Source organism: Ceratotherium simum, chromosome 9 (assembly GCF_057802395.1).
Source record: "Ceratotherium simum simum isolate JZ-2026a chromosome 9, ASM5780239v1, whole genome shotgun sequence".
Lineage (NCBI taxonomy): Eukaryota > Metazoa > Chordata > Mammalia > Perissodactyla > Rhinocerotidae > Ceratotherium > Ceratotherium simum.
Genome location: NC_141908.1, coordinates 66,930,783 through 67,074,961, shown reverse-complemented (window position 1 = coordinate 67,074,961; position 144,179 = coordinate 66,930,783). Strand labels below are relative to the sequence as shown.

The 144,179-nt window shown below is 39.4% G+C and overlaps 1 protein-coding gene and 1 pseudogene across 1 annotated transcript; both read left to right on the top strand.

The window, feature by feature from the left end:
- The first annotated feature begins 26,179 nt into the window (after positions 1-26,179).
- Positions 26,180-48,004, top strand: SLC40A1 (solute carrier family 40 member 1). The gene is made up of 8 exons (XM_004426725.3): positions 26,180-26,533; positions 27,034-27,101; positions 32,057-32,216; positions 34,707-34,822; positions 36,096-36,222; positions 43,053-43,298; positions 44,086-44,733; positions 46,390-48,004. The coding sequence occupies exons 1-8, from the start codon at positions 26,491-26,493 to the stop codon at positions 46,701-46,703; spliced, it is 1,722 nt and encodes a 573-aa protein (XP_004426782.1). The 5' UTR covers positions 26,180-26,490; the 3' UTR covers positions 46,704-48,004.
- A 12,036-nt stretch (positions 48,005-60,040) lies between these two features.
- LOC101407768 (lysine-specific demethylase 3A-like) lies at positions 60,041-126,981 on the top strand (annotated as a pseudogene).
- The last annotated feature ends 17,198 nt before the right edge of the window (positions 126,982-144,179 follow it).

Sequence of the window (144,179 nt, the reverse complement as noted above, 5' to 3'; positions counted from 1 at the left end):
CAGCATTGTTGCCGTAACAACAGGGCTTGATGTCCTTCCGAGGGAGTTGAGACATTTTAATTTGATGAGGATATGCAATCCTAACCTTTTAGAGTGTTATGAAATCATTCCGTGTAACGAATGAACTATGATTTGTAAACAATGCTCTGGCACAGAACATGTGTCTCAGATTTTCAGTTACCAATCTGTGAATACACAGGCAAAATGAACAGGAAGATGAGGCTATTATCTACTCATCTAATACTGATTAAAACGTGCCTTGGCCCCACATCACTTCTCACTGCCGACACACGTGTCTTTCCAACCTGGTCAGTTCATGGTTACTCCCTCCCCCACACCCATCCCCATCTCTTTCTTTCTCTGTTGTCTGGATAACCTGGAAAACTGTTATATTTGTCATTTTTCTTCCTTTTTTCTTTCAGGCCTCATATGCTCATACTTTGTTTTTTACTCATTAGCCTGTGAACGGCAGATGGAGGCAGCTTGCAGGGGCAATGTGGTCTTCCCATCATCAACGTCAACCTTGGCAGGGTGGTCTGAACATTTTTAAGCCTTACAAAATGAGGGTAGAGGCAGAGGAAGACAGTCATTGGAATGAATCAGAAACGCCGATGGCACAATCATGAAATCTTTGGAGACTGTGAAATAAAATTGTTCCCTTTTTGTTTATTATTTTAGAATTGCTTCCCAAGGTTTTTTTTTTTTTTAAAGCAAGATTATTCTGTTTTTCCAATAAGCATTGTTTTTGCACTGCCTACCAGCTGTTGACAGTCTTTCTGTGTCAGTTTCTCCTGTGTGTTTTTATGATGTCTATTATTTATGTCAAAGCACAGTGCTGTCTTCAAGTAGAAGGCCAAATTCAATTAGTTTTATCTTTGAGGAACCTACCCAAGGTTTTTTTTTTACAACTGTTCTAACCTCGGGTGAATTAACCATAAGCAAATTGAAGGTTAATTTCTTTAGGAGAGCATTTCTTTCATTCACATGGATACCAGGCAACCCATTAAAAAAATCAGAAATGATGAATTTCCTATTAAGTAATTTTAATTAACTTTCTATTATTATTACTTTAATTAGAATATCATGCAATATTTTAATGTGGACTACAAGTGAGTTTAAATGGTACAGTTTTATGAAAGGAAAGACAAAAATAACATGGCATGTGGAATCACTTTGATGGGCTATGTATATAGGCAACATATTACTACTAGAAAATTAGAAGATTCTTGAAGCCTTCTAGAAAACCATGTCTACATTATCCAAGTTCATTAGCCTCCAAATTGGTAAACCTTTTTTCGGTCTTAGCAAATTATTTCTGTGGATTATATGAAAGAAAGCTTTCCTCTATACTGCCAGAATTCCAAACTGAGTAGCAGTAGAATAAGGAGCTTTAAGAGTATGACATGGATCACTGGAGCAATTGCTGCTCCTTTGGCTCAGGTGTTTATTGTTCGGGTGATAACATATGACTAGACTGACAGATAAGTGTCAGCACTGTAATAGTCAGGACCATCAATGGAAAGACAATGTGATGATTCAGAGGATGAACCGCCTTTGCTGTTACTCTTGTCACAGGTGGTCATTCCCTTCCTTTCTGTAGGTGCTGTGATTAGTTGGACAGCCTTTTGCTCAATAACTTAACTCAGCAGCTACCCTTTTATAGAATCTTATAGATTGGTGGAACTCATAGATTTCAAAAAATTTTAATATTGGAGAGGAACTGGAAGTCATCTAGCTGAACAGTGTCATCTTATAGATGAGGAAGATGAGGCCCAGGGCAAATAAATGATGCTGTAAATTGCTTTATTTGCAGCGGAATCAGGACTAAAATTTATGTCTCCTGGCCTAAAAGTTAAGTTTGGTTTTTCTATTTTTTCTTCATTCCATATTTATGACATTGGACACAGTTGGAGATAAAGTGATTTGTCCTCATGGACATTACATTCTTGTGGAGGACACAGAGTTTGAACAATAAGACACATATTTCATTTATTAGTACTTCTATGCAGAAAATAAAGCAGATCAACAGGACAGAGACTGCCTGGAGAGGGAGAGGGTTAGCTGACTAAGGTAGAGTTGTTACGGAAGGTCTCTGAGGAGGTGGCTTTTGAGCAAGGAATGGATGAAGAGAAGGAACCACCAGCTAAAGATCTAAGGGAAGAATATTTGTCAGAAGAAAAAGTATGTGCAAAGGTCCTGAGGTGGGAATGGGCTTGGTGATAGCAGAAGTGGGGTGAGAAAAAGGGAAGAACAGTAGGAAATGAGATCACAGAAGCAGTCAGGGGCCAGGTCATGCAGGTGAGGCATTTGGACTTTATTCCACATGTAACAGGAAGTCCACTGGAAGGTTTTAAGATACTAGGGCATGAGTAGACAGAGGAAGACTAGTTAAGAGATTATTGCAGTCATGTAAATGAAGAGAAAGTGATGATTTCGACTAGGGAGGTTGGGGTGGAAGTGGAGGTGTTGAAAAGTGGCAGATTTGGAATATATCTTGAAGGTTGAGCTGACAGGATCTGCTGAAGGATTGAGTGTAGGAAAAAATACAAATGTGGCAGACAGACTTGAAGGTGGCCCCATGACCACTGCCTCCTGGGTTCATCCCCTTGTATAATCCCCTCCCTTTGAGTGTGAGTGGGACCTGTGACTACTCACCGATAGAATATGGCAAAGGTGATGGGGCATCCTTTCTCTGATTACATTATATAAGACTTCTGCCAGCGGGCCTTGTCTCTTTCTCTCTTGCTAGCTTTGAAAGAGCAAGCTGCCATGTTATCACAAGGCCTACGGAGAAGGCCATGTGGCAAAGAACTATAGGTGGCTTCTAGGAACTGACAGTGGCCTCCAGCTGACATCTAGCAAGAAGCCAGGGCCCTCAGTCCTACAACCACAGGAACTGAATGCTGCCAGCAACCTCATGAGCTTGGAAGCAGATCACCAGCTGAGCTTCCAGATGAGAACCAAGCCCTGGTCGACAACTTGATTGCAGCCTTGCAGAGCCTTTCAGAGCCCTTCAGAGCCCTGATTCCCGACCCATGGAAACTATGAGATACTAAATGTGTGTTGTTTTAAGCTGCTAAATTTGTGATAATTTGTTACACAGCAATAGAAATATATTATACACAGGGTGTTTAATTCAACTATTCTGGTCTTAGTATCATGAAGTGTTAAAACAATAAGAAAGCCATGATCCTCAAACACAGCCCACTTATTTGTCAGATTGGGGAACCAGGGCCACAGAGAGGGGCGACTTGTCTGAGGCCACACAGCTCCCTAGCGACTAGAATCCCCCCTCCTGCTTCCCCATCCATTGCTCTTCCTGCTACGCTAGGCTGCCTTCTAAGTATTACATGTCAAGTCTGTTTTTTTTTTTCTGTTAGTCTATGTGAAGCACATCCTATGACTGTATTCTGGCTTATTGAGATAGAGAAATTTTCTTCTTTTGATCCATGAAGGTATGAGTTAGAGTCTCTATGTTAGATCAGAAAAAAGACAAGTCTTTCTCTACCTCATCCAGGAAATCTGCCCCACATGCGATTCATCTGAATTCTTAACCTGCAACCTGTGGTAGCCTCCATCGTGAAAATGAACTGGCAGGGGTTCGGGGAGAACTCTTTAAAGTCCCCCGAACATGGCTCATTTTCATACTTCCTGCCCAGTCAACGCAACTCTCCTCTCTCCCCATAAATCCTTGGAAACCTCCGGAAACCCTTACTCTGTTTATTTGGCCTCTCCTGGGAAACATAACCACAGAAGGGGTCACTGAAGGGCCACTGGGTTGAGGGGATAGAAAGCAAGAAAACAGAAAATATTTTTAAAATAGAAAACAAGCAAGCAAGAAAACTATATAACAACAATGAACCTAAAATGCCAGTGACCCTTGCTGCTCATGGGGTAGAAACATCTCTCATCGGCTGCACAGCTGCTGTCAGACCTGCTGGATACATCGTACACTGCCTTTTTTTTTTTTTGTGAGGAAGATCAGCCCTGAGCTAACATCCATGCCAATCCTCCTCTTTTTGCTGAGGAAGACCGCCTCTGAGCTAACATCTATTGCCAATCCTCCTCCTTTTTTTCCCTTTTTCTCCCCAAAGCCCCAGTAGATAGTTGTATGTCATAGCTGCACATCTTTCTAGTTGCTGTATGTGGGACGCAGCCTCTGCATGGCCGGAGAAGCGGTGCGTCGGTGCACGCCCGGGATCCAAACCCGGGCCGCCAGTAGTGGAGCACGCGCACTTAACCGCTAAGCCACGGGACCGGCCCTGTACACTGCCTTCTATGTCCACTGTCAGAGACAAGAGAGACAGGAACTGGAATTATGGCTAATGTGCTTTGGCCGTTGATTTTTCTTCACGCAGTTCGTGAAGTATTAGAAGGGTTTAGCAAACAGCCTCACCATACCGGGAAACTAATTCTTACTTTCATGGCAATCATCCCCCTAATTCTCACATATTTTCCTGCCTGTTGTTGTGTTCCTTACTTAGCCTAATACAGAGTTATTATTTTCCTTCTTTTAGTACTAGGATGAGAAAATAGAAATCTTCTCTTTTGTGTACGAGCCAAGGCATAATCTGTGTCAGGGCTGGTGGGTGAAATGGGCAACAGGGATAGAGTGATCAACATCCACGTGCAGTGGACAACCAAGTATTTTCCTATAGATTACAGTAATTTGGGAGTGACTCAGGATGGAATGAGGCTTGTAAATAATTATGGTTTAAGTTATCAACTGTAGGTTGGACTCCTTTCAGCCACGTGATATCAGCAAGTACTAGCAGTCACATTTTATGTGGAAATGTTCCACCTGAGCTGAGTACATATGAATATTTACAGCAATTCTGAAAATAATTTGAGATTACTAAGCTTCCCCCATCCCTTTTGCTGGGAAGACTTCCCCCTCGACCCCATGTGCCGGCCACTCTGCAAAAATACTTTCTTCACTTGCCAGGATCCTGAAATTAGAAAATTAAATATTTTATTCTTTGCTTATTTGTTGCTTAACTAAAATTTAAATAACTCAGGAATAATAATAAATGAAGCTTTGTCAGCTATTTATACATGAAAGTGAGTCTGTCCCATCATTTCCTGGAGCAGGTTTTGCTGAGGGGTGGGAGGCTGGTTTGGTAGTGGAGGAAGTTACATGGGGGTACTTGGAGGACATACATGGGGGATACACCTAGGGACGGTCAGGCCAAGGGAAGGGGAGCTCTGAAGACCAGCTCAGCCCACTTGACAGTCTGCCCCACAGGCAGCAGCCTGCCATGACAGCCTGGCTTCTCTCCTGATCCTTGTAAGAGCTGGTAGATGTCTGAACAAGCTCAAAACCTAAATAACAATTATGAAGTGGCACTCAAGAGCCACACCTTGTTACACACTGTTTAGTAACATAAATATTCTGTATAGTTCTATGTATTCAAAGCTTTTAAAAGTACACAGTATTTTGGGTTACTTAAACATGTCCTATGGTACCCTCTTCTTGTCTGATGAGGGTATATTACTGGTGATAAGTGTATTTTGCTGTATGGAGGCAATCCATAGATGTAGTTACATTTTCTGAATTTCCGTATTTCTGAGCAAATTTAATTTTCAATCTGGCCACTTTATACTGTATTTGATAACACTGTCATGATTGAATTGGTCAATTAGTTCAATCAAACAAATGATTAATTTAGTAAAATATTATTTCAATCTGTGTATTTTTATTCCATTGCTTAAAAACAAATATAAACAAAATTAACCAAAACCAAAACAAAATCTCAAATAATTACTAAGCCTACCAGTTATTCTGTCAAAAAAGTTGAAGCATTGGTAAACAGATTATTGGCAACACCAATGTGAATCTACCAAGTGTTGAAGGTACTTGATTATGACTAAGTTGACTTTAAGAGTTAGTTCTTAAAATATATATTTATAAAAATTTTCCTCTAATGGAGAGTAATTTGTATAGTTATGAGGGTTAAAATGTCATTATACATTTGTCCAAACCCATAGAATGTACCACACCAAGAGTGAACCCTAATATAAACTGTAGACTTTGGGTGATGATGATGTGTTAACATAGGTTCATCAAATGCAACAAATGTACCACTCTAGAGGAGGATATTGATAACGGGGGAGACAATGCATATATAAAAACAAAGAGAATGTGGCAAATCTGTGTGCCTTCTGCTCTATTTTGCTGTGAACCTAAAACTGCTCTAAAAAATAAAGTCTATTTAAAAAAGAGAAGAAAAGAAAAGAAGCCTGGACTTAAGAGTGTGGACTTTTCACAAAGGAGGCAGTGATGATGGAAGTGCCAAAAAAAAAAAAAAAGTGATAGTGTATGAAAGATTGGCATCTGATTGAGTTGAAATAAAACAGAAAAGTAATGATTACAATTAACTAGGAAAAACTTAGAAATGTTTGGCTAAACTCTTTAGATATCAAAGTTGAATTCATTAATTTAGTAGATTTTCCCTCATTTATACTGAAATTAGTTTTATTTCGTGGCCCAAATTACTCGAGTCAGAAGAGAGAGGTGTGTGTGTGCATGCACATGTGCTTGCATAGATATGCACACACATTTTGGATCCCACTCTTGACTGGCTCTGCCTGGCCTCCCCTATACCTGCTGGCAGTGGGTGGAGAGAAGAGCCACTGCTTCTATCACGGGGGCAGAAGACTCGCTTTGCCACTGGCTGCTTTATTAAGAGGTTTGCCTGCTTCACTCCAAACGTGGGCCATTTGTTTTTGTTCGCAGAGAAATTTTGAAAGAAACAAGCTATGATTCCTTGGCTTTGTTAAAAATAGTGTGCATGTGGTGGTAGTTAAGTCTGGGAGTCAGGGAAGTTTGAGAATGATGTGTATGTCCGGGACAGACCCTTGTGCTCAGGTTGCGCGATGTTTGCTGAATAGGATTCAGTATGTAACAGACACAAGCAAATAAAGATAATCTTTAGAAGCTTAAAGATATTTTCAAAGTGAATAAGTTAGTTTTTGATCCTAGGATACTACTGAGAGTCACCCAACACTTGCAGATCCCAAGACTAATGTGTTTTAGCCATAAATAGATCAGCTCCTGAAGCTATGAAGAACAATAGAACCAATACATACATACATACAATGTATATACATTCTGTGGGTTAAGTATTTAAAATAATACTAATTAAAATGACGAAATGCATAGCTATTTTCATGTTTAATTTGTTTTAGATTCCCGTTAGCTAACATAGTAAAATCAGGCATCTTTCCTGCAAGTACCCTTTTAGAAATATGGTTTTATTTAATAAAATAATATCACATATCATTTGGTAGCTCTACTCTGCACAGGGAATTTATGGTAACATGTTTAATCTGTCATCTCTGTTTTGAACTATTCAGAATATTAAAAATACATAGCTCTGTTGGAGGCCATTATGCATCAGCTTATTTTTTTAATGAAACTTATCTTAGTATTTAACTCATACTAAAATAACTTCTCAAGACTATTTAATTTGCTTGGGAAAACTGAGACATATAACAGATTTTTTGGTCTTGATACCTTGGCACGAAGTATCCATAGTTATTACTATTGCATAGTTAAGCATACTTCCAGAAATCTGGCAATGTACAAATTGGGGAAATTCCAAAATTATCTATTTAGAGATTGTCTCAGAGAATAAAAATCAATCTTTCCCTCTAACACCAACTTTCCAGTGTTCTTTTACTCTAAATAAAAAACTAAATTGGTCATCCTCACCCTTGAATTAAATTTGGAGAATTCTCATTTTTACAAGAAAATCTGGCTTTTAGTAGCATCTTTTAATGAATTTGCCTTGACTGAGCAAAGATATTTGAATCTAATAAACAATTAGTCAGAATGCGTACTCCTGAACTGGGATAGGATTTTTGTTGTTATTTAGTTTTGTTTTCTAATCAGCAGCTTAGTCCTGGGCTGGTTAGGATCAGAGCTCTGACCTCCTGCTTTGACTTGAGGACTGCATAGCCTATAATTATGATGCCCATATCTATGCAGAAGCAAGGAGCTCATTATTGTATTTATTTTTAGAATATGTATATAATAATCAGGTTTGTGAAGGGTGCAATGAATCATTGGCTACTGATAGTTTCATTTTTTGATAAATAATAATTTATCTTGATTAAATGGGATGAGGATATTTTTGTTTCCATAGTTTAAAAAAACACAGTAAAGAAAGAAAAAAAGTAAAAAAAATAAAATTTAACAAATATGTTACTGAAATAACATTTAAATATAATTTCCTGTGGAGTTAAAAATTGCAAAATGCTTCATTATTTATACTTTTGGGGGGAATTTTTCCCCAAATAGCAAAACAAATTGGTTGTTTTTGTATTAGGTATTATTGAAAATGTACTAATATTTGGTAGCATTAAATATATAAATCAAATCTTAGCCTTAAATAAAACTGGAAGAAAAATGACTTTGTCAACAGATGGGTTAATAAAATAACAATAATTTTTACATTTTCCTCAGAGCTTTTGCTGATAGCATAATTTTTACCTGAAATTCACCCTGCTTCCATTTCCCAGCCTCTCATGCCCATCACAAATGCCAAGTCTCCCTCAAGGCCTTTCCTAATTCTGTCTACTTCATGTAATTTCCTTCTTTGAACCTCCAATGGTTATTTGTGTGCTTAAAAAATACTTTTATTAATTCTTTATCAGTTGCAAAGGTTTTTCAATTTTAAGCAACAGAGACTCTAACAGTGGCTTAAAAAGATAGAGTTTTATTTTTCTCACATGACACACAATCTGCAAGGAGGTGGCTAATGGAAATATGTCGGCAGCTCAGTGATGTCAGGACCAGCGTCACTGTGATTGTCTTGTTCTTTCCCATTTGATTCCAAGATTGCGGTCACAGCTCCAGGCATCACTTCAGCAGTCAGTGCAGGAAGAGGAGGAAGAGGCAGCTGCTAGCCACATCTGTTCTTATATCAGAAAAGCAAAAAATCTCCCAAATACCTCCTGCAGACTTCTCACATCTCATTGGCCAGAACTGTGTCATGCGGCTACATCTGGTTGTAAGGGACTTTGCGAAAGTGAGTCTGGCATTTCTTGCCTCTGTTGTAAAGGAAAGAGGGGTTGGGAACCAAGAATAACTGTCGTGGATTGTCATCTGTGTTTTAGTCACTTGTAATCTCTGCAGTGTTGACGCATCTCCTACCTGTAGATATCACTCCACTATTATTTATTCAAGTAAATTACTTTTGTATAAGAACCATGTACTTTGCAAAAACACTTTCAAGTTGATTAATTTAATTGGGATCAGTTAATCAAAGTTTAAGAAAAATTCACATTATGCTTATTGCACATTACGCTGTTTAATCATTATTCATTGAATAGCTATAAAACAACAAATAGTTCTAGCAATGTTCTAAGGAATCACAAGGAAGACAGCTTCCTATGAACATTCACCTGAACATTCACGTTATTAAATATGGTATCCACAGCAGATTTTGATAAAGTACAGGATATTTTTGCATTTGATCTTGCTAAGTTTCATCCTTTATGTTTCCCTCCTTTGGAAAGCCAGGAAAAAATAGGCCATCGTTAGAAGGCATGAAGCATCCATCTCTTTTTATTTCCTGAATAACTGTATGTAACAAAATAAAAATATTTCAATTCAGCAAAGTTTCATTTTAATCAATGAATAATGGGCAACATAAAACATGTATTTTATTTGTAAATAAAAATTTACAGATGGTCTGTATTTTGGAATAATTTATACTTTGGGGAAATTTATTAATTTTGATTTGTAAGATGAGAGAGAGATGAAAAGGAGAGTCGGGTTGATTTTTATTTTTGTCACTTATACAACTGTTATGAAATGAAAACCTGTATTTAGTCCTTTTCAAGTTTCCAACAAAAGTCCCTTCCTACTTTTCCTTTTCCAACCAAAGTCCTCATGTTAGCTGTAAATATAAGTGCTTCAGTTTCAAAATGACCATTGTTTGATGTTAGATACAGACCTGGGAAAACAATACTAATACACTTCTATGTAAAGGGCCTTGTTAGACATAACCATTTCTTTTTTTTCCTGCAGAAGATTTGCCCTGATCTAGCATCTGTTGCCAATCTTCCTCTTTTTGCTTGAGGAAGATTCGTCCTGAGCTAACATCTGTGCCAGTCTTTCTCTGTTTTGTATGTGGGTCACCTCCACAGTATGGCTGCCAACGAGTGGTGTAGGTCTGCGCCCGGGAACCAAACCTGGGCCACCGGAGCGGAGTGTGCTGAACTTAACCACTAGACCACGGGACTGGCGCCTAGACATAACCATGTCTTGAATCTACTATCAGCTCCAGCCTTCTTTGGTTTTCTCTTAGCATTTTCCCTCTTATTAGCAGTGAAGATAGGTAGGTTTGCATCAACTGTGAAACTGGACCTCAGTGGGCTACAGTAACAAATGACCCTCAGAGGGATGCCTGGAAATGGCTGACGTACCAGTAGCCAAGATGGGCCTGGATTTAAGTAGAATGAATTTAACCCCAGAAATGGAAGAGGTCCTTGAGTGTGCCTTCTTGGTAGTCCTCCTGGCTTCTCAGGTGTTAGAAGAGTTTCAGCCGTTCCTGACGACTCAGACTCAGGTTTCTTTAATTGAGTGTGGATGTTCTCCGGCGATTCTGGGCCACTTAAATCCTAGAATTGATGTGTGTCCTCAGACCTAGTGATGGTCCAGAGATTGCAAGTCTCTGGATAATGGTAAAAGATTTCTTCAGATCTATCAGAGTCTGGCTACAATGAGCAGAGTTAAAATCATATTGCCCTTGAACTTAATAGTGAGTCTAAGGGCGTCCTACATTGTTTGTTCCTTTTTAACCAGTAGGCCTTTCAATGTAAATATTTCATTAATTCTGAAAAAGATAAGAGACCAGAGAAAGGCTTTAAAAATTGTTATTACAGTGAAGCCATCTGGGACTGGGTAAAAATAATAATTACAAATGAGAGCTATAGATATATTTTTAGTCCTTAAAATATGTTAAGGTTTAGAAAAGTCTTAGGAGTAATTTGGAGTAATTTTCCGCGATTGGAAGTGCTTTCAACTATTTGGATCAAAGGCACTTTGGTAAATATAAAGAATGAGTTCTTTAGTTAATAATAATAGTAATTTGGCACTTTTATATGAGGACTTCAGTGCACATTAGACACATTAAATATCCCAACAGGCAGCCTCTTTCCTACCTGACATAATGGACAGGAGCTGACTCATGAAAGTTCACAGAACAATTTACCAACATAATTTGAATTTCAATCTGTGACTTATTCCCAATCCAGGTAGTTACCTGTGGTTATCCACCTATAAGGTACACATTTATTAATTACTCAACATTTATCCAGCAGTGAGTATGTACCAAGCACTGTAATAGGTGCCAGGCTTCCAAAGATGGATAATACCTAGTTCTGCCTACAGGAAGCTCATAACCATTCTGTTTTCACCTAATCATCCTCAGATGCCCACATGGTTATCCTGGAAGGGGCAGTAGCCTCTCGGGTTTTACCCTGGTTCCAGCCTGGGAATTTGTCATGAAATACACCTGAGAAATATGTTTTAGAACTATACTCATTTAGACTATTTGTGTATCATCCACTAAAAATACCAGTGTGCATGGATATTTGGGTGGGACCATGACATTTGTGAATGTGTAGAAATGTCCTTTTGGAAGTTTTCGAATATTAAATTATTAACAAATCAAATATGCTATCACCTCTCTTTTAAAATTTCTTTTCTTCTTTTCATTGCAATAATAAATGTTTCTCTGCTCTTGAGCCAGTTGGTTCTAAGCCAGTTGGCTCTTGCCACCTAGTATGCTCCGCAGGTTGGCTTCCTCTCATAAATTTATTTTATGTTTATTTCTGACTTTGAAGATCAAAGGTTCTTAGAAAACTCCTTTTCCCTTTTCTGTGTGATAGGTAATCTAGTGATGGTCTGTTAACTTCCTCATCTTCCAGATATAGATTCCTAAATGTTAGACTGGGAGAGACTTTAAAAATGGATACTTCTCAACTTTCATATTCCCTCAGACCCTAATTTATTCCTACAGATGCATTATGTCTCTTCAGTTTCCATCAACACTGGGCATAAACTTCTTGAAAGAATGAGAGAAACAGCTACCAACAACAATCCCAAGGTAGTGATTCTTGTTGCTTATCAACTTTTATATGTTGATACTATATTATATCCATAGCTGAATTAAAATGGTCTTTAAAAAGATATTTGGAACAGATTGGTGGTTGCCAGAGGCGGGGTGTTGGGAGTAGGCGAAATGGGTGAAGCGAGTCAAAAGGTACAAACTTGCAGTTATAAAATAAATAAGTCATGGGGATGTAATGTACAGATGGCAACTATAGGTAATAATACTGTATTGCATATTTGAAAGTTTCTAAGAGAGTAGATCTTAAAAGTTCTCATACAAGAAAAAAAATTCTGTAACTATTTTTGGTGACAGATGTTAACTAGATTTATTGTGGTGATCATTTTGCAATATACACAAATATCAAATCATTATGTTGTACACCAGAAGCTAATATAATGTTGTATGTCAATTACACCTCAATTAAAAAAAAAACATTAAATCAGAGCAAAGTATATCCAAAAAAAAAAAAAAAAGATATTTGGGGTTATCTTTACACTGTCCCCTATTAGCAGAGATAATTAAGACATGGTTGTATGGTTACACATGTTTCTGGAGTGTGTTTTGGCCTTATATTTTAATGTGGGTGTGTCGTGCTGGAAATTTATAATAATTCAGATAAAATAACGAAGCTTTACCATGAAGCTGAGACTCTAAAATTCAGAAGCTGCCCATTTTCAGTGTCCTGGGCCTTTGCTTATCTTCCCCTTGCTCTCTACCTCATGTTGGAGATGACCAGCATCCTCACTTGGTCTAAAGTAACATCAGCCTAAGCAGAGATGATTTCCTCCATTCCCATCCTGATGACTCACTACTGGTTTCCCCCCTCCATGTTTGTTAGGAAGGTTAATTAAAGTTTTTACTCTAAATAGAGGTGATTAAAATATTTTTCCCTCAGTTTTTGCTAGCTGTAATTAGACTATTGAGGAAGCAGTTATGCAGGAAGATAGTGTCATGAGGATGCGGAAAGAAAAAATTTGTACTGATCTCTGAAACAGGAACAGTTAACATTTATTCATATTCTTTAACTAACCAAAAATTTTTGCTATATTTTGAGTATTTTTCATGTTTGACAGAGAATTATGCAACTACATTTCTTTTCTTCAATGTTGAATTTCTTCCAATGAAGTTATCTAGCCAATCAGCAGAGTTCTCTATACTGTGCCTGTCTAGACGTGGCTCACTTATTCCAATTAGAAGGCAAATCCACTGGACAATTTCTTTATTTTCACTAAGCAAACTAAATTCTTCCTCTTTACTTCTGCTCCTCAAAGCATGTATCCTTCGAGTTCAGAAAGAGAACAATCCCCATTGTTGATTTCTTGGGTTCTCAACGTCATTCATTTTGAAGATAAAGGTCAGCCAGCCAACCCTGGAATCTGTGCTGTGATAATATGGTGCTTCTCAGCTGAAGGACCTCTTGTGACTTCATGTTTTTTGTTTGTTTATAAAGAATTCTCATGGATGTAAGAAACTGGAGTGCTTGCCTAAAATATCCCCTCATGCTACCTTTAGTTCTCTAAGCATTTTCTTGATTTAGGCAGTATCCAGGTATTATTCCCTTTAAGAGGGAAGGCCAAACACTTTTTATACAGTGTCAGATTCCTTCATGTTATACAATAGACATTAAATAATGAAGCTGATTTTTGACAGTTTTAAAAATTATCATTAGTCACGCATTTATTCTAAAAATATTTATTGAATTTCAACCCATTACTGAATATTTATTGAGTGCCCAGACTTTCCCAATTTGAAGATTCTAAGTATTTCTATGATTATTATTGTTATAGACTAGTGATGATAGTCCGTATTGTAGTCTTGTCTATTTTAGGATCCAAAGCAGGGAGGAGATCAGGATTTTTTGCTAGCTCTCAAAGTCTTGTCTGTTAGATCCATAAGTCAGTTGGGTGCAGGAGGGTCTGAGGGAAAGTCCAGAGCCTTGGACGTAGTGTGTGCTCAGTAGATGTCAGTTCTCTCTCCACCCCTGCACAACTTTCCTTCTTCAGTAGTTAAAGGGATTAATATCCCAAACCATGAGTTTGTCATAGTGGATGTAAGTCTCGTGGACATAGGGATCTTGTCTTTTCTGTTCACTTCTGTAGTTCCGCATCTTAGAGAGTGCCTGCCACCTGGTAGGAGCTGCATAAATGAATGCTGACAGGCAGCAAAGATGCGCCCTCCCCCAGCTCGGTTCAAAACCTGTGGAAAGCAGCTCTCCGTGCCATCCCAGCCTCAGTGTAAGCAGCAGTTGCTCCTCTCCTCTCTTCTCCCAACCTTTTTGGTTGTCTCAGGTTTATGGAGTAAAAACAACTCTTTATACAGAGGTTAGTAAGCTATGCCTTTTTCCTCAGTTTACCTCTTGTTTCATTGCTATTTTGATTAATTTGTTTATTTCTTGAACACTGATAATATAATGGAATACTTGAGGCCCAATTCCAGTCTTAGCTCCTAAAAAATCTTATTCTGACCAGAGTAACAAAATCTAAGTCAGTCTTGTTGGTCAAAGGTAAAAGTTAACTGTTGGGCATTGTTATGTGCCTATGCTTTGTTGGTGTTTATTTTCTCTTCATCTCTTAAAGATCCAGAGAATTATAAAGGAAAAGCAGGCACCTCAAATTTAACTTTTAGTCTTACATTTTGAGGAATTATACTGGTTCCAAGGAATGAACAAAGACTCTTATTACACTGTGGGGTAAGGTTTAATTACTTGCAATCTGAATATCTAGTACTTGCCAAAGAAATTCACCCTTACAAAACTAATATCTTGGGTATCAATACTACTTCTAAACAACTAATGTAATAAATAATGTGAGCACAAAATTGCACATACTCTGTACACCCTAAATATTCAAGCTATTTCATACTGTCTATACTCTGTGGACGCTTGGTAGATGACGACTTGGAGAATCATTCACCCATCGTTGATCTGAGAAGCTATAATAGATTTTGTTTGTAGTTCTTTACTGCTGTCTTAATTCCCAAGAGAGAACTGAGCTGTGTACAGAGTTGCTGAGATAGTGCAGGCACTGCCCTGTATGGTAATATGATTTGTGAGGCTGTCTATTTCAGGCCAGCTATGAGAAGGTAGAGTACGTGAGGGGATCATTACTGGTCAAGGGTTTAGTTTCTTAGCTCTCACGTCTAGAGACTCAGTAAAATGCTTCCCCAGAAGTCTAAACCTCAATTTCCTAGTCTATAAAATGGGCATAATAATCATGCTTACTTCATGGGGTTTCCTCTGAGAGTTAAATGAATTAGTATATGTAGGGTACTTAGAGGAGTGTCAGGCACATGGCAAGTACTCCGTAAGTGTTAGCTATTATTTCATTATTATTATTATAACTAGATCATATTTGCTAAACTCAAGGCGTACTCGTTTATACAGCTGTTTTAATTTGCAGAGAGGCATATTCCTTTCCAGAGAAAAGAATATTCCCTCTTACTCCCTCTATCCGGCACCATGTGATTTTTGATACTAAATTAATAAATACCAGATTACTTGGTGAGAGTATTTAAATGAAAGGAAAGTGAATTTGGACAGCTTTAAAAATTGTTTCAAGTATGTGTGGCAAAGCCAAATTATTCTTATATCTACTATTGTGATCTTTCTAGGGCTACTTGTCAGGTAGTTCTCTTCCTTGGATGGTGCTGACAACTTCTCCCTCTCTCTCTCTGTCTCTCTCTTTCTCTCTTTCTCTCTCTCCTCGGTAGGGACCAACCCTTTGCAAGCAGGGTTTAATCTCGCTAGAGAGCCTGACCTTGGCTTGGGCTCTAGATTTCATTCAGACTATCACTACTTCAGGGCCTCTAGTCACCTGCCAAACGACCACACATTGTTCTACATTATATCCAAATCTCTAACCCAGAGCAGAAAGAAAACTGTGAAATCTGCCCTTATTGACTTTATGAAGAGGGAAAGAAAAATCCTTAAAATAATTACTCTTCAACCACTTCTATGTTTTTATTATTGAAGATAAATCATACCTTTTTCATCTTGGATATAGGGGCTGTAATGTTGTTTTTGCAAATGAAAAGGTTGAGCTCTCCAGTTGTAATACTGAAATTTGTTTTAATTATTGGATGTTACTTTTTCCTTAATTGCTTATTTATACTCTGTATCAATGTCACATAATGCTGTTTCTGCCATATGTGACAATATTAAGCATACATAACTGATAACCAAAATTTAATCGGTTTCCAAAAAAATTTTATTATAAAGTATTGTTTGTAAGGCGAGTGGTAGAAATGAGATGAGTGGTTTGCTTCAGTAGTCACCATCACTCTGATTGTGTCTGATCCTGAAAACATCAATGCTTGGGAGAAGTCAAACGTTATCTGTTTCTGATGAAAGAAACTTAATTATGGTTAATTATCATATTAGTTTCCTAGGGCTGCTGTAACAAAGTACCGCAGACTGGGTGGCTTAGAACAGCAGAAATTTATTGTCTCACAGTTGTGGAGGCTAGAAGTCCAAGAGCAAAGTTCAGCAGGGTTGGTCCCGTCTGAGGGCTGTGAGGGAGAATCTGTTCCATGCCTCTCTCCTAGCTTCTAGGAAAGAGGTTTGCTAGGAATCTTTAGTGTTCCCTGGGGTGTAGATCTCTGCCTTCACCTCCACATAGCATTCTTCCTGTGTATGTGTCTGGGTCCAAATTTCCTCTTTTTATAAGATTGTTGGTCATATTGGAGTAAGGGCCCACTTTACTCCAGGATGACCTCATCTTAACTAATTACATCTGCGATGACTCTATTCCAAATAAGCTCACATTCTGAGGTACTAGGGGGTTAGAACTTCAACATATGAATTTTGGGGGACACAATTCAACCCATAAGAATTATGATCCTCAGATCCCATTTTAAAATGCTCGTGAGCAATGGGACCAGTCCCTTGAGTTTGTGTTTCACTTTAAAAATATATAAAGAAAAAAATCACCAACAAAAAAATAACAAATGAACTCACTGGCCAACTAAACCACCCACTACCAGCCAGGGATTTTAATGCTCAGTTGACAAGTTGGTTGAGATAGGCTTCATTCCATAAGCACAGATTCAGAAATGATATTCTCTTATCTCCTTACAAGGATCCCAATATATTGCAGTGTGGAAAATAAGTTCTAAAAAAAACAGAGCAAACAGATAAAAAAGGAAAAAATTAAATTTGAAAATCTTCAGATTTTATGTAGTCTACTCACTAGGAAACTGGAAGGGTACCACCCATCCTGCCTTCTGTGGAACTGTTCCAGCTTACCAGGAAAATCTCACATCCTGTAAATTTCACTTTGGTATCTGAATAAGGGCTTAATATTTACTAGAGTGGTAAAACAAGTTATTGGCTGATGATGACTATTACAGTACCACCTCATTTTTGCCTGGCACGTACTGTAAAAAAGTGTGGAAAACCTATCTATTAATAACTGAAAATATATTTAGTGGTTGCCTTTTACAGCATATAACATTTAAAAGTAAATTACTTTTAATTTTAATGTATTGGCCAATTTTAATTAACCAGGGATAATTTGAACAGTACTTAGACCCAGAGTTAACCTGGACACGTATATATAAAGGGAAATTTATCAGAGAGATATTTTGACCAGTAATCCTTTTAAACACCCCGGAAATGGTTACCCACTCTTTTGTAGGTTGAGCCAACGGTTTATGTATATTGCTAGACTTTTAGATTTAGTTGTGTAAGCTTGAACTGTCTCTCTGCAGACAAGTTTGGCAGAGAACTGAAAGTATTTTGAACTGGAAGTATCTAAACAACTGGAAGTTATTTTGATCTTTTTCTATGTGAAGACAATAGCTAGTTAATTTGATCCAAAGTCACAGTTGGGGCACTTTTGGGACATTTGTACCGTGGGGCCTTTATATAGTGTTATGGTTTGCAAAGCAGTTTGGAACAAATGGCATTGATGAGCCAAGCAGTCTCTGAAATACGTGAACGGGAGAAATCACCTATACGTCAGAGTCGTCATATACTTTTACTTTAAAAAATGTCAACAGTTTTAAAGAGAAAATGTGCCAGATTTTCCCTGGGGCCAGATAGCACAATCAAATAAAGAAAAATACCAATTTAATATAATCCATGAGATTTTAGTGAGGAATTATTTCCTAAATATCTAATCACCTGCTCAGTATAGTTCACAATAGGTAGATGAATACGCTTAATGTGCCGTAGTTACAGTTCAGTTTGAGCTGGTCAACTGCTTAGAAAATGAGACTTTTTTTTTTTTAGTAGACAGAAGAGACTCCCATGACACAACTATGAACCTTTTCTAAACCATTTTATCCTTAGCGTTCAACTTTAGCTTAGATGGTCCACCCTATGAAGAGCTAGCACACAGTTAATCATCAGTCCACATTTACCTTAAAGGGTAATAGATTGCATATACACGGGAAAAACAAATTAGGTGTGTCGAAAGTAAATTGGTACTAAGAAGAAACAACTAAACTCATCTAATGATACCCTACATACTCATAAACTGATAATTGTAGTCTAGGTGTTTTTCATTTGCAGTTTTAAATTAGTCAAAACATTAATGTTTTCTAATGTGACTTCCTAGGGATGCATTATTGTTTTTTTCAAAGGATGGAACCTAAGGAGAACACAAAGTAGATTATATGTAAAGTACACACCTGGTGACCACAAGACATGGGATGCTGGGCTTTGCCACAGCACAGTAATAGGCCATGACTGTCAATCAGAAGGAAGGGGCGGGGCTGGAAGAGACTCACAGTCAGTGCTAATGGAAGGTCAGGTAAACTGAAGAAAATCCTTGAAGAAGCTGAACCCAGCCTACATTGGACTTCTGAAAGCAAGTGAAACGTCCTAAAAGTTTAAGGACACATTCTTGGACATTGATAGCTTTGAAAATATTTTTGCCAATCAGTTCTAGCAGCGTATTTTATATATTTTTGGCAACTCTATAGGTATATATTGAAAGTCAATCTTCACATGTAAATGCAAAGTTCTTCAGGAAGCAAAACTTCAAACATCTATTGTTACATTTCAGGTAACAGATGGACTAAACAATTCAAAAAGCAATTAAGTGCAGAAGCACCAAAATAGTTAACAAACCAAGGTCCCTTACTTGGTGGTATTGTTTTCTAGGTTAAGAATATTTGGATCCAGTTGATAAATAAAGTAGTCTAAAAATAAACAAGGATCATCTGTTGCCTTAATGAGTACCTCAAAATTCCCCAAGAGGTATAATAATGGAATCAATTCAAGTGCAAAGTCAGGGCTGGAAAACCATCATCCATTTTCCACAAATGAAAGAATACCCATATATGTGGTAGAAAGATTTGTGGAGATTTCTTTCAAAACTATTATTGCAACTCAGATTTTTAAAAGTTTTATTAGTTTCATTAGTATTTTATGGATCAGTTAGCCCCGTTCAAAGGTTGAGATGGCATAAACTGATACAAGAAAGTCTTCTTGTGGTTGAAGGAATTCAAACCACAAAAAGTTTAAATTAATCTTTTTGTTTCTGGATATATAAGTAATACATACTCATTAGAAAAGTATGTAAGTAATACATGCTCATTATATAGAAAAGTATTGAGAGGAAAATAAAAATCACTAAAGCTAACTACTGTTATTGAGTCACAGATAATTTTGATGAATTTGATCTCAGAGATCAACTAAAGCCTTCATTTACAAATGAGGGAACAGACTTTAGAGGTGAAGTAAGTTGCCCAAGGACACAAAGGTGCTTGTTAGCAAAGATGGAACACTGTCTCCTGATTTCTTTTTCTTTTTTTTTTTTTTTTGTGAGGAAGATCAGCCCTGAGCTAACATCCGTGCTAATCCTCCTCCTTTTTTGCTGAGGAAGACCGGCTCTGAGCTAACATCTATTGCCAATCCTCCTCCTTTTTTTTTTCCCCAAAGCCCCAGTAGATAGTTGCATGTCATAGTTGCACATCCTTCTAGTTGCTGTATGTGGGACGCGGCCTCAGCATGGCCGGAGAAGCGGTGCGTCGGTGCATGCCCGGGATCCGAACCCGGGCCGCCAGCAGCGGAACGTGCGCACTTAACCGCTAAGCCATGGGTTCGGCCCTGTCTCCTGATTTCTAATCCGAATCTTGTTTCTGATGAAACATGCTGCCCTCTCTCTCTTTGCTCTTTCCTTCACTTTTGTCTTCAGCCCTTTAAGTTCTGCTTAACCCAGTCTCCTTTCCAAACCCATAATATCCTTCATCACCAACCTCCGTGACTCAGAACCTTTCTTACTTCCAGAGGGGCACACACACATACACCTCCCCCCATGTGTATATGTATGTATGTGTGTGTGTGTGTGTGTGCATAGGCAATGGACCTCTGGGATGATTTGATGTATGATGTCCATGATCAGAAACCCTGTACGGTTATTAAAGGATAAATAAGAAAACACCAAAGCACATTGTAGACTTGAAGAGACCTATGCACATATTAATTATTACTCTTCTAAGTAGAACATTTGCTAAATATGAAAAATTATTCTCAAAAATACATTTCTTCTGATACCATGGAAAAATCTCAGTCTCCTGTACCTAGTAATAAATGTGTATCTAATGTCACTTAATAAATAGCTTAAAAATAACTTCCTTAATCATGTAAAATCTACACTGATTATGCTTTTAAAATTCTTTCTCTTATTGTCTTTTACAATGCCAAGAAATTCCTTTAGACTATTTTAGGGATATTTTTATAAAGCATTGAGACTTTATAAAAAGTTGACTTTTAATACTGATTACAAAATTCAGCAGTAAACAGTCTAAAAATAAAAACAGAAAACCCCCAAAATATTTTATTTTGACCTAGTCTCCCTTTTTCATACCTAAAAAAATATGAAATTGAGCTTTTCACCAGTCTATTTCACATCATTTTATCCATCTTATAGCCATACGGTGCTCTGAAAGTGGGGCTGGACCATCAGCTGGACATGGCAGCAGGCACCACCCTGAAGTTCTCAAATAGCTCCTGGTATTAAGTGGTTCCCACCCCACAAAAGGCATGGTAGTACCCCCACCCCACCTGCTTGAGTTCCCATCATCTTTAAGGGAGAAAAAGCCCTATTTATGCTTATTGGCATCACCTGTGTTGTCCCACGCTTATTAGGTGGTGAAGGGCAGAATAACAAGGCAGAAAGAGCAAGGGCTTTGCCGTCAGACAAGTCTAGGCTCAAATCCTAGCTCTACCCGCCTCTAGCTGAGTGAGTCTGGGTGAGTTATCTAACCTCTCTGAGTCTCAATTTCTTTATGTGTACAATGGGGGTAATAACAGTAGTGCTTCATAGAGGCGTTGTGAAGATGAAATGGGAGATAATACCTCATCAGCACTTTGTTTAATATCTGCCACTTGTGTAATGCTCCAAATATATGGTGACTTTTGTTTTATATTTGGCTCAATAACATAACAATATAACAACACAACAATGCAGTAAAATATTTCTGACAGACATCCTTGGGAAGGACCTTCTTAGTGTATTTTTAACTATCCTTAAATGTTGAAATAATCACTACAGTCAGTATTTTCTAATTGTATCAGAGGGGAGAGCTTTGTCCAGGACACATGATCAGGGTGTTCTTTATCATATTAGGGTCTTCATTATTACACAAATTCAAGGGCCCAAGATGAGGGGTATTGTCTAATCAGAATTTTATGACTGTGAGACACCATTATTTTTTACTATGCTACACTCATAATTGACATGTTATTACAATTGGGCATTCTACGAGACTTGTGAGGAACAAATCAGCAGTATGGAAGTAGTATTTACTGCAGTAAAAACAGACACAGTGTAAGAGCAGGCACAATGATCACACCACTAAGAGGCTGGGTTGGGAGGGAGCTGGAAAACAGGGACTCTTGCACTGGACAGGTGGACTATGTCCCAAAGGGAACGTTAACGGACTCTGAAACTTTTGCTGAGATCCCAGAATGCAAACTTCATGCATAAGTGTATGGCCAGCTTAGTGGGAATCAGTTTCAAGGTGCTGTTTAGAAACTGGTATGCAGCGTGGAGTGTGTGAGACAGAAGATTGAGAATATGAAAGTGTGTAACGCAGGAGCCCTTTGCTTAGATGGGTGAGGGCCTCTGTGCTGTCCTCTCTGTGAGAGGCTTGCAAGCAAACGGTGCAAGTGAAAAGGGTGCCAACAAGACCAATTAAAATGGCTGAACACCTGAGAAATCCATCCCAGTTTCCATAGCCCGAGGAGGGCAAGGCCAGGTAAGGCTGAGCAAGGTCTCGAGAAGATGAAGGGAATGCACTGGTGATGCTAAGCGACTGTCCTCTGTGTTACTGAAGAGAACAAGAATACAAGAGAACGGACGTTGCATTGTAACATGAGAGAGTTAGGTTAGACAGCAAAAGAAACTACCTATGGCAAAAGTTGAGAGGCTGAAACATTTATTAAATGAAATTTGTATGTATTTTCTGGGTGTACATGGAGAAAACTAAACCATTAACTCAGCTCCATGTGTTTTTAGTTTCCAGTGAGTGTGATGGGCAAGATGTCTCTTTTCTTCTTTCCAAATTCTCTTTCTTTTTAAGATCTCCCAAGACCACATTTGGCCTACATTTATCCCAATGAACACTATTACTGAAAAATGGCAAACTTCCCATACAGGAATATATTTCCTTTTTTTTTTTTTTTTAAATGAGGTATATGTCACATAAAATTCACCATTTTAACCATTTTAAATTATACATTTCAGTAACTTTTAGCACATTCACAATGTTGTGCAACCATCGCCACTATCTAGTTCCAGAACATTTTCATCATCCCCAAAGGAAACCCCATACCCATTAAGCAGTCACTACCCTTCTCCCCTCTCCCCAGTCTCAGCCCCTGACAACCACAAATATGCTTTCTGTCTCTATGGATTTGTTTTAGGAATATATTTCTTTTGGAATCTTCTGAATTCTGCATTTAATTTTCCAACTAGGAACTGTAGACTACTGAGTGTATTTCTGTGTGTGTTTGTGTGTGTGTGTGTGTGTGTGTGTGTGTGTGTGAGAGAGAGAGAGAGAGAGAGAAAGAGAGAGAGAGAGAAAGGGAGGGAGGGAGGGAGGGAGGGAGGGAGAGAGGGAGAGAAATGAGAGTCAGCATTCACGAGAAACTTGGCAAGGTCAAATCTATTTGAAATATTCAAACAAAATGAAAATCTGGGAGAATACTTATTTTTCAGTTAGATGTCTGTAACTTGAATTAGGTGTCTGAACTTAAAGTTCTCAAGGGTCTAGTCAGTTACAGGTTATAGAAACATCAAGCAGTTCTTGAAATATGCCTGTGACTTTGAGAAAGGCTTTTGAATGGCAGTGTGGCTTTATAGCTCTTAAGTTAGGCTAGAAAGTGTCACACCCAACAGAAGCTCTGTCCTGGATCTGAGCTCTTGCTGTAAGAGCTGATGATAACCCTATTACTTTTCTTTAGAGCAGGGTAGTGGTGACCATTCGTTATTCTGCATTTGTCCTGATGAGAACATCAGATACTGCAGAGGACACTTAGGATGCCTGACGGGTAGGTGAAAAAGCAACTTAAAAATAAAATAATAAAACCCCTTTTATCTCCCAACCATAAATACCTATCAATTTTAAATTAGAACATACATTTTATCCTGACTGGAATTTTTAAAAGTTAGTTAACCTATTCACAAACTTAAAAACTTTCAAAATGAACTGGAAAAAGGTTTTTAGGGCATCTATTTTTTGTAAACTGATTTAAAACGTGCATGGCTTTCTTAGTTATGATTACATTGATGGGAAAGTTGTCTTTTCTGAGTTCTGGAAAAAATACATATGACTTTTGAAAGAAATCAATTTTCAGCCAGTCAGATAATTCCTCGGGAGACTAGCCAGTCGGGTCTTCTGATTTAAGTGGTGCTTTGTAATCTCGAATGTCAAGGCCAGGAGATTACTGTCATTTTGCACGTATTTTGAAGAATTTTATTCCATTTTCATTTTCAATTTCTTTCTATTTCAGGAGCCCCAACTAATATACCTTGACTATTCCCATTAATAAGGACTTAGGATTCCCCTGCCCAAGCTCAGACACCTCATTGGGTTTGATGTTATGGATCTTGCTTGTTTTCTTTCCAAAGTATCTTTCCTACATGCTTCACTGTAGTCTCCCATCTGTTCTTTTTGCTGTTCTCTCAGTTTTGGCTTCTGGGGACTCGTTGATGACAAAGGAAAACAGTCTCCATGTCACATTTTGAGGTATACATTGACTCACCTACTGTTCCCACATACACTTTTCAGGCAGTGTCGACTGGAAGTAAATTTGTTTTTTAACCAACTGAACCTCCTTTAAAGCCACCTGGAAGTTGGGGACAGTGCAACATTCCTCTTGTGACATGTAAAAATTACTGTAAAGCACTTGGAGATCCTTGTTGCTGAGAGATGCTGCGGCAAATGTGCAAAGTATCCTCATCTTTTGTGCCTTGCTTGAGGCCCTGTCAACAAAATTCATCTCCAGTGACAGATCGCCATAATCTGGAGGGGTTTAACTCACCAGTTCTGTCCTTCTGCCGGTCCCTCGTAGGAGCGTGCCTTGTTTTACCTCTCAAGGACGTGTGGATACATGACCCTATTCTCCAACTTAACAAGACAAGCCAAAACCTCTCTAGGAGTGAAGAGAAAGGACTTGACAGCGTTGTGGAAAGAAAGGAAAAAAGAGGGCTTAAAAAGGAGACAAGCAGTTAACAGCAGTAGCTAAACTGTAAATCCCCTATCTCTGCCCTCCAGACCACATCCCAACCGAATCCGCCCTCGACCTGTGGGGCTCCTGATTGGGAGTCCAGATACAGGCCATATATTCATGCGTGTCTCCCTTCACTACTGGGTGTCAGTCCGGCCTGTGCTCGAGGTGTGGAATCTGGTTGGAGTTTCAATGTGTAGGATCCACTCCTGGGGTTTTGCCGAGATTGAGAACGGTAAGGTAACCGGTTGGCCATGGGGGATGGTATGCCCCAGGAGTTTGGGCACAGCGGGGCGGGGGTAGGGAGAGCGAGTGGGTGGGGGAGTGGAAAAGTCATGGAAGGCTTATGTCTGGTGTTCTTTAGAGTCATTCACCTGCTCCCCCAGGAGGCCACCGAATGGCTTTATCTGGACACGGACAGACCCAGGGTCACAACTGGAATAACCGGTATTCCTGGTAACTGCCTATCAGATCCTGGGGCATTTGGAGGGGAAGTGGGGAAGGGACGCGCAGGTGGGGGCGGGGGCGAGAGGGTGCAGAGGCAGAATGAAGGATGGGGGAGGGAAATGCTTGGGCTGCTTCCTCCTCGCTGCATCTCCAGGAAGGATTTGGGGACCCGAGTTCTGGGCTGGGGGTGGGTCCCTAACTCGCTGCGGGTCCCGACCTTTCCCAGCCTCCGTTTACTCCTCTGGAGAGGGCTCCACTCTGATCTTTGCGCCTCTTCCTGCCCTTTGATTCTGCTGCTTTGAGCGCAGCCCCGCTATGCAGTCCTGGGAAGAAAAAATATTCTCTGCTGCAGGCGGGCCGGAATGGGAAGGCCAGGAAAGGGGCCTCGGCGACACGGATTATATTTATTTAGATACCTCTATTAAAAATGATTTTCATTAAAAAAAAAAAAATCCCCTATCCCCAAGCCCGGGCTGGAGCCGTTCGGCGGCCGCCCTCTCCCGGGAAGGAACGGCCAGGTAGCCGGTGCAACGCGCTTCCCTCCCGCACCTGCCGCTCGGCGTTGCGCACCCGCTCTCCCCGCCGCCCCGCCGGCTCTGCGCGCCGTCGTCCCCTCCCGGCCTCCCCGATCCCTCCCTCGCGGCTTCCCGGGGGCCGGGAAAACCCGGCGAGCGGAGTCCGCCAGGCGCAGGTCCCCGCAGGCCGCGCTGGCTCTTTGCGGCCAGCCGGACGCTAGCGCCCCGGGCGGCGACTCCTCCTGGGCAGGGCGTGGGGGGCGGCACAGGCGCGGGGGCGGCGGGCGCCTGGCCTCGCGCGGCGGGGACGCCCGGGGGCGCTGAAGGGGAGGGGCGGCCCGAGCGGGCGGTGGGAGGGAGCTCCGCCCCCGGCCGGGTATAAGAGCTGGGCCGGGCCCGCCGCGGCGGCGGCGGCGGTGGCGGCGCTGGGGCACCCGGCACGGCTCGGAGGGCCTGCGGAGCCTCCCACCCGCTTCCATAAGGCTTTGCCTTTCCAACTTCAGCTACAGTGTTAGCTAAGTTTGGAAAGAAGACCAAAAGAAGACCCCCCCCGGACCCTTTTCTTTTGTTTTCTGCCCTAGTCTCGTTGGGGTCTTTTTGCACAGGCTGTTGTGTTTTTAGCGGTGCTCTCTGCAGTTCCTTGCACTCCGATTAACAAGCACCTCAGCAAGAGCAGCTCCAGCAGCAGTAGCAGCAGAAGAGCAAGCGGGGGACGCCGGGTGTCATGACCAGGGCAAGAGGGCAAAACGACCAGGGAGGATGCTGTGGTGAGTTGACCGAATGCATGTGGTGGGCGGTGGAGACCAGCAGCTCCACGCAGGTTTTGGAGGACTGTGGCTCAGCTGTAGACTAGAGTGCTTTGTAGCCCATTTGACTCATATTTTGGCGAGGGGCGGGGGCGGGTTGAGGAAGAAACGAATTTCAAGCTGTGGGAAAGGGGCTTGCACACAGGCAAGGATGGCGTAGACTGGGCGGTTTGGATTGCCTTGTTAAAAAAAATGGAGTTAAGGAATGTTGAAACGAGCTTTCTTCACTGTATGTGAAGTTATGCCGTTATTGACCAATAGGTCGTGCTGAATTTAAGTGACTGGTATTAAGTAAACTCGACGCATCGATACCTAGGTGACTTGATAAAATGTACGTGGTTTGTCCCACAAAGTAGTTTTTAATAATCATGTTTAATAAGAGCAAATAAATAAACATTCCAACCTCAGCTCACTCAAGTGAGTAAACATGCTTTTTATTTCCCCCCCGTGTGTCCTTGCAGGATCCGTAGCAAACTTCCTGACCTCTGCAAAATTTCTTCTCTACCTTTGTCATTCTCTCTCTACTTGGGTAAGTGATTCTTACAACAGACTTGCACAATTTCTTGTTTCCTTTCTCTCGGGCCAGTGGTATTAAGTCATCTTCCAGTTTTGTCGTGCAGCTAAAGAAATAAATCATCCAAATACACATGCTTTAACGAACAAGTTATTTTCACCAAAGATATTTTCCCATAAGTGTTAGTAAATGCTATTTAATTATCAGGTTATCATAATTTATGTAGATTGACAACCATCCAAAGACTGGATTGACAATGACAGGAATATTTATGTTGTTTGTAAATTGTATTTTACATTACTAGGCTTAATAAATGGTAATATCTGCTACTAAAAATGGATATGTCGTATACTTTCTATTTCTTCACATTTTAAGATATTTCTTTATTTTCTCCTTTTGGTAAAAGTATAAGTTCCAGCATGCTGCACTACGAAAATACAGTGGAATAGTGGAGTGACTGACTTAGGCTAAAAATAGCATTCTAAGATTAATTTAAATATAATTGACCCCAAGAACAAATATCTGAGTGGTGAAAATTCTAAAATTTTAAAATGTTATCTGTAGGTAGATACTTGTGGGGGCATCTCAGGCTGTCTTAAAAACCGTCATCCAATGAAAATCAGCAACTGATTCATAATTCTCCCTCTGAATTCCTATGTGGTCTTGGAAGAGCCCCAGTGTTTCCTTGGGCCTGGGTGCCTTCATGAGTCCCCCCCCCCCCCCAAAAATAATCCCCAAAAGACACTGGATGTGTATTTAATTAACGATGATTAGAATCTTTAAAATTAAACAATTGTTCTTATTGTTTAAAAGCAGTAAATCTGAGTGTATTCTGTTCATGCCTCATATATGATATTTAATTAAAAAGAACCATAAGTAAGGAGAAGAAATTTTGAGAGTAAGTTTGGTGAATGTTATTTTCTTTTTAAATTTTAAAGTTTAAATTGGAAACTTCTATTGGATCATCTTTAAGACATGAATGCAAACTTGTATGAGGAAATCTGTACCCCTGCCCTTGGGAAATTATTAAGTTAGGTTATCAGCTCTTTAAGAAATAGCAGTTCAAAGATGGTTTTTTAGAAAGGCCAGCTCCTATCGCCCCAGAGGCGGAGACGGGGATGACTCTGCAAATATATGTAAACAAAGTGGAATTGGTGTGTTTGTTTCATTTCCAATAGCTGATGATTCTAAGTAGAAATCTAGTGAAACTACCCTTAATTAATCTAAACCAATGGTTTGTTCTTCTAATTTAATTCAGTACGTATTAAGTATTAAAAAAACCAATAATAAGTGAAAGAGTCTGAAATTCTCCTCTTGTGGTCTGGACCTATCTCTTAGGGGAAGAAAGTGCCTCACTTCCAAATACTGATTAAGTTGAAGGTTTATGTGACCTTTATTAGGTTGGGAGGGTAGATTTGCCAAAAGAGTGGAACTGTGTTGTTCCAGGAGGATTTTTTATTGTCATGTTAAAAGTCCCACAAGAAAAGTGACAGATGTTTACGCCAATCTTACACTAAGTTGAGCAAAGTCTTAACTTGTGGGCAAGTTGGATTAAAAAAATAAAAACGAAAACAGCAACTACAACCATATAAGGTCTAGTGGATTTTTACTTATTTTTCCAAAGGAGTGCAAAAGAATGCTCTCTCGCTCTAGATAATTTTACCTTTTGAGTTTTGTCTCCCATTGGACGTTCTGCCTGATTTTATTACAACAAAATATGTGTGCTTCTGTATATATATATATATACATATGTATACCTATCTGTCTGTGCATTCCTCTGCCAACTCTGCCACATCATGGTTTCCTATACACCAAATGTAGAGGTGTTAGGGTAGAAGGTTGTATCAGGTTAGATTTGTGTAGGGTTGAATGCTTTTTGTTTCTGACTTCATTTCTGCCAGAGAATCAATACATTTAACTCTATACTATCAGATTACAAAGTACTGTAAGAAGTGGATCTTGTCGTCAAGGAGCTTATAATATAATTTAGTATGGGCTTTAAAAAATATACCTAATCACAAAAAGATAACTAACAGTGTAAGGCAGTGGAAAAGGGTGGCCGGTTGTTTATATCTTAAGTCATTATCCTGTGGGCTGTCTCCATTTATCCCCCAGATGTCTGTATGGCTCCAGCCTTACTTCCTCGGGTCTCTGCTCATAGAGGTCTCTGACAACCTCCTGCAAAATGCCACCTTCCTGCCCCACCCTATTTTATTTTTCCTCATAGTCTTTATACCCTGACCTATTCCAAATTTGTCTTTTGGTCTCTGCTCACTGGGATGCAAGCTCCGTGAAAGCATGGGCCTTGGATGTTGTCACTGCTGAATTTCTAGGGCCTGCAATAGTGTTGGGTACATAGTAGCCTCTCAATAAGTCTTAAGTGAATTAATGACTGTGATCATTCATTCACAGATATTCAGCTGGCCTTTGGCTCTCAGTCCGCTGGAGGTAGATGGATATGTAAACAAATCATCAAAGGATGGTGAGAGCACGTGGGAGGGCAGGAAACGGCCATAAGGAAGGAATGGGTGGGCTTGCATTTGGTCAGTGTTTCCTTAGACATTAGCCGATTCTTGGGCTTTGTAAGCGTAGAATCTGTTGCTTCTTAAAGCCTAAACCCTTTGGAAATTGGGGTAATTGGAGCTGTTTTCGTCGTCTCCATCCAGGAAGTGGCCTGCCATACAGGGATAAGCAAGAGAGAAAACATTCACTTAGGAGCACTCGTTTTGATGGGCTGCTCTAGAGGAATCCAAAACAAATTCTTTTGGAAAAAAGATAGGAGTAAAAAAACAAAGAAAGAAGCAATAGTAGTAGAATAATATTTCTTATTTTTCGTGTTAAGAGAGGAAATTCACTCACGGAGGCAGCCTCTCATTTGGGGCATTTATGTATTGTTGTCTTTTGCTTGGAAGCTTTTCAGAGGAATGGAGATTAGGATCAAGTACCTCCCCTTTTCCCATCCCATTTCATTCTCATCAAATGTAAATTTGCTTCTCATGTTAAAGATTGAGAAAACAGCTTAATTTGTTATTCTTATTGATCTCTTTATCTTAATGTATAAACTTGTCTTTTTACTGGTTTCAAACAAATTGTATGTGTATCAAACGTTTTTAATCATTTAGTACAATGGTATTTGAAATTTAAACAATTCCTACTTAAAGTGGAAAACCTTTCTATTATCAAAGCAAACTTAAAAAAAAACGCTGTCTCAGAAATATTAATTATGGTACTGATTAATCCTCAAATTTCTTGAACATTCATGGAACAAATCTAATGTACCAGAACAATATAGTTTATGAATCAGTCTAGTTTTTGTCACTTATTCTCTATTTACTCATTCACAACTGGGATCCACTGCATATCCACTCCTTAGTTGATTCCACAGCTATTTGTTCTGTATCTGCTCTGGGCCGGGTGCTGGGCTGAGGGTTGAGAGGGCAGAAGGTTCTAGAGCTCACATTCCAGGCCATCAAGTGAGAATCAGTCATTCAAACATGGTGCTTCCAGTGCCTGTTTGTTTGTTTTAATGTTTACTTGACCATATCCACCCCTATCCTCCAAGGCCCTAATCTTATGTGACTTTTGAATTGTGTTCTAAATTATGTTCATAATCCTCTGCACCAAGGTTTCTCTACCTTGGCACTATTGACATCTTGGGCTGGATAATTCTTTGTTGTGGGGGACTGTCCTGTGCATTGTAGATGCCAGTGGTACCCACCACCCCACAGCTGTGACAACCCAAAACAGCTGCAGACATTGCCAAGCGATCCCTGGAGGGTAAAATCACCTTCATTTGAGAAATACTGGTCTACATGAAGTGTATTGTAAACAATTGCTACTGTGTACGTGTGTCCATTTAAGTTTTGAATGGATAAGGTTGTTGTCTTTGCTTTATTAAATTTTAAAATCAGTTTACATATCAGGATAATACTTTGCTGCTGATACATTAAATGTATCAGGAAAATGTTACGAGACTTTGGAAAGGACTAGGAGTGTGGTGTGATGTGATACTTCCACATAGGGTCAAATCCATCCCGGGAGTTTAGTTTGTTGTAGTGATTTCCAGGGATGGGCTATAATAGAACTGTTCTGTTTTATGTTAACCTCATAAAGTCAGAGATGGAACCTAAAATCTCTTAAGAAGGTCCATTATAGATTTCTTACATGTTAATTTACCTGACTTATTTAAAAGTTTCTGTTATTCCACATTTTGCACTAATGAATTCCAAAATTCCCTGTATACTCTAGACTAAAGAAATAAGTAGTTTTTTCCCCCCTTTCAAAACCCATCTGTATTGTGTTAAAATAACTACTTGCTTATACATTTATTTCTGACATCTTCATTCATGTGGTACCAGAATTTCCCCATATTAATTTCATCTTTCTGACTGCCCTCCTATTTTATGACTTTGAAATTTATTTGTCAAATAGAGCATAGATTTTAGAATTTTAGAGGTAAAAGAAATTTTAGAGATCATATAGTCCATTCTTATAATTTTACAAATTGGGAAACTGGCTTCTTCTTGACTTTCAAGGCATACTAATGTTTGTGAACTATACTGTAGTTTCATTCTGGTTCAGTAGCAAACTCCTTTATGCCTCTTAAATCAGGATAGTAAATTCCAGGCCTGGGTGGAAACCTAACACAAAAGGAAACAGGTTTTGTCTCAAAAAACCTTCTTGAGTCTGGAAACTGCGTTTTGTCTAGAATGATAAGGAGTATATGTGTTTCATTAATATCATGCTTTTTCGAGTTTACTTAGTAATTGGGCAAGAATATTTTCCATTGTGCCAGGGTGAACAGTTTTAACACCTGACCAGTATTCAATTTGTAGAGGAATTGTTGACTTTGAAATTCACGTGAGGTAGCCGGAAAGTGACCTTTTGATAAGGAAACAACTTCCTGAGTATAATTGACTAGAAACTAAAAGTATTTCATCAAAACATTTTCTCTTCTCTTCTTATTCAAGGGAGATCGGATGTGGCACTTTGCAGTGTCTGTGTTCCTGGTAGAGCTCTATGGAAACAGCCTCCTCTTGACTGCAGTCTATGGGCTGGTGGTGGCAGGGTCTGTCCTGGTCCTAGGAGCCATCATTGGCGACTGGGTGGATAAGAATGCTAGACTTAAAGGTGAGTGGTGTTATAACTAAGCTTTTGTGTTCCTGGGACCAGAGCCTGCACTAGAGAGAAACCACTGTGACTAACCCAGTGCGCGTCTGCATGCCACACCTTAGTGATGGGCTGCTGGGTGGCAGCACCTCTACATGGAGGGTCCTGGGGCTCTTGTACACAGTTGGGATGCCAAGATATTGAGCTTATGGATTTTTTATTTGTGTCTTTGGCTATTCATAAATTCCAGATGTTAATGATTAGCCTTAGCACTTTTCTGAGAACCATGTTAAACATTAAACGCTTGCTTAACTCTGGCATCTTTTCTAACCAGGACTTGCGCTGGAGTCCGTTTAGTATGATGTTCCTGGGTCAGCTTTACCATCTGTCCTCTGGGTTACTGTATTTCATATAGAGGGGTGTGTAGGGGAGTTGAAAACCAGAGATTCAAGAGACAATATGTGAGTCTAAATCACAGAGAGCCAAATTATAAATTTTTTTTGGTAAGGAAGATTGGCCCTGAGCTAACGTCTGTTGCCAATCTTCCTCTTTTTGCTTGAGGAAGATTGTTGCTGAGCTAACATCTGTGCCACTCTTCCTCTATTTTGTATATGGGATGCCGTCACAGCATGGCTTGATGAGCAGAGCCATCAAGCCTGGGATCTGAACCTGTGAACCCCAGGCCACCAAAGCGGAGCATGTGAACTTAACCACTGTGCCACTGGGCTAGCCCCCAAATTATAAATTTTTGAGGCAAAAGAAGAAATTATGATTTATTGACGTTTATTCTAGAGCATTAGTACTGAAATGATTAAGTTTTGTATAGGAAACAGAGAAAGTGATTGAGCCGTTCAGTTATTCAGCATATAAGAGCAATGTGGATAATAATAATTCAGGGCAAAATTTTCCTGAATTGCTCAGTTGATAATGCCAAGACCTGGCCATGTCTTTCTCAGACACTGGGGAGAGATGGAGGTATTAGTTTTTTTCAGTGCAGGATGACTGCCTCTGGATAGAGAGCAACTGGATTATCTAATTCTAGGACTTGATGCTATTAGTAAGATGATCAAGATGGACATTTTTCTCTTTTGAGAATGGATAGACCAAAATACAAATAGAAAACAGTTTTGTATCCTAGAAAAAAATTCCTAGTTATTTACATCATTATACATAGGAACATAGGAATATTATACATAGAGACCTTTAGCCTTATGATTGTTGAGCACTGAAATCATAGGTTAGGAAAGAATGTTGAGTTGGATAAAGAGGAGTGTAGTGGGAGAGCAATCTCCCACTTATCCTATGTAATCAACACATATGTCACCCTCCATGAAAATCTTCTCTGATGTCTCTAGGCTGAGTTAACCCTTTCTTCCTCTGGGCTCCCGTGAGGCTTTGTTAATACCTCTGCTCTTGCACTTATACTCTTACGATTATGTGTTCACATGTCTGTCCTTCCTCTGGTCTGTGGGGTCCTGAAAGCTAAGAACCTCATTCAGTTGATATTTAATTCTTGTGCGCTGAAAGAATGAGTTATATGTTGGGATTTCAGAAAGCAGTTTGTTTTGTCTTGAGGCTTTGATATGACCGTCCAAGCCAGAATGAGCCATACTGTCCTTGAAGACAAGAGCTGTAATTATACCTTACATATATAACTCTCTGTATTTTTCAAAGTGCTTTCGTAAATATTTTATTTGAGCATTATAATGACCCCGAGCATCATAATGACCCTCCCTAATAAAGTAAGGAAGGCAGGTATGTATTATTATCCTAATCTTATAGACACAGACATAAGAGACATTAGCTCTCCTGTCCTAGATTGTCTACCCTAGGGAGTGGCAGAGAAAAGACTACAAGGTGTCCTTACCTGGTATACTTACCTGTCCTTACTCCAGCACCTTTTTCTACATGTGCCTCACTCTGAGAAAGTAGGCATTTTCTGTGAGGGAAGGTGTAGCTTAGAATTTCATAGCAATGGCACATAGCATTAATATGCTAAAAGGAACACACTTCTGCTTTATTCTTGGCAGATTTTTACGTGTCTTTCCTATTTATCCACACCCTCTTCTCTCACCAGATTCAGCCTACCGTGTAGGAGGTTGTGGATTCCATGACCTCTTCTTGAACCTCCTCTGTAACCTCCTCCATGTTCTTATTTTAGCTTAAGCAACAAGAGCTGAGAGATGAGTCTTGTCTATGTAATACAGTTCTGTTCATGACAGTAAACTTTCGAGACAATAAACTAAATGAAAATGTGGTCATTCGTTGAATGGCTTCAAGTGACAGAGAAAAAATTGTGGGTCCTTCATCATTGTAGCTGCAGGTTTTACTGGTCTGGTGTGATCTGCTGGGTCCTACTGGAAATAGTTGAGGCAAGATTTATTTCAGGTGTGTTTTTTTTTTGTAGTAATTTGCATATGCATTAATATAGTAGAGCAATGATGTGTGGATCAAAACAGCTCCATTGAGATATTTTGGTGTAGTGAAAACTTTATTTCTCCCTCTGTACAGTGGCCCAGACTTCGCTGGTGGTACAGAATGTTTCAGTCATCCTGTGTGGAATCATCCTGATGATGGTTTTCTTACATAAAGATGAGCTTCTGACCATGTACCATGGATGGGTTCTTGTAAGTTCTCAGTGAGATTCTTGTTTTTTTGGTGAGGACGATTGGCCTTGAGCTAACATCCCTTGCCAATCTTCCTTTTTTTGCTTGAGAAAGATTGTTGCTGAGCTAACATCTGTGCCAGTCTTCCTCTATTTTATATGTGGGACACCACCATAGCATGGCTTGATGAGCAGTGTGTAGGTCCATGCCTGGGATCTGAACCCGTGAACCTCAGGCTGCTGAAGCAGGGTGTGTGAACTTAACCACTACGCCACCAGAAGATTGAACATCTGGTGGTGATAAAAGATGAAAACCCTTTGAGGCTAGGGAGTGTCTTTTTGCCAATGGGACCTTTTAATATTGGTCTCTGTGTCTACTTTAATATCCCCTACAGATTTTGTTTTGTTTTGTTTTTGGCTTTTTGCCCATAATAAGGCACTCATTAACTATTGTTTGAATTTAAATTTTGTCCTATTGGGTTTTTTTCCTATTTGTTTTTTAAGGCATTTCTAAGAGTTTATTATATAATTCAGTTGTTAGTTTTCAGTTCATTAGTATTAACCTATAATTTGTCCACATTGTATGAGAAAGGTTATCCATATACATATTAATCAATCGTGCTTGTGTTCCTCCAATAATTGGTATTTCTCTTTGGGGACATGGACTAGGTAACTTGTCACACTGTGATTTCATGATAGCTTGATGGAAATAGGAGAGAGATGGGGTGTGGTGGAAAACAATGGATTTGATGTCGCTATCGAATCTTCTTATGTATATTTGGATTGATATTGTAGAGTTTCAAAGCCAGGAGGACAGTAGAAATCTTTTGGTCTATTCCCTTTGTTTTGTTGATGAAAAAACTAAGACAAAGTGATGTTAGCTGATCACCATTGTCATGCTACTAGAAAGCATTGGAACTCGGACTTAAATACAAGTCTTCTCACTTCCCCTTTGTTGTTTTTTCCAAAGGAGATATTTCTGGGGAAAATTAAAAACTACCCTTATGTTAACACTTTATGATAACAGTGTCACGTAAATGTGCATGTGACCACTGTAATTTTTGTATTATGTGTACTACAGATGATACAGATTAGGAAGATATTATGCCCTTTAACTTGACCACTGGTATTTATTGTTTCATGTCTACAAAGTAAAATATTTCTTATGATTTATGAAATGAAATTAAAATCAAAAGTATGCCACCAAAGACAATGTTAATCTACTTTGTAGCGTGAGGTAGGTATGGTGTTGTAAAACTGACATTTTAACTCAACTTTGACCTGTAATTCCTTAGACTTCCTGCTATATCTTGATCATCACTATTGCAAACATTGCAAATTTGGCCAGTACTGCGACTGGAATCACAATCCAGAGGGATTGGATTGTTGTTGTTGCAGGAGAAGACAGAAGCAAGTTAGCAGGTAATTTGGTTTTCTCTTTTCAACTAAGTGTATTATATTAGGATTCAGTTTAAATCAGTGGTAATAAATGAGGCTTAAACCTTTTTTTTTCTGGGTATTTTTTAAGAACAATAAACTGAAACCACAGTTTACCACATTATCTTACCACATTATCAGTCTCTGTGCAAAGATTTATCTCACTGTTATGAAGTTAATATATAGGGTAGTGAACTTCTCTTTTATTCTATGCAAACTTGGCAAATTGAAGAACATTTCTTTTGAGTTTTCTTTCTTTCGAGTTTTCTTTCTTTCTTTCTTTCGTTATTTTGTTCTCTCTTTCTCTCTCCTTCCTTTCCTTCCTTCTTCTATTAACTGTTTCTAAATGTTTACTTACTACTTAGAACAGTGGAAATCTGACATGGGATTTTATCAGTCATACTATGGGTATTATTACCAGTACTTACTGGTCATATTGTGGATATTATTTTTCTCCAAACCAAATGGAAACAACTTAATTCTAGGAGAGACTCTAGAAGTTAACTTCTTCAACTTTAAAGTTATAATCTATGACTTTTATTACATTATACATGATGTAGTATCATTGCTGTTATGAATACTAAAGAAATAGAGGACTGAATATGGTTTTTAAGAAGCTTATGATCTTAGTTGTCCATTGGAAACATGTACAAGAGGCCAAAGAAAGACTGAAGAATGTTTACAAGGCAACATGTCCTATTACATCAATGTTACTTGGGCTCAGAATAACCTACCTCACTCAATATTCCCTACCTGCCCCCATCAGCGCACACACACAAATGGGATTGATAATTACCAAGGGTAAAGGAGGAAGGCTATCCCTATCTACCAAACAGATCAGCTGAATCAACTCTGCTGGTCATTGAGATAATGAGAATCACAAACACATTGCCCAACCATCCCGACAGACAAGAAAACCGTTCCTGATGTCTTAAATAGCTTATCCCAGGACACAGAAAACAAGATTAGGCGGTGGGGTAAGCAAGCAACTTTGACTGGATTGTGTGGTTAAAAAAAGATAGAGGAGAGATGGTAAGAAAAAGGGAACAAAATTTATGAAAGGTCTAAATGAAGATAAAGAAGAATTTGCTTAAATCATCACTTTGTGGCAGCAGTATTATAATTGAGATAGAAATACCACAGTGGGCCTGCCCCGTGGCTTAGCAGTTAAGTGTGCGCACTCTGCTGCTGGCGGCCTGGGTTCGGATCCCCAGCGCGCACAGACGCACCGCTTCTCTGGCTATGCTGGGGCTGCGTCCCACATATAGCAGCTGGAGGGATGTGCAGCTGTGACATGCAACTATCTGCTGGGGCTTTGGGGGAAAAATAAATAAATAAAATTAAAATAACTGTTTAAAAAAAAAAAAAAGAAATACCACAGTGATTTTAGAGGACTGTGTGTGTAGGATGAGTTTAGCCCCGTGAATCTTTGCTGCAGGAAATTCTCTCTGGAGCTAAAGTAGTGATTCCCATTAATTTTTCTTCCTGTGATCATTTACTAATAGGAAATAATTCCATATCTCTTTTTGTCACATTGAACTATAGGATAAGGCTTTGTCCCTTTTTCGTGTTTTTTTCCTTGTTCTCTTACTTTTTCTTTTTAACATACTATTTTAAGTATGTAATACATGTCCATGTTTTAAAATTCAAAAGGTAAAAAAGGATATATTTTGAAAATAGATCACATATATATCTGTTGGAATATATTTGGGGAAAAAAGTTGGCTTTTAAAATGATTTTCATTCTCTTATCTGAATTTCTCATTTTGACTGTAAAGTCTGTACAGTATGTAAAAAAAAAAAAGTCCTAAGTAAGAGAAAGTTACTCAGAATCCTTAATTTGGTCTGAATACATAAATAAAAAATAAAAAAAAAGATTCCACGTAACCTTGTGGGATCTTTCTATGAAGTGATGACCCAGAATAACAACAAGAATACGAGTGGCCATTTCTCAGCTGTCCTTTATATTAGGAACTATTGCAGAGTGGAAGAATCTAGGCCAGCCAGTCTATTTTCTAACCTCCTGGAGTTTCTCAGGTGTGAGAAGTGAGGCAAGCTGCCTGTGGCACTCTTGTCCACCGTGAGTTAGCTTTTTGTGAGTGGTGCTCTTTCGTGTGCAGCCGGTCACACGGGTTAGCAGCCTCGTGAAGGAAAACCTTCATGTTGTCTTTCCTCAAGTTTTGACCTCAGCGTTTGTTACAAAATTAGTTAAAAACCATGCTTCAAAACAGGATACAGAAACTTCCTTAGTTCTGAGGGTCAGCACGGGGTCTAACCATGGGTTCTTGGTGCCATTTCTGCTATAAGGCAGAGTTACAGAACAGAAAAAAGAGAGGATGAGGGAAAAATAGAAGAGAGAAGGGGAAGAGCACATGTGGAAGGGACTCCAGCTGCTGCCTTGGGTGCCGCTGAGGTTGCGACTCTGTCCACAGATGCACCTGCTCCAGTCGGGAATAATTTGTGTTTGTGCAGGCTGATTTTTGAGGTTGGCGGCAAAGGCTAATAGAAACCCAAGCAGGGGACTGGCCGGGGCCTGAACCTGTGTGTGTGTGTGTGTGTGTGGATGTGTGTGAAGGGGAAGGGTGTGTGCATACAGAGGAAAGGTTGTCAGCTGGATGCTAATTGCTCCCATTCCCTTTTCCCAGTGTTTCTCGATTTCAGAGCAGGTTTGAAAATTGGAAATTATATCACCGAGGGTAAAGAACAGGAGAAATTTTCCCTGAAAGGTTAAAAAGTTTTAGAATTTCAGTGGCATCAGGCCAAAATATAGCTGTTACCATCTGGTTTAGACAGCTCCAGAAAAGGTCTTGTTTTCCCCCAGAAATATTGTTAATTAATCTGTTAACTGATTTGGCTAGGTACTTGACTGAGTGTTTTATTAAAACATTCTCTTGAGCCATGACCCTTAGGCTATCAAATCTTGAAACTCATTTCCTTTTCCTAGACTTTTTATTCCATCTCCTGTTTTCTTTCTTTCCCTCTTTTGTTTGTTAATCACTCTTTATTAACAGCTTCTGAGGTTTTTCTCATCCACAGTTCTAAAGAAACATCTGCTGGTTAGCTTGATCAAGTATGGCAGATAAATTTCTTGTTTGAACTCTATTGACTAAAAATTGATTTGGTATTTGAGGTAGACAAACCTGCTAGCTGCTATTTGTTCAGCAAATCTGATTTTTATTATTATTCCATGAGATGTAATATAGCCTTTATAATAGCAAGTAGTTATTTAATGTCATGTTCTGTGCCACAGCTGTAGCTGAAAACAGTTAAATTGGAATTAAATGAGCACACATTTGTGTGTTTGCATAAGAATAAATATAAATTTGTGAAAAGGGTATGTTTGCACATTCAGAGGACTGATTCTTCTGCCTGTTACCAGGAAAATGATTAGGTCTTTTTCAAAAATTATTATTTAATTCATTCTGATTCAGAAAAATACAAGCTGTTTTCTGACACTACATTACACTTAAACATTATTAACTTCCTAAATATAATATAAAAGATAGAAATCGGCGTTAGGAAGCTTCATGAGCACTTGAAAGCTGAGGTTGTAAAAGAGTAACAAATCATTTTAACTGAAGTAAGTTGCTTGTTGTTCTAGGGCTTTCAGATCCAAGTGTATATTTTCATTAGTACTTGATTTTTGGATTCAAATTACTGAGTTTTTTGGATCAATTCTGCATTTCTCTGTTAGCATATGAGTTGGAAACTGATCAGTGGGGGGCAGATGGAAGTTAGTGAAGCCCCTGCAAAAATGGTCACGTGTAAGATCGATGAAAACTGCCTTTGCCTCTCAAGGGAAAGGTGAAGTATGTCAAAGTTCTCCTGTTATCATACAAGCATTTATACTCATAGGACTAATGGGAAGGTAATTTAGGACCAGGAAGAACTAGAGAAGGAATAAAGGCAATTGTCTGTTAATGTACTTATTAGTCATGTATTCCTTTTCCCTTAAGGTGCCGCACATGATTGATAAGGACTTGTCTCGTTAATTTTCACTCTGTTCTGTGAGATAGAGAATGAGAAAGTAGTTGTTTTCTTGACTTTCTCTTCTTGATTCATTTTGTCCTCCACTCTAACTCAGCTATATGTTCCCATGGTCATGCCTTGGACCTTGCCATCACACTAAATCCTCCCCTTCCAGAACCTCAATCTTAGGCATCCATGTCTTGAACTGCCACCTCCTATCTTTCCAGCTCACTCTTCCTGGTACCCCAGCCCCAACAATCCTCCAACCTGGATGGCACCTACAAGTCATTGATTCTACTACCTTGTCACTGTTCATGACCCCTCTTGTCTCCCTTGGAGCTTAAATTCCAAGTTCAGTCGTTCTGACCACATGATTGCCTCCTAGCATATACTCTCAGCTCACTTGGCCTCCTCTCCTTTTGTCACTTGCCTGTTATAAGACCCTGGGTAAATCCAACTCTCCACAGTAGAACATGGCTGGAGAAAAATGCACAACGTTGCTCACTGTTCTCACTTAAAGTTCCTGACCGCTGGGTTCAAGCTAGCTCTTTCATGCTGCCAGATGATCATACTATTTTCTCTGGTCTCTTCCTTCTTCCACTTTCCTGAAGTACTATGTCTCACTTTCTCCTTATTCCTCATGCATTCAATACCTCCTCTCTTATCCTCACTTTCACTGATGACCTTGCTTTGTATTTTACTGAGAAAATGGAAGAAATGGGAAGAGAGCTTCCATGTGCTCCTACCATCGCATCACTACTTCCTACCTGAAACCGTAGACGTGGCCTACACTCTTGTTACCACTGATGAATTCTTTGTGCTCCTATGTAAGAACAACTCTTGCACTTGTGCAGTAGACTCAGATTTCAACCCTTCTTATCTACTGTATCATTCCCAGCAGCATGTAAACATGCTATAATTTTGCTCTTCTTAAAAATCCGTGTCTTTACCCCTCTACCACCCTATTTCTTTGTTCTCCTTTTCAGCAAAACTTAACAAAAAGAGATGTCTGTGCTCACTCTTTCCAGTTCCTTTCCGTGGTCAGGGCTTTGCTTTCCATAATGCCAGGGGGCAACATTCACATTGTGAATCCAGGCGGTGCCGCTCACTTAAAATATAATATAAACGGTGGCCCCTGGAGTTGGCACCAGTCTCTTAAACCAACTTTCAGTCAGGCATTTGCCCTTACTGCTCTACCGGACTACTCTCTTTGAGGTCCCCGGTACCATCCATGTGAGCAGTCTAGAGCTTCTTCTCAGTGCTCATCTTTCTTGACCTTCAGTAGTACTTGCCCGCTGATTACTCCTTCCTCTTTGAAACACTCCTACCTCTTGGCATCTAGGACAACACTCTCTCCTGACTTTTCTCCTCTTTTGCTAGTTCCTCCTCATCTTTCTGACTCAACGCTGGCCTGCCCAGCACTCAGTCCTCAGACCTTGTCTCTTCTCTGTCTATACTCTCTCCCTTGGTGATCTCGTCCAGTCTCATTGCTTTAAAAATCAACCAGCTGACTTCCAAATCTGGCGCACACTTCTTCCCTCAACTCCAGGCTCATATTTAACTGACTGCCTGATGTGCAAGCCTCTTGAATGTCAGCGGGCCTATCAAAATCAGCATCTCTAGAACCAAACGCTTGTTCTTCTGACCAACCTGATTCTTCTGAAGTCTTTCCTTTCTCAGTAAGCAGCAACTCTGTCCTTCCAATAGTTGCTCAGGAAAACAACTTTAGAGTCATCCTTAATTCTTTTCTTTCTCTCATACTCCATATCTAATCTGCTTGCAAATCTTTCTGATTCTACCTTTAAAATATATTCAGTATCTTTTTCTCCATTTCCATTGTTACTGTAGTGGTTCGTGCTCCCATCATCTCCCCTGTGTCTATTTGTCTCTGCTCTTGTCCTCCACCCCTCTCACCCTCACTCTAGAGTCTTTTCTCAACACAGCAGCCAAAATGAACCTTTAAAACTATAAGTCCGACTATACCACCTCTCTGTTCATAAGCTTCCAAAGGCTTCCTGACTCACTCGGTGTAAAAGTTGAAGTCCATGTAATGTTCACGAGATCCTATGTGATTGGGCAACTCTGTCCTCTCTCTCTGACCTCACTCCCTTCCTCACCTCGCTTCCTCACTCTGCTCCAGCCCTACTGGCTTTCTTGCTGTTCCTCTAACGCTGGGCCTGCTCCTCCTGCCCCAGGACTTTTGTACTTCCCTTGGTCTGGAATTCTCTTTTCACTGACATCCACATGACTCACTCATTTGCCTCATACCACCTCATGTCTTTATTTTGATGCTCTCATTTTTTCAGTGAATCCTTCCCTGATCTCACCATATTTAAAAGTGAAATTTCCTCTTTCCCCTGAGCACTCTCTATGCCCTTTTTCTGCTTTGTTTTTTACCATAATATTTAATGAACATCTGACATTCTGTATATTTATATGCTTGTTGATTTATTTGTCTTTCTCTTCCCATGAGAATGTAAACTCCGTGAAGAAGGGGAAGGATATTCTTCGTTTTCGTTATTGTGCCAGAATGGCTCCTAACATAATAGGCATTTAATAAATGTTTGTTGAAAAAAATGAATGTAGAGTCACTATTGTATTCATTTTAAAAGCTGATGTTAGACTAATTTATACATTCCCGAGAGAAGCACAATTTGAGGCAAATTTAATGTGACTTGCTCCAAACAACAAATGATTTTCTAACAAAATGGTTTACTCACAGAGAGCTTTTAGAAACTTACCTGTTAGGAATCTACACTCTTGGTTTATGAGTTTGTGTTATGTAAGTGGGTAGTCTCTCTTTGATAGGTTTGCACACTTTTCTGCCTCTTTCACCTATGTCTGTAGATATGAATGCTACAATACGAAGGATTGACCAGTTAACCAACATCTTGGCCCCCATGGCTGTTGGCCAGATTATGACGTTTGGCTCCACTGTCATTGGCTGTGGTTTCATTTCGGGATGGAATTTGGTGTCCATGTGTGTGGAGTACTTTCTGCTCTGGAAGGTGTATCAGAAAACGCCTGCTCTAGCTGTGAAAGCTGCGCTTAAAGTAGAGGAAGCTGAATTAAAACAGCTGAATTTACACAAAGGTAAACTCAGCACAATGATTAATCCATTTATTCTGATGTTCAGACCTTAAGTGTTGGTGAAGACCAAAACTATTTTGAATTTATGTCAGGTTTTAATACCATGGCAGGCCTGCGTGATATCACTTGGGTTGGTGAGTCAAAACCCAGGCTTTTGAGGGTCTGAGGAACAACTCTGGGTTGAACTTACAGGGGTTGGAATGGGACCCCTGGCCTTTTTCCTTAATGTGAGTAGTAGACACAGAGGGACAATTAATTGAGGGATGGCTGGGTAAAGTTCAGCCATAGGAATGGGGAAAACAGTGGGAAAAAGGAGAACAAGAGAATTCCTAGGAGTCTATCAAGAGGGGAATTACATGGTCATTTGTAGGCCGTATGTAGGACAGTGGAGGGGGGTGAGGACATGAAGGTGGGCATTTCCCAAGAAGAGAAGAGGTTGGGCTTCTGGGAAAATGGGATCTTAACAGGGCTCCAGAAAATAAGATACTGTGTTTTCCCAGACAATTATTATATTTTGTCTGATGAGTGTCCCTATTATTTACTTTGGTAGGAGTATAATTTCTGAGAGAGAGAGAGAGAGGGAGATGTATCAATAGTATTTTGTTTATTTAACATAAATGCTACTTGAAGATTGTTCCTTGGCTGGAATTCTTAGATTATTCAAAGGAAATACATATTATATTGTAGAAGCCAAGGGTACCCGTGGAAGAGGGAAAGAAGAAAAGAAAAAATACTGAATAAGGCAATTGGCTGTTTTTTCCCATGAAATAGTGGTGTCTTTTGTTAACAGAAACTGAGCCAAAACCCCTGGAGGGAACTCATTTAATGGGTGAGAAAGAGCCTGACATCCATGAACTTGAACGTGGGCAGGAGCAGAGCTGTGCCTCCCAGCTGGCTGAGCCCTTCCGCACCTTCCGAGATGGATGGATCTCCTATTACAACCAGCGGGTGTTTCTGGCGGGCATGGGTCTTTCCTTCCTCTATATGACTGTCCTGGGCTTTGATTGTATCACCACGGGGTACGCCTACACTCAGGGGCTGAGTGGGTCCACCCTCAGTATTTTGATGGGCGCATCAGCCATAACTGGAATAACGGGAACTGTGGCTTTCACTTGGCTCCGTCGGAAATGTGGCCTGGTTCGGACTGGTCTGATCTCAGGATTTGCACAGCTTTCCTGTTTGATCTTGTGTGTGATCTCCGTGTTCATGCCTGGAAGCCCTTTGGACTTGTCTGTTTCTCCTTTTCAAGATATCCGTTCTAGGTTCATTCAAGCAGAGCCACTGACCACAACTACAAAAATACCTGAAATCTTTACAACTGAAATGTACACGTCAAATGGGTCTGATCCTGCTAGTGTTGTCCCAGAGATGAGTCTTAAATCTGAGCCCATTATCTCTGTCAGTCTGCTGTTCGCAGGCGTCATTGCTGCTAGAGTCGGTAAGGCATCTCTTTTTGTATATTAACGAACTAAAGCGTCTTTTTGCAGTGTGGGTTCAGAGAATTCAACAGTAAATGATCTGAAATAGTCTCTGAATGTTAACTTAAGCAAAATCCACTATTTATCCTTATGTATAATTCAGTCTTATTATAAAATTTTCATTTTATAGTTTAAAAAACTATATTTGTGTGTATGTGCCTATAAGTATATTTTCTTAAAACATGTTTAGGGCTTGAAAATTTTTCTAAATGGGTATCTTAAGTATTACTCTTTAAAGATTTTATTTTTTCCCCCCAAAGCCCCAGTGGATAGTTGTATGTCGTAGCTGCACATCCTTCTAGTTGCTGTATGTGGGACTCGGCCTCAGGATGAACGGAGAAGTGGTGCCTCGATGCGAACCCGGGATCCGAACCCGGGCCACCAGCATCGCAGCGCGCGCACTTAACCACCAAGCCACAGGGCCGGCCCAGTATTACTCTTTTAATGTAATTTTTTTTGTGTGTGTGAGGAAGATCAGCCCTGAGCTAACATCCGTGCTAATCCTCCTCTTTTTGCTGAGGAAGACCGGCTCTGAGCTAACATCTATTGCCAGTCCTCCTCCTTTTTTTCCCCAAAGTCCCAGTAGATAGTTGTATGTCATAGTTGCACATCCTTCTAGTTGTTGTATGTGGGACACGGCCTCAGCATGGCCGGAGAAGCGGTGCATCGGTGTGCGCCCGGGATCCAAACCCTGGGCCGCCAGTAGCGGAGCGCACGCACTTAACTGCTAAGCCACGGGGCCAGCCCCTCTTTTAATGTAATTTAATTAATTTTTTAAAAAGATATTAACTCTAATAATTATACTAACATTTAGTAACTTAGAATCTTTATATTGCTATAACTCTACCAAAAGGATTATAATTTAGAGAATATTTCTATGGGACAAGGTAAAAAAGATAGTTTTTGGTTTAAATAAAAAAAAGACACGGTAGTTAGAAAAAAAAATCCTTGAAAGGTCCTCTCTAGCTGATGTGTATTTATTGTATACTTTGCCAAACACATGTATTTTATAGCCCTGGAAGGAAACACAATGTCAAGACTTCTTACAAAGCGAAATTTAAGTAATCATTAATAGAGTACTAATGAATTATCTCTACTTCAATTCGTTCTTGAAACCATATTTATCTCGTGATACAAAGCAGTTCATTCATTTATCAAAGACATTAATATTCAAGCAAGACAGCTTTATTGCAGGGGCTTTAGAACCCAAGCAGTAAATGTAATAGTGGTTTCAAGTTTCTTTACACTTTAACCACAACAATATATTAGGTCCATTCATTTTAAACTTTAAAAATACTGTACTTATAATAGGATTTATTAAGTCCCTGAAATCAGAGTTTTGCTTTTTTGTAGTCTGAATAATCACAGAAAAACAGAAGTAAGTTTGTAGATGTTGTCTCATGGCTGTAAAAATCATTTCTTGAAGTCACTAATAACCCAATATTTATTAATGAAAAATAATTCTCTAAGGTAAGGCTATGATGAATATATATATAGGACTTTAAGGTAATAGGGGTAAAATGTGTGTTTTGCACGTCAACAGATTTAGATCTATAAATCTGAAATGTAAAGCTGTAAATTAAACGGCAATCTTTAACAAATATCTTTTATTATAGGTCTTTGGTCCTTTGATTTAACTGTGACACAGTTGCTGCAAGAAAATGTAATTGAATCTGAAAGAGGCATTATAAATGGTGTACAGAACTCCATGAACTATCTTCTCGATCTTCTGCATTTCATCATGGTCATCCTGGCTCCGAATCCTGAAGCTTTTGGCTTGCTCGTATTGATTTCAGTCTCCTTTGTGGCAATGGGCCACATCATGTATTTCCGATTTGCCCAGAAAAGTCTGGGCGACCAGCTTTTTGTCTGTGGTTCTGATGTAAGAGAAGTTACGGATGAAAATCAAACTAATACATCTGTTGTGTGAGACAGTTGAACTGCTGCTGCCCCTGTTACTAGATTATAGCGAGCACATGTGCTTATTGTGTACTTCAGAATTTCAGTAAATGGCTGGGTGTTTCTTGTTTTACCACAGCTATACCTTGAGGGCTAAAAGCTGTTTAGGAAACCTAAGTCAGCAGTAACGAGCTGGCTAATTTCCCTTACATTTAAGGATGGGAAAAGAATCAGAAAAGAAAAACTCAATTTCAATATGGAGACTAAACTGGCAATACTGATTTTCCCTATTTTTCATGAGTAGATAAAATTTTACAGAAGAGAGTGGTTAGTCATGTGAATTAAGGTACTCTTTGGCAGATATTTATGATCTGTACCAGAATTCAGATATGTCAGTTTTCTCTAAAACTCACTCTTGTTCAAATCTAGCTAATGTACTTTTTTTTGGTATCTTATTCTCAGTTATGTTAAAAAATCAAATTCTGCTCCAAGTATGAAGATTGAAGTTTGATAACCAGTATTATCCTTATTAATCCTATTGATCTTAAGGGATTTATATCTGTGTGGAAAAACAAAATATGTAACTAGAATTCTCTAAAAGGGTTGATGGTTTAACGTTAGAAAGCACCTTCATATTTTTATTATCAGGGCAAAGTATTGTATTGAGCATATGTAGCACTTCATAAAATGGCTATCATGTAAGCTGCAGGTAGAAGCGAAGCTGTAAATTTGTAACACAGTGAATGTCTGATGACTTCAAATATGCCAGTAGTTTGTCCATGGAAACTAGAAGCTCAGAGTCACACAGAAGGCCAAGATGCAAATTTAACTCACGCCACTGCCATTAACGGTCTCTGTCTCAATATGAGGGAGTTAGCTTCCAGCCTCGCAGGTGAAATGTAGAAAGCAAGCCCAGGCTTGGAAAGGTTTTGTTTCATAAATCATTTGATTTTACTTGGAACACGCTGGGGTAGAGAATTTTCACTTTTACTGTTTTGTACCCAGGAGTTATTTTTACGTAGTTGTAGAGCAAGACTGTTCATAAATGTATCCCTTTCAAATGTCTGAGAAGAATGGAGGGAAAAAAAAAAGACTTTTGTATATATTTAAAAAAACTGTTTTACAAGTCATTTTGCCATGTGCCAGTACCACCGTGGTACTTTGCCTTAACTGTTCATGCACTTTCATGGAGACTGCAATACGTTGCTATGAGCACTTTCTTTATTCTTGAGGTTTAATCTTTTTCTTCTTTCTATAATATGACAAAATGATTTGCTATTGTTGTAAATCTTTGTGAAATATTTCTGTATAAAAACGTTTAAAAAATCTTGATTTCTTTTTCCTGAATTGTGTTCCCCATTTATTTCATATTGCTTTTGTTACAGAACATCTGTTTTGGATAATGAATTTTTTTCTCTATAAAAGGCTACAGTTTCATAATCATAATTTTTAGTGCTATATCCCTGTTCATGTGTCTCGTTTATGGTGGTTTGGACAAAAATGTGGTAAACATGAGGCCCATACTCATTCTTTGACCTTGAAGAAGTCACATTAACCTCTCTGAGTTCTATTTTCTCTTCTGTAAGTTGGACACAATACTATAAAACCAACCCTGCTTTACCTCATGACTTTCCTGATTGAGTCAAATAAGTCGTGTGGAAGCGCTTTGTGGATTATAAAATGAGGTAGTAGTATTACTAGAAGTTGGATCTAACCAATGACAGAGTTAAAGACAGATTCCTGCTGATGGCCCAGAGAGAGGAGACCCTCATTCTGTATTCAGCAAATGTTTGCTGAATACTTGATCTATGTCCCAAACTGATTGGTCCTGGGGATGCAGATTTGGCTCAGACATGGTTGATCAGAGGCTCCTTTTCTTTCCCCTAAAATTGGGAGCTCTAGAACTTTTGGCATCACCCTGTAGCTACTGATCTGCTCATGCCTTTGAGCAGATGGTAGATGCCGCTGTTAGGTTTGGCTGCTGTCTTGTACAGGTCATCCGCGCCCTCCCACAGGGGTCGAGCTGGGGTTGGAGATCTGCCCTGAGTGTTTGCAGCTGTAATTGAAGGCCTGTGACCTTGTAAAATGAGTAGAGCCATATTAGCAAGGAAGGTCTCAGCTCTTAATATGGGCATTTTGCCAGACTATGGATGGGCCTAGAGCGAGAGGCCCCGTGTAGGAGGAGGGAGCAGGGAGTTGGCAAGCTAGTAGGAATTCTTACAACTGCCTCCCTTATCTTTGCAGAGTACTGTTCAGAGCAGGAAGAGGAGGGAAGTGGAGGAGAATCACTGCTGGGCTGGACAGGCTTCGCTGTTTACTGGCCTAAGGCATAGAAGTAGGGCAGGGGTAGATGACGTGTGTCTGTGTCTGGGTGCGTTTCTAAACGGGGACAGACTCAAATATCTACGGGGTCGATTAGGTAATCCAAATGAGTGAAAAAGATTAGATACAGGAAAATACTTCATGTAACATGTAATTGCATTTCACAAAAGCGTCACTTATTTTGTTCCCACTTGTACCTTTGTTTTGTAATCCTCTTCTCTATTCCATGCAGGCTGCTTCTGGTTTGCTTGGTATTCTTCTCATTGCCCTTCCTTTAAAAAAAAAGGCAGAAGTAAGAAATTACTTTCCTGTTTACCATAAGACAAAACACAATGCAAGAGACATGCCAGAGGGAGCGTGGTGCTGGAGGCGCTGTTGGGGAGGTAACGATGTGGCCAGGCTGTGGGGGCTGGAGGGTGCATCCAGGCTAAAGGGACAGCTGTAAGCAATCCCAGTGCCATGCAGGAACGTGGGCCCTGTGTTGTCATATATTTTGATCTTTCCAGAGAAGCTGGGAATCTCAAGTTTTGTGTTAAATTTCCAAATTCTTAAACACTGGCGACTAATTTGAAAATACCAAAAACACTTTTCTAGCCAAACAAAATACGTGTGTGGGCTACCGATGACAACTATTTAGTCGAAGATAGTCGATGGAGTGCATATGTTCATGCACTCTTCTTCCTCAAATGCCACTGAAATGATAGGAGAAGAGTAGCCAAAACCTTCAGTTTGTTCTTTTGAGAACAGGCTAGTGTGGAATCATCAGATCAAAGATAAATTTCTGGCATAAAGAAAGCAGATGAGAACATATTGACATGCAGGCCCTAGCACAAAAGACAGCAGCACAGGTGTGAGCCACCTTAAAAAATAGCTTGGGTTGACAGGTATGGAGAACGAGGGAGGGAAGTGGGCAGAAGGATTATATACTAAACAGCTACTCCTTCCCACCCACACACAGCAGGTATGCTATGCTACTCACCTGGTGACATTTGCAAAGTGTGTGGTTAGTCTGGAGAGGGCTAATGCTCCTAGTGAGGGTGTGAGCTCTGGAGAAAAGCCCTCCTGTTCTGATATTGGAAGTGAAACCCTGATTCCCTTTTTGTTGTCTGTCCATGTATCTTAAAGAAGCCTCCCCATTTATGTGACTTGCCCACTTACCCAGAAATCCTCCCAAAGTGATATCTTTTGAGGAAAAAAAAACTTACTTAACAGTAGAGGAAATCCACATAAACTACTTGAATTCGTCAACCTAGTTTTTCTTTTATAAGTATGAACAGGTGTAAACAATGATGACCAGATATTGGGGGGAAATCAACAGCACCAGATAATAGGACTAACATGAATAAAGAAGGTGATGGACCAAAAAAACTCCAGATAATTCAGGAAAGAAAACAAATTCTTTCAATTCTAGTCAATATCCTCAGAGAGATTAAAAAAGGAATGATATCTATAAAGTAAATATAAGGTTTTACGCAAAAAGAGAACAAGAGGAAATCATTGGAAATTAAAAATATGATTGCCTCTCAAAATGCAGTAAAAAGGTGGATTTAAAAGTAGAGCAAAGAGGCAAAAATAAAGTATGAGAGAAAAATAAATGACCTTAAAGATTAATCCAGAATGTCAAATATCTTTCTATTGAGAAATCAAGTAAGAGGCAGCAGAAAAACGGAGGAGATGAAGGGGAGGGGAAAAGGTGGAGGAGAATGAGCTGGATTCCTTTAAAGAGATAATGAAGGGTTTGTCTGTTTCTTGTCTAACAGGAAAAAAGGCAACTATAAACTTCAGAAAAAACCAACAGCTGTAGTACAAGCAAGTCATTTCCACATACAAAACAAAGTAAAACTGTGGCATAGTTCTGAGGAATTCTTGGAGTAAAAGAAAAGAGAATTAATTTTACTTTGATTCTTAAGTCATTTCCTTTGAGTGGCAAAGTTTTTCTTACATTTCTTTCTCCTGAGGTCCAACCATAACACTTGATTCTGTGATGAATAATATCGACATAATAATAATGTTCTATATGCTGTTTGTTTTCAATTTTTAGAATTAACTTCTAAACAAAGCTCAGAATCTTTTAAACAAGGACAGGGTGGTTGTAAATGTAAATGCTCTACATACTGATAATTTTAAAGTCTTGGTTTAATTTTAAAAGTCCAAAACCTGGACTTGGGGGTAGAGAGGTCAAAGATAGTACAGGGTTCTTATTTCCTCATTGTATACAAAGAGAATTAAAATACTGTCTAAAAATGATGAAACAATAAAGGGAATTTAAGCATATTATTTGCAGTTATATCATTTGAAATTATGTGAAATTATGAGATAATTCATATTATACGATTTATGTAACCAATAAAAGAGCTGAAAATTACAGATTAACCAACAAAACCTGGGAGAAGGAGTAGGGAAGAAGGAAGTAATGTGAAGTGAGTTACTTGTCTGTTACAGTGGGTCATTGAGAAAGATAGTCTTGGGTTGCTACATCAAGAAATAGAGATATATCGGTAGTATTGAGAATTAGATGTTCTTGGCTTACCATCAGCCATTCTAGTAGATCCTAATAGTTACCTAAGTCTTTTATCTATACATTTATTAACAAGCTCATTCTTCTCAAATACAAGTCTAAATACACCCAGTGATTGAATTATTGAAAGAATAACTTACAATGTTCATTTGGAAATACAAGCTTAGGGAGGCATGAGCAGACTTTTTAAAAAGTCTATTGTGATGGGTTAGTAGTCGTTGACTTGACTACATAGATAACAGATTGCCTTATTTTGAAAGTGAAAAGTATATTGTGTAAAGTGGAAGGAAAAGATTGTGTGGTCTTAGAACTATATCTAAGTTAATTGCAGTATTTATAATATAAATATATGTCATAGTGTGTTATAAATTATGTCATACTATTTTCGTCAGATGCAATTATGTTGACTATAGCTTGTAGGTTATTTGCAAGTGGTCCTTTTCCACTCTCCTCATTTCTAATCATTTCTCTAATTTTCTCTCTCTCTCTCTCTTTTTCCTGGCAGTATTTCATACATATTCTCCCATGTTTTACATTTCTTAAAACTTTTGAACCATTGATTTTGAGTAAATAAATGCTTAGCAATACATACAGATCTTACAAACAGCTTTATGTAATATGTTAATTTCAAAATGGTGACACGTGCTTAATGTAACATGATGTAGAAATTCTAAGCTTAATTTCCAAAAGATTAAGTAAATAAACACTCAGAAAGACATTGACTGATCTGTCAGTGTCAATATTTATAAAATGTCACACCTTTCACGTGATCATTAAAAGCTGGTGTTTCGTTGGCTGGACGAGTGTGTGAAAGTCACAGCTGTCTAGACACAGGGAAACAAGCCTGATAATGAGGTGACCACCTGAAGAGCTAAGAATAATGTGAGGTGATCATCTCTAGCTGCTGTAATGAGGGGTGAAGTTGTAACTTTTCATTTACTACCATTCTGTCCTGTTTGAATTTTTTTTTTTTTGGTGTGGAAGATTGGCCCTGAGCTAACATCTGTTGCCAATCTTCCTCTTTTTGCTTGAGGAAGGTTGTCCCTGAGCTAACATCTGTGCCCATCTTCCTCTATTTTGTATGTGGGACGCTGCTGCAGCATGACTTGATGAGCGGTGTGTAGGTCTGCACCCAGGATCCGAACCCACAAACCCCGGGCCCCTAAAGTGGAGTACGCAAACTTAAACACTATGCCACCGGGCTGGCCCCTGTTGGAATGTTTTTAAGCAGCACTAGCACTATCAACACCACAAAACCAACACTGTCCTCTAGAATATGTTTAAGAATACATTAACAGTTCAGATACAGAGTTTAGGTCTTTCAGTTTCTTACTAATCTCAGTTAGAGGGCTCCTTTTTACTCTTGGGGTATCTGAAATGTTGTCGAACCCCTTTTCATGTATTTTATATTTCATATTAATATCTAATAGTACTTACTAATTAGAAGCCATTTCTACCTACAATTCATATCTATTACTGTAGTTCAAAAGCACTACCCCCAGCATATCCTTTGTAATCTGGCTAAAGGAAAACCTGACATGATGAAGCCAACAACTGGTAAGAGGAGCTTATTGTGAAACACTTTTCGGTGCTGCTCAGTGCCAAAATATTGTTTTTCAATGTCAAAATAGAGACAGAGTTCGCTGGAAATGTTGGAGGTGAAATAAAGCGTGTCTAAAGCAGAGCCCTCGAGCAAGCAGTTAGCTGTTCCTCGTTACCACAGTCGTTGGAGGTAGATGCCTGTTGCTGGGTGAATTGTTCTTATTTCCAGTTTGCAGATGCAGAAAGTGAGAGTTCCAGAAAAGTAGACATGTTCCTAGTAATCAGCATCAGTCATTGTCAAGACTTAAACAGCAGTACTCACAAGAAGGATTCTGCAGGATGTTAGTTAATTTATTGAGACACTGTGTCTTGCTTGAAAGTAGATAGATCCGCTAAAGAAGGAGGCCATTCCTTTGCATTTCTCCACAATTTATCTCATTAAAACCATTGGAAAAAAACCACATCTTTATCTCATAAAGCCCACACCTACTGTCTTGAACAATATATCACTTCACAGCACGTTTGTTTGAGTTCCCAAATAGTTTGAGTCATTGGGTGCCTGCTATGGGCCAGTCTCTGAGCTTGGCGCAGGAGAAACACAATAAATATGATATCAGGAATATTCAAGATTTGATGATTTAGCGGGGAGGGATGACACATACTAACATCTTTACATTGTAATGTGGATTTGCTGTGATCGACATGTGCAGTGGGTAATATGAGAGGTCAGAGGGCAACACTTAGACCAACCTGGAGTTAGGGAAGGCTTCCTGGAAAAGGCAATGCTTCAGTGTGTCTCTTCCGTTTCTTTGTTTAGTGGTATTTATTTGCTTATTAAAAAATTCCAAATAATACATGAAAAATATAAACAAGAGAGTAAAACTAACCCCAAATCCCCAGAGATAATCACAACTGACATTTTGGTGAATGAGCTTCCAGGCATATATCTGTGTGTGAGTGTGTGTGTGTGTGTGTGTAGACATAAATTTATTATATAAATGTGACCATACTCCACATGTTACTCAGTATCTTGATTTTTATTGAATAATATATCCTGGATGTCATCTCAGATCAATGAATTTAAAATTATATCACAAGTTTTTCATGGCTATATAGTATTCCATTATATTTTGTGCCTTAGTTTATTTAGCTAGTCTCTTATTAAAGTACAGTTGTTTACATTTTTTTTCCTGTTTTGAATAATGCTCTACTTAATATCATTGTATATCTAGCTTTGGACACGTGGGCAATGATCTCAACAGATAAGTCCCTAGAAGACTTGCTAGATCATAAGTTATAACACATTTGAAATTTTGATTCATAAATGCCAAACTACTCTCCAGAAAAGTTGTACCAATTCTAATTCCATGTTTTCCTATGTCTGTGTCAACACTGAATATTTTCTATTATGTTTTTGCCAATCTGATAAATGAAAAATTATCTTTTTATTCTAATGTGCATTTCTTTAATCATTAGTGGATTTAAACATATTCTTACATGTTTTTTGCCTATTTTTTCTTGTTTTTGTGAATGAATTACTTTTGTATTTTTTCTCTGGCATGTTCATCACCATCTAGTTGGTTTGTAGATCTTTGTATGCTAGGGATGTTAATGTTTGCCTGTTATATGTACTATGGTTAGTATTTCACTTCTTTGTTTGACTTGAATTATGGCTTTAAAATGTTTGAGTTGAGTCTACCAGTCTCTGATATTTTGATTTTGACTTTTGTGTGGGCTATAAAAAGGGTTCTCCCATCGAGATTTCTACAAGTCCATATTTTCCTGTTGCTTTTATATTTTTATTTTTATATTTAAACATTTAAGCCATCTAGAATCAGCTGTGATATAAAAAGTAAGGTAGGGTTTCTGTTAGTCCTCTATGTTGAACGATCTTTCTCCCTTGTTGATTTAAAATGCTGCATAGCATAGTGATTAAGATACTAGGTCTTGGAATTAGGCTGCCTGGGTCCACATTCTGGCTCCATTGCTTACTTTCTAGATGAACCTGATTTCTCATATATAAAATGGGGATAATAATACCACCCATCTCTTGGAGCTGTCAGGACTGCATACCTTAGTATATGTGAAGGGCTTAGAGGTGTACATGGCACATAATAGGAGCTCACTAAAGAGTAGCTATTATTGGATACCAAATTCACATGTTATGGGGGATTATTTCTAGACTCTATTCTGTTACACTCGCTGGAGTCTAGAAATTGTGGATCAGTACCAATTTAGCTTTATAACATATGTGTGGACAAGTTCTCTCATTCTTGTTCAGAATTTTCCTGATTCTTAGATGAACTTGACAGTCATTTTGTCAATTCCTAACAAGTTTATTGAGATTTTGATTGTCGTTAGAGAACAGATTCTATTAGGAAAAATTGATTTCTTCAAAATTTTGAATTTTCCTTTCCATTAAGTAGGTATGTCTTTCCATTTATTCGAGTGTTTCTTTGTGTTGCTTAGTAAAGATTTATAGTTTTATTGATACAGGTTCTTCTCATTTCTTGATACTGAATATTCTGAGCTAAGTCTTGAAGGATGAACGGGAGTAAGCCAGACAGAGAAGGAGAAAAACTGTTTGGTCTTGTCTCTTTAGCTGCCAGAAGTCACAGTTATGCTTGGAACACTCCCGGTTCTAGAAATAAAGTTCTTCAGTCAATCCACGTAAGATATAAGCACTAAATTGAACTGGAAAAAAAGTGTGGTGTTTTCCACAAAGAAGTGAAGTGGGACAGGCAGCCAATGTTAAGAAATATTTATGCAGCTGTTGCCTGAACTAGTCCAAGAAACTTCTGGGGACTGGCAACAACATACGTGCTCGGCTTCTTCTGAATCTATTGACTTGTTTAAAAACTCCAAAGTCCAGTATGCTCTCAGCCTGTATGTATGAACCAAGGAGTTTGAATATGGATTGATGTGTGTCTGTGGGTGTTTTGAACAGAACAGGACCTAGGTGAGTTTGTGAAGTGGTGCCAGTTTTCCTTCATTTGCCATTTGATCTCATTTTTAGTGCATCCCACCTCAACTTTGGAAGCACGGCCTTGGAATACACTCACTGGGGGTTAATTTCCTGCCCAGGTACTTGCATTCTGTGCCCTGTTCAAGCTAACACTGAACAGGCCTCTCCCTCAAATGTCTGGTCATGAATAGCTGGTCTTAGTCAATCTGTGTTTAGCCAAGTGATGAAATAAACAACAATATACTCCCCACGTCCTACAGAATGTACCTCACAGCACTTTTTATCCAGTTATCCTTCAGATCTCAGAATTTTAAAGAGATTTACGATCCCCCATCCTATGACATTTTATTACTACGCTTTACACGACCTAGGAATATAGGGTTGTATTCTCCTCTTCCCCAAGCCTTTTAAAAATATTATATATATTTGGGTAAGGGGACTCATTTCATTCTCAGGGCATAATTCCAACCTACATGCCAACCTACAACCCAACTGTTGAAAAAAATAATAATTAGGCTATTGCTTTTCCCTGTCCTACCAGCCTAATTGATCTTAGACCTCCTCTGAGACAGCCAGGAAGACAGAGTTCATCCAGTTCTGTCCTCACGTTAATTAAAATTTGCGCACCTCTCCAACTTAAAAATTCTGGCAGTTCCATTAATAAAGTGGTTTCTTCTATTATTCAACATATCCTTACAGAGACTGTAGGAGGAATTCTAAAAAGGCAATTAGAGTACAATAATTGGGAAAAAAAAAAGACTTGCTGATTTACTATACAAAAAGCAAAGCTCAAAAATGTTCTAAAATGAGATTGTGGTGATGGTTCCACAGTTCTGTGAATATATTAAAAACGATTTCATTGTACGCTTTAAATGGGTGAAATGTATGGTGTATGAATTATATCTCAATAAAGGTATTTTAAAAAGCCATAGAAATCCAGTATTGGAGCCAAAAAAAGAAACCTAGTTATCAGTTAGCTTAATTTGACAGAGTGACTGACTGCTACGAATAATGACAGCTGCAGTAGCTGGAGTGGCTTCTTTGGAGTGGGCAGTTTATGTGAAGTCTCCTTTAATGCTCGCAATAAACTTATGAGGAAGGAAACGCTACTATCATCCTTATTTCACACAGGAGAATTTGATGCTTAAAGAGGTTAAATACTTTGGCTGAAGCTCCGCGGTGAGTAGGGATGGAGCTGGGATTCGATCCTAGGCATCTGTCTCCAGAGCTCAACTCAGAAACACTGAGCTGATCCAAGCACCCAGGCCTGGCTGGGTTTTGACTGTCCTTCGCTGTAAACGGCAGTTATCCTGAATGGTAGTCATCTCCAGAAGACTTAGACAAGTTCTTTCACCTAACTGGTTCTAGTTGTGGCTTGATTTTACGCAATAGGCTGTATAGAACAGTTATTTATATACGGTAGACTCTCAATAATCTTTACTTAATTTAATAGAGATTTTCTGAAAAATAAATCTATCAGATTTTGCAATTTGAATTATATTTCAAAGCATCCAGGGCTAGAATAGCTTGCTGTGGAAACAAATCCCTATGCCTCCTATGTAAATAAACAAAAACGGTGAATATTTTCCATATCTGTAAACATGTATTTTTAGACTGCATTTGTTTCAAGCAAGGTACTCTGAAAACCATCATGGTGTCAAATTTCTGTGCATTTTTAGAAATTCCAGTCACTATCACTGAATATGTATCCCACCAGCTCAGGGGAAACCAAGGATATCATGTTAGAGGAGAAAGCAGAGTCTCCCACTCCTCTGTAGGGAAGCTCCACCTACAAGATAAATCACAAAAAGACTTGGATGATTTACTGTGAGCTTGTGAGTAAGTACAAGGAAAAACTACTTTTATTATTATTGAATGTTCAATTCAAGTAATTAGGAGGCAAAACCAAGCCTTTGTCTTTTGCAGAAAATCTTGTACTAAAGAGCAACAGGAACAGCTATGTTTGAAAATTTTGTCATGGGAACATTCTTGAGATTAAGATTTGGGATCGCTTTCAACAGGGCTCATGAAGTTTCCTTCTGCAGTTCTGCGCCGCTCTCCAAGTCTCCAGCCATTAGCAGCCCATGGAACATTCATAAAAGGGTTGTTATGATGTTTCAAAGATAAGATTACATAATCTAGTGGTTCATGTAAATTTAACAAAATAGATATTTAGATCAAATAGTAATTTCAACCATCTATTCGTCTATTGGCTGGGAAGTTTATAACACAATTTCTTGGTGTGTCAAGTTGATTTTCCAGTATCATTTTCAGTTTAAATTAATTGTCCTTAATTAGTTGTCCATTGAGGGCCCAGAGCAAACCATTGGAAGGGCATAGAGGGGCATAGAGAGATGAATAAAGTAGAATCCTCACTTTTCAGGAGCTTGCAGTCTAGCAGACAGGACGAGACAAGCATGCCAATAACTCTAAAGCAAAGCATCCTGGGAAAGGCAGTCAGTTAAGACATTTGTTGAGCATATACCATGAGCCCCTCACTCTGCTAGGGCTTGTGTTAAGTGGAACAATAGAGGTGCAAATAAAATGCTGAGCATCAGACACCCTGTTATCAGAAAATGATTTCGCGGAGAACACGGAATAAATAAGTCTTTGGCCTTAAAGAATGCACTGTTTGGAAGAATCTGTGTCAACTCCATTAGGAAAAAAAAAACATGTAGTTTAGTTTGCACAAAAGGGGGTGCCCGTATAGCACTGGCAGGAGATAAAGAAAACCAGAAGAGTATATCCATAGTACAGAGGTCACAAACCAGCTTAAAACTTACATCTTGGTCTAAAATTTATAGAGAATGGGGAAATCAATTGTGTTTTTCAGCTGAACTTTTGAAAGTGGAAGAAGCGGGGTATAGTTTAGAATGAAGCAGAGCGAGGCTGAGATAACAGGAAACAATTTAAACCATTCAGGTGAAAAAGAATGAGGGCTTTGCACTAGGATAAGTCAGAGAAACACCATTTACATATCAGAGAGAGAGACAACAGGATTCTAGAAAGACTGGATATATGAGAACAAGGGGGAAAACATGTATGATGATTGCAAGGTTCCGAGCCTGAGTGAGTGGAAGAATAACAAATTAACAGAGACAATGTAGAGACAGGAGAAGACAGCTCAGGGAGGAGGAGGAGATGATGCTTTCAGTTTCAGTTTTAATGAGTTTCAGGGGCAAACTACTGGAAATCTGAGTCCGTAGGTAGGTAGAGAAGTAAAGCCTAAAAATATCAACTTAGGAATCAGATGCCTAAAAATAATCATTGGATCCAAGGAGTAAATGCAGTCACAAGAATAGAGCAGGGAAAGTGGACAGGATTGGAGTATAACTTGAAGGAAATTCTACGTTTGACAGCTGGCGAGAGAAGCGTGATACACTGAAAATGGTAAAGAGTAAGGCAGGAGAAGAATCAAAAATGGAGAGCTAGGCGTGGGAGCCAAGGAGTTTAAAGGTGACAGGGAGAAAGTCTCTCGGGTTGTTGTACAAAAAACCTACCTCTGAGCCAAGTTATCTCCATTTTAAGAAATAACATTAACTATCTTATCTGAAACGCTCTCATTATTTTAGCTCTTCAAGTCTAACAATATTACTTTACCCATTTCCAGTTCTTGAAAATTAGTCTTGGGTAAAATCTAATTACAACATCTAAATATGGAACACAATTTTCCACAGCTTTTACCCTGATAGAGGCCTAGTACCCATAAATATGCATCCTCTCTCCAAACACCAAGAACAGAGAGCATGGCATATACTCTGCATAAAACAGAAAAGCGAGAGAGAAGTGTTTGTTTACAACTTCTCTTTTTCTTTTAGTATGATTTTCTAGAAGATTGGTCCAGTTGATATAAAACATGGATTTCGTTCTGAGTTGAATTGTGTCCTCTCAAAATTCAAATGTTGAAGTCCTAACCCCCAGTAGTTCAGAATGTGACCTTATTTGGAAATAGGATTGTTGCTGATGTAATTAATTAGTTTAGATGAGGTCATACTGGAGCAGGGTGGGCTCCTAATGCAACATGACTGGGGTCCTTATAAAAAGGGAAGATGTGGGCACATACACGCAGGAAGAACACCATGTGAAGACAAAGGCAGAGATTGGGGTGATGCAGCCAAACCCAAAGAGTGACGAAAATTGCCAACAAACCATCAGAAGGTAGGACAGACACATGGAATGGATTCTTGTTCACGTCCCTTAGATGGAACCAACCTTGCCAACAACTTGATCTCAGACTTCTAGCTTCTAGAAGTGTGCGATAATCAATTTCTGTGTTTAAGCCACCCAGTTTGTGGCACTTTGTTGCAGCAGCCCTGGTAAACCAATACAGGTCTATAAACAAGTAAGTCAATGATGTGTTTCCCCAGGTGGTGCACATTGAAATCTCATGTACCGCAGAGAAAACAGAGTGACTTAGTTCACTCTGTAAAAAATGTATTCGCATAAGCAGTTTAAAACTTCATTTTCCAAATCCACTTCATTTTCCCCGAGACAGTGGTTCTTTGACTAGAGTTTACGTTTTTGAGTGGAACACCCAGTTTTGGAGAATAAATCTCTTCCACTACGTGGGACTGCAAACTCTTCTAAACCAATCTAATAATAGAACTGGCCTGTTCACAATGACTGGCCATTACACAGTTGAACCATCAGAGGTGTTATAAAAATAGAGCCAGATGAAGTTGCCTGTTAGCAAGTGAAGGCTCTAAATAAGTGTTTTTAATGGAGAAAGTGACTATGAGTTCTGGAAATGTACTATTGATGCTGTCTTTTGATATTTGGTGTTATTGCGAGAAAAATCAACCACCATTTTATAAAGTAGCCTTTTGTATAACTTTAGACATTTACAGCTCATCATGGTTGCACCTGGCTCGGCAAAAGATTCTCCGTATACAGGGGAAACATTTTGGTAGTTGAGTTACTGAGTGGGTGGCTTCCATGGCAGAGATACTTTTCTTTGGTTACCCTTTAAGTTCATTTAGCCTTATGCATTTCTATTTACAAGAACCTTAGAAGTTGTTCTGTGGCCAAAGCTTTTCTTCCTAGACAAAACAACCAGATTCTGGTGAATATCCACTGGATTTAAAACATGATTTTATAAAACATGATATAAATCCATCACTGGCCAAATACTGCTAAAATCTAATTTAGGTTCCTCTTCCCACAAACTGGGAAAAAAGCCAGGGTTTTCAAGTGATCATAATCTGCAGAATCCTTATGTGTATAAGTGATTACTACAAATTGCCCATGAAATAATATTGTCAAACTAAATCTGTACCCAAGAGGGTATGGTGCCTCATTGGTGACATTTACCATGATGATCCTTGTCCCTCCTTCCAACTTGTCTGTGGACACAATTAAAAGTAGTGGCCTTCCATTGGCAGGTTTTTAAACTTCAAATAGTTGTCCATTTGGGCAATTGTTTGAAGGACAATTGGTAGGAAAAGGTAGGAAAGAATGGTGTGACCGCCTGTGATGACTGATCATTGAGTGGAGCAGGCCAGCCCTAAATCACAGGAGCTGATATAATAATAATCTGATAATAATAATCCACGCTTGGCTCTTAGCCTCAGCCATTGGGAACACAGGGAAGGTAGGGATGGTGGAGAAATGTAGACCCCATTCTCCTTCTGGAAGAGGCAGCTGCTACTTAGCTGATTTCTGCCATGGAAAGTGGACCAAGTATGGACAGATTTCCTGACTTTCCAAGGGAGGCCAGAAAGATATATACTTTTTAAAACGACAAATATTCTGATTTTTTAAATGTTGGAAACTGTATTACCTTTCTATTGCTGCTGTAACAAATTACTGCAAACTTAGTAGCTTAAACAATATGAATGTATGATCTTAAAGTCCTGGAGGTCAGAAGTTTGAAATGGGTTTCACCGGATCAAAATCAGGGTGTTGGCAGCCCTGTCCTCTTCCAGAAGCTCTAGAGGAGAATCCGTTTCCTTACCTTTTCTAGTTTCTAGAGGCTACCAGCATTCCCCGGCTTGTGGCTTTTCCTCCATCTTCAAAGTCAGCAGTGCAGCATTTTCTAATCTCACTCTGACTCTGACTCTCTGCTTCCTTCATCATGTCTCCTTCTCTGACTCTGACTCTCCTGCCTCCCTCTTTATCTTTTCCTTATAAGAACCATTGTGATTATATTGGGCCCACCTGAATAATCCAGGATCCCCTCCATGTCCCAAGATCCTTAATCACATCTGCAAAGTCCCTTTTGCCTCAGAAGGTAACATATTCACAGATTCTAGGGATTAGGAGCACCTTGGGGGGAGGGTCATTATTCATTAATCATGGAGACTGATTCATTTTTTTAAAGTGAAGGCCCAAATGAAAAGTGTCTGTGGCCACTATTTTGTGATTTTTGGTTAAACACCGGCTATGGCATCTCTGAGAATGAATGTTTGTCCTTTAGAGATGTGTGTATCTGAGCCAACAGTTATTCTCTGGATATCTGAAGGAAGAGGAATGTCTGCAGCTCACATTGATGGTAAATTCTCAGGGGGGACCTGGATATGACGTGTCTACATCCACCTTGGACTGCTTTGCATGATGGAGAATTTCACACACCACTCTGGACCAGCTGGAGCACATGAGAAACTTGTTCTAGATGGAATGACTTGGGAGTAATGAGTAATGAGGAAGGGCAACAACTGTGCTTAAGAGTGGAGATTCCCAAAGGTGGATATTTGCATGGCAGAGATTATGTAACACGCAGAGGTTACACAAGAAAGGTGTGGACAGGCCCACAGGGTTAGGATTTGGGGAAAGTCTGTGTAGGAGCTGCTGCAAAAGCTTAAACTTGCTGGGTGCTTTACCCCTGGATGACTTCTCTTGAAGTAAATTACTCCTTTCTTGGCCCAGTGCTTTTGGTTACCTTGGCAATGTGGAAAACACTGGTACATCACACAGCTTTGTGGGGTGATGCTATGGAAAACAAACGGGTTGAGCGGAAAAAAAGAATGGGCTGTCTTGTCTGCTGGTCCCATGTGAAAGAGTGGCAGCCTCCCTCAAAGGAGACTATGACTGCAGGATCTAGAGGATTCCCAGCTGCAAAATGAGCCATGCCAGATGCCAGAGCTCAAGGGAACAGGGAGGAGCAAGTCCTGGTATACAGTTCGGGAAGGATATAGGGGACAAAGTCCATTCCTGAATATACCAAAGGGAAGCGTCTCAGTGCAGAGAGGGGGCAGGTGGAGGAGGTGGAGGGGTGAAGCTGTCACAGGTTATGGTCATTTGTAACACTTAACGTGCCTGCTGGGGTAACTCTCCACTCATCAGACCACTGACCTTCGCCTTTGGTCAACAATTTGAAAGTTTTACATATTAGTTTTCTGACAATATTTCAGTGGCATTTAGGGAACATCAGAGTGAATATAGTTCATGTCACTATATTCCATTTTAGAAGTTAGTAGAATAATTTTTCATTCACATCTAACTGTGGTCATATGTGACCTCTTTCAGGTCGTGTTGTCCTCTTAGTTATTACAACTTGTCATGGTTTTTCCTCTTACTGTCTACAACTTCAAGAGTCACCCCTATGTTTTCCTAGGGAGAAGCTTGGGCACGGATGCAAACTGGCACAATGAATGTGACATTAACCACCCTCATAACAAAGATCTGATAAATCAGGTTGCTTTTCAGCTTTGCTGGCAACTTGTATGGATCTGGCAAAGACAGAAACAGCACAACGACCGAGCAGTCTTTTCACGTGATTTATGATCTGCCCGGTCAAAGCTGAAGTGGGGCAGGTAGGCTGGATTGGGATCAGACCTGGCTGGAGTTTTCTTGTCTGCTGGCAAAAAGACTGCTTTCTAGCTCATTCCAGCAATTATTAGACATTTTACTGAGTATATGTGTACACACACTGCAAACACAATGTGAAGAAAGACACTGTCTTATTAATCATTGCAACCCCAGCACCTCACTTAGTATGGGCACCAGGTTTGTCCTCAATGAAGGAATAATATATAAATGGAGCTGGCTTTGGTCATGTAGCATCTGTGTCACCTCAGGCAGATTACTCAACTTGTTAAATAAGAGAATAACACCTATCTCACAAGAATCTTATGAGGACTAAACGAAGTAATGGGAGTGAAGGTACTCTGGAATTCTGAAGTGTCACATAAATGTATGGAGTTATTATCTGAGCAATTTGAATTAGATTTTATCTTTTCTGTGTACTGTGTTCTCTAGGAGAAAACACTAACAATCTCTTTGATTATCTGGCCTAGGTACTTCCTAAACGATTACAATACTTACCTAAGGGCGTCTCAGCTAACTAAGCTGCCTGGGGCCCAGACACTATTAGTTTAAAAAGAGTTGTTTTTGAATTTTTTTTCTTGGGGAAAAAAAAGCCAGAATTAAGGCAGAACATCCATATCGAATAGAGTATGCTGCACAAAGTAGGAAAAGCTGCTAACTATCCACTGGAATCTCAGTCAGAGGATGGGGATTTGGGCTCCTTTTATACATTGGTAATTATGTGGAAGGACTGATCTTATTAATCTCATTAAAGATACTCCGGGCAAACCTCCCCTTATGAAAACAGAGTTAATTGGTTTGAAGGAAACATGTTGAGATATTTTGGAGGGATAAGCAGATTCAGTCATTGACGAAATATTTCCCATGCGCAAAGGTCCTGGTTTACTGGATGCTGAAAACAACTGGAACAATTCAAGTTTCACCTTATGATAAGCTAAAACAATGGCATTGTATAAAACTCTTCTAACTGATTACAGAACTGGAGAACCACAGGCTGCCTGAGTCATGGACTCTATTGGAGTTTGGCAGAATTTAGACCATTTTTTCTTAACTGTTTTGGTTTCTTTGTCAATTTTTCACAGTTAATTCATATTTTTTTCAGGTCATACATCTTCTCCCGTTATTAAGTTGGTCATTTGGTTCAACTGAGTGATTTGTGTTTGCTCATCTCATTCTGTCGGTCACTAGGAGGGAGTTAGCTTTGTACCCTCCTGCGGACAAAGAAGAGATGAGCCTCCTTGTTGACAGGCTGACCTTCCCAGGATCCTTAAACCGCCTGAATCACAGTCTGCTTCTAGTAGAGTGTACCCTTCCTCACGGGATCTCAGATTTGGTGGGGATAAAAGTTATTGCTGCAGTTCTGTCCCTAGCATTGGAGGAAGATTTGGGTGAGCTAAGGAAGAGCATGAATGTTGGAGTCCGGAAAAGTGGTCTTGAATCCTAGTTTGCTATTTTTTCCTGGGTAAGTATTGTCACATTATTTTCTGTCTTGATTATAATAGACCCTTGAAATACTCAAGGGATAAATCTTGAGACATGGAATCCTTAAATGCAAGAATACTACTTGAGCACTTCTGGAGAGCTACAAAGATGGGAGAGAGGTGAGAAAAGCAAACTCAAGTTCAAATAGAGATGCTCCTGAATAATCCCATCTCACTCACTGGTTAATCACTTGCTCCACTAATTCAACCTCCAAGTGGGCATCAGCTTCAAGGGAATGCTTTAGAAAAATTACAAGTCCTAGCCTTTGGGGTTACTGATAAATAGCCAAAACCTCCAGTGTTAAATCTGCAAATGACAAGAGTCTACTGTGATACCTACTTCTTAGGCTTGTTGTAATCATGAAAAAATGTAACACAGGTGAAAGAGTTAGAACATGATATGATGAATAAATGTGAGACTCCTCGCTTCCAAAATAATGTTGTTAGATGAGTGAATGAATTTGGTAAGAGAATTGCTTCTCTTCAGGTGGAAGTGTGATAAGCATTGGTGATCTTTGGACATTTTTTTCTAGAATTCTCCAGGCTCATCCCGTTTTGGAAAATATCGACTTGGTCAATATATTGGCTCTGTGGCCACATAAGGAGGAAGTCAAGTCACAGTTGCTCATTCATCCCTCCTCCCTCCTCCCTCTTCTCTATTCTCTGTGAGGTAGGATATATGCTCATCCACACTGTGTGTGTGTGGGAGGGGAGGGGTTATTTTTTTAATGTATTTCCTTATTTTTGGTAAAAAAAAAAAAGATTTTAATGTGGCTTAAAAGATGCATCACAGAATTAACATAAATCTCAGAATGAAAATAAAAATAAGAAAGAAAAGTTAAGAGAATCAACAATCATATATTGACTATGTTATGGTTTGTGTGGGAAGTCAGACTCAGAGCAGGAAAGGCAAAAATAAGTTGTCTGTAACAAATCCTGTGTATCCCATAATTCCTTTCACATATATACAAATTAAATAAAACATTAAAAAAATTACTTCTAACACTTCTGGCAAACAAGGTACAAGTTTTCATTTTAACATCTCCTGAAATAAAAGTAGAGAAGCACAAAAAGAAATAAAACAATAACATTAAAGAAAATCAAATTGGGGATGAACCAACAAACACATGATTTTAACAAATTTCTGGGAGATTAAAAACGAACAGGAATGGCTTGGTGTATGTAACAGGCTAAAAAAGCGATACTTGTATAGACGACAAGGAGCTGCAAGGAGATAAGAGCCCCGATCTGCTCTGCAGAATCCCAGAAAGTCTCTGGCCTCAGAGTCGACAGCAAGCATGTGAGAAGTGGAGTTGAAATCAGGGGATTCCCTGGAGGTCTGTAATGAAGCTGCCGCCACCACTGGGTACCTCAGTCCCTCTTCCCCAAACAACAGGTAGGCAGATGGCAAGTAGGGCTCCTCCTCTGAATAAACCAGATAACGTTTGGAGAAAGCAAAGATGATTAGCCCTAAGTCACCTACGGACAAAACATAGAAGGCTTTGCTGTGCTCGCAGGATGATATGTAAGTATTAATAACCTTATAATGTGAAAATGTAGAAGTGTAACTGATTGGAGGAGGAAAAGGACATGTAGAAGGAAAGGTAAGGATGCTGATACACTGATACCATTAGTGTAGTCATTCATTCATTCACTGGACAAATATTTACTGAGATCCTACTGGGTAGAGGTGCTATTCTAGGCGCTCAGGATACAGAGAAAGGAAAAAAATCAGACAGAACGCTTTATCTTCATGGAGCTTCCATGACATCATGCCACAAGTAAGTGAGGCTGCAAGAGATACTGCAAAGGCTGATGAAATGAGAAATAGAGGTTTAAATATATTATTTAAAGATATAAAGATAACTAATAGAAAAACCATAAACAATAGTAACACACATTGGGAAGAGTAGAGATGAGTAAGTGACCCGAATTTTAAGCTCTCTTACGTGAGATTCATTAGATACTCTCTAAAGTGGATAAATCAAAACAGAGATAAAATGATGATATCTAGAATTAGGGAGGTAACCACCAAAATGGAAAACAGAAACAACTGGGAAAGCTTGCCTCTGGGCTATGGCGCTGAGGGTGAGAAGAAAGAGATGAGAATGTTGCTTTGCTTTCATCATAAGTCCTATTTGCTTTGTTACCACATGCATGTATTACATTGACTAATATATTTTTAAAAATTAAGTGACTTCTAAGAACACTTACAATCAAAGAATGAGACTTATTTTTCATCTACCAAGTGTCATGGGATTAGGCACAAAATTATTAGAAATGGATTTTCCTTTCTGCATCTTTCAGTAAGTGTTTAAAAATAGATACCATTTCGTTGTCTTCTCTTGGTTGTAATGAATGGTGGGGTCCAAAGAATAGGCTTGGGAAGATAAGTTCTGGGAATGAAAGATAGCAAGAAGTTTGTAGAGTGTGTTATTAGAACAGCTTCGGTGGGGTTCATTTAAACAAAATAATGCTTTTGTTTCCATGTTGCTTGCCTGTGCTTAGCCAGCAGTGTTCAGGAAAGTGGAGTTAACATTTATTGAATGCTTATTTTGTGTAAAGCACTTTGCATATGGTAAGTCGCTTAAGGCACTCAACAACCTTATGACATTGGCACTAATTTTCATGTTTGATAGATGAGGAAATTGAAGAATAGACACACGGAGAAGCTTGCTAAGGGCAATCCAGTGTGTAAATGGAGAGCTAGATTTCCAACCTAGGTCTGTCTGACTCCAAAAGCTGTGCTATCTTCCCTGACCCTTGGTTTTCCCAGTGCGTATTTTCTTAGAAAACAGCCAGATTTCAGTAAAATTCCATTATAAGTTATTTTTTTCCCATTATAAGTCAACATTGCCTGTGATGTAAATTTCTGTAAATGCCCTGTTTTTCTAGGTACCCAAGACATTTAGCTAGTGTGGTAAATATTTCAACATCAAATTGATAATAAAGGTACGTGTCTATCAGTTTCCTAACATTTGAACAAAAAGAAACCTTATAAAGTTTTATTTTCACTCTCAAGCAATAATATCTTTCCTATTCCCTATGTTGTATTTAAAAATATTCCTCAATGGCAGTTTATCCCTGGACAACTCTTTTGGTCCATCTTATGATCAACTTTGCACGCACACGATTTCTTGTGTTGCTATTATCTGCTGGAATGAGGCAGCGGTCCTCCCTTGAGCCCACTAGGTTATCAAAAAGAGATAGACTCTGGTAGCAAGGTAGATGCACATAGATTTGGAGAAAATGGTAGTAATAACACAAAAATAAACTAGCTGCTGTTTTCTGTATTTATTAGGTGCCAGATGCTTTGCATGCATCATCTCATTTAATCCTCTCTACAGATCAGTAGGGCAGATATTGTGATCAATATTTTACAAATGGAAACTATAACCCAGAGAGTTTAAGCAACTTGCTCAAACTTGTCACAAACCAAGGAACTAATAGAACTGGGATTTGAACACTAGGTTTAAGAGTATGCTTGTCTATGTTTCTGAAGTTGCTTGATGTATAAATAATTCTGCAAGTTCTGTCATGCTATCCTTGGAAGACAAGATGGGCTGTTGAATCGTAAAGTTGGATGAATTTTTAACTGTTGCTGTAACTGACCTCAAGTGGATTTACCTCTACTAATGCCACCCTGGAGGGAGGTCCCAAGTGGGGTCCCAAGGGTAACATTCTCTATCTTGTTTGATTCCAAGCTGTTATTAACGGATTAGTTAGAGGCATTCATGCCATGCTGCTGCTGCTGCAACTGGTTATGATTGTTATTGCAGAACATACAATGCTGGAAAGAGGAGAGGGAAAACAAGGGAGAACGAGAATCTTAGAAAAATTATAACAGGTGACAGCAATAATCTGACTCACTAACAAGATGAAATTAAATAAGAATAAAATAATAACCATACTTTTGTCTGAAAAGTTATCTATGTGAGTACAGAGGTGGAAAGATGGGGCTTAGTAAGAACTCATGCAAAAATCTGGCCATCTCATCCATCTCAAGCCTTCATTACCATTTTTACAATGATAGCTCCCAAATACTTGTCTCCAGCCCAGACCTCTATGTACCTCCAGTCCGTATGTCCAATAGCTTAGCCAATTCCTCTTCTCGGAGTTGGATGTTCGAAAGGCTCCTCAGACAGCATGTTCAAGATTGAACTCTTTTTTTTTGCATTTTATTTATTTTTTTATTCAGGTAACATTGGTTTATAACATTATATAAATTTCAGGTGTACATCATCATATTTTGATTTCTGTATAGACTACATCATATTCACCAAGATTGAACTCTTAAACCCTTCCAAACCAGGTCCTCTTCCAATATCCCCCAATCAGCAAATATTACTACCATCTGTTCTGTTAGTAAATTTAGGCATTATTATCTATGCCTCTTTCTCCCTCATCCCCTCATCCCCATCTTTAACTCTTCTCCAGACTCTGTCCATTTTAACTCCCAGAATCTCGGAATTTGTCACTCTTTCGTCTCCACCATGCCTTATCAGTCCGTGAGACCATCATTTCTCACCTGTACTATTCCTGTGGTCCATCTGACCTCAGTGTTTCTACTCTGGCTCTCTTCACCCCGTTTCACACACCAGCTCTAGTGATATTTTCATAACACAAACCTGAGTGGGTCATACACACATCTACCCCCAGATTAAGTTCCTCTAATTTTTTTTATTTTTCTCACATATGGATTAAAATCATGCCCCCGTATACCTCTCCTGCCTGTCCCAGCAATCTCCTCCTTGCTCTCTGTACTCCGGTCACATGGGCTTTCTTTCAGTTCCTTGAATACACTAGGGAGCCTCCTGCCACAAAGCCTTTGCACAGGTTGTTCCTTCTGTCTGAAATATTCTTTCCTCCTCCTCATTCGGCTAATGCCTACTTGTCCTTCAGGTCTCCATTCAAGTGGCGTTTCCATTAGAAGCCCTCCCTGACTCTCTAGGCGGAGATTCCTTTGTTACATGTTCTTATAGTTACATGTTCTGTTCCTGCCCTTTGGAGCTCCTATCTAAATTTACAATTCATTCATTGGTTTACGTAACACATAGTTGTTGACTATTTATTACGTGCCAAGCTCTGTTCTAAGTGTTGGGAATATAGCGGTGAATAAAATAGTTCCCTCCTAAGGATCTTCACTTAGTGATGGAGGAGATAGACAATAATCAAATCAACAAATAAAACATAAAGCGTGTCCACTGGTGATAAGTGCTGTGGGAAAAATGCGTCAGAGAAAGAGGATAGGACGTGCCCGTGTGTGTGCACAAGTGCATGCTGTTTTAAAGAGGGAAGAACTGATGAGGTAACATTTGAACTAGACGAGAGGGTGAACCTTACATATACCTGAAGGAAGACTGCTCCAGTTAGAGGGAAGAGTAAGGGCAAAAGTCCTGAGATAGAAGCATGTTCCCCATATTTAAAGAGCAACAGGAAGGCCAGCATGTTTGGAGCAGAGTAAATGGGATTAAAAATAGCAGGAGATGAGACAGAGAGTCAGGTAAGGTAGGACCTGGATGGTCTATGTAAAAGCTTTGGCTTTCAGTCTGAGTGAGTGGGAAATAATCATGCAATTTAAGCGAAGGATTTGATCTGACATATGTTTTTAAAGGATTGCACTGGCTACAGGGTGGGGAATAAACTCTGTGTGCGAGTGGCAGGGGGCAGATGTGAGGGGGTGGAAGCAAGGATATTAGTTAGGAACTTGTCTGCACTAACCCAGGCAAGATATGATGGTGGTTTGATCAGGGTGGTAGCAGTAGAAGTGGAGAAAGTGGTCAGATTCTGGATATTTACGAAGGAAAGCCAACAGAATGTGTGGACAGATTGGATATGTGTTACAGGAGAAAGAAAAAAAAATCAAGGATTACATTAAGGTCTATGGCATAAGTAACTAGAAGAATGGAGTTACTATTTACTGAGATGGGCAGATCCACGAGAGAAGCAAATTTGAGGGGAAAGATCAGAGGTCAGTTTGGACTTGTTAACTTTAAGATCCCTATTACATATCGAAGTGGAGTTAGAGAGTAGGTAGTTGGATTTATGGATCTAGAGTTTGGGGGAGAAGTCTGGGTAGGGTAACCAACCATCCTGGTTTGCCTGGGATTGAGGAGGTTCCTGGAACATTGGACTTTCAGTGCTAAAACCAAGAAAGTCCTGGGCAAACTGGGATGAGTTGGTTATCCTTGCTCTGGGCTATAGATACGAATGTTTGAGTCTTTGATGTATTTGTTGTTAGTGCTGTCGGTGCCAACTCCTACTGACTCTGTGTACAGCAGAGTGGAACACTGCTCAGTCCTTTTGTGCCATCCTCTCACCTTCTGATACTATATTAGACAATAATCTGCTGCTATTCATAGGATTCATGAATTTCATGGCCAATTTTTTCAGAAATGGGTGGCCAGGTCCTTCTTTCTAGTCTGTCTTAGTCTGGAAGCTCTGCTGAAACCTGTTCACTATGGGTGACCCTGCTGGGTATTTGAAATACTAGTAGCATAGCTTTTAGCGTCACAGCAACAAGCAGCTGCCACAGTATGACAATCATAGGTGGTGTGGTTCCCTGACCAGGAAAAGAACATGGGCCATGGAAGGGAGAGCACCAAATCTTAACCACTAGACCACCAGGGCTGGCTCTTTGGCATGTAAATACCATTTAAAGCCAAAAGACGAGATGAGATCATCCAGAGAGTGAGTGAATTAGAGGAGAGAATTGGTCCAAGGTGGCTGGAGCATTTAGAGTGAGGAAGTTGAGAAAGAATCAGCAGAACATAGTAAGAAGGAAAATCCAATACAGTGGAAGGAAACCTAGGGCAGCGTGGTTTCTATCTGAAACAAATGTTTCAGATAGAAAGTAGTGGTCAACTGAGCCAAATAGTGGTGATAGGTAAAATGAGAGAAGGACTATGAACTGACTAAATGATTTAGCATTGTGGCAGTCATTGATGATCTCGAATAGGATTGTTACCATGGAATGGTGAGGGCAAAACTTTATTGGAATAGGTTCAAGGAAGAGAACAGTAAGAGACAGAGTATATGTAGTGCAAAGGAGGATAGAGAAGTAGGGAAGTAGCTAAAGGTGGAAGTAGGGTCAAGAGAGAGGTTTTAAGATGGGAAAAAACATAGCATATTTATAAGCTGCTAGAAATACCCCCAGAATAAACGCTGTAGGAGAGAAATGGAAGAATTGCTGGAGCAAAGCCCTTGAGCAGACATCTAAGCAGTTTTAGTTAAGAGCACGAACAGTTCACTATTAGTGATAAGGATAAACACAGTATATGGGTCAAAGGTAATTAGGCAGGTAGATGCAAAGAGCTTCTTCACATTTTCTTCTGATTGCTCCCATTTTCTCAGTGAAAAGGGGAAGTTGGTCATTAGTCAAGACTGGAAGATGAAGGGTGGGGTGAGGATGTTGGAAGACGTTAAAGGTGAGAAGAAACATGGGCAGATGAGCAGATGACTCCTACAAGGAAGGTAACGGGTAGCATAGTCTGATGACACGAGATTCAAAGCTGGGGTGGGGGTACAGATTAGGGATGAGAGAGGGAAAAAGAGTCAGAAGAGGAAGAAGGAGGACACATTTCTCACCTCCAGGCCGAGAGACAGATGAGCCACCACCTGAGAGGGCTGGAGGGAAATCAGAGCCTCAAGGGAGAGGAAGCTTTCAGTTGGAACACAAAGGTGACAAGAACATTCATGGAAATGTTGAGGATGTTAGGGATTTTAACAATGTTGGATTGGTCACTCTTGAGGGGACAGCAGAAGGGTTTGAAGAGTTAGAGATGGGGGTGGGGCCTGAATTCAGAGCCTTAAGGAGATTACGGTTTGGGTTTGTGGGATCTCCTGAGGGATCTGGACCCTTTGTGCTGACTGAAGTAAACAGAGATAAAGTGTAGATAGCGGGAGCGAGACTGTGAGCCTCTCTTGGGAGGGAGCTCTAGAGTGCCCTCTTTTTTCCTGCCAGTGGAGGGGTGGAGGACAAGGGAAGGCAGTCGTGTGGGGAGCTTGAGTGGACTGTGCCACTTCCTCACTCATGTGTGATGAGTGATCCTTTCCTGAGTATGATTAGGTTTGCTCAGCAGCTGTCTTCCTGACTAGATCCTAAACTATGTGAGGGCAGGCAACCGTGTTTGCCTTTGCTTCTTGCACATCTCCAGTTCCTTGAACAGTGCTTGGTACATAATAGGAGCTCAATAAATATATGCTTAATGAATAAACGAGTAATGAAAGAATTGAGGCTTTTAATTGACAGAAAAGTCAATACAAGCAGTGTGATGAGGCTGCCAACAAGAGGGGATCATGTTTAGAGTGGAAAGGGTGATAATCTCTCTCTACTCATTATTGGACGGTATAACCTATAGGATTTCATTCCTTTCTAGCTACTACACTACAAGAAGTATGTAGTTAACTGCTTAGCAATGTTGGAGAGGTATGTTAGGCAATTTTGGCTGCCAAAAAAGGGAGAACAATATGATCTCAGACTACCTAAAGTACTGAGGCATTTATGTAAATATATTTGTAGAAATAAGGCAATAGAAATTTCATGGAAACACAAGAATAGCCCTATGAGTGGGCCTTGTGGGGAATGAAACATACTTTGGGGACCGGGTTATTTCGTGGCTCCCTCAGTGTCAGATGACCAAGAATCAATTCTGCGTCTTAATGGTGACTCAACTCCTTTTCAACTGCTTGTACTGCTCTTATCACCACCAATCAACTATGTTATCTCTAACCCTAAATATCTTTTTGCTACTTCATACTCACCCATAGTTTCTGCGTATTCATTGTTTCTACGTAGTTACCCAATAATGCTCTGAGAATCTTAGGTTGATCTTCCTTATTTTCCCCCATCATATCCATCCAGATATTCTGTAACTACTTTGTACACTTCTCTCAATATTTAAAGTTACTCAATTGATTTTCTATCTCAGAGGCTTTAAGAAGATGCTCCTCAAGAGTTTTTTGCCCTCCCAGATTGTGTCTCTTCTCCTCTGTTACAGGAGGTCACAGTTTCTGGTTTGATAGCAACTGACCCATCTTCCCATTTTCTAAAACCCTTGGAAAGAGCAATTAGACCTGGGAGTGTCTTTTCTCTCCCAAATCAATATTCCAGACTTCATCTTAGTCTTCCTAGGTGTCCACTAAGATCTCAATCTTTTGTTTTAGGAAATCCTTCTCAACCTCCAGGTTAATCAGCTGTCTTCCTCAACTTGTTTCCAGTCTTCTTCTGTTCCTGGTTTGATAATAAGATGGAAACATGCTTTCTAAACCATTAGAGTTCTTACTTGATTTCCTAAGCAAATTTGACTTCTAGAGACAGATATTGCCATATACAATTTTTTGGTTGCCTTCTTAGCTTTAGGGTTTGTATTGATTTTGTTCAGTTATTTCTCTACTTCAGCCAAAGATCCATATGTATATCTGAGTATTTATTGGACAGCACCAACTTAGTGTCCTATAAGTTCAGAGTGGCTTATTTCCCTTAGCACAATGTCCTCAAGTTGCATCCATGTGGCCACATATTGCAGAATTTCCTTCTTTTTTAAGGCTGAATAATATTCCATTTTGTGTATATACCACATTTTCTTTATCCATTCCTCTGTGGATGGGCATTTAGGTTGTTTCTACATCGTGGCTATTGTGAATAGTGCTGCAATGAACATGGGAGTGCTAATATAACTTCAAATTCTGCATGATTCCACTTACATGAGGTATCTAAAATAGTCAAATTCATAGAATCAGAGTGAAATTGTGGTTGCCAGTGGCTAGGGAGAGGGGAAAAATGGGGAGTTACTAATCAACGGGCACAAAATTTTAGCTAAACAAGAGGAATAAGTTCTAGAGATCTGCTGTACAACATAGTACATATAGTCAACAATACTGTGTTTTACACTAAAAAATTTGTTGAGATGGATCTCATTTTAAATGTTCTTACCAGGATAAAATAAAAATAAATAAGTAAATAAATAAAAAAATTGAAACTGATTTTCCCCTTAATGTTCTTCCATGTTTCTACTTCAGCTAATTTTGCCACCACCTACCCAGAAGCTAAAGCCTCAGATCTGATGTTCATTTTCCATTACTTCTCCTTTGCCCTCACTCTACACATTTAATTAGTTGGCTCATCTTAAATATTTCTCGAATACGCCTCCTGTCCTCCATTGCGCTTGCCATCTCTCCAGGTCAGGTTCCCACTATCACCCACATGAACAGAGACAGTGACTTTCTCACTAGAAATTCTGCCTCGACTCTCCACTCTATCTAACCCTCTCTCCACCTCCATACTGCCGAGGATGACCTTTCTAAATTTTAAATTGAGTCATTCGTTTCCTGGATTAATACCTTTCAATGCTTTTCAAATACCTATTACCTTCAGGATCAAGTGAAAACCCCTTATCATGGCATATAAAACCCTTCATAATTTAGCCTCGGCCCCCTCCTCTGGCCTCGTCTCCCCAGTCCTACTCCATTCCATCACATCCTCATTCCATCAAGCCATTAAGAGATGATACCCAGGTCCTTCCATACCTCCCTGTATTTGTTGTGTTGTTACATCTGCCATTATGCCCTTTTCTTTGAAAAAGTCCTGGTTTCTCCATCTTAGCTCAAAACAGCTCTCATTCATGAATTTTTTTTTTTTTTTGTGAGGAGATCAGCCCTGTGCTAACATCTGCCAATCCTCCTCTTTTTTTTTGCTGAGGAAGACTGGCCCTGGGCTAACATCCGTGCGCATCTTCCTCCAGTCTATATGGGACGCTGCCACAGCATGGCTTGACAAGCAGTGTGTTGGTGCACGCCCGGGATCCGGGCTGGTGAACCCCGGGCCACCGCAGCAGAGCGCAGGCACTTAACTGCTTGCGCCACTGGGCCGGCCCCCATGATTGTTTTCTTGAGCTGCCTATAGGTAGAATGAGCCTCTTTTATTCCCACACTTACCTCTTTTATAGCACCTGTTACGCTGCAGTACGATGACTGGTTTGCACGTCTATCTCCCTACTAGACTGTGAGTACCTGAGGGCACAATCCATGTCTTATTGTCTTTGTGTCTCATGTGCCTAGCAGAGCACCTGACCCATTGTAGGTACTCAGTGAATGGTTGCAAAGTGAATGAAAGTCATCTGTATTTCCTAATTTCTTCTTATCAGAATTTCTTAAACAGAAAAAGGGAGGGGGAGTTACAGGGAAATTCATTTTTGTCCTCACCTAGCCTGTGATATGAGGGTTTAGAAGACTGTAGAATGGGAGAGGTGAAGAGAGATGGTATGTGGTATGACTCCGGCAAATAAAAATACGTGTGAGGCTCAAGATTAAAAGGATGTGAAGGGGCTGGCCTGGTTGCATAGTGGTTAAGGTTGTGTGCTCTGCTTTGGTGGCCCAGGATTCTGGATCCTGGGCACGGACCTACACACCTCTTATCAAGCCATGCTGTGACAGGCAACCCACATATAAAAAAAAGTGGAGGAAGATAGGAATGGATGTTAGCTCAGGGCTAATCTTCCTCACCAAAAATGTAAAAAAATAAAAGGATGTGAAGAGCTCAGTCTATCTTTGTTTTTGCCTGGCTGTTTCAATAAAAAATATGAGTGTTATCAAATGCCCAAGAGAGAGAAGTTAGCACATTTCAGGGAAGGGAAGAAGTGGCAATGAAACCTGGTTCAAAATTCTCATGTGCACCCTGCCCATGATTTGTTCCGTCAGGATCCCTGCTTTTTTCATGTTGGAGCGTACCAAGTCATGTGAAGATTACAGAACTAGTTCCATGGCTACTTCAAGCAACTCTCTATGCTTTCTTCCTTAAAGGTCGTGCAGTTAAAGAAAAGTGCTTACTCTTCCTGTTTAACTATTCACATTGGAATGAACTCAAAATAATTTTCAGGCAACAGCTGTTAATAATTACAGAGAAAGCATTTTATGGCTGCCCAGCCAGGGCACTTTTGTGTTTAAGATAATGACGCATTGGTTGACAGCGTCTTTCCCTACTTCACCCATTTTAATTTTCTTGCCTGTAATTGTGCTTATTTCGATCACAGACGCCACACCTGTCTCACTAACCCATCTCATGTCCCTTTCTTGTTAGCTAAAGGCACCACCAAGTCTAATTCAGACTCTGATCTTTGGTCTCTGAGCTGTTGACTAGTCTGTCATCATCTGTCCAGGACTTAGCAGGTTAGTCTGAAATCCAAAAGATAGAGAATAGTCTATAAAATAGTCTACTGTCCACCTCCAGATTCTCTGGGGTGTCTTGGGAATAAATGGTCTGAGTATGTGTCATTAAAATATTCTCAACTTGTGTCTATGGTGGTCTGCTCTGTATTCTTGTTATAAGGAATAAAGAAAACCAAAATTTAGGTGCCTCCTTTGTGTCAGGCAATATGTTAAGCATGTCCATATATACCAACTTATTCAAGCTTCATAAGAATTCAGTAAGGCATTATTTTCAGATTTTACAGGTACAGAAAAGAGTTGACTCAAGTCACACAACTAGTAAATGGCAGAACAGGGATATGACCCTGGCTGGCCTTCTGTCAAAACCCATGCCTCTTGCACTATGCGTACCAGGTGTGAGCTCATGGTGATTTGTACCATGAGGGAAGAGATATCTGGAGATATGGCTACCGTGTCCCACCTTAATTCTAAACCTTCAGTTTGTGACCCACCCTCAGAAAATGGCGTCTCTATTGACGCTTTGGCATTTGACAACCTGCCCTCTGCCTGCTCTTTCACTATTTGGTTGCTTCAGCCTTTTCTTTCACTCCTGGAAGAAAGGAATGTTCAATAGTGTCACAGTATCAGATAATTGAACTCTAGGCTCTGCTGCTTCTTCAAGGTGTGAACTTGGACAAGTTACCAATCTCCTTGGGACTCAGTTTCCTTATATGTGGAATGAGTAGATTGGATGAGATTGTCTAAGGCTGCTTCCAGCTCTGATAATAATTTTTAACCTTATTTGAGAGTTCATGAAATTTTCATATTAGGATGTAGGTATTATTTAAACTCTCATTCAAGGAAATTGAAAATAAAAACTCTCACTGAGGAAATTGAGACTCTGGGAGTTTAAATACCTCATCCAAAGTCACAGAACTAATAGGTGGTTGATCTTAGATTTGAACCCAGACAGTTACCAGAGTATAAAGTCAAATCTTCTTAACATGGCAGACAAATTCTTCTTGAGCTTGGCCTGTCTACCTCTCCAGACTTAACTCTCATACTCCAACTTTATATTCTAGAAGCTGCTGTGTTCGTAGATTCCCTGAGCAAATCATGGGCAGGGTGTACCCTGGGTTTTCATTATGTTCCACCTCTCTGGGCCTTTGCTTATGTTCCTAAGTTCCCTCTGTGGTGTATCTTGACTTCCTCTTACCACCTGGCTAATTCCTGTTTGTTCCTTCCCAGTTCAAAGGTGTTGTCTTCAAGAGAGTTTCTCAAATTCCTCAGTTGGGATAAATGCCCCTCTTCCTTGCTCCCGCAACACATCATGCATACTTTCATCTTCAAATTTATTGCATTTTCTTAAATGTATGTGTTTTATTCTGTCTCCTTCATAAGCTCTTGTCAAGAATGCACCTTGTTTATTCATCTTTGTGTCCCAGGTTCTAGCAAGTGGTCAATAAATATGATTTGAACTTAATTAACTGAATGGAATGATGCCACATATAGGGCTTTACCCTTGTATTTCTCAAGTTATTTTCTGAGTATGATTATATTCACATCCTCTTTTCACAAATGGAGAAATGGAGGCTACATAACCAAGGATAGAAACTCAAAATTCTGCCCATGATCAGGTTTCTGGAAAGAGCTATCTCTGCACATTTTCCTAATGCCTTCACTTCCCTTTCACAGCTAAGTTCTCCCCCATCCACTATGTCACCCAAACTGTTCTAGCTAAGATCTCAATGGTGGCTGCATTGCAAAATCCAACATCCTCCTCTGCCTTCCCTTTCCTTGACTTCCCTGAGTGATCACTTTCTCCATTTGAAATTCTCTCTTTCCTTGGCTTCTGTAATATGCAACCTAGTGTAACACACAATCTAGTGTTCTTTCTACCCCATCTGGCCAACGTTTTTCATTCCCCTTTAGCACCTCCTACTCTACTTAGCAATTGAAGTTCTTCAAAGATCAGTCTGGAACCCTTGTTTCTTTCCTACCGCACATTCTTTATCCATGACATCTCATCCACTGCCACAGCTGATAAAAAATACTATGTATACACCAATGACTTGGAAATTGGTTTCTCCGACATAGATCTCCCTTCTGAGCTATAAAGTCATATATACAACGTTTACTTGCTGTCCTCTCTTGGTTGCCTCTCATGCATCTCAATTTAAACATATCTGAATCTAAACTCATATTCTTATCCATCAAACCTACTCTTTATCTAGTACTCTCAATCTCCCCATCTGCTATCCTCCCAACTGCTCATGATAGAAATGTTGATGTCACTCTTGATTATTGTCCTTTATTAAGCACCTGTCATTGTCACCTAGTAGATGGATCTTGAATCTGTCTACTTCTCCATCTATCCACTGCCACTCTTCTGGCTCAACTGTCACCATCTCTTGCGTGAAGTACAGCAGTAATGTCCCAACTGGACCTTTATTCTCTTCCACTTCTGCCATCATCTTGTTTTGCTCATCTCCTCCAATCCTCTCTATTTATAGATCACTAGAATGTTCTTTTCAAAATAAAATTTAAATCATGTTATATCTCTGCTTCAAACCTTAAAATGTTTTCCATTTCTCTTAGGATCAAACAGAATATCCTTAGCATGGCCTACAAGGCCCTGCATGATCAACTCTCACCTTTCCATTTTTCCAAGCTCTTCCTATTTTGGCCCTAATCACAATCTTAACTATATCATTATTTGTGTGCTCCTTTTTTATTTTTCTTTTAAAAATATCTCTCCCCCATAACGTAAATTCTATGAGATCAGTGTCTAAATCTGTTCTGTTGATCACTGAATCACAGAAACCTAGCACAATGCCTGATGTGCAAAAGATAGTCAATAAATATTTGTTGAATAAATGGATGGATCAATTAATTAATGACAACTTCTTTTTGGTGCATAAAAACAGGTCATTGTTTAGGGCTCCACCTCTGGACAATTCTCCCAATTCAAGCATCCTTAAGATTCTTATTTTTAAGAATTAGATCCAGCCATATTGTATCCCAAACTATTCACTTTTCTTTCTGTCATTTGTTTATTCATGCATAAAATTCAACTGTGTGCCAAACACAGAGATGACAAGTAGAAGGACAGCCAGGTACAGTGAGCAGAGAAGACCATAAGGATATACGAAACTGTTTTTTAATGGTTTAGAAGAAATATTTACTAATTTGAATATCAGTCTGCTGGGATATCTCTCTGAAATTTGAAAGATGATTGCTGTGGCTACTACTCTGAAGGAGGTAAGCCTGCTCAACTTTTTCTGCTGTGTGTTCCATGGTGTTTGGGCTACAGCGCTTTTTCAGTCTGCATATGCCCCAAGTGGCATCGATGACTCTGCTGAATGTTAGTCTATTTTTACTGTGATGACTGAAAAACTAGTCCAACCACTTTAGGAAAGTGTTGTCATGTTGGCTATTGTCTTCAGCTTGGATATCTTGGCTGTCTGCTACAGACTGTTCATTATGCTGTAAGCCCTGGTCTAATATTGTAAGGAATCTGACCTGTATTTTTGTGAGGCCAATTGTTTCCTCATGCCTGAGGCAATGTAGGCTTATAGAACTCAGCTCAAGAATGGAGTGAAAGATAGCCAGTGTTAGTAGTGGACTAAATTCCCCTGAAATTATTACAATAAATAAAATAAAATATTATATTATATTATTATAAATAAAATAATTTTTAAAATTATTAATAAAATTAATAATTAAAATTATTATTAAATACTGTTATTATGAATAAAATAAAATATTTATTTAGTGGACTAGTTAGTGGACATTGGTTATTATTTAGCTAACCATCATTGAGCTTTCTTCATTAGATAAACCTAAGCAGGGGATTGCATGAATACCTCACATCATTGTGATTCAGCATTTTCAAGGAGTATGCACCATTGCACTATTGAGAGTAAATGAAGGGCCAGGGTGGTGATAATGGGTGGGAGAAAATCAAGGCATATATGTTTAACTAAAAATGTTTATATGTCAGAAATGTTAGAACTGTCAGGAATTCACAGGATTTGGTTATTATTTGTATGCCATTGTTTTTTTTCTCCTTGGAGAGATATCCCAGTACACTCATACTCAAATTCATACTGGAGATCCAGCAAATGATGGGTGTGAAAAAATACCTGGGGCCACATGTTTACCTATAATTTCATTTATTTTAGTTACTAAATCTTTTGCACCCAGGAAATCAGTGCAGTTTGCTCCTGAATATATGAAAACTTGTAATTTTAGCACAGTTAAATATTTTACTGTACTAAGAATATTTAGCGAGAAGTTGACTCTTGGGTTTCCATAAACATTGTGGGTTTTTGAAGGTTGGACAAAATATGTAGCATTAAAGGACCGCAAATTCCTAGACTGAAATCTAAGGCAAAGTTCATATCCCTTGCTCTTGTTTCTTGGCAGACTCTGTGGGTTTCTATTCAACAGCAATGCTGATCTTGCCCAGGACTCTCATTTAAAGCCTTCCTTATTAAAATCTTTATTTAAATCTGATTTAAACTGTTAGAAGTTTTTCTGGGAGGAACATTAAGAGACTATAGGATTATAACATATTTTAAACATTTTCCAGAATCACCATTTAGTATTAATTAATCCAGAAAAAATATAACTGAAATATTTGGTGACAGAGACAGTCTACCTAATTATATCTTCTAGATAAACTTCTAAGTACTACAGTTCTTTGAGCTTAAGTTGCATTATGGAAATCTTTGTAAAATAAAAATTTTTGCTTTCCTATATTGGGTGGGTAGTTTAGAGTGGACACAGTGGAATCTTTATTTCATGGCGGAACTCCTGAGATCAGTCCTAACACTTCTCACCCGGGTTCTGTGTTTGCGTGCATGTGTGTAAATGGAGACCTTGGATGACGCACATCCCCACATTACCCTTTCTGCTTAGTTTGGGCTGACTTTAGAATTCCAGGTGCACTAAACCACACTTCATGGAAGGAAAAACTATGGTGCTGGGTTGTTGTTTTTCTTTTACAGTTCCCAGTGTCTATTTTGCAACTTCTACAGTGGGGGAAGCACTGCTCCCAAGGTTGGCCCAGGAGCAATTGGCACAAATCTTCTTCCCTCTCTTCTTTCTGGGACACTCATGCCAAAACAGCTCGGGATAAAAGGCGTTTTCGTACTTACTGCGTTTTTCCTTTTGGTCAAGGAATGGAAATTTAGAAGAGAGAAACCACTAAATGAGACCAGAACTGCTGAAAGTGCTGAGTGTGCTCAAGGCAGCAGGAGCGTTCCTGAGGAACTGGTTGAGGGGGTGGGGGTGGGCCGTGGCTGAAATGAAGGCAAAGCTGGGAGGAGGCTGAGGAGAGCTCCAGGGTAGAAACTGAGTTCTCCAAAGTGGAGAACCTTCTCTAAGGTTGAGGAAAAGGAGAAGAAATGAACAGGGAAAGAACATTTAGAGAGAACAAAATGACTGGAAAGTGCTAGCTGATACTCTGTGTCTTCCTGGAAAGACATTCTCTGTGAAGAGACGGTCATCAGTAACGAGGAAGGTGGCTGAGGAGAGAGCACAGAACAGCTGAAGCCCAAAGGCTGAGTGTTGATGGAGAAGGAAGGTTAAAAGAAAACAAAGAGGAGGGATATTAATGGCTTGGCAGTGGGTAGCAGGACTCTATGACTCAGTAATAATAGGTCATAAGCAGGGGGGGATCCACATTCCATATTTAGGAAAAAGGATATAAAATTACCAATACAGAGTATGTATGAGAATAAATATTTAGAATGAAAAGAACGCTTTCTGCCTAGCTCAGGCTGAAAGAAGAAATCACAACAAATCACAATAACTTACTTGTGCTATTTGACAAAAACATATGACCTTGGGAACCCATTGCTAGGGCTCCTTTTAAGGCTTACAAGAGAAGTGATCAAAGCTTAAAACTTCATTAGCTTCATGGGAAATCTACCTCCAGTCATAGGATAAAAAACCCACTAGAGTAAAGGTCTGGCCAGCACACAATTACATTTCAGACAGCATCGTGAAGGAGCTTTTGTGGAAGAAGATGATGGATACCTTGACAATACCGGCCTCAAAATGTTCAGAATGTACTCAGAACCGCTCTAACTTCTGATTTTTTACAAAACTTAAAAATAAGAACACGCGTATGAAAGTGCTTTAAAAACTTGTAAAGTTTTCCCCAAGTGTTAGGTTTTTTTTTACTTTCTGAAAAACCCATTATATCTCAATCATTTATCAAATTTATCTAAGCCTTCAAAGAATCTATTTATTTTTACCCTGTATAAACTCCTTGTAATTTTGTTTTATAATTACTATGCAGTACAACCTTTCAATTACCATGCAGTACAACCTTTCAGTTCTATGTTCCATGTTTGAGAAAATAGTATTTCAGCCACCATTTTAAAATGATTCACCCTCGGCTTTCATTTTTCTAGACAGAAGTTCAAATTTTTGCTTTCATCTTCTTTTGGTAACTCCTTAATTCTCTTGATAATATACACTTCTCATCTTTGTGCTTTTGCAAGATTGATTCTTGTGTTTCTTAAGGTACTTGGCCAGAACTGATGCCAATGTTGAATGGAAGAGAGTGTCATAATTTTACAAATCATTTGTGTGTGTGTGTTTTCCAATTCCCTTGTTATACTTGTCTAGCATGTCATTAATTATCAGCAATAATTGGCAGATTTTTTTTCAGTTTGGTATCTCTTTTAGAGTCCATTTAACAGTAGTTAGTTGGGATCATAGGAGAAATTCGATCAGGATAATCCAGGACCCAGAGGAAGTTTGGAACAGTGGGCAAAGGCATTCAAAGTACTAGGGAGAGGGGCCGGCCCCGTGGTGCAAGTGGTTAAGCGTGTGCGCTCCGCTGCCGTGGCCCTGGGTTCGCGGGTTCGGATCCCGGTACTGGGCGTGCACCAACTCACCGCTTGTCAAGCCATGCTGTGGTGGCGTCCCATGTAAAGTGGAGGAAGATGGGCATGGATGTTAGCCCAGGGCCAGTCTTCCTCAGCAAAAAGAGGAGGATTGGCAGATGTTAGCTCAGGGATGATCTTCCTCACAAAAAAAAAAAAAAAAAGTACTAGGGAGAAATGATGAATAAAGCAGACAGAAATTGATAGAAAGAAGTGGAACTACAATCTGAAAGGCACATTCGAGAGACCATAACATGGCAAGGAAGGTCACAGAACAGGGAGCATTGGTTAATTGACAAGATAAGAGGTTGTGGTCCTAGAGAAAAAGCAGAAAGTTAGGGCACCAGGTTGATATAATGGAGGTGGAGCTGTACCTTGTAATTAGGTCCAAGGTTTTTTCATTTGACGAGTGTCCAGGGTGAGATGGCGTAGGAGGTCAGGATGATCGCCTAAGCAGAACTTGTGAGGCAGAGATTAGAGGAGTAGTTCCCAACCCATATTACAATCACCTGGAGAGTTTTAAAACATGTCGGTGCCCTGGTCCCACAGGGCAATTGAATCAGAATATGGAGGTGGACCTAGGCATTGGCAGGTTTTGAAAAATTAAGAGGTGATTCTTGCATGTATTCAGAATTGAGAATACAGATTGGAGCAGTGGCCCTAAACTGGAGAATTTTTTTATAATCCTGCTGGTTCAGGTGGCCTCATTCCTTACTAATTAAATCAGAATATTTAGGGACCAAATTTAGGCATCGTCAGCTTTTAAAATTCCTTAGGGGTTTCCAATGTGCAACCAAGTTTAAGAACCATTGGGTTAGAGGGATTGTGTCCTGTGATCTACTATGCATCACTAATAGAGTGAAATTATGTTCTATGATAGCCCTTGTGTATTAAAATCATACTTTCAGCCTTGAAGTTTAAGGCACAGAAAGGAATCTAGATACTGCTGTTTCTCTGTGTTCTGGTGCTTCAGTGCACCCTTCCAACTTAACAAAATTAGAATAACATAATTTCGAAAACTGGAGAAGCCTTTAGAGAAGTAACCCAGCTCCCTCCTTTTACACATAAGAAATAAGAGGCCAGGGGCCAGCCCCGTGGCTTGGTGGTTAAGTGAGCGCGCTCCGCTGCTGGTGGCCCGGGTTCGGATCCTGGGTGCGCATCGACGCACCGCTTCTCCGGCCATGCTGAGGCTGCGTCCCACGTACAGCAGCTAGAAGGATGTGCAGCTATGACACAACTATCTACTGGGGCTTTGGGGGAAAAATAAATAAATAAAATCTTTAGAAATAAGAGGCCAAGAAAGGATAGTGGAATTGTTCCTGATCACTTGGGTAGTTTATGACAGAGTGGGGTCCTCTGACTCAAATCTTTTTAAATCTTCTTCCACAATGCTGGCTATATTAAAACTCTTAGTTCTGAAATGACAAACACTAGAAGAGATATGATTTAATTTATAAATGTAAACTTGTCCACAAAACTTTAGAACACTAGAAGTAAAAGCTATCCTTGAGACATGAAAATATTTATGTTAAAACAAGTAAATTAAACCATTTTTAATAACCTAATATCCAACATGGCATTTGTAAAGTTGCTGGCCATGAGAATCCTTAAATCCAAAGAGACAGCCATTGGATAGCCACTCTGTTTTATTTAGGAAGGCTAGAATTTTGGGGGGCTTTAGACCTGGGAAAATACTAGGGTTTCCTAAAGTCACATGCTAAACTGTAAAAGGAAGTTTTGAAATCAGTACCTAGACCCTCAATCATGTGGCTCTCATGAGTTTTCATATCCTCTGAGTTGGCTAGTCCAATTCCTGAACTAACCCAACAATGAAGAAATCAGAACAAAGGCAGGTCCCTTTAGGGGATAAATTTAACTGTATATGATTATATTCTGTTTGTCAAATGTGCACACTTCCTTGTGTACTCATGGACTTAAGTTCTAGTATATGATCTTTGTAAAAAATGCAGAGACACTTCCCACCACCCTTGGGGATATTCTTTGGTTGTCGTTCTGCCTCCAGCTATTTTCTGGCCAAATGTCTTTGCCAGTGGCTACGGTGAAAACACTGGAGCCTGCTGATCAAGCCTAAACGTGACTTGAAGGAGGGAAAGTGAATAGATTAGATCACAGAATTGGGATTCAGAAAGGTCTCCATGGGCTGAAAAGAATGACCAAAATCTAAGCAGATGCCATTCAGTGGGGAGAGAAGAACACAAGTCACTGTACTTGGACATAGTGCTCGGTACAGAGGGAAGGAGCGCTCTTCCCCTTACAGCGTATGAAGGGTTGTTATTGAAGAGAGTTTCTAAGCCTTAAGGTCCATAGATCTTACGTATGCCTTAGGGAGTCTGCAAAGACCCAGAAATTGCTTGTAAGCTTTTTGTGCATGTCTACAGTCTACATTTTTTTCTGGAGATAGGCCTGTAATGTTTATTAAATGCTCAAAATAAGAAAAACCAGATTAGATCTAAAGGTTGTAACTGGGAAAACAAAAGGAAGCTACAGACAGATTTCATCTCAATGTGAGGAAGAAATTCTCAGTTAAAGCTGTCCAAAGATGGAATGAGCTGCCATGGGAGGTTTCAAATTTCCAGACCATTTGGCAAGAATATCATAGAAGGAATTTAAGCAACAGATGGGGAGTTGAAATGTGTTTTCATGTTTCTACAAAACAAACAATTGTGTACGTGGAGAGAGCGCCTGAATACGACTCGTGTGAATACTGGTGGAGTCGGGAAGTCTCAGGGCATTGAGGCCCTGAACCACAGAGGCTTTGGCAGGAATTGTGTGTAATGCGGGTGCCTCCTGTAGGCAGATCCTGGGTCACCGATTGTTAAATCAAAAGGTACCCTAGTGGTTTTGTTTTGCCTTTGAGTCTGGAGGGAGGACTTACTCTACAACTAGTTCATTTATGGTGTCTGATAGACAAAACAAACACCCACAAACTGTTATAATAGGGAAGTAGGTTGAGAAATAAAGGGTGAAAGTATAGTGGTTAAGAGCATGGACTGTAGAGTCCCGAATTTCCTGAATTTCACTCCTGCCTTCATACTTACTACCTGTGTGTGACCTTGGAGAAGTTATATACCCACTCTGTGCTTCATTTCCTAAAACGTAAAATGAAAATGACAGTAGTACCTACATTATAGGTTAGAGAATTAAATAAACATAAAAAGTCATGTAAAGAATTAAAACCCATGATAAAAAAAAGTGGCTTTATGATTGTTATTATTTTTAGTTTCTGGTTGAAGATATTTGAACTCTATTATAAACTGCCATTTATTCAGTGTGTGACGTAGGGAAAATTCATTACCTCTCTGGCTTCATGTTTCCCAACTATAAAACGGTGACCATATTTACATTAGACTAAGATACTATCTCATTTAATATTGCCCTTAAGAACTAAAAGACTCAAAGTACCCTGAAAGATCTTACTTAGAAAGCAGAGTTCAACAATAATTTTACAAATTCAGGTTTGTGTTAGCACCTTAATTCTGAATTTGGGGGCAATGCTTTAGATTAGGTTTTGAAATCATCAGCAAGGTGTACTCATTTGCTACGTCATCAAGCTTTGTTAATTCAGAATATCAGAGAGGTATTTTTTTGTGTCTGTAGATTTCAAGGGCTTCATGGTAATTTTTGATTTGGCCCCTGCCAGAGTTGGGATTCCCAGAATTAGAGACGAGCTCTGCCTCCCATGCACTCAGATCCTTGGACGTCTCCTAACAGATGACTGACCCTCCTCTGCTGGAATGTTTTGCAACAGGGTGCACCCTGCCAGTTGGCTGGGGAAGTTCACAATTCTTTATAGTCTATTTATAAAATTTTCTTTTTGTCTTAAAATGAGGCCTTGTAAAATGTATATGTAAGAATTTAATTAATAACTGATGAAGCCTCATATGAACGGTAATAGGTTTTTGCTTTTAAATTTAGCTTCAAATGCTAAATTAATAGTGTAGGCAAACATACATCAGCGTAGCCTCATTGGTTTGGACTCTACTACTGCGAGGTTTGTGATAATTGGCTGGACCAATGTGTACATTTGCTAAGTCAGTCACCTTCTTTAGAACATAAATTAATAGCATACTCAAATAGTTAAGAGGCTTAAAAGAACTGCTTTTAAGTACTTTATAAACAGCTACTAAAATGCTCATTATAATTTACTCGTCTATTCATCACATCTTTTTTTGAGAGGAGTCAGAGACTTGAAGTTGACAAGGCCAACCCTCAAATCTGAGTTCTTGGCATTCGTTGAAAAAAATTATTTCATCAAGTTCTTGTCTTCAGCCCAGCCTTCTGGCTTTTTTTTCCCCCTCATCTGTCATGTCCTGTTTGGCTATTATTTTATTTTATTTTTCATGCTAAGTATTTGAAAGCTAGTCTATGCTAATTTGCAGGTGTCAGATTTTCCATAGGCAGTTCAACTTCTTCTGAAGTGTCTGGGAAATATGCTTTCTATTTGTTGTGTTGGGTTAAAAGTGAAATAATCAGGAAGGAGATAGTCACTCAGAAGACTTTCCTTCATAACTAGGAAACATCTCTGGGACAGCCCTCCGAAATCACTCCACCCTGGAGCTTACAAGAAAGTACCTGGAGTCCTGAACCCCATCTCCTTCTCTCTCAACCCACAAGCTCCTTGAACCTTTGCTTTTTCTGGTGTATATAACATTCCTCCTCAGAAGGGCTCCACAGTTTAAAATTTTGCTCTTTGAACATTTCCTTTCCCAAAGTGAAAGAACTGTTTAGAGACTATTTCTAGAACATCTTATATTCAAGAACAGAGAAGCTACGACTTCAATCAAAGTCTTAGATACAAACTTTCTTCAATGTTGAAGCAATTTGAATTTAGAACTGAGGTCCAATCTTCAGATAACCATAAAGTCAGGGGAAATGAGACCTTTCCTTCTCCTGTGCACCTGAAAATCTAGCAATACTGACTCTCTAACATTCTCCCATCTCTGTCAGCCAGGTCTCATCCCCATGACTTTGCACGCACTGGAAGGCCTCCCTCACAGATCCCAACTCCACAGGTGAGGGATCTTCAAGGCCCTTTCCTTTAGGACTCAGCTCAGCCTCACCTCCCCCGTAAAACAGTTCAGTAAAATGTCTGCACCAAGCTGTGGTATGTGCTCCCCTCACCACCGTGGACCTTACATTCTTCTTATAAAGTCGTTTTGCTTCATGCAGAATCTATTTCCCTGATCGGATCCCTCACCAGGATGTAAGCTGCTCCAGAGCAGAATGCATTTCTGGATTATTGCATCTAGCACAGTGCCTGGCCAGATATAACACGTCCTCAACACATGTTTGTAAGCATGAACGAGAGAAGGATAAGCATCAGATCATTCTATAAAAGATGAACAGAATTAGTGCAGATTCCAGAAATTACAAATTTAGAGAGGTCATTGTCAGGCAATTACTCTGAAATAGAGAGGAGAGAAAATCAAGGTTATTTCAAATGAGGTCGACATATAGTAAAATTTCATTGAACAATTATGTATGTCAATAAATAACAGATACCTAGTTAGAATTAATACAAAATGTAAATAGCAAAGTTGTTGTTGTTTTTAAAGCAGATGTGGTTTCTTACTTTTAAGTATATAGACAGAATATCTCATACTAGGCTTTAAAAATGCTGCCTGGTGGGAGAGTCTTCTTCATTTTAACTCAGCTATGTGGCAGGAACCGCATGTCTTTTGAGAATTGCTCTTTTTGAAACACTACCTCTGATCTGAAACGAAAGAAAGCATTATAGACTGACACTGGTGAAATAAATTTATATTTTCAGGAATTTCATAGGAATTAATTTATACTTTAAAAGATAAAAGTAAAATAAACATAAAATTATAGTAAAACACTAAGTGATTATGACCAAGACTGATTAGAATTTATGAACTACTTGAATCAATAAAATATTTAAATAGGAATGCAATTTTATTATTTTCAGATAGAAACAGAATCTAGATCTAGGTTAACGTGGGTTCTAGGAAAGGTCTTTTTTTAGGAATATAGAAGGATGACCAGTAACTCTGTGAATTACGCAACATGGGACTGACTCACCACACCATAGAAATGTTTCTATCTGTATATATTCACTCCAAAGTTTAATGCAATTTATACATTCAAATAAAAATTACCCTTGAAATTGTGTTTACTCTTTTAATTTGCTTCTTCAAAGATATGCAAAAGAAAAATTTACAATTAGCCCATTTCTGAATTACCCCAAATTTTCAATTAGAGAAAAGATTGAATTAATGAGAAATTGGTCATTTTAAAAGTCAAATGTGGGTCGGAGGGGAGTGGAAGGTACTTGAAAACATAATTTTCCACTTCATTCATAAGTACAAGTTGATTTAAAATGATTTTTAATCCATAGAGAGAGAGATGGGAGTGCTAGGATATGGAATTTTAATCCAAAAGAAAATTTTCAAAATTGCAAGTTCTGATTAGTAACTCAGCAAATTACAAAGTGCTTCCACGTTGTCAGCATTTCTGCACAAGATTCTTGGTTTTGCAGTTCTCGGGAATGATCTCTGAGTCTTGTGACTGGCATAATAACCTGGCACATTGACCTGAGACAATGTGAAATAAAAATGAAATAGTCTCCAATCATGTGATATTTAGAGTCGAAAATGACACATACGTGTTTTTCAGCTGCGATTTTCATAAACGGCACAACTTGGGTTGGGTTTGAGAAAAACAGAAGAGGAGAACGAAAAGGAAAGTGAAGGACGTACATCCTGTAAGTGAATCGAGGGTGGAGACAGCGAAGATGCAGGGAGAACTACTTTGTCTCTCAACTAAGCACTGCGTCTGGTTTCGAGACCCTTGCTGTATCTTGAGTGGAGCTGATTATCCAGAGAGCAGTCTCCCAGTCTGGCTGATCTGGCTTCCCATCTTCAGTACCGTCTTACTAGAAAGACTGCTTGATTTTAAGAGCCATGGTGGGCAGGGAACTTGCCCACTCAAGTTCTGCTGGGAAAATGGAGGAATTGATGGTGATTCCCACCCTCTCTGTGGGCACTTAGAGGCAATCTTCTTCCAGACAGTCTTTTGTTTTTAGTTTCTTTTCTTTTCCTTGCTGGGATGATGCCAAATATTTTCAATTTTTCTGCAAATCTTTATCCTATTCATCTTCTCATTCCAAGTATATGTCTTTATCTCTAAAGTCATGGATAAAATTAATCTCATTTATTTCCCTTCCTTATCCTTCCAGCATTAGTAACTTCACCCACCACTCCCTTCTCTCATCCTGTCTCTCTAAGGGAATCCTTCTCCTCTCCCCTTAGGACTTTGTTCCATCAGTTAGCGGTGGCTTCACATTTTATACTTTGTCTCTTCCCTCTTAAAAAAACGAGTCAAAAAAGACTAACAGAATCTTCCCTTGATTCTGCATCCGCTTCAAACTACTGCTTTATCTCTCTTCTTCCTTTCGACCCCAAAATTCATATAAGATTTGTCTATATTTGCTCTCTTGGACTTCCAGATCTTTCTTTGCAAATTGACTTCTATCTCCAAAACTCCTTAGAAAATGCACCAGTTAAGATTACTGGTAACTTTATAATTGATAAATCCAGAATCTTTTTTTCACTACTCACCTTCCTTGGCTTCTTTGTAACAGCAACACTATTGATCGCTTTTTTCTTCTTGATTTCTACAGTGTTACCATGTCTTAGTTCTCTTCTTATCTTTTTACTGCTCTTTCTCAGTTTCTCTCACCCTTTTTGCTGCTTCATCCTGACCCTTAAATGTTTTTGTTCGCCAGGATTAATTCTCATTCGCTGTTCTATCCCTGAGTTAGTCATTTCATGCATCTCAACCATGTCAACAATTACCAATGCACCATCAACTGCCAACGTTAAATCTATTTCTCCTGCATTGACCCTTCTTTTGAGCAGCTTTGACATCTATATGACTGTGGACAATTTATGTTTCTGAACTTTCAGTTTTTTTCTTCTGTAAAATATTGCTGTAAAATTGAATAATAGAACATTTCTTGTCATGTTCTAGGAATAATAAAGGCCAATGAATATCATTTTTATACTAATGTTTTGTTGAACAGTGAGGGTGAAAAGCAGCTTTAGTGAGTGTGTGGGGATGGTTGTGGAGGAAGCTGGAATAGCAGATGTCAAAGAGGGGAAGCACCACATTGTGCTTAGAGTTGAACTAACGCTGTGGGATAAATATCGAACGTGACTGTGCCTGTGACAAACATGAAAAGTAGCAAAGATGAGAAAGCAGAACTAGTCCCAAACTAAGCAATTCGAAATGCTGAGTATCATTTCATTTAAATACTAGCATATTCCAAATAAGAAGACGTTGTCTTGAACTTTCTCTTGGTGGATTAGTGTTTTGCTTAAATTTATGCATTTAGAAGTATTAATCAAGTAACAAATTATATATTGTCCATAATCTAAATAGTACAGATTGGACTATGTTGAAGACATACTTTTCTCTGTGATTTGTTACATTGAACCTCAAGTATTACAAAAATTCATTTATTCATTGATTTAACAAATCTTTTTTGCATATTGCTGTGTGCCAGGCACAGTTGCATGGTGGTACAGATTATTAGAAGACGCAGATGCTTGCCTCAAGAAGCTTGAAAAGACAGCTACATAATTATATAATACACATGATAGACATGTACAACAGGTAAGAAAGGAGGTCATTTTGCTCAAAGCAGTAAGCAGAACAACCCATGACTGGTGTTTACTCTCCTTGGCCAAGTTGCCCTAACAACTCAGGAATGCTGATGAGGTACCTATCTCAGACATCACTCTCTGGGTCACTGTCCTAAGATAGTCTGTGGCTCAATTCAAGACTAGAATCTGCTGAATTTTCTTCCTCTTCACCATCAACACTTCTCCTTTCTATATCTTGTTCCCATGGGACTGGTCTTTCTACTTCACCAAACCATCCCCCCACCCCACACCTGATTTCACTGTACTGGCTCTTGAGTTAGGCACGTTCCAGAATCTTAGAACTGATCTGAGAATTTTAGGATTTGTGGTTTGAATGTTCTGATCTCAGGTCTCAGGACAATCTTTGAAGATTCGAAGACGTTGAATAAGATTAATGTATGTTTGGGCAGTTGCCTTGATTAATAATAAAACTATTTAAAAGGCAATCGGATCTTTGAAGTTAGAGGTTAAGATAACGATTATTTCTTTCATTATTAAAATGTTTAAGAATGAAATGGTGTATCTTCAAATGTTTGATTAACTGAATCTATTAATTAGATGTGATAAACTCAAGATAAAATTCAGAGAAAAGATTGGTATTTTACTCTTCAACAGGTATTGAACCTTCTAATGTAGCTGAAACCCATTATGATATAGAAATCTGATAAAAAATAAGTCAATGCTTCTTGTATTTTGGTCAAGACTTTCTGCTGTGACTTGTTCCCATGAACGAATATCCTCTTGTCAAGGAAAGGCCAATGTTTCCTTTATTTCCAAGAGAACTCATTACAGTGACTGTTTCTATTTTGGTAAGATATATAAACATATTTCAGTGAGAGCAAAAAGCAAAGCATAGCATGTTTGCTGATTCAGCAAAAATGAGGATGGCTTTGGTCAGAGAAAAACAATTCAAATCTTCTCATTAATGCCATTTCCACTGACTCCCAAAATCATTGCTTTTAAAATTGCCGTAAGAAGAAAAATTAGACTGTTCATGAAAATCCCTTCGATTTCCAACTTATGGTAGAATCATAGCAAAAGTGACTGATAGAGAGGACATTTCCTGGAAATGAGATAATAATTCGGTATTTGGTCAGACATTGCCTTCCAGATAACATTCTCTGCCAACTTTGAGGTTTCTGTGTTTTGGATTACAAACTGTCAAAGTCAACGTTTCCATATGTAAGAATAAAGAATGGAATGGTTTTTCAAGCACCTTTCAGTTGCAGCCTGCATACTTAGTCTGTGAACACAGTGGTGTATTTGCTAAGTATTTTTCTTATTTCAGGAATTTAATTTACTTAAAACCAAGGCAACCCCATTTTACTTTTCACTGTCAAAACAGGTAAACCCAGCTGTGAGACTGATATAAGAAGAGAGGGTCAGGTAGCACTGCAAGGTAGGCTTTCCACGTTCATAAAAGAGTGTAAATATACCCCTAATGTAACCAATCTAAGTGAAAGTGAGACACTTCATTGGGGGGATTTATTAGAAAATTATAGTTTGATTATTCATTCATTCAACAAATATGTATTGACCACTTACCATGTTGACACAGCCTCTGACCTCACAAAGCTCGCAGTCTAATGGTGGAGACCATCAAGTAAACAGGTGTAACCAGGATAACATTTTGAAAATGCTAAACAGATGTAATTTTAATTCCCATTAAATCATGATACCCTGCAGCTCGCCACCATATATGCACACAGATGGACCGTACAATCCAAACTTGGGCTAAGGAGGTATTGTTATAAGGATGAATAAGAGCTGGGAGCTAAATAAGTTTAGGCAAAAGCACAAACAAGTTGAAATCCTGGATCCCAGTGAGAGCATTTGAGGAACAGAAAGAAGTTCAACTGGAAAGAAGTTGCTGGAATGAAAAAGGAAGTGGCAAAATATGAGGATGGAAGTGAGCAGAAGCTAGATCATGTAATGCCCGATAAGCCCTGTTACCACGTATTTGAGGAGTGGAAAGGAAGCCCTTGTGACTGGAACCATCTAAATGGACTATTTAAAATCATCAGTATAAGTGGTGACAACTTGAACATTAGAATCCCATTAATTTATCCAGCTTCAGGAACTATGAAATAGTTAAGGATGTTCCTGTGATCCAATTTGGGTGACTACCTTGTGTGAGCAAGAAAAATGAAAAAGAATTTGGATGTTTGGTCAAGTTTCCTTCATATCTGCATTGGATATAAGGGAGTGATGGACTCTGCACAGCATTCTCTGGGTGCACATTCTTCAATATTCTAGGGGCTCATTGTGACAAGTGTAGGCTTAGGCCGTGGCTCAGGAAAGAGCAGGAGAAAGTCTTGTGAGGCAGCTCTGAGTACTCGCCTCCCTGCCCTTACTAGGGGCAGTTTCCCTAGAGGAATGGGAATTAGCATTCATAAGAGGCTTTGCATATACTCCCTGAAAGAACTGTAGAGCCCCATCATGGGGGCTGAAGGGAGGGTGAGACAGGCCTGTGGGGCACTACATAGGTGGTTACTATTTAACTATAGGAATCAGAGGTATCCAGAGAGCTAGTCTATAATATACGTCTAAGAAAGAGTGCTAGGGGTCAAAATGAGAAAAACCAAATCAGTTATGGGTCCCAAAGTCAAGCAAGAATCCAGGAATAAGATGAAGAGGAGCAAAAATCTCAAGAGTGAAGGGGTCTAGGTCTGGAATTTTTGCATGAATAGAGTAATGAAGCATCTCCTTTGTTGGGCACCAGCTGTACTTGCATGAATAAGTCAGCCTCAGTTAAGACACAGGGTCATAGCAGACACGTACAGAAATGAGGGACACTGCTGACAGATGGTCACCATTGACTGGAGCTATCACCTGCAAGAGCACTCATCAGGGAAGGCCATAGTAAACCAGAGAAGTTACCACAATCCTCCCACCACCTGGAACTGTGGACATTGGGAACTGCTGTCAAAAGAAACCAAGAAAAACCACAGCTGAGAGCCCCAAGATGAAAATGGCCCCTGGAAGGGTAAATAGAGGATCAGGCTGGGAGGCCACATGGTTCAGTGGTCTCTATCCAATTTTCTCTGAAATTCCAATAGAAGTCACTTTTGAAATAAGAGAAAGGAATAGAGATGGAGGGGAATATTGGGAAACAGAGACTCCTGGCAGGGCCTTAGACCAACTAGTACAGAATTATTACCTATCCTTGGACTGATGGTAGATGGTAAGAGAAAAGATGACGACATAAAGCCAAGAAACGTGCAATGTCCTTTGTCACTGGTTTTTGGTTTGCAAACTGGCAGATCAGAAATGAGATGCCTTCAATGGTGACCTGATGGACTTTTGCATCCTAGTTAGTTTTTATTAATATATCACCTTTTAGTGATCACAATTTTTCATCCTTTGTGATTTTGCTAAGATCCAAGCAGAAAATATATTTACACAGGAGTCATTTCTTTCCTTTAGGGCCAGAAACTATTTGGGGGAATCTCCGGCAGGATGGGTTTTTTTTTCTTATTTTTTTTTAGGTCTACTATACGAGTTATACTTGGTGATTTGAATTTAGATTTAAGCAATCGATTTCTCTTAAATCAAGAGAAATCTATGAAGTCATTAACATAAGGAACTAAACATCCCTGAGTCTTAAGTTTTGAAGTGAATTAAAACACAAACACATTAAGTAAGGCTGCACATGTCCTTTTTCTAGGTCTATTTCCTTCAAGTATATTGTTTATCTTTTTGTAAAGAGAATTAAAGTAAATAATGCTTAAAACAGTATTACAAAAACGATTTTTTATTATTAAATTGTTAGAATTAAATGAATTTAAATTGGCTTAAAACTTTGATAAAATTAAAAAAATACAAACTTTAAGACATTATATTGAAGTAAATAGGTTAGGAGGAAGGAGAATATATCTATAGTTAGGCTAAAAGTAGTAAATGAGCACAAAACTTAGATTTGAGTTTTTTGGTAATTAAGGCAAAAATAAATCATGTTGGATTCTATATTTCTCATGATCTAATCTAAGAAATTATACCTTTGTATCCAATGGACATTTTATTTTCCCCAACACTCTAAGAGAAATTTATCACAAAATCATTACATAGGAGACCTTTAAAAATATGGTAGACAGTACATTCAATTCATAGTTTGAGGAAATGCAGAAACAGTCTTCATATGATTATTTCTTATAACAACCCTTTCTAAAATAAGAGGTAAAATGTTAAGTCAAATTTGTGAAAGTGTGAATGTGCGAGAGTAAATTAGTAATGGGGTCTTTTTGATCCCATTACTGGTGATCTGATGGTGGCAGTGGTAAACTCTTGAGAAGCTGGGGCAGTGAGCTCCCCTCTCATGACTCAGATATCCCAGATGAGCTTGTGAGAAGAGCAGAGAAGAGAATTCAAAACCAAGCCTGCTCCAGAAATAGCAAGATTCTGGTCTGTAAGTTGATAGGACTTCCTCATGTAGCTACCACTTGTGCAGGAAGCAAAGTCAAAGTTGTTAGGCAAGTTAAAGAGCCTTTTGCAAACACCTGCCCAGATGCAAGTTCCTACTTACATTTTCTAGAAGTGGATTGCCACAAAAACAAGGTTTGGGAAAAATTTATGGTTGTGGTTTTCATATAGTAAATGGGCTCCTGGCATATTATTTGAAAAGAATATGAAGTATTCATTGACTATCTGAATAAAAAACTGCTTAGATTTATTTTCCAGCTCATGTGGTGGGATTACTATTGACACAGCTGTCTTAACCTATGTGTGGCAAAATATTTGCTTACTAAGGATCATTCCTTATCACCACTTTGCTTACCTTGCAAAGAAGAGAAACCCGTGGTAGTAAAGACTGTGGTAAGAAAACTTGCTTTGTACTCTTTTTTACTTGAAATTTTTTATTGAGCTATAGATTCACAAGCAGTTGTAAGAGGTAATACAGAGAGCTCCTGTTTATACTTTTCTCAGCTTCTCTCAGTGGTAACATTTTGCAAACTACAGTGTTTCATCACAACCAGGATAGTGACATTAATACACCCCACTGGTCTTATTCAGAGGTCCTCAGTTTTACTTGTACACATTTGTGTGTGTGTGTGTGTGTGTGTGTGTGTGTGTGTTTAGTTCTATACAGTTTTAGCACATGTCAGTTCCTGTATGTATTGCCACAGTCAAGATATTGAACAATTCCATCACCACAAGGATCCCTCCTATTGCCTTTTTGTAACCATACCCACTTCTCTTGCCTCCTACACCTCTTACCCCCATCCCTAACCCCTGGCAACCGCTAATCCGCCCTTTATGTCTAAAATTTTGTCATTTCAAAAATATTCTATAAATGGAATCATATATTATGCAACATTTAGTATTGGCTTTTATCACTCAGCATAATTATCTGAAGGCCCATCCAAGCTGTTGCAAGTATCAATATTTGTTCCTTTTTATTGTTGAGTAGTATCCCATGGTCTGGATGCACTACAGTTTCTTTAACTATTCATCTGTTAAAGGATATCTGGGCTGTTTCAAATTTTTGGCAATTACAAATAAACCTGCTATGAAAATCCAGGTGTAGCTTTTGGTGGGGGGCATAGGTTTTAATTTCTCTGGGATCAATGACCAAGAGTGCAATGGCTGGGTCAACAGTACTGCTTGTCTAGTTGTATAACAATCCGCCAAGCTGTTTTCCAGAGTGGCTGTGTACCTTCTTACTTCCTACCAGCAACGTACGTGTGATACCGGTTTTGCACATCCTCACCAGCATTTGGCGTTGTCATTATTTTTATTTTAGCCATTCTGATAAGTGTACAGTATTTTGTTGTGGTTTTAATTTGCATTTCTCTGATGGCTAATGATGTTCAATATCATTTCATGTGCTTATTTGCCATCCATATATCCTCTTCCGTGAAATGTCTCTTCGTGTCTTTTGTCCTGCTTTGTGTTATAAACTGTACAACTTTCTAACTTTGGTAGTGGATTTTTTTAAATTGGAAAATAAATTGATACCAGGTACAAGTTATTTGTCATTGCTTCATTTCAGACTGAGACACCAACACGTTTTGCACAGACTGAACCCTTATATTCGTACTCAAGATTCGCTAGAGAGCTCAGCAACCAAGGATCAGGGAAATGGCTTGCAGAACACTCATTAAACAATTTTTTTTTTAATTTCATAAAGTATTTGGGATCTCTAGGGATTCTAATTGTTTCATTGATTAGTTAATAAGTTAGGTCAGTAATGGAAAATAAATTTCCATTATTTTTATACATCTGAATTGTAGGAAATACTACACTCGCCATCAACAGCCAGGTGCAGCTAGAAGAAAACTTCCAAGAGGCAGCAGGGTCTATAAGAAAGTGTTGAACCTGTGTTGGGGAGCTGGGCCCTGCAGGGCCTGCAAGACAAGCATCAATTGCCAACCCTTGACATGTGGGTTATTATCAGTGAGTGGCAGTAGAGAACCACCTGAGTAGCAAGAGAAGCTGGCACCTCCCCTCGGCCAGCCACGGCACAGACCAGCCTGACCTGACCAATGGCTGGGGGCTTGGTGGAAGTCTACCTGAGTGAGAGGAGGAGGAATGAGTAACGATGCCTGGGATAGAGAAAGTAGTGGTGCCTCCAAGGGCCCAGACCTGTCTAGGGCCCAATATAGAGAAGGGCAATTTTCCAAGCCAGTGAAGACAGAGATAGGTGAGATGGACCCACAAGAGAAGTTGGAGGGAACAGGACATAGCTTTGCATAGTTGTTTGGGGAAGAAGTCTTTGAATGAGAGGGAAGCCGCAGACCTATGTGGAGAAATATTACATCTTTTTTTTCCTTTTCTTCCAGAACCAAACAGTGAGAGTGGCTTTTAGAAACTATAAACGCTGGTGTGGGGCTTGCTGGCAGTGGGTAGTGAGTGAGTGAATAACCCATGTAGGATTATATTTTGAATTTTGGAGTCTACATATATTAGTCCAATCTCCATGCTCCTCCTCAAGTACTCTCTAAGGCTGTAGTCTGGATAGACCAACACTACACCAAATTAAAGGAAGAAAGAAATTCTGGACTAATAGACTAAAGGATTGACTCATGATTTGAGGGGTGAATAAAATGTCCCCCAATATTTCCCAGCCTATCTTCCCCCTCAGATACCATGATCTTTTACTGCTAATATTCACGACCAAATTTCTTAAACAAATTGTCCCCATGTCCTTATTCCCCTCATCGTTTGACCTGACTTTTGTCCCCATCTCTCCTCCAATATGGTTCTTGCTAATGACCTCCATGTCACTACATCCAGTAAGCAGTTTCTCAGTCTTCATCTTACCTGACCACTCAGCAACATTTTTTTTTCTGTGACCCCTAATGTCCCTCTTACCTTCTTACCTCTTCTTTTTAGACTTATCCTCCTCTATGGAGACCTTAAATGTTGGTGCCCCTGAAGATTTATTCCTAAACATTTTCTCTTAATCTACATCCATAAATATGGGATGTCACCCATACCCATTTGAAGCTATCAAATTCTCTCCATTGAATCAAACTTATCACGCTAATCAAACTTACTGTTATTCTCTCTTGCCCTCCTAGCCTCCGATTCACTCTCCACAGTGTTATTTTAAAGAAATAATCTTGTCATTTCTCTGCTCTTAGATAAAGACTGGCTTCTGCTTGCTTCTCCTACTGTTGCCAGACTCAGCTTCTAATAAAACATCCTCCTTTCGGTTCTTTCTCTTTGGGTCTTTGCTAAGGCAGTTCCCTCTGCCTGGAATACTTCTGCCATCCTCCTGTCACCCCCGCCCCCCAACTTCATCTAGTTGTTGCCTAATCATCCTTCATGTTTTCGCCCAAATGTTACTTCCTCAGGAAAGCTTCCTGACAACACCAAAATAGATCAAGTCCATCTCTCATTTGCAGAGCCCCCTGAACTCTTCCTTTAAAGGCTTTTCACTGTTTTTATGTATTTAGCGGGTTATTTGATTAATTTGTGTCTCTCGTACTAGACTCTAAGCTCCAGAAGAGGAGGTGCCTTGGCTATTAGTTCTCTCTGCATCTCCTGAACTCGGGACAGAGAATGAGTGAAGAAACCAACTAGTCATAATCGTTCAAGAGCATGAAAATTCCTCCCTTGGCCCCCAGGTTTCCACGGAGGTCTTCCACAGCAGAGGGCATGGGGATGCTGGAGTAGGTATACCAGCCTTGGGCGTAAGCATGGGTTGTGACTGTCTAATACTTAATTGCTCCAAGTTCAATTTCTGGTGCTCCTTCTTTTCTGATTATTTAAATAATTCCTGAAAGTCTTGCTCAGCCAGGAAGTTTTCTCAGATTTTATTTTTTAAATGTTTTTAAATAACATCTGTAGAGCACTTTATAATTTACAAAGTATATACATTTGCATTAAGTCATTTGAGTCCCCAAACACCCTCTCAGGTAACATATTATTCCTAATTGACAGATGTGGAAAATGAGGCTTAGAGGCATTAAGTGACTAACTCAAGTTCTCTGAGCTAATAAGGGACTGATTAGGGGCTTCACTCCAGATTTTGCAATGCCAAGTTCTGTCTTTTCCCACTGCTAGATAATTGCTCGTGGCTTCTTTTCACTTGGTCAAGTATGAATTGGGACTTTAATGGTTAATAATACCCCGAGAATGATTTATCACATTTACATATATAGCATATATCACAGCATTTATATATGTATGTCTCTTAATTTGGAGGATACTTCTATCTGTATCAGTCTGTCTTAGACTGGAGGAGAGACATTTGATTCAGAATCCAAGATTTGTTAATTGGATAGTTGTCTTTGTAAAATGGTCATTTATCTTTTGTTCTTTAACTGATAACGTTCAAGAGAATTGTTGCCCAGGTGTACAAAACAGTAGGGCAAACTTTCAAATCTATGAATGATGGTTAATGTCTATTATTTCCATCATTACACTTTCATTATTCCATTGTCATATTTATATTATTTCAGATGAAATAAAAAATATAAACCAATTATTGAACCAAGAAGCTTTTATAACAGCTGGTTAGGCATCCTAAAGTGGGGCAAAACTTTATATTTTCCAGCGTAAAGAAAAGAAGAGCGTATATTAATAATTCAGTTTTGCAGTTACAGCCAAGTCCTTTATTGCTGGTCATTTAGTCGCACAAAAACTTTCGATGTCCATTTCAGAATCCAAGGATTGTTAGTTCCAAACAGCAGATTAGTTACTATTGAAAAACTGAGAAAAATAATTGCAGTGGAAAATTAGATGTTTTGATTTGGGCATATTTAGATTTTTATCCAGAGTGTCTTCCCCTTAGGGACAGCTTTAGAGTGGCAGTTAAAGTCTAATTCTTGGCTGTATAAATATTTATTTGAAGGTCACCTGTAAATTTAGGTCACGGTTCTAGTACCGATGATGTTAACGTGATTAACACTCTCTGTGGGGTCTCAGAAAAGAAAGAAAGAAGTTAAAAGGAGCTTGTTCAATGTATTTGGAAAGTGCAGACATTTGTGTAGACACCATTAATTGTAAGATTCACCACTAATTTGAAAACAGCTTCTTTCCTTTTTCATGGCAAGGTACGCATGGAAAGCTGGCAGGAGGTGACCGGCCTGAGGGCTCCGGCAGCACCAGATCTTTCTGAAAGCAGGGAGATTAATGAAAACAAACGGACAAACAAAAGACCTCCCAGCTCATTGGAAAAGAACGTGACACTATTTTAAATACAAGCACATTAATATGAAAACATTTTGATTTCATAAAGTTAAACTGGGAAAAAGGGCATTTCAGGATTGAGGAAGTGTGGTAGCTAATCCTGTGTGGCCAATTATTTTCTAGTCTATGTCGGATGGAATCATTGGAGGAAGGCACATCCAAGAGGTTTTGTTTACCAAGTATCTCAGTTCAGGGAACTGCGGGCCTGTGAGCTTCAAAACTGCTTGCCAAACACCCTATTATCATGTGCCACTAAACATATTTTAAAAGATGGAGCTCTTAAATGATGGGTAATTACTGGCAACTAGATATTTCTTTTTAAAACAATCCTCAAACATTTTTAGATTCTTTCTTAAATCTGAATGAATAGAGAAGAATCGAGCAAAACCTTTGTATTTTTTTCAAACTTTTTTTTTTTTGTGAGGAAGATCAGCCCTGAGCTAACATCCAATACCAATCCCCCTCTTTTTTTTTTTCCTGAGGAAGATTAGCCCTGAGCTAACATCTGTGCCCATCTTCCTCTACTTTATATGGGATGCCGCCACATCATGGCTTGACAAGTGGTGCATCAGTGCATGCCCGGGATCCGAACCTGCGAACCCAGGGCTGCCGAAGTGGCACGTGCGCACTTAACTGCTGCGCCACCGGGCTGGCCCCAAAACCTTTGTATTTTGTGTATGATTTTTTAAAACGTTGAAACATTTACTTCAGTGTGCTAAAATAAACAATAAAACATTTCTTAAACATCCATATTAAATAACGTGATTTCAGACAGATGGCTGGGAAATAGACTCATAAAACGTAAAATAGAGATTAATTCATTTGTACTGAAGTGGCATCTTTAAAACCTATAACATCTATAGTCATAGGAAAGCATTGTAATAAATTATATGGCTTTGATTTGCTAGGCTGAAAAAAAGCATCTCCTGTTTATATCCTGACTACAATGGAGTATGTTACTGAAGAGCTAACTTTTAAACCCATGTTGGGGTCTGACTCTCTCCGAGTTGGTGGAGCATCCGGTGTAGATTATATAGTTGGCATTACCTCACATAGAAGTTTAAACATTTTGACACTATTGTGATGAAAGTTCTCTAATCTAAATAGGATGAAGTGTTGTATTACTAAAAAAAGTCAATAGTCTAAAATTTGGAAAGTTTTTGTGGATAGCTGCAATACAGAAAAAATTATAAGTAAGTGTAATGATTTTAATTCAGAATCATCCTAGAAAAAGCATTAGTCTCTGTTTTCTGTAAATTCCTTCTTGCCTAAAATCATCTTGTCCTACTATAGCTAGTGGTTTAGAGAAATCATGGCTTTCAATGGGACATCTAAAAATATATTCCATTGTTTGGATAGCAGAGTCTGTAAAGAGAACTTACGTTATAATGAGTCATTATTTTATTTTATTTTATTTTATTATTTGTTTATTTATTTTTGTGAGGAAGATCGGCCCTGAGCTAATATCCATGCCAATCCTCCTCTTTTTTTGCTGAGGAAGACCGGCCCTGAGCTAACATCTATTGCCAATCTTCCTCCCTTTTTTTCCCTCTTTCTCCCCAAAGCCCTAGTGAGATAGTTGTACGTCATAGCTGCACATCCTTCTAGCTGCTGTATGTGGGATGCGGCCTCAGCATGGCCGGACAAGCGGTGCGTCTGTGCGCTCCTGGGATCCGAACCTGGGCCACCAGTAGCAGAGTCCGAGCCCTTAACCACTAAGCCTCGGGGCCGGCCCCAACGAGTTGTTATTTTAAAAAGTCCCAATATATAATCTGTGGTGTGTGTACACCAAATGGTTAGATTTCTTTTTGTTACTGATAAATTACTAAAAGTCAAACTCATTCAAACAAATGTTTTATTGTTTTTATAATTTTCCTCCTAATCGAAAAATAGTCAAACATTAAAAAAATTATCTTCAACTGGGTCAAATATAGTTGAACTTCTTTTTTAATCAGCTCGACTATTGACACAACTTGTCATTGTTGGATCCATTTTAGATGCCCAGAAATGGATTTTTCCTATGAGTGAAATCACATGATTGGATTGGAATTTCCTGTTACGTCTCTAGAGGAGATGACGGTGTCTGGCTTTAATGAGATACTGGGTAGGAAGAATATAATTGATTTTGTTTGATGGTAATCTGAGGTTTTCCCTGGCAGAAAGATGTACAGCAGTGTGCAGTAATATTTAAGAAGTATATAATACTTTTTGTCTCAGAATAAGCCTGTGAGATTTAAGCTCGAGGCTTCTTTGAGGAGAAAAACTGCCTTCAAAGATCTTAGCCCCTTTTGCACCTTGTATGTTTTGCCAGCAAAGAACTCCAACTTGGTAATTCTACAAATGCATATTTGTTAGCTGTATTTTGTGACACAATGTGTCCTGAATTCAACTAAGGAAAATGTTCTTCAGTCCTATAATGTTAATACTCTTTCCCTTTTTATGACACTCACCACCCATTACAACACCTCCATCTCAGCCGGGTTGATTTATTTTCTAGGGATATTTTCTCTCTTAGATGACCACAGTTGATGAAGGAGTAATCCACTCACATGATCTGTGCTAATGTTTTATGGGAATTATAGACATTCTGGCAGGTAAGTAATCAGAAAGGCCCTTTGGCTTCCCTCAAATACCAGGTGCAGACCTTGCCTCTTGGACTGAGAAACTTTTTAGTGAGTCAGAAGAACAGATAATTGCGTTAATCTTATGTAAACCAGGAAACACTTGCTACTTATTCCATAATCCATTCTCCCTATTTCCTCATCACCTTCCATATTCCACCCACACAGCAAAGCTCATCTAAGAGAGAAAACACCGCCAGCAGTATTTACCTTCTGCTCATCATGAGAACATTTGTCTTTGTGCAGTGAATATGTCCATTTATAAGCAAACACTAACACTCTGAAAAAAAATGATGTGGGTTAATGAACCATTGTCCACACAATAAATACTGTTGTCTCTTCCTTACAAATAGGGTACGATTGACTCTGACACTGGACCAGACACTGGAATTGGTTTTCCATTAATGATGGCGGATTTTCACAGATCTGTCCACACTTGCTTGCCTCATTGCTGGTGACCTTGTAAGGAATTTGAGAGGCAGTGGGCAGAGGGTTCGGAATGTAAATCGGACCTGGAGTCTTTAATCTTGTCCAAGTATGTTCTTGTTTATGGGGTGATGTAAACTGACAAAACAGCAGTTACATCTTTGTTGCTTTTAGGAAAACCTCATATAATCATTTACTAATGAACCAGAACAAACCACACCTAACCAGGCTGTAGGAACTGACCACACTCCTCCCCGAGGGCACCCAGATAACCTTTGCTATCTTCCCCATCTTAAACTTCTCCCCACACTCTTGAGAGTACAAGATTTAGAACAGATTTAGGGAAGTCTTCCAGATTTCTTCTTTTTGTTGCCCCAATGCTCCCTGCATATCTGGTGCTAACTTTAAATAACAGGAAATAGTCGTGGTGGCTGGGCTTTGTAGGCTCACTGACTTTGGCTCAGCTCATTTAATTACTAAACTAAATACCGTCTGAAATAACTGCTCCCACTTCAATTTTGCCATATTTTCATCTCTCATTAGCGTGATATCCACCACACACTCTTTGTCAGAATTATAAATGTCTACTGAACACAGAACAAGAGCACACCTGAGGAGCAGGGCTACTTCAGACACAGTGAGTGAACACTGAGACTGCTGCCCAGCCATCCTTTCTGACTCTGCAGCAGTGGTCATGCGTCCTACTCCAGTTAAGAGAAATTCTTGTTGCTGGTGTCCCCCACTGGGACCACATCACAAGTTTTTAATGCATGCCTACTCAATGCCTATTCAATGGAATGGAGGTATAATTGGAAAAGGGCCACCAGCATCATGGTTCAGGTAGCTTATAAAGTTTTTGGTGGTCTGGCTTGGAAGCCCAACCACCATTTTCTAATCTGACACAGGAACACATGTTCTCATTGAAACAAACAGTCAGCTTAACATTCAGCCTAATATTTTGAAGTTAGAAACTAACAAAAACACAGGTGCACAACAGAGAGGCAAGGGAACGTCAAAATAAACTCAATACATGAATAGACAGAATTTATACTGTGTATAAGGGTATATTTATTTAGGGATTGGGAGTGAGGAAATGTATTTATGGGTTAGCAGAGTGGACCAGGATATAGTGGTTCTAGGGATACTTTTTGGGGAGAATAATAAGGAACGTCTCTTGAGAGAAGGCGACTGAGCAGTAATTTGGAAAAGCTGTACAACTAATTCAGGAAGGATAACTTTCCAGTGCCACAGCGTCCAAAGGCATGGGTTCAAACTTGAAAAAAAAATCATTTTACTGCCCTTCAGCAATTAGCCAAAAGGCTACAGGCAATACTGATATGTTTCCCTGTTAAGAACCACAGACCTAGATGATCTTTATGGTCTCTTCCAGTTTCATTATCTGAATTTCCCTTGAAAAGACATTATTCTACTTATATAGCAAAGAAGATTTGACAATTTCCTCTCGCTTTTCTAGCAGAAAAGCTACTTCAAGAAGTGGGGTCGCAATAGACAGACTATTCACTCATAGTACTTTATTGGTGCAAAAGCTATTCTGGGATTTGTTCCCAAATCCTGGCTGCAGGAACCAATGCATTAGGACTGGACCACAGCGCCCTCTAGCCTGCATGCCTGCATAGCCAGAGGCTGGGTTGTCGAAGATGCTATAGGAAACCAATGGGCTTTGTTTGCAGGAGACTTTCTTCATACAATATGTTTTTTTAAATCATTTTTTATGTAATTTATAGACTTCAAAAGTGTTGCTCCCTCTTCAAGTTAAAGGAAACTGTTATTCACTTTAGGGAAATGAATAACACCACACCCAAGACCTCATTTATTTTACTTATCTAACATTCCCTAGCAGTTTTAATTTTTAAAACCTGACATTCAGATATTTTGTCCCCACTAAGGACAAAGGTGTTTATAACAAAACATCCTGATATATATGACAAAGTCACTGAGTATATTATGATCACGTATTTGGAAAAGTAAATGGACATGCATATAATGTTAGGTGGAACCAAATTGCATTTCTTTAAACTGTGTTTGATCTACAAAAATGTTTTTTTTTTGCATAGTTCACCCTAATATCTAAAAGGACAAATGAGAAACTAGGAAGAAACTAGGGAGAGAACTGGGAACTTGGAGACATATGAGAGGCAGACTTATTTTTCTACATATATTCTTTGAAGTCCAAGGATCATTTAACCATACTCAAAAAATTAATATAAACATTATAAGAAGAGAAAAAAGAAAAATATGTGGTCATAAATTTTCCTAGACTGACTTATTTTTCCTCTTCCCATATTTCTCACATACTCTTCTTCCCTTCTCTGCCAGAGTTGTTTATTAAATTAGCTGATAATCTATTCTTTTCACTTTTGGCAAATGATTTTTAGAAAGATACCCTAAGGAAATTTATCATCTGGTTACACAAATATATATGTGCACAGGTTTTTATTGTTTTAGGATAGTGGAAAATTTAAACAACATAGGGGCCGGCCCGGTGGCATAGTGGTTAAGTGCGCTTGCTCTGCTGTGGCGGCCCGGGGTTCATGGGTTCGGATCCCGGGCACACACCAACACAGTGCTTGTCAGGTCATGCTGTGGTGGCATCCCATATAAAGTTGAGGAAGATGGGCACAGATGTTAGCCCAGGGCCAATCTTCCTCAGCAAAAAGAGGAGGATTGGCAACAGATGTTAGCTCAGGGCTAATTTTCCTCACACACACACTCACACACAAAATTTAAACAACATAGATGGGAGATTGTATAAATAAAATATGATGCATTCATGTACTGGAATACTATGTAGGCACTGTTTTTTTTTTTAGTATGTCTTGTAATTTTTTTTTTTTTTGATAGCTGGACATGATGTACTGGGTAAAAGGAACTGCTGTAGCAGGGCTTTAGTAATGTGGTAGTAAGGTATGTGTGTGGGGGAAGCATTCTATTGTCCTATGATTAGGTCTCATTCTTTTTTTTTCATTTCTCTCTCTCTTTTTTTTTTTTTTGGCAGGGAAAGATTTGCCCTAAGTTAACATCTGTTGCCAATCTTCCTCTTTTTTTTCTCCCCAAAGCCCCAGTACATGGTTGTATATCCTAGTTGTAAGTCCTTCTATGTGAGCTATGTAAGCTGCTGCCACACCATGGCAACTGACAGACAGGTGGTGTGGTTCCGCCACTGGGAAGCGAACCCGGGCCGCTGAAGCGATGTGAGTGCCAAACTTTAACTACTAGTCCATCAGGGCTGGCTCTCTCTCTCTTTTTTTTATTGAAGAATAATTGACGTATAATATCCTATTAGTTTCAGGTGTATGCCATAGCGATTCAATATTTATATACATTATGAAATGATCACCATGATAAGTCTAGTAACCATCTGTCACCATACAAAGTTATTACCATACTCTTGACTGTATTCCTATGCAGTACATTCCATTCCATGACTTATTTTATAACTAGAAGTTGGTACCATTTAGGACTCAGTCTTTTGGTGAGGCTTTGCCTTGGGACTGTGAACGTCATAACTGTTTCTCAGTTTTTTCCTCCCCTCTCCGGTGGGACAGGATGGTTGGGTTGGGTACTTGGGAAGTTGGGTACTTCCCATCCCCCAGGTGGAAGACTAGAGCTGACTGGAGTGGATATTTCCTTTCCCAAGGTGAGTTAGGCTCTGGTTAACTAGTTTCTCCTGAGGGCAGGCTTTGTTAAGAAGAACAGAGTGATCTGCTGTATCTCAAATTGGGTTCTTTTTCCTTGCCTCTGACGGAAGGAAGCAGGAGCGGATCTTTCTCTGACGTTTACTGTGGGAACCTGCTCAAGCTCCTGGAGGTGAATCTCACAATATTGTGGGTGCCTCCCCATGACTGGGTCCCCTGGAGTTTTTAACTCTGAGTTGTCCACCCTGAGCCTCCAGCAATTCATCAGTTACAGTACAGGTTTTCCAACCCAGTGCTGGGTCCTGGGGTAGTTTCTGCCAGTCAGTCTCTGCTTAGGTAAGCCATAACTCCCTAGATTCACTATCCATCTCTCCAATCTTGGCGGCAGAGATTTGCCCTGTGTCCTTCCCTCTCTTATGGATCCAGCAGGAACTACTGATTTTTCAGTGTGTTTAGCTTTTTACTTGTTAGGATGGAGTGGTTACTGCTAAGCTCTTCAAATGCAGAATGGGAAATGGCTTGAAATTAGTTTTTAACAAGACACTGATGTTCCTCCTAATGAACATTAAGGGATGTTACAAGAGAAATGGAAGAAGTCTAAAGGGCAAAGAAGAGCAGAGGAAGGAAGCCGGGGGTAGGAAAGGAAGGAAAAACACCAGGAGCCGCTAAATGGAAACAGTGGTCCATAAGAGAGCCCCTCTACAGATGGTGTAAGAGGCAGTGGGTGTGAGGTGCCAGGAGTCACATTGGATCACAGATCTGGCCAGTCAGGCCACTACCCAGACTTCCTACGGAGGAGAACTTCACATTGCCTGTACCCGGGACCTGTGCCTGCCCATCATTCAATCCGCGCTCTGGGAGAACTTTCCTCTGTCTGTTTCATGTTCTCACCAGCTGATTGTCCAGCATGACAATGCCAAGTCCATGCCAGCAGTCTTTGCTTTCTGCCACTGCGTGGGCTGCCCACTGTAGAACTCTCTTTGCAATGTTGTTAGGGCACCTCTTAGCCCAAGGGGACCTACTTGTGTGGTGGTGGAATGGGAGGGGTGGAGTTGACACACTGGTTATGTTTGAGGACTCTAAGCTGGAGCAATGGGGTGTGGACTCCACTGTTCTGTCTGAATACATAGGAAAAGATCTGGAAAGAAGTATACCAAATTAGTATAGGACATATTGACCTCTTTATTGGACATTTTTTCCCCAACATTTTAATACAAGATTGTTTTGACTTTGTTTCTAGATATCAGTCCTTTAGTGACTATTTATGGCCTTAATTGATTTTCACGGTTAAAATGTACTAATTTTCCATTTTCATTTCTATTTTACTGAAATTATTTTCTTTGGGAGACAGCTTCTCTGTGTAAATTTTATAATAAAGATTTTTATTGATGATGGCACATAGTATTTGACCTTTATTTGGGTGTATTATTACTACCAAACCTAATTTTCCCAGGTCAAATTCACAAATCTGATCTTTTCAAGGAGATTGAATTCTTCCATTAATTTTAGTCACTTTTTAAATTGTGTATAGTTTTAGCAACTTTTCGGTTTTATTTGTGTTCATTATTCTGGGTTAGCATGTGCAGATATCCTTCAGCCGGTTTCCTAACTATTATAATGAAGTGGGGTTGGGACCACAGGGTTAGAAAGAGGAAAGAAGGCAGGTGCAGGAGAGTAGGTAAAAGATTTGGTGGCGGGAAGATGAGAGAACGTCTAAGAGCTTCTGTTTTCCCCATGATGAATGAGGCAAGGCAAGTGAGTGAGTGAGTGAAGGAGAGGGACCTGAGGAAGTTTTTGGAGGGAGGAGGAGGTGTGATGCAGTTATTTTGAAGAGAGGAGAAGCCGTCATATTGGGGAAGTATGGTAAGACTGTTGGCTAGTGTTAAGTTCTCTCTTGAGATTTGTGGTCATGGATTTTAAGCGAGCCCAGCTGTGTATTTTTCTCCCACTATGTTCAGCTGCTTGAGTTCAGGAGCGTGGCAGACGGTTGACTTTTACCTGAGTTGGAGTTGAGAGAAGTGTTCACGGCTAGGGGAGAAAGCATTGCTCCCATAATGATCTCTTTTCTCTCCTGTATCATCAAACTTTTACCCACTGATTATTTCCTTTGGTATAAAATACGTCCAGTAGCTATCATCCTTAAACAACAACAAATACAAAATGCAAACAAAACCTTCCTTTTACCCCACTCCCCTTTAAAGATCCAAGCTACCGCCCCATTTATCTGTTCCCTTCATAGCTTAACTTCTTAAATAAGTTTTCTATAGTCTCAGCTCCATTTCCTTACCCATTCCAGTCAGGCTTCTCTCCCATGACTCCACTTAGACTGTGTTTATCATGGAACCGGTGACCACCATTGTGCTGAATTAATAGTCAATCCCCAGTCCTCATCTTACTTGAACTCGCAGCACTTGGCCCCTTGACACACTTTGTCCTCTTGGATCCACTGACACCACACATCCCTCTTTCCCACTCCACCGCAATTCTTGGGCTGCTCCTTTGTGTCTCTTTTGCAGAAGTTTTAAATGTTGCAGATCACATTCCTGGGAATCACTTTCCCTTATCTAATTTATTTTTCCTAGGGAATCTTCTTTACTACCAAGGATTTAAATATTACATATATGCCAATGACCTCCATAAGTAGATTTTCCGATGTTGGAAAATCCTTGCATTCCTAGATCCACCATTGATTATGAGGTAGTGTTATTTTTTGTACATTGATGCGTGCAATTTGCTAATGTTTTATTTAGGAGTTTTGCAACTGTATTTATCAGTGAGGTTACCTATAACTTTTTTTTTCATTTGAATTAAACTCAGAAGTTTTCAAAATAAGCCCTCTTTGAAAAAACTATTCTATATTCAAACTAAAACTATTTTAATGGAACTTTCTTTTTCGAAAACAATAATAAAGGAAACAAGGTATTTTATGAAATGTGGTTCTCAATTAGTCACGGTAAGAAATAAATGCATACTTTCACCTTCTCAGAACAGAGGCTGCTCTCTGTTCCTTAGCCTTGGAAGAAGGTGAAGAACAGTCCATAAGCGACCTTCATCAGGGGGCTGCCAGAACAAAGCTCAAGCAGGTGAATGTGGACACTTAAAAGAATTTGGGGGAACCTGACCAAAGGGTCCAAAATCTGTTTTTAAAAACTGACAGAAAGGTGAAGTGGTTCCTCCGCAGTGGCAGTGCCGCCAGAGCCCGGCCCAGCCCCATGTTCACCCATGCTGAGTTCCCAAGCAAATCCTGATGCTTCTGCTCCAGGGGAGACTTGTTCTTTTTAGAGGTTCAGTGTCCAGGGAACTCTTTCTGTGAATGAGGTGAGCGCAGGCTCCATGTGCGTATTCTACAGTTGGAGTCAAAGTATTTCTCTAAGACTGGCTAGATAGAGTCCAGCTGTCAAATGGCCCACTTCCAGCTGGTCCTAATTCCTCGCCACGCATTTGTAGACCTAGGACCACAGACCTTTGCTATGTCATCATAATCACATCTAATGTCCTAACTTATGACGCATATTCTATACCTGGAAACAGTCCCTGTATTTAACAATAATACCTACACATAAAACAATCCACTCTTGGGCTGGCCCAGTGGCATAGTGGTTAAGATCACACACTCCGCTTTGGTGGCCCAGGGTTCGCAGCGCAGGTTTGGATCCCGGGAGCAGATCTATGCACCACTTATCAAGCCATGCTGTGGCAGGCGGCCTACATATAAAGCAGAGGAAGGTGAGCATGGATGTTAGCACAGGGCCAATCTTCCTCACCAAAGATAGATAGATAGATAGATAAATAAATAAATAAATAAATAAATAAATAAAAAATAAAATCCACTCGTACAATGTATATAGTCACAAAATATTAATGATCTTCTGCAGACCAAATGTTTTTTAACCATAATTGTCATGCATCAAATTCACAGCCAGAATCCCCAAAATTAAAAAAAAAAATTGCACAATACAAATAATAACTTAAAAGACATATAAACACACTTCTTACAGAACTGTGCTTCGAGAAACCCCATTTGTTGAGTGCCACTGAAGGCATATTTTCCCAAACAGTTGCTCCAGGTACTTTTGTTTGAAAATCTATCCCACTGGGCACAGGTGTTATTGGATGAGCAAAAAAGAAAGATATCCTCGTGGCAATCAGAAAGTTTTAAGGTCTTTCAAGTTATATAAGATGAACCTGTAGAAACGTTTAAGTGTTCTCAGGATGCAAAGTTGGAGCTGAAATGGGATAGCAAACCAGTTGGGAAAAGTGTACAGCAGCCATGTCTTGAGGTCAAACCTCCTACTCAGATATGCAAGAAACCCTAAGATGCATAGCTTGTTGGCCTCTTCCCGTCTCGTCGCATAATCTGATGGTGTGTGAATTTCACAAAGGATTCATATTGTTCTGCTAGACTGGTATAGAGGATTTGCTCATACCTCTCCCAAATTTGACCTTCCTAGTCTTTTAAGAGATGCTCACATATTATTCCAACTTGTCGGAGGGTAAAAGCGGGGCTGGAAATTAGTTCTTCCTCCAGGAGGAACCTGGAGAACTAGGTGCTGTGCGTGCTGAGGCGTGAGGCTGACTTTCCAAAGCACAAGCTTCACTCTGATGAACAACTTCTGAATGTCTCCACCTCCGATAATGACTATATCCTTTTTCTATGTTCTGAAGAATTTGCTCCGGAGTTGGAAGGCGGCCCCGGCTGCGGGGCAGCGGCGGGCTACTGCAGAGTGCGGTCCGTGTCTGGGGCGCGGCGTCCGGGGTCTGGTGCCCGCAGGACCGAGGGGCGGAGGGGCGCCGCGCCGCCGCGTCGGGGATCCGGGCTCAGCAGCGCCGCCTGGGCCGCTGCAGCGTCGCCCCGCGCGCGCGCCGCCAAGTGGTCAGCGTCCAGGAGCCGAAGGGGCTGGAACCCCTGGCTCCTCAGCGGAGCTCGCGGGCTAAGCTGGCTCCAATGACACCTCCAGCACCCCCACAGGAAGTGAGTTTAATAATAATGGTCATAAGTATCACTAGAATGTACTGTGATTAATTAGCAATTGTAAAGTATTATGTAAACATCAAACATGGATAAAATAGTGGAACAACTGAAATCGGGTCTCTGAGATCTAAGGAAAAAGAAACCACACTTATTGTTTTGTATTTTGATATGCTTCCTCCGGGTTTATAGTTTTGGAAGACTTTAAAAATACCAGACCCATGATCCCAAGTTTTTCACGTGTGAGGAGCCCTTTTTAACATAAAATATTTTACAGGCCTTTATGTGATTAAGTTTATAACTGGTATCTTTTAATGAGAAAATACATCGGAAAAAGCTATATTGATTCATTAGTATATTTAAATAAACTTGTATTTTATTAGTCACGGGCTGCACGCGGTGTGGTGAAAAGGCCAGCTCTAGAGTCAGATTGCTGGGTTTCTAATCCTGCTCCATCATTTCCTCCTGTGCTGCAAAGGAACTTCTAGCTATCAGTTTCCTAATATTTAAAATGAGGAAAAATAGTACTTATTTCACAGAGTTGGTATGATGGTTCACTGATATATGACATGATAAGCCCTTAGAAGAGTACCTGGCATATAGTATATTCACTTTTAAAATAACACATATATTTGTATTGGACTCAATTTATGAGTGACATGTGTTGTCCAGTGGGCTGTATAACTCAGTACAGTGCCTGGCAAGTAATGGCAGCCTGAGTGAATGAAATCACACAGATCTGGGTTCCAATCATAGCTTTGCCATTTCTAAGCAGCTGCCTAAGTTACTAGACCTCTCAGCTGTAAAGTGAGGATAACTTCATAGGTCTGTTGTGAGGATGAAGTGAGCTAATGTATGTAAAGTACTTAGTGTAGTACGTGGCACATGCTGCCTCAGAGATGTTTGCTGTTAGCAGGAATTCGGACTATGAAACTGAGAGCTGGAGATGTTAAACAGTCTGTATCAGCCTACTCAACCGTTCATCAATGTTATGGCTGGAAACCCCTGCCCAGGAAAGCAATTTGTAACTCATTTCCTTACTTCCTCCTCTTCCTCCTGCTAACTAAACCAGAGAAATAGGTTTCTAAGGCTTCTTTTGACTACTTAAGTGTAGAAGACGCTATTGGATGGCTACCCAACAGTCATTCCTTTCTCTCTTGCTGTCAGGGCCCCAGTTTGTTTGGAATGAGGGTAGATTGGATTTTTGTTCCCCATCCTTCATTCCTTCTCTGTAATAGGATTATACATCTAAACCTTTTGGCATGTAAGTTTGTGGCACTTTCCACTGGGGTAGGTAGAGTAGGTATCCCTGCCCAGTTTGTGTTGGACTTGGCCAGATGATTTGTTTGGCAGATGGAATGTTACTGGACATGACATGAGCAGAGGCTCTAAGTGTGTTAGCGTGATTTTATCTAGCTTCTTGTGCCCCTACCATTTGCTGTGAGAAGAATATGCCACGAGTGGCCAGTAGTGCCAGAGTAAGAAGATACGTGGGACAGACATGAAAACACACACAGCCTGGATCCAAGCCCAGCTGATCCCAGCCAAACCTAGCAGAGTCACAGATGACCTACACGCCCATAATTGAGAAACAAATGCTTATTCTTATAAACCACTAAGATTTTGGGGTTGCTTGTTATGGAACATGATCACAGTAATAGCTGACTAATATAGGCACTGGTCTGCCCAGCTCCAGGGGATGAATCATAATTGATCTAAGCTAATCCTGTTGTTTTTTTCCGTACACTTTATTTCCAGATTCTCTTGGAGCTAGGGGTGATCAAATGATCCAGAGTTGGCCAATGAAATATATAAAGATGTCTACTGGGGACTTCTGGAAAAGCTTTTGCTTCTTTGATAAAAGGCACAGTAGGGGCTGGAAGTAGTCTTTCTCTCTTCTTCTTTGCTTGAAAATTCAGTGGATGTCTTGAGACCATAAATTGAAAGGCACAAAGATGAAAAGCTAACAGCTAAGGGTGATGGAGCAAACAAATAGAAAGTCTAGGCTGCTGATGACATGGCTTAGTGGTTGACCAACATCAATAACCACCTATCACTACACTTCTTAGTCAGATTTTCTGTTTCTGTTTCTTGCTTCCCAAGGCATTCCTAACCTAAAAACATAAAATAATGTCAGTTTAGTCATCCTAGTCACTATTTCTCTGAGGTGAGTGATGAAAGAGAAAAGAGAGCTGTGTGATCACGTCTCCTTACACCGACTCTAGGAAACCTTCTTATTTATTAGTTGTTAGAACCTGGTATTTTTTCTGTGCTGCCTCTTTGTCAAAATGTTTGTAATAATAATGAAGCAATTGGCATATGGTTGCCTTTAACCAAAAATGCAGTGGGGATTTGGTTGCAGAAAGGTACACCCTGGCTAACGTTGGAGGCCACTATGTCAAACGGTGATTTCTGAAAAGGAAGCTATGTCAAGTGTGGAGCCACACAGTAAGAGCATCTCTCAGAGTGTTGCTAGGGCGCGAACTGTCAAAGGTGTTCAAAATATGTGTGATGTGTGTGATACCACCATCTTGAACTTGCACTGGGTGTATCCTCAGTGTGAATTTGGAGTGTGTGTAGATTGCCAGATGGAGAGGAAAAATTTTCAACAGGGTGCTCCCTATAAGACTTTCCTTGGCTGAGATGCATGAAGAGTTGGGTACATGAACCAGGGAACTTGACATCTACACAGATTATTCTTGGAAAAGCTCTCTATGATGTTGAAGGCTGTTCATGTTGTAAGAGCAAAATGTGGAATAAAGGCAAATTGTCCTTGTTCACGGAGGCAAATTCAAGCTCTTTTCAAAGCCAGCCTTGAAGGAAGACATAAAACAGACCAGACTTCCTTAGTTAGAGAAAAACCTATTCTTGGTGCCATGCTCCTACAGAATCCCTCAGTGTTGGAGCCAGCAGCTATGGGTGGGAGTGCAGCCTCCAAACCAGCAGCATGAAATCAGCATCTCCAATCAGCACTTCTCCTTTAAGCTGGTTGACAGATATGACCAGCGGGAATATCAACAAGGAAAAAAAGATGGAAAATGGACTCAAGGAAACACTAAAAATCCTTGATGACATCTTTGCTTCTTTGGTAGAAGATAAGACTTCCCCCAATTTATGACAGAACCTCAAGGACTGGTGACAACCTAACACTGTGACACTCCTCACTGTTGGTTGTGTGGTAATTGTTTGCTGTGCTTGCAAGATCCCAACAACAAGAGCAACTGGCATGTGTTCAGGGAGTACTGGAAACAAGGGCCCTTGGTGGTGTCTGGAGTGCATTGTAAATTGAATACTGAATTTTGGAAAACTGAATCCTTCAGCAAAGAGTTTAGTGACCGGGAAGTCGATCTAGTTAATTGTAGGAGTGTCTTAGTCTGTTCAGGCTGCTATAACACAATACCATAAACTGGATAGCTTAAAAAACAAACATTTATTTCTCATAGTTGTGGAGGGTGGGAAATTCAAGATCAAGGTACCAGTTGATTTGGTATCTGGTGAGGGCCCACTTCTTGTTCACAGATGGCTGTCTTCTTGCTGTGTCCTCACATGGTAAAAGGGGGCAATGGAGCACTCTGGGGTCTTTTTTACAAGGGCACTAGTCCCATTCTTGAGGGCTCTGTCCTCACACCTAAGGGCTTCCCAAAGGCCCCACCTCTAAATACCATCACATTGGGGATTACGTTTCAGCATATGAATTTTGGGGGTTACAAACATTCAGTCTATACCAAGGACAAATGAAATTATCACAGAAGCCACCGTAGGAGACTGCTGGAATGGATTTGAAGATGTTCCAAATCTCTTGGGGAATGAAGAAGAATTAATGATGTTGAAACTTAAGGACTGGCTATCAGGAGGAAATTTTAGAGATATGATGCCCTCCAGGCTTGATGATCTGATGGCCAACATTCCATCGTTTGAGTACATGAGGTGAGATGACAAACTGATTTTGTCTCTAGGCTGCCAAACTACTTTATTTGGCCAGATTGGGGTCCCAAGATGTATAATGCTTGTGGATCAATTACTCCAGAAAATCAAAATTGTGGAGCAACATCTTTACTGAGACGTATCTAATGCAGCTAATGTCCTGGTCTATGTAGGAATTCCCAAAGGACAGTGTGACGAAGATACCTTAAAACAGTTCAAAGTGGAAATTCTCACGAATTCACAATAAAACAATTTATTATAGGAAAAGAGAAGCCAGGAGTCTTCTATCCCACATGTGCTAGTAAAGACACGGAGAAGATAGGAGAATTCCTTAAAATGGCGTCAGAAGAGCATTTTCAAGAAAACCCAGAAACCTTGATCCTCTTAGTGATCAGAGCTGGTATTTAGACTGATCACTAAGAAAGCATCTTCATCGAGAGTATGGAGTTCAAAGATGGGCTATTATGCAGTTTCTCAGAGATATGGCATTTATTCCAGCAAGAATTCTACATTAAGTTCATAACTTATATAGCTGTCTCAAAGTGGCTGAAGATTTTCTTTCTCCAGAGCATACATCTGGCTTACTCAGGAAATCTGTTATCTGTCACAGACTCATACCAATTGTGAAGTTAAATTACAGATGAATGTTATCTACCATGCAGTGCAAGATGTGCTTGCTATACTGAAAGCCAGTGAATCTAGTTTTTGGCAAATACTAAGGATTCCAGAGATGCCTTAACCCCTGTACAATGGAAATGAATTATTGGCCACTGTTCATACTCTTCAGGCAGGATTCCTGTGGACAAAAGAATTATGTTACCTTATCTTTTTTATACTGTACATGACTTTTGAGGGTCTAATTTATATTTCTAGTGTTTACAGACACTGTGTGTGTATTAATTATTTACAGGACATGCGTCCTTAAACTGTGACTTCTCACCTAATACAGAGCTTTTACCAAGCTGTAAAAACAAAACCATTTATCAGCCCTGGAGCAATACCTGCAGTATCCCCTAGCTATTTGGTTGAATAGCTTAGTCAAAATGCACTTATAACTATTAGGAATCGCTCTGTACAGTTTATTTGAGTTGTATTTTGTTTCGTGTTTGTTTGTCTGAGTACCCCCTCCTCTGCCCTTTAGGATTCAGAAGAGCAATGGAGGAAATGAACAGCTAATGATGCAGTTCTTATTGTATTGCATAGGATTGGCATTATATAGAAGAAATCAACTATTGTACAGTTCCTGGGGTTCATCATCTTTATTAAATTGTTTTATTTAAATGAAGCTTTGCTAATTTTAAGTGTTAAGCATTTTGCATTAAAATATTCATATAATAAAAAGTTTACAAAATACCTTTGCTAAAAAAAGTGATGTAGCGTCAAAATATGCAAGGCAAAAACTAATGGAATTGCAAAGAAAAACAGACGAATCCACTCTCATAATTGGAGACTTCAACACCCATCTCTCTGAATGGATAGATCCAGCAGGCAAAAAATCAGTATGGACATAACTGAACTCAATAACACCATAAATCAACTGGATATAATCAACATCTATAGACCACTTCATCCAACAACAGCAAAATACATATTCTTCTCAAGCTCACCTGGAACATTCACCAAGATAAACATTCACCAACATCACATTTTGGACATAAAATACACCATAACAAATTTAAAGAATAGAAATCATACAATGTCTGCTCTTAAACCACAATGGAATTAACTAGAAATCAATAACAGGAAGAGAACTGGAAAGTCCCAAAATACGTGGAGGTTAAACAACACATTTCTGAACAACACACTGGTCAAAGAAGATATCAAGATAAATGAAAAGAATACTTTCAACTAAAATAAAAACACAACTTATCAAATATGTGGGAGGTGGTGAAAGCAGTGCTTAGAGGGAAATTTATAGCATTAAATGCATATATTAGAAAAGAAGAAATTTCTGCAATCAGCAATCTAAGTTACCACTTTAGGAAACTGGAAAAAGAAGATCAAATTAAATCCAAAGTAAGCAGAAGAAAAGAAATAATAAAAATTAGAGCAGAAGTCAGTGAAATTGAAAACAGGAAATCAATAGAGAAAATCAATGAAACCAAAAACTGTTTCTTGGAAAAGATGGATAAAATTGATAAGCCCCCAGCCAGGCTAAGAAGAAAAGAGAGTACACAAATTACTAATATCAGAAATGAAAGAGGGGACATCACTATAGATCCCACGGACATTAAAAGGATAATCAAGGAATACTATGAACAACTCTATGCCCACAAATTTGATAACATAGATCAAATGGACCAATTCTTTGAAAGACACCATCTGCAAAAACTCACACAAGAAGAAATATATAATCTGAATAGGCCTATAAATATTAAAAAATTGAATCAATAATTAATAACCTTGCAAAACAGAAAGCACTAGGTTCAAATGAGTCCACTTGTGAATTCTTCCAAATGTTTAAGGAGGAAATTATACCAATACTCTACAATCTCTTTCAGAGGAGAGAAGCAGAGAGACTCTGCCTAACTCATTCTATGAGACTAGCATTACCCTCATACCAAATCAGACAGAGACATTACAAGAAAATAAAACTACAGACCAATATCTCTCATGAAAATAGATGTAAAAATCCTCAACAAAATATTTGAAATAAAATCCAATGATGTATAAAAACAATTATCTACCACCACCAAATGGGATTTATCCCCGGTATGCAAGGCTGGTTCAACATTTGAAAATCAATTAATGTATTCCATCACATCAACAGGCTAAAAAAGAAAAATAACAATTTAAAAATCTTATGAATATATGCAGAAAAGACATCTGAAAAAATCCAACACTCATTCATGATAAAAGCTCTCAATAATCTAGGAATAGGGGAACCTTCCCCAACTTGATAAAGAATATCTATGAAAAACCCCAACAGCTAACATCATACTCAATGGTGAGGAACTTGAAGCTTTCCCACTAAGATCAGAAACAAGGCAAGGATGTCCCCTCTCTCCACTCCTTTTCAACATCATACTGGAAGTTCTAGCAAATGCAACAAGACAAGAAAAGGAAATAAAAGATATACAGATTGGGAAGGAAGAAATAAAACTCTTTGTTCACAGATGACGTGATCACCTACATAGAAAACCTGAAAGAATCAACAAAAAACTCTTGAGACTAATAAGCAATTACAGGAAAGTTGCAAGATCCAAGGTTAATATACAAAAGTCAATTGCTTTCCTAAATACCAGCAGCAAGCAAGTGGAATTGAAATTAAATTTCAAATTTACCTAATACCATTTGTATTGGTACTCAAAAAAAGAGAAATGTTTAGGTAAAAATGTAACAATATATGTACAAGAGCTATATGAAGAAAACTGCAAAATTCTGATAAAAAAATCAAAGAAAAACTAAATAACTAGAGATATAGTACATGTTCATGGATAGGAAGATTCAATATTGTCATGATGTCAGTTCTTCCCAACTTGATCTATAGATTCAATGCAGTGCCAAACAAAATCCCAGCAAGTTATTTTGTGGATATCAACACACTCATTCTAAAGTTTATATGGAGAGGCAAAAGACCCAAAACAGCCAACACAATATTGAAGGAGAACAAAGTTGGGGGACTGATATTACGCAACTTCAAGACTTTCTATAAAGCTACAATAATCAAAACAGTGTGGTATTGACAAAAGAACAGACAAATAGATCAGTGGAACAGAATAGAAGGTCAAGAAATAGACCTACACAAATACTGTATGATCTCACTCATAAGTAGAAGATAAAAACACCAACAAACAAACACAGAGACTGAGATTGGGTTGGTGGTTATCAGAGGGGAAGGGGGGAGGGAGGGAGGCAAAAGTGATGATTAGGCATATGTGTGTGGTGATGGATTGTAATTAGTATATGGATGGTGAACATGATGTAATCTATGCAGAAATAGAAGCATAATGATGTACAGCTGAAATTTATACATGTTATAAACCAATGTTACTGCAATAAAAATAAATAAATAAATAAATAAAAATAGAAATAGACATACAGAAATATAGTCAACTGATCTTTGGCAAAGGAGCAAAGGCAATGCAATGGAAGAAAGATAGTCTTTTCAACAAATGGTGTTAGAACAACTGGACTTCCACATGCAAAAAAATGAATCTAGACACAGACTTTATACTCTTCACAGAAATTAACTGAAAATGGATCACAGACCTAAATGTAAAATGCAAAACTATGAACTCTTAACGATAACATAGGAGAAAACCTCAATGACCTTGAGTATGGCAATGACTTTTTAGATACAACCCCAAAGGCAGAATCCATGGAAGAAAGAATTGATAAATTGGACTTTATTAAAATTGAAAACTCCTGCTCTGGGAAAGACAACGTCAAGAGAATGAGAAGACAGCCACAGGCTGGAAGAAAATATTGGCAAAAGACACATTTGATAAAGGACTGTTATCCAAAATGTAAAAGAACTCTTAAAACTCAACAATAAGAAAATAACCTGATTAAAAAATGAGCCAAAGACCTTAACAGACACTTCACCAAAGAAGATATATAGCAAATAAGCATATGAAAAAATGCTTCATATTAGGGAAATGCAAATTAAAGCAACAATGAGATACCAGTGCACTCCTATCAGAATGGCTGGAAACCAGAATACTGACAGCACCAAATGTTGGCAAGGATGTGGAACAGCAAAAACTCTCATTCTTTGCTGGTGGGAATGCAAAATGGTACCGCTGCTCTGGAAGTCATTTTAGTGGCTTCCTAAAAAACTAAACATACTCTTGCCATATAATCCAGCAATCATCCTCCTTGGTATTTACCAAAAAGAGTAGAAAACTCACACAAAAATCTGCACACAGATGTTTACAGCAGCTTTATTCATAATTGCCAAACCTGGAAGCAACCAAGATGTCTTCAGTAGGTGAATGGATAAACTGCCGTACATCCAGATGATGGCATATTATTTAGCACTAAAAAGAACTGAGCTATCAAGCCATGAAAATATATGGAGGAAATGTAAATGCATATTACTAAATGAAAGAAGACGCTCTGAAATGGCTACATACTGTATGATTCCAACTATATAACATTCTGGAAAAGGCAAAAATATGGAGACATCAAAAAGCATCCGTGGCTGCCTGGTGTTGCGGGGCAGGGCGGAAGGAGGGATAAAAAAAAAAAAGTGATGGGGCCGGCTGGGTGGCGTAGTGGTTGAGTTCACGTGCTCTGCTTCAGTGGCCCAGGGTTCACAGGTTCGGATCCTGGGCGCAGACCTTCACACCACTCATCAAGCCATGCTGTGGCGGCATCCCATGTACAAAATAGAGGACGATGGGCACAGATGTTAGCTCAGGGCCAATCCTCCTCACCAAAACAAAAAGAAAAAAAAGAGAGAATGAAAAAAAAAGTGATGTCATGTTAGATTATCACATACTCAATTAGCCCACTTACTGCTGCCGTTTCCCAGTGTTCAATTTATGCCATATGGCAACAAGTGGGGTTTCAATGCATTCTGATACAATTTCTTTTTTGTGTGTGTGAGGAAGATCAGCCCTGAGCTAACATCCATGCCAATCCTCCTCTTTTTTTTGCTGAGGAAGACTGGCCCTGGGCTAACATCTGTGCTTATCTTCCTCCACCTTATGTGGGACACCGCCACAGCATGGCCTGACAAGCAGCGCTTCGGTGCGCACCTGGGATCTGAACCCGGGCCACCAGCAGTGGAGTGTGCGCACTTAACCACTGCGCCATGGGACCGGCCCCTGATGCAGTTTCTTAAACTGGTTTGGTTTAAGAATTTTTAACACTTTCATGTCATAAGAAGTTGAATGAGAGATACAACAACTATTACAATAATTAACATTATAATATTAACATTATTGAGTGTTACATAGAATTAAATAGAACTTATTTAGTGAAAAAGATTCTGATTTTGTAATCAAAGAACGCAATTGGAATTTGAATTCTATTGTTCATTCACCATATGACTTTGGGCAAGTCACTTAAGTTCTTCTGGGTGTACTAATCACTCTTCTAACTAATTTACAATTATGGAGATCAATGAGGTCTTCCATGGTATTACATTGCACTTTGTAAACAGCAGAGGGGTCGAGATAGATGAGTTTCTATAAATAGTACCTGTCTCCAGGACAGCTGTGTGCACTGACAGTGAGGCAGCAATTTCCATGTGGTTGTTCTGAGGAAGGACATCTGGTTAGAATCCTCTCCTGCTATTGAACAGTACGCCTGTCTATATGTGATGACGATGGTCTGCTCTGCTACTGGGTAAGCCATGGTTTCACGTCCCACTGGCCTAGAACAAATTGACCCCATGCGCTGTTGCAGCTTATGGACAGACTTCATCTTACTTTTTCACAAAGTATAAACTCAAAAACTGGTTGAATAAAATTGAATTTTTGGGCACCAGAAACTTCCAGGCACTCCTTGGCATGATTAGAACATTGTGGATCTTTGCAGGGAAATAAAGCTTCCCTGGATTTCTTCATGCTCCAGTAAAAGGTCCTAGCCTCCCAACACTCTTCACATACCCTGAGACTTAGATCTGTGTCCACTTATCTGGTTAATCACTCTGATCTGAAATGACAATAAAAGTTCTCTTATATCCCTGAGAGAGCCAAACGGTTACAACACAGACTGGGGCCCTAGGCTAAGCCCCAGGGTGCCAGCACTACCGATGGCAGTGCTGTCTCCTTTGGTATGAAGCCCAGACTCTTGCAGGCATCTTTAGGTCATAAAAATTGAGACACATGGGGTTGTCTGGCCCCTGGAGGTATTTTTCACATGAGGAACAAGGACTCTGACTCATTATATTTCTAAGGAGACTATTTCAGGAGGGGAGGGAGACAGCTGCCTCCTTCTTTATAAGCAGAGAAAAATCACTTTTCATCACCACTCACCTATGGAGTGTCCAGCTACTTGAGTAAGACATTTGATCTGGGTCTCATTGCAATACCCTAAGGAGGCCAATATGCTTATTATTTACTCTAAGGTAATTAACACAAAATCTGTCTCATCTAGAATACCTCATGTGCATATTCATGATAAAATTTATGAAGATAAATATTAACAACTCAATGGTTTTGACATAATTATAAAATTATCTCCTGAGTTTCTAGCCAAGGGGATTGATGGCCAAGATGTGGCCTGAACTGTAGATGCCTCCCCCAACTCTTCCTTTAAAAAAAAAAACAAAAAACAAACGCATAAACTTTATTTAGGAAAAACACCTTGTGAGTCTGGGTCAGGGCATAAGCAGGAGCATGCAGTGACTGGGAAGTGAAAGGGTAGGGGTACTACAGCACAGCTGGGACTTGGGGAGGGCCAGAAGTCCTGACTCCTGGAGGGCACGTTGTGACAGGTTAAAGGGGACACAGGAGCCAGAGGTCAGAAGTCTTGGAGGTGAAAGTTCTTTGGGAACTTATCTGCTGCTGTTCTAGGACTTCTACCCTTATGTAGGGGTGGGGTGTTCCAGAGGCCTGAGGGGAAGGCTGGTGTGTGTCCCTCCAGGTCCAGGGAGGCTCCTCCCCCAGCAGCAGCAGGTCCCATCAGAGACAGACTATCTTGTCAGGAAGAGCCAGGACAGAGAACAGCCCTTCATGGTAGGTCCACAGCTCCAGCTTTGCCTCCAAGGTGGGATGTGTCCAGGAGCTCCAGTTTCCAGGGCTTGGAGGAGGGATGAAGATCTAGAAGCTCCCAAGCATCATCTCTTTGGATCCATCATCCAAAGATGAAAAGGCCAGGGGCAGAGCCCAGGGTGGGAGTCTGAGTCGTTTTCTTAGCTCAGTCATTCAATGGATTAAAAAAACTGGAACAAACAAAAACAGCCAAAAATAAAAAATAAAACCAAGCTAAAGCTAACAAGCATCTCTATCTCTTGGATGACTCTAGTTCAAGAGGGGAAGTCTCCATTGTCAAGGGAGTCTTCATTCCCTCATCCTCCTCAGAGAGAATTCTTAGTGGGATACACAGAGGCTCCCAAAGAGGTACCAGACTGGGCAGGATCAGAGTAAAGGCCCTGGATCCCTCAGAGGGATACTTACAGCACACCAGCCTCCCCATCCTCATCCAGCAAAAGGCTGGAGGCCTAGGCAGCCCAGCTCAGGTAGAGGGAGGTGCTTGCCACCAGGTGCTTATCAAAGTCTCATTTGATGATGTGGGTTGTCCAGCAGATGGGGATTACGGTCAGGACCAGGATGATGAAGATGATCCCAGAGGTGAGCACCGGATGGACTATGGGCTCCTTGTCTTCTACACAGGTGTTATACCTGGCCCCAGCAAGGTAGAGCAGCAGGCTCATCAGGGCAACAAAGAAGATGGGGAAGCAAAGGGATGTCAGCAGCCTGCAGCTTGTAAGGGAAGAGCCAGCAGAGGTATCCACCTTGCACTGCCTCTGACCCGTGCTGTGTACCACACAGGACATCCACAGCCCCTCCCATACCAGCTGGATGGCAATGATTCTGTTGCTGAGTCAGGTGGTCACCTTCCACAGAGGCAGGATCCAAGCATTCACCCAGCCGAGCTACGTCTGGATGATGCCCAGAATTTGCGGACTAGCCAAGGCTATGCCGAGGTTGAGAAGGAGCACAAAGGAGACCAAAGGGCCTCCAGAGGGGAAGGATGGGGGCAGAAGTGGGGATCACTGGACCACTGCACAGCCAGCAGAAGGGGTGGAGACCCGGCTCCCACTCAGACTCCTCAGAGAGAGGATGCTCCAGACTGAGGGGGTGCTGCATTCACTGCAGGCCCTGGGGTGGTGGTAAGGAAACCTGCTTGCTGGCTTTGGGAACCGCAGTGGTTAAGGGAGCAGATCCTAGAGCCAAATGGAGCTCGAATCTCCACTCTGCCACTTACTAGTTCTTTGACCTTGGGCGATTCACCTAACCTTCCTGGGCCTCAGTGTCCTACCCTGAAAAATAGAGATAACAAGACTGAATTTTAACATGTAACTACATCTTAAGGTATAGATTAAATGGCACATGGTGAGCCCTAAATAAACGTTGGTTATTATTCTCATTATTATGTTATTATTATACCCCTGGGGCCCTTAAGAAAGTTGGAATTATCTCTGTGATGAGATGTGTCATATCTGACTCTCCGTCCACTGTTCCCTCGCCCTCCTGTCTCCCAAAACACACACACACACATCTGGCCTGGAGCACCGAGAGGGCAGGACCAGCGTGGGCATCGCTGTGGCTTGCACGGAGGTGTTTGTTGAATCGTACATCCTCCTTTTAGTTGTGTAAAGAATTCTGCACACCGATGACATGATTGTATATATAGAAAACCCTAAAGAATCTGTTGGAAAACTGTTAGAAATAATCAACAACTACAGCAAAGTTGCAGGGTACAAAATCAATCTACAAAAATCAGTTGCATTTCTATATGCTAATAATGAACTAACAGAAAGAGAGCTCAAAAAGATAATACCATTTACAATTACATCAAAAAGAATAAAATACCTAGGAATAAATCTTACCAAGGAGGTGAAGGACCTATACAATGAGAACTACAAGACATTATTGAGGGAAATCCACGATGACATAAAGAAATGGAAAGATATCCCATGCACGTGGATTGGAAGAATAAACATAGTTAAAATGTCTATATTACCTAAAGCAATCTACAGATTCAATGCAATCCCAATGAGAATCCCAATGACATTCTTCACAGAAATAGAAAAAAGAATACTAAAATTTATATGGGGCAACAAAAGACCCCTAATAGCTAAAGAAATCCTAAAGAAAAAGAACAAAGCAGGAGGCATCACAATTCCTGACTTCAAAACATACTACAAAGCAATAGTAATCAAAACAGCATGGTACTGGTACAAAAACAGACACACAGATCAATGGAACAGAATAGAAAGCCCAGAAATAAAACCACACATATACGGACAGCTAATTTTCGACAAAGGTGCTAAGAACATGCAATGGAGAAAGGAAAGTCTCTTCAATAAATGGTGTTGGGAAAACTGGACAGCCACACGCAAAAGAATGAAAGTGGACCATGTGCTATCGTCATTCACAAAAATTAACTCAAAATGGATCAAAGACCTGAAGGTGAGACCTGAAACTATAAAACTCATAGAAGAAAATATAGGCAACACACTATTTGACATTGGTTTTAAAGGAATCTTTTCGGATGACATGTCTACCCAGACTAGGGAAACTAAAGAAAAAATAAACAAGTGGGACTTTATCAGACTAAAGAGCTTTTATAAGACAAATGAAACCAGAATCAAGATGAACAAACAACCAACCAGCTGGGAGAGAATATTTGCAAAACATACATCTGACAAGGGGTTGATCTCCATAATATATAAAGAACTCACACAATTGAACAACAAAAAACAAACAACCCGATCAAAAAATGGGCAGAGGAAATGAACAGACACTTCTCCAAGGAAGATATACAGATGGCCAATAGGCACATGAAAAGATGCTCAACATCACTAATCATCAGGGAAATGCAAATCAAAACAACACTAAGATACCACCTCACGCCTGTTAGAATGGCTATAATCACCAAGACAAAAACAACAAATGTTGGAGAGGATGTGGAGAAACAGGAACCCTCATACACAGCTGGTGGGAATGCAAATTAGTGCAGCCTCTATGGAAAACGGTATGGAGATTCCTCAAAGAATTAAAAATAGAGATGCCCTATGATCCAGCCATCCCACTACTGGGAATCTATCCAACGCACCTGAAATCAACAATCCAAAGAGGCTTATGCATCCCTATGTTCATTGCAGCATTATTCACCATAGCCAAGAAGTGGAAGCAACCTAAGTGTCCCTCGACTGACGATTGGATTAAGAAAATGTGGTATATATATACAATGGAATACTACTCAGCCATAAAAAAAGACAAAATCGTCCCATTTGCAACAACATGGATGGGCCTGGAGCGTATTATGTTAAGTGAAATAAGCCAGAAAGAGAAAGACAAACACTGCATGATCTCACTCATATGTGGAATATAAACCAACACATGGACAGAGAAAACTGGACTGTGGTTACCAGGGCAGTGGGGGTGGGGGGTGGGCACAAGGGGTGAAGGGAGTCATATATGTGGTGATGGACAAACAAAAATGTACAACCCAAAATTTCACAATGTTAGAAACCATTAAAACATCAATAAAAAAAAAAAAAAGAATTCTGCACACCATTGTAGGCTTCTCTAGTCTATTGGTATATTCAGCAATGAATTATTGCTATCAAAGCGTTACTGTCTTAATTGTGAAAGAGATTATGTAGTACTCTTGCAATCAGGAACTATCAGAGCTGGAAGGCGTATCAACGATGACAGTCTCCTCCCACTTTGCTGATGAGGAAAGAGACGCCCATGGAAGTTTAAATGACTTTTGCAGTAATTTAGCAGAGCCCCTGTGACTGAGCTACTCATTTTTTGCCCTCCAAGAGCTGCTTGGGTAGATTCTATAACGTCCTGAATAGGAAATATAGGCTCATAGTAACTGGCATACAGATTGCTCCTGCTGGAGATCTTCCAAAACATGTAGAGATATTCAGCGTGGCCTAAATTCTTATTAAAAGCTGAAAGTGTTAGAAGACAAAGGCAAAATATAAAATAGCAATTTATTGTCCTTAGTTCAAGATATTCCCAATTATTGGACATACCAATGAAGGTGTGCTTTCTGGATAGTTTAGTTTCAATAGCCAATCATATACACATATCTCCATGCTCCTTTATTTAAGGGACCTGGACATATTGGTATGTTTTGTAGTGTTCAATGCAGTGTTGAATGTTTCCTTTAGGTTGTCTTATATAGTCAGTAGCATATTTTTTATGAAGGTTATGAATTGGGGGATTGAGAGGAATGTTACACAGGTTAGACACACCAGAGGGATAGAGTGAAATGGATTTAAGCATATTCAGTTAGCAGGAGTTCCAAAAATCTCCCAAATTATGGGACTAGAGACAGGGCAGAAATGCAGAACAGATTATGACCCATAATGAGAAACTTTTGAGCAGGAGTTCTTAGTGCCCTGAAAGGAGGAAATATGGGAATGGTAAAGATCTCAGAATTCAACATGGGGGATACAGCTGGTTCAGACACAATAGAATAGGAGAGCAAGATAAATGCAAAGGATGACAAAAGAGCGGAGAGTAAGGGAAGTAAGCAAAGGATGGTGTTATCAATGCTGAAGTTAGACAAATTGGTTAAGAGGAAATGGTGGCTGGGAAAGTTGAGGGTGGTAAAACTCTATGAGGAAAGAATAGTCATCAGGATACTTAGGTGAGGAATATGAGCAGTTTGGAGACAAGCTAAAGATAGCCGGACAGGTTGCAAAGACTTGGTCCTGCAGTAATAGAGACAGCAGAAGTAGAAGAATTTTTATATAATTTTTTTGTATTTTTATTCTGAAAACTTTTAACCTATAGAAAATTTACAAGAAGAGTACATTGAGTATCCACACTCTTTACCTAGATTTACCAACAGTTAACATTTTGCTAGATTTGCGTTTTATCTATCTATCACATACACATCTTTTTTTCTCTGAATCATTTATATTACCTTCGAATTTTAAATGGTTTATATCACACTTCACACCTAAATAGTTCATCATATATTTCCCAAGAACAAGAGCATGGCTACATGACTGCAATTCACTTATTGCCTTCAGGAAATTTAACATTGATATAATCCTATATCTAAAATTTGTATATATTTAAATTTCTCCAAGTGTCCCCAAAATGTCCTCTATAGCTTTTATCCCCTCCAATCCAGGATCCAACATTGCATTTGTGTGAACATTGTGTGAACAATGTGTGAACATTGCATTTAGTTATGTCTCTTTTAGTCTCCTTTGATCTATAATAGTTCCCTAGCTTTATTTTCTTTCAAGACTGTCATTTTTGAGTCCAGATCAGTTGTTCTGCAGAATGTCCCTCAATTTGAAGTTGTCTGTTTTCTCATGATTGGATTTGGGTTAAACATTTTTTCAGGAGTAGGACATAAGTGAACTATAGACAATAAACTTTACAGTAAGTCATAATGCACCAAAATGCCACAAGCCTGCTGTGATTCTGCTTTTCACTTTGAATGTGTGTTTTGTAAAGAACAAATGGGATGATTACTTAGTGAACTGGGGACGTGCTGAAAGCTGATCTAGACTTCCATGACATAAACTGGATCCATCTCAAAATTCTACTTCAGGGGCCAGCCTGGTGGCATAGCGGTTAAGTTCGTGCACTCTGCTTCAGCAGCCCAGAGTTCATAGGTTCAGATCCCGGGCGCGGACCTACACACCACTCATCAGGCCATGCTGTGGTGGCATCCCACATGCAAAAAACAGAGGAAGATTGGCATGGATGTTAGCTCAGGGACAATCTTCCTCACACACACACACAAAAATCCAACTTCACTCTGTGCTACATATAGCTCAGGAATCACAGTGCTGGTTTCTGTTATTGATAATCAGATCTTTTCAATATAGAGCTTATGTTTTGCACTTTTCTTTGTCTTAAAGGACTGATTCAAAACACAGATATAATATGTTTGGCGATATAAATGTCAGGTGTTAACCTCAAGATAGATTTGATGCTTTTGTATTATTTTATGGAGGTCACATTGGTTTACAACATTGTGTAGATTTCAGGTGTACACATTATATTTCCGCTTCTGTGTAGACTACATCATGTTCACCACCAAAAGTCTAGTTTCCATCTGTCACCATACATATATGCCCCTTTACCCCTTTCGCCCTCCCCTCACTCCCATTCCCTCTGGTAACCACCAATCTGTTTTCCTTGTCTATATGTTTGTTTATGTTCCACATATGAGTGAAATCACATGGTATTTGTCTTTCTCTGTCTGACTTATTTTGCTTAGCATAATACCTTCAAGGTTCATCCATGTTGTCACAAATGGCACAATTTCATCCTTTTTTATGGCTGAGTGGTATTCCATTGTTTATATATGTATATTTATATATACCACATCTTCTTTATCCATTCATCCATTGATGGGCATTGGGGTTGCTTCCAAGTCTTGGTTATTGTGAAGAATGCTGCAATGAACATAGCGGTGCATGTATCTTTTTGAATTAGTATTTTTGTTTTTTGGAAAAATACCCTGAAGTGGAATAGCTGGATCATATGGTATTTCTATTTTTAATTTTTTGAAGAATCCTCATACTGTTTTCCATAGTGGATGCACCAGTTTGCATTCCCACCAGCAGTGTATGAGTGTTCCCTTTTCTCCACATCCTCTCCAACACTTGTTATTTCTTGCTTGTTAAGAACAGCCATTCTGACATGTGTAAGGTGATATCACATTGTAGTTTTGATTTGCCTTTCCCTAATAATTAGTGATGTTGAACATCTTTTCATGTGCCTGTTGGCCATCTGTATATCTTCTTTGGAAAGATATCTGTTCATATCCTCTGCCCATTTTTTTTTGGTTTTTTCTTGAGGAAGATTTGCCCTGAGCTAATATCTGTTGCCAATATTCCCCTTTTTCTCTTTTTATGTGAGCAGCCACAGCATGGCCGCTGATAGATGAGTGGTATGGGTCCATGCCTGGGAACTGCCCCGGGCCACCAAAGTGGAGCGCACCGAACTTAACCACTAGGCCACTGGGGCTACCCCCTCTGCCCAATTTTTTTTTTCTTTGGTGAGGAAGATTAGCCCTCAGCTCACATATGTTGCCAATCCTCCTCTTTTTGCTGAGGAAGATTGGCCCTGGGCTAACATCCATGACCATCTTCCTCTACTTTGTATGTGGGACGCCTGCCACAGCATGGCTTGATAAGAAATGCATAGGTCCATGCCTGGGGTCTGAACCTATGAACTCCGGGCCACTGAAGTGGAGAGCATGAACCCAACCACCACACCACTGGGTGAGCCCCCTCTGCCCATTCTTTGATCATATTGTTTGTTTTTTTGTTATTGAGTTGTATGAGTTCTTTATATATTTTGGAAATTAACCTCTTATCAGGTATATGATTGCATATATTTTCTCCCAGTTGGTGGATTATCTTTTCATTTTGTTGATGGTTTCCTTTGCCATGCAGAAGCTTTTTAGTTTGATGTAGTCCCATTTGTTTATTTTTTTTTCTTTTGTTTCCCTTGCCTGAGGAGACGTGGTATTCAAAAAGATACTGCTAAGACCAATGTCAAAGAGTGTACTGCCTATGTTTTCTTCTAGGAGTTTTATGGTTTCAGGTCTTACATTCAAGTCTTTAATCCATATTGAGTTAATTTTTGTGTATAGTGTAAGGTAATGGTCTACTTTCATTCTTTTGCATGTGGCTGTCCAGTTTTCCCAACATCATTTATTGAAGAGAATTTCCTTTCTCCATTGTATGTTCTTGGCTCTTTTGTTGAAAAATAGCTGTCCACAGATGTGTGGTTTTATTTCTGGGCTCTCAGTTCTGTTCCATTGATCTCTGTGTGTCTGTTTTTGTGCCGGTACCATGCTTTTTTGATTACTATAGCTTCATAGTGTATTTTGAATTCAGGGATAGTGATATCTCCTGCTTTGTTCTTTTTTCTCAGCATTGCTTTGGCTCTTTGGGGACTTTTGTTGTTCCATGTAAATTTTAGGATTCTTTGTTCTACCTCTGTGAAAAATGCCATTGGGATTCTGATTGGGATTGCATTGGATCTGTAGATTGCTTTAGGTAATATGGATATTTTAACCATGTTTATTCTTCCAATCATGAGCATGGAATATCTTTCCATTTCTTTATGTCTTCTTCAATATCTTTCGGTAATGTCTTACAGTTTTCAGTGTATAGGTCTTTTATTTCCTTGGTTAAATTTATTCCTAGGTATTTTATTCTTTTTGTTGCAATTGTAAATGGGATTGTATTCTTGATTTCCTTTCTGCGAGTTTGTTGTTAGTGTATAGAATTGCAACTGATTTTTGTATGTTGATTTTGTACCCTGCAATTTTACTGTATTTGTTAGTTATTTCTAATAGGTTTTTGGTGGATTCTTTATGGTTTTCTATATATAGAATCATATCATCCACAACTAGTGACAGTTTCACTTCTTCCTTTCCAATTTAGATCCCTTTTATTTCTTCTTGCCTAATTGCTCTCTGGCTAGGACTTCCAATTCCATATTGAATAAGAGTGGCAAGAGTGGGCATCCCTGTTTTGTTCCTGTTGTTAGAGGAATAGTTTTCAGTCTTTCACCATTGAGTATGATGTTGGCTGTGGATTTGTCATGTATGGCCTTTATTATGTTGAGGTACTTTCCTTCTATACCCATTTTATTGAGAGTTTTTATCATAAATGGATGTTGAATCTTGTCAGATGCTTTCTCTGTATCTATTAAGATGATCATGTGGTGTTTATTCCTCATTTTGTTAATTTGATGTATCACATTGATTGATTTGCAGATGTTGAACCATCCCTGCATCGCTGGAATAAATCCCATTTGATCATGGTGTATGATCCTTATAATGTATTATTGTATTCAATTTGCTAATATTTTGTTGAGGATTTTTGCATCTATGTTCATCAGTGATATTGGCCTGTAATTTTCCTTTGTTGTGTTGTCTTTATTTGTGGTTTTATTTGTGTTGTCTGGTTTTGGTATCAGGGTAAATGTTGGCCTCAGAAACTGAGTTAGGAAGCATCCTGTCCTCTTCAAGTTTTTGGAAGAGTTTGAGAAGGATAGGTATTAAATCTTCTTGAATGTTTGGTAGAATTCATCAGAGAAGCCATCTGATCCTGGACTTCGTCTTTTTGGCAGGTTTTTGATTACTGTTTCAATCTCTTTACTTGTGATTGGTCTGTTCAGATTCTCTATTTCTTCTTGATGCAGTTTTTGGAGATTGTGTGATTCTAAGAATTTATCCATTTCTTCTAGGTTATCCAATTTGTTGGCATATAGCTTTTCATAGTATTCACTTATAATCCTTTGTATTTCTGTGGTATTCCTTATAATTTCTCCTCTCTCATTTCTGACTTTATTTATTTGAGTCTTCTGTCTTTTTTTCTTAGCGAGTCTGGGTAAGGGTTTGTGAATTTTGTTTATCTTTTTAAAGAACCAGGTCTTAATTTCATTGATCTTTTCTATTGTTTTTAGTCTCTATTTCATATATTTCTGCTCTGATTTTTATTATTTCCTTCCTTCTACTGACTTTGGGCTTTGTTCTTTTTTCCAGTTCTTTTAGGTACAGTGTTAGATTGTTTATTTGAGATTTTTCTTGTTTTTTGAGTAGGCCAGTATTACTATAAACTTCCCTCTTAGTACAGCTTCTGTTGTATCCCGTTAGTTTTGGTATGTTGTGTTTTCATTTGTCTTTAGGTATTTTTTGATTTCTCCATTGATCCAACAGTTGTTCAGTAGCATGTTGTTTAGTCTCCACACATTTGTGACTTTTCCAGCTTTTTTCTTGTAGTTAATTTCTAGTTTCACACCACTGTGGTCAGAAAAGGTGTTTGATATGATTTCAATCTTCTTAAATTTATTGAGGCTTGTTTTGTTTCCCAGCATGTGGTCTATCTTTGAGAATGTTCCATGTGCACTTGAGAAAAACGTGTGTTCTGCTGCTTTTGGATGGAATGTCCTATATATATCTAGTAAGTCCATTTGGTCTAGTGTTTCATTTAAAGCCATTGTTTCCTTGTTGACTCCCTGTCTGGATGATCTATCCATTGATGTAAGTGGGCTGTTAAAGTCCCCTACTATTGTTGTGTTACTGTCAATTTCTCCCTTTAGGTCTGTTAATAGTTGCTTTATATACTTTGGTATTCCTGTGTTAGGTGCATATACATTAATAAGTGTTATGTCTTCTTGATGGAATGTCCCTTTTATCATTGTGCAATGTCCATCTTTGTCTCTTGTTACCTTTTTGGCTTGAGCTCTATTTTGTCTGATATAAGTGTAGCTACACTCTCTTTTGATTGCCTTTTGCTTTGCGTATCAACTTCCATCCCTTCACTCTGAGCCTATGTTTGTCTTTAGAGCTGAGATGGGTCTCCTGGAGGCAGCATATTGTTGGGTCTTGTTTTTTAATCCATACAGCCACTCAATGTCTTTTTATTGGTGAATTCAATCCATTTACATTTAGAGTGATTATTGATATATGCTGGCTTAATACTGCCATTTTATCTTTTGTTTTCTCTTTTTCTATATTTCCATTGTTTTTTTTTCCCTTGTATTTCTGCCTGCCATTTCAGTTTGGTTGTTTTCTCAGTTTTCTCTTTATTTATGATTTGTGACTCTGCTCTGATTTTTTTTTTGTGGTTACCATGAGGTTTGTATAAAAGATCTCAGTTGGTCCTTTTTTTGCTGATAGCATCTCGTCTCCGTTAGCCTATGCAGGTTCCATACTTTTCCTCTTCCCTTTCTATATTTTTGTTATCCTTTTTTGTGTTGTGAGTTTGTGACCAAACTGAAGTGCTTATAGTTATTTTTGATGCTTTCCTTTCCTTTAGCCTTTATGTTATAATTAAGTGTTTACTAACCTATTCTGATTTGGAGTTGCAATTTTCTGATTCTTTCTGTTTATCATGATGCTCAAAGCTTTGTAAACCTTTGCCTTTTTGTTTTGGGTAGGAGAGCTCCTTTCAACATTTCTTGTAAGGCAGGTAAGGTGGTGATGAATTCCATCAACTTTTGTTTGTCTAGGAAAGCTTTTATTTCTCCTTCAGATGAAGGATAATTTTGCTGGATAGAGTATGGTTGGCTGATAGTTTTTGTCTCTCAATATTTTGAATATAGCATTCCACTCTCTCCTAGTCTGTAGAGTTTCTGCTGAGAAATCCACTGCTAGACTGATGGGGGGTTCTTTTGTAAGTTATTTTCTTCTTTCTGGCCACCCTTAATATTCTTGCTTTGTCAATGACTTTTGGCAGTTTTAATATAATATGTCTTGGAGAATGTCTTTTTGCATTAAGATAATTAAGAATTCTATTAGCTTCATGTACTTGTATATCCAGTTCCATCCCCATGTTTGGGGATGTTCTCAGCTATTATTTCTTTGAATAAGCCCTTTGCTCCTTTCTCCCTTTCTTGTCCTTCTGCCATACCTGTTATCCTTATGTTGCTTTTCCTTATTGAGTAGGATATTTCTTGTAGAATTTCTTCATATTTTAGAAATCTTAGTTCTCTCTCCTTTTCCACCTGAATTATTTGTAGTTTCTATCTTCGAGCTCACTAATTGTCTCTTGCATATGGTCTGCTCTATTTTCAATGCTTTCTATTTTATTTATCTTATTGAGACCTTCATCTCTAGAATTTTTTTATTTTTTTAGAGTTTCAATCTCTTTGGTGAAGTACTCTTTCTCTTCATTAATTTTATTGCTGAGCTCTTTGAACCGTCTTTCTGAGTTTTCTTATAACTCATTGAGTTTCTTCATGATAGCTATTTTGAATTCTTTGTCAGTTAGATTATAATCTTCTATGACTTCAAGTTTTGTTTCTGAAGAGTTGTCGTTTCCTTTCTGTTCTGCCATGTTACTGAGGTTCTTTGTGGTACTTGATGAGTTGATCCTCTGCCAGCACATTTGTGGTGGTAAATACCTTTCTTATTTGGGTGCAGCTTTGGTTACTTTGGGTTCTGAGCTGCTTCTGGTTGTATTTGAGAACCTGCATTTTGCACCCTCCTCTGCCTCTGCTAGAGGCATCATCAGTGCTCTCCTTGTGCTGCTTGTGCCTCTGGGTTCATGGGTGTTGCTGTCGCTATTGGGGGCTCAGGGTCTTGTTGCAGCCCCTGCTGCTGGTAGAGTTAGAGTTGGGGGCCACAGTAGATCTGCCATGGGGACTGGGTCACAAGTACTGCTGTGGTTCCTGAAGTCTTACATCACAAGTGCCACCTGCCACTGCTCAGGGAGGGGCAGGGTCTAAGCCACGAGTGTTCTTGCTGGTCCTGCAGCCTCTGGTCACTGGCATGTGCCTGTGTGCTTTGAAACCTCAGATCAGGGCACCCCACCCCAGCAGGCGAAATCCATATTTTAGATGCTGACCTTACTGTTGGAAAGACCAGCACCACTGGCAGGGGAGTGGGGACAGGTGGGGGCTGGGTCACCAACTCCGATCTCTGTCCTGAATCCTCAGGACATGTGCACGACCTGCCACTGCTGGGAGCAAGGGCTAAGCTGTGACTGCCATGTCTGCCCCTGCAGCCTGTGTTCGGGAACATGTGCACCAGTGTGAGGACGCATTTCTGCCACCAGGGAAGGTGGGGCTGCTCCCTTAGTTCTATTACCTCCCGGAGGTCCAGTCCACCCACCTTCAGATGTATAGATGCATGAATCTCTCAGGCGTTCTGGTGTGCTTTGCAAGGAGAGATAAAGGGAACAACTCACTTCGCCATGATGCTGATGTCTCTAGATTAGATTCTTGCTGTAATTCATCCTCCAAGTGAAATTGAAATCCTTTCATCTTTCAAGGGGATACATTTTAGTTAAAGTGGCTAAATTTGCCAACTGGTTTGCTTAACATTTATACAAAAATTTATATTTCTATGAAGGGTATTATCATACATAATTGTGTTTAATGTTCATATAACTCAGTGAGGTTGTGAGATGATTGAAGCCTCAGAGAGGAGATTAGATGGTCCTAATTCCAAGTGAAACTCACAGTCCTTTGCCTGTTGAGAATGATTTGTAACCACACATACACCGACTTCTCATCTGTCTGAGAAGGGTGGTTGTTTCAGAATTGGTTACTAGAAAATCAGGTTACCAGAGAGATCAGGTTAATTGAGATCTTTGAATCCACAACACATTTTGTATAAAGAGGGCCAGTCTTAAAACAAAAATCTTTTTTTTTTTTTGTGAGGAAGATCAGCTAACATCTGATGCCAATCCTCCTCTTTTTTGCTGAGAAAGATTGGCCCTGGGCTAACATCCATGTGCATCTTCCTCTACGTTATATGGGACACTGCCACAGCATGGCTTGACAAGCGGTGCATCAGTGCACGCCAGGGATCCGAACCTATGAACCCTGGGCCACCAAAGCGGAGTGCGTGCACTTAACCACTGCACCACCACGCCGGCCCCAAAACAAAAATCTTACTTTGATTTGTTGTTTTAATTGCATGTTACCTAATAATTTAAGACATTCATTTGCTCACTTGGTTCTCAAACTTTCGTTTGGAACTTACTTTGCTAGATACTGGATGACAAATTGGATATGGTAACTGTTAGGATACATGAATACTTGCATGTCCTTACATTCAGGTCTATTTCCAAAAAGATTTAAGGTAGTTTATAGAAATATATATGATTTAACACAAAATAAAATAAGAAGAAAATAAGAAAATGTAATTGGGGTGAAAGAAAAATAAAGCCAGCAATGAGATTCATATACAACACGAAGTGTAAGCTGTGAGATTTTGTTTTTTTTTTTCCCTTTTTTGGTGAGGAAGAATAGCCCTGAGCTAACATCCTTTGCCAGTCCTCCTATTTTTGTTGAGCAAGATTGGCCCGAGCTAACATCTGTGCCCATCTTGCTCCATTTTATATGTGGGACGCCCGCCAGAGCATGCTTGATAAGCAGTGCGTAGGTCCGTGCCTGGGATCCGAACCTGTGAACCCCGTGCCGCCGAAGCAGAGCCTGCAAACTTAACCACTACGCCACCGTGCCAGCCCCGAGATGTTGTTTTAAAGTTTGAAGATAATTAAGTATAATCATGTTCCTACGCCAAGAGGAAAGGGGAAAGTGAATATTCAAGATAGAAGTGTTGGAGGCGATAGTTGCTGGAGCAAGGTCTCAAGCAGACCAGAAAGAACGGGATCAAAACCACGACGGTGGTGAGGATTAGTGCCTCATGAAACTCAAAGGATGTGCTCATACACAGGGATGAAACAGCGATGGTTTGTAAGAGTCAATGTGGAACAGAAAGCAAGCCAACCTCCCCTCCTGGTGCTGAGAGATGTGGGGAGTGGAGAGCAGCCTCAAATACCCAGTGAAGCACTGTATTCTAAGACTGGAAAACCTATATTCAATTTTCTTTTGCTACCCTACTTCCTGACTCAAATTTGTGGGTTGTGCTGCCTATGTTGCAGAATCTGTAACTCCACAGTGGTTTTTGGTAGTATTGGGAGCCTGGGAAGTAGATTTGATTGGATAAGGCAAGCTTTGGCCCTTCATTTTCACCTTGACTTTGAATATAAGTAAAAGCTGTAAACCTACCTTGTCTTATCTTTACTCTATGGTCTCCTTCATTCGACAAATATGAGTGCCTCTTCTGTGTCATACAGTCTGCTCCCTTGTTCTATTTTTCACCTTTGTTCATCGTTGCTGGGGAAGCTGCTGCTGAGGAGTTCTGATTCAAATCTCTTCTCTTCAGTAAAGTCTGTGGAGATTCAGGCTAAGGGCAACTCAACCCTAAGTAGGTGCAGGATCTTCTCTCTCATTCAAAAATGAAATCTTTTAAGCTTCTTGTTTCCTCTTCTTTCCAGCACCAAAGGAGGCTGTAATTTAGCAGCAAAGCCACGCATATTTTTTTGAGTAGGGCTAATAGAATTCTGGGCACTTTGGAGAATCACAGTGTGAGTCAAGAGACGGCCTCAGAGGACACTCTAAGAAGCACAGCCCTCTTATTTTAGAGATAAAAAATTAAGGCCTCAAATAAACTTAGTACAAGCACAAACCTAGTAAGAGGCAGAGTTGGAACTAGTGGTCTCCTGACCCCTAGACCAATGGTCTTTCTGGCGTGAGACTCTGCTCACCAAATAAAGCTGGGCTAGTGGACTCAAATTTCACCACTTGCAGACAGGCATTTGAGGGAACAAGAAGTTTAAATTTACCTTCCTATGTGAGCTAGAAGATAATATCAGTATTTGCATTTTAAGTGCTCGTTTTCAGAGCACTTATATTCATCCTTGCGGTAAACTAGGCAACCACCGAGTAACAAGGATTATCAAAACTCAACCCAACAAGGGAAGGAACTGGTGCACTTTCATGTCTGATTATTTCATTTTGTGAGCTAAGTGCTCTGATCTCCCAAGGAGTTTCCAAGCCAGAGGTATGTGATGCCTGAAGATGGGAAACGAAGATAGCTATTTCTCTACATACCCATACACAGGTACCACAGATTTAGTATTTGCAAGACTAGATTCTTGGCATTTTAGGGCATGGGGTGGGAGTGGGGGCTATGATACACCACTCTGCCATCCAAGTTAGTTTTGTGGTCAGAGTGTCAGAGCTGGAAGAGAGAATTTTGTCTAATTCTGCAATTTAGATGAAGCAACTCTAATTCAGAGATTAAGTGGTTTGCTCATTGTTTTAGAAAAGCAAAAGCAATTTGAGCAATTTAATCATTGATTGCATCTCTCTGGTTGATTCTGTTTTATTCACATTGCCCCTCCATGGCACACTGCTATCAAACCCGTTACTTTCATTTCAGTTTCTCTTTAATCTCAATGATCAATAATCTACCTGGGATCCTAAATCCTTGTTGGGTTTTATCTTTTACCATTTCATTTAGGATTGTGTGTTGTTACAGAATCTTGACTTTAGTGTTGTAAGATAATTTGCCATTTTCATGGCTATCAAAAGTAGCACAGCTAACAGAGGAAAGCACAATTTTCAGAAGTAGCAGTTCAGATAAAGCAGCCTCACAGAAAAATCAGTGCCATTTACAAGACTTGGTTAATTTTACTCAAATGGTTTTATGTCTAACTTAATAGGTTCCTGTTAAAGGCTCCATTATAGTCATAGTACAAAGACCCGAAATTATTGAAGACACGTTATCCACAACATTACAATATATTCTATAATTTATATACTAGGTGCTAGTCTATGTTAAGGGGAAAAAAAACCAAAGAGGAACATTATTCCAACACATTAACAATAAACCTATTCTGATTAATAGGCCGTCGTCCAATTAGCCTAGATTTTCATTAAAATTTTGTATATAATCAAGTGCATAATCTCACACAATATCCAAATTTTATACTTTTCATATATTTGGGACAAATAGTTACTAGTCAGACAATCAAAACCATTTGCATGGGGAGGGAGCACTTCATTTTACAGGTGAGGGGGCCGATGCTCAGACAGATTCAAGGACTTTAGCCAGGTCACAGAGCTGGCTGGCTCTCGTCCACAGCTGGAACTAGCCCTACATCTGTGCTGTCTGTTCTGTTTGTTTCTTATCACAATCCCTCCCCAATTGTGGACACCTTCGTAACAGTTTTAATCGTCTAGGAGATAATGTGCTATTCTTTTTTTTTTTTTTAAAGATTTTATTTATTTTATTTTTTCCCCCCAAAGCCCCAGTGGATAGTTGTATGTCGTAGCTGCACATCCTTCTAGTTGCTGTATGCGGGACTCGGCCTCAGGATGAACGGAGAAGTGGTGCCTCGATGCGCACCCGGGATCCGAACCCGGGCCACCAGCATCGCAGCGCGCGCACTTAACCACCAAGCCTCAGGGCCGGCCCATGTGCTATTCTATAAACAGCACAGGATTTGGGATTTGACAGATGGAGGGGTTTGTTTTAGCCCCATTTTTTGAGAATCCGGTGATCTAGTAAGCCTTACTCCCTCTCTCTGGAGCCAGTTTTCATTTGTCAAACTGGGGTAAACACCTGACATACGGAGATGTCATAGAGAAAGCGTGATGTGTGTGAACCGCGCAGCGTGTAGTAGGCGAACATACGGTCCCTCTCCCACATGGGAGGGTGACTGTATACTTCTGGAAGTACAGGCTGCACTAGTGAGAGCACCAAGCAACGAGTTCACGCCTTGACAGATAAATTAAATGAGGGAGGATAAATGGTCAGCAATCTTTATGGGTTCACTTACTATGATGGGACTAATTTTCTGCGGGGAAGAAACTGAGGGACAGCATTACAAATCTGCTGGACAGAAGTCCAGATTTTAAGGAATAGAGTGGCCATTATCTGTATAGTTGTCTTTGAAAGAAAAAAAATTTTTTTAAAAATTGCAGGAGGAATTAGAATAATTTCCCCCAAGAAGATTGTCATGTTTTAGTATAACAGTGATCAACTCTTTAGAAAAAGTAATTAAATCCACACTTACAAAGCAATTATTTGCATTATACAATCCCTAAAGACATGTGCCAAATTTACTTTGAAATTATGAAAACTTTCATACATGAACTGGAAAAAAGTATTTCTTAAAACTTGGGGGTACCATGTCAGTGTCTGAATATGACAAAATAATGAAATTTATGTCTAACTACATCAATATGCCCCACTCCCTGGGCTGAGAATATGGGAATCCTAGTCGTATTTGCCCCAGCTGGCTTAGGGCAGAGGTGCCATGCCAGGACAAACAAGCAAAGACCAGAGACTATTGTCTCTGCCCAGTCTGTAAAAAGGAGGTGTCACTCTGAGAAGGGGCCATTGGGTCTACCCCTAGTTCTGCAGCAGTGGCTGAGAGATTTTGCCCAGGGGCAAGAGGCAATCCATAAAAAGAGAGACCTAAAAAGAATCCTCCTGGGATCAGAATAAACCTGACACTGGCCTCAAAAACTAACTCGGCAAAGGGACCTAAATTTAATGGATCAGAAAGTGGAACAATTTATGCCCCACATAACATAAATAATGTAAAAGTTTTTGGGTGATGAAAATGTTCTAAAATTGATTGTGCACAACTGTGAATATTCTAAAAGACTACTGAATTGTACACTTTAAATGGGTGAATTATATAGTTTGTGAGTTATATCTCAATTTAGCTGTTATTTAAAAACACAGTACAGGCCTTATTTGGACACTGACTCTAACACACTAAAAAGCTTTTCACAGCAATTTTGTGGACATTCATTGAGATGTGCTCTTATGATTTGTACACTTCACTGTTTTTGTGTTAACTTTGTAATATAAATTTCATAGAATATCAGGAAAACTTCAAATGCTAAGTGGTTAAAATATAACAACTTCACTACATTAACATAATACAGAGGAGATCTGGATCCTTTTCTACTAGCAATGGGACTTTGGGTAAAAAGTAGCTGTCCT

What these genes read in the sequence shown, in the direction of transcription:
- SLC40A1 (XM_004426725.3), top strand. Translation starts at nt 26,491, where the DNA reads ATGACCAGGGCAAGAGGGCAAAACGACCAGGGAGGATGCTGTG. An exon ending in CGACCAGGGAGGATGCTGTG is followed by an intron (nt 26,534 to 27,033) that starts GTGAGTTGACCG and finishes GTGTCCTTGCAG; the next exon opens with GATCCGTAGCAAACTTCCTG. An exon ending in ACAGCTGAATTTACACAAAG is followed by an intron (nt 43,299 to 44,085) that starts GTAAACTCAGCA and finishes TTTTGTTAACAG; the next exon opens with AAACTGAGCCAAAACCCCTG.